A 129,494-nucleotide genomic window follows, 5' to 3' on the forward strand; every position below is an offset into this window, starting at 1 on the left:
CGAGTGTGAGAGGCGAACATATGTGCTGCGCCAGGCCATGAATCCCAGACCCGCAGTGTTTTAACAATGTTAAGACACTGCGGGGCTGGGATTCATGGTCATCGCGAACCGCACCGGCCGACATTAAATGATGTCAGAAGATGGGCAGCGCTAACAGCGCTAGGCCAGGGGATAACACGACAGCGCAGACTCCTGTACAGCAAATAACAACGCTCAGGAGGCTGCACCCAGCACCAAGGTGGGATTCTTGACATCTGTGCTGCGTCTCATTACGAAGGGAACTCGCGCCTCCAACACAGTTTGACTGTATAAAGGGCTAAATGTTATACGTGTTTCATTCAGCGTGTGCAAGGAGAAAAATTAAAAGAGCAACCTTTGACTTGTGCAGCACTACTGCTGCATAAGCTGTGGCTCTTCTACTTTGTAACACCTGAGGGGGGGTTAAAGGTTACCTTTGAAATTGGTTCAATTAGGCTTCGGCCTACACTCTGCTCCCCCTGCAGAGCCCGGGTTCCAACACCGCCAGTTGGGGCCCGGTACTGCTAGCTGCACAGAGAAAAACACCAGCCAATGTGTCAGTGGGGTTCAGCACCGCCAGCTGTTCCCCTGCTGTGCAGCCGGCAACGTGTCCTGCAACAGCCACGCAGGCACAACAGACCCAAAGCTGCCGCCAGTGCAGGCTTCGACCTATACTCTGCTCCATCTCCTCCTCCTGCTGACCCTGGGCTCTAACACCGCCAGTTGGGGCCCGGTACTGCTAGCTGCACAGAGAAAAACACCAGCCAATGTGTCAGTGGGGTTCAGCACCGCCAGCTGTTCCCCTACTGTGTAGCCGGCATCGTGTCCTGCAAAAGCCACGCAGACACAAGAACTGAAATTGAAGGGAACCTGTCCCTCCTCCCCCAGGCGTTTGTACGTTTTACAGCCACCTTGTACAGCGGTAATGCTGCATGTGTGCAAGGTGGCTCAAAAATGTATTCTCCTCGCACATGTGGAACTGAAAACACGTCTAAAATGTGTCCTCTGTGTGACCATTTAACCGTCCCGGTGGTGTGACTTTCCTTTGTAATGACACGCTGCAACCCCCTTGGTAGCGCTGCCCGTCTTCTGGCATCATTGTTTGGCTGCCTGCGCCTCTGCGGCCGCCCTGACCCACACAACGCCCCTCGGTGTCTTATTTATTGGGACTGCGAGGGTGTGATTGATGGGCATGAGCAGTGCATCAGTTCGCCTGTCCCTCATCTCCTTCCGCCTTCTTCAGACTGTGCGGCTTCATGGCCGTGGCATGCGATAAGGGATCAGCTGATGCCGCACAGTCTGAAGCGGGTGTAAGGACCCGAGTGTGAGAGGCGAACATATGTGCTGCGCCAGGCCATGAATCCCAGACCCGCAGTGTTTTAACAATGTTAAGACACTGTGGGGCTGGGATTCATGGTCATCGCGAACCGCACCGGCCGACATTAAATGATGTCAGAAGATGGGCAGCGCTAACAGCGCTAGGCCAGGGGATAACACGACAGCGCAGACTCCTGTACAGCAAATAACAACGCTCAGGAGGCTGCACCCAGCACCAAGGTGGGATTCTTGACATCTGTGCTGCGTCTCATTACGAAGGGAACTCGCGCCTCCAACACAGTTTGACTGTATAAAGGGCTAAATGTTATACGTGTTTCATTCAGCGTGTGCAAGGAGAAAAATTAAAAGAGCAACCTTTGACTTGTGCAGCACTACTGCTGCATAAGCTGTGGCTCTTCTACTTTGTAACACCTGAGGGGGGGTTAAAGGTTACCTTTGAAATTGGTTCAATTAGGCTTCGGCCTACACTCTGCTCCCCCTGCAGAGCCCAGGCTCCAACACCGCCAGTTGGGGCCCGGTACTGCTAGCTGCACAGAGAAAAACACCAGCCAATGTGTCAGTGGGGTTCAGCACCGCCAGCTGTTCCCCTGCTGTGCAGCCGGCAACGTGTCCTGCAACAGCCACGCAGGCACAACAGACCCAAAGCTGCGGCCAGTGCAGGCTTCGGCCTACACTCTGCTCCATCTCCTCCTCCTGCTGACCCTGGGCTCTAGCACCGCCAGTTGGGGCCCGGTACTGCTAGCTGCACAGAGAAATACCCCAGCCAATGTGTCAGTGGGGTTCAGCACCGCCAGCTGTTCCCCTGCTGTGTAGCCGGCATCGTGTCCTGCAAAAGCCACGCAGACACAAGAACTGAAATTGAAGGGAACCTGTCCCCCCTCCCCCAGGCGTTTGTACGTTTTACAGCCACCTTGTACAGCGGTAATGCTGCATGTGTGCAAGGTGGCTCATAAACGTATTCTCCTCGCACATGTGGAACTGAAAACACGTCTAAAATGTGTCCTCTGTGTGACCATTTAACCGTCCCGGTGGTGTGACTTTCCTTTGTAATGACACGCTGCAACCCCCTTGGTAGCGCTGCCCGTCTTCTGGCATCATTGTTTGGCTGCCTGCGCCTCTGCGGCCGCCCTGACCCACACAACGCCCCTCGGTGTCTTATTTATTGGGACTGCGAGGGTGTGATTGATGGGCATGAGCAGTGCATCAGTTCGCCTGTCCCTCATCTCCTTCCGCCTTCTTCAGACTGTGCGGCTTCATGGCCGTGGCATGCGATAAGGGATCAGCTGACGCCGCACAGTCTGAAGTGGGTGTAAGGACCCGAGTGTGAGAGGCGAACATATGTGCTGCGCCAGGCCATGAATCCCAGACCCGCAGTGTTTTAACAATGTTAAGACACTGCGGGGCTGGGATTCATGGTCATCGCGAACCGCACCGGCCGACATTAAATGATGTCAGAAGATGGGCAGCGCTAACAGCGCTAGGCCAGGGGATAACACGACAGCGCAGACTCCTGTACAGCAAATAACAACGCTCAGGAGGCTGCACCCAGCACCAAGGTGGGATTCTTGACATCTGTGCTGCGTCTCATTACGAAGGGAACTCGCGCCTCCAACACAGTTTGACTGTATAAAGGGCTAAATGTTATACGTGTTTCATTCAGCGTGTGCAAGGAGAAAAATTAAAAGAGCAACCTTTGACTTGTGCAGCACTACTGCTGCATAAGCTGTGGCTCTTCTACTTTGTAACACCTGAGGGGGGGTTAAAGGTTACCTTTGAAATTGGTTCAATTAGGCTTCGGCCTACACTCTGCTCCCCCTGCAGAGCCCAGGCTCCAACACCGCCAGTTGGGGCCCGGTACTGCTAGCTGCACAGAGAAAAACACCAGCCAATGTGTCAGTGGGGTTCAGCACCGCCAGCTGTTCCCCTGCTGTGCAGACGGCAACGTGTCCTGCAACAGCCACGCAGGCACAACAGACCCAAAGCTGCGGCCAGTGCAGGCTTCGGCCTACACTCTGCTCCATCTCCTCCTCCTGCTGACCCTGGGCTCTAGCACCGCCAGTTGGGGCCCGGTACTGCTAGCTGCACAGAGAAAAACACCAGCCAATGTGTCAGTGGGGTTCAGCACCGCCAGCTGTTCCCCTGCTGTGTAGCCGGCATCGTGTCCTGCAAAAGCCACGCAGACACAAGAACTGAAATTGAAGGGAACCTGTCCCCCCTCCCCCAGGCGTTTGTACGTTTTACAGCCACCTTGTACAGCGGTAATGCTGCATGTGTGCAAGGTGGCTCATAAACGTATTCTCCTCGCACATGTGGAACTGAAAACACGTCTAAAATGTGTCCTCTGTGTGACTATTTAACCGTCCCGGTGGTGTGACTTTCCTTTGTAATGACACGCTGCAACCCCCTTGGTAGCGCTGCCCGTCTTCTGGCATCATTGTTTGGCTGCCTGCGCCTCTGCGGCCGCCCTGACCCACACAACGCCCCTCGGTGTCTTATTTATTGGGACTGCGAGGGTGTGATTGATGGGCATGAGCAGTGCATCAGTTCGCCTGTCCCTCATCTCCTTCCGCCTTCTTCAGACTGTGCGGCTTCATGGCCGTGGCATGCGATAAGGGATCAGCTGACGCCGCACAGTCTGAAGCGGGTGTAAGGACCCGAGTGTGAGAGGCGAACATATGTGCTGTGCCAGGCCATGAATCCCAGACCCGCAGTGTTTTAACAATGTTAAGACACTGCGGGGCTGGGATTCATGGTCATCGCGAACCGCACCGGCCGACATTAAATGATGTCAGAAGATGGGCAGCGCTAACAGCGCTAGGCCAGGGGATAACACGACAGCGCAGACTCCTGTACAGCAAATAACAACGCTCAGGAGGCTGCACCCAGCACCAAGGTGGGATTCTTGACATCTGTGCTGCGTCTCATTACGAAGGGAACTCGCGCCTCCAACACAGTTTGACTGTATAAAGGGCTAAATGTTATACGTGTTTCATTCAGCGTGTGCAAGGAGAAAAATTAAAAGAGCAACCTTTGACTTGTGCAGCACTACTGCTGCATAAGCTGTGGCTCTTCTACTTTGTAACACCTGAGGGGGGGTTAAAGGTTACCTTTGAAATTGGTTCAATTAGGCTTCGGCCTACACTCTGCTCCCCCTGCAGAGCCCAGGCTCCAACACCGCCAGTTGGGGCCCGGTACTGCTAGCTGCACAGAGAAAAACACCAGCCAATGTGTCAGTGGGGTTCAGCACCGCCAGCTGTTCCCCTGCTGTGCAGCCGGCAACGTGTCCTGCAACAGCCACGCAGGCACAACAGACCCAAAGCTGCGGCCAGTGCAGGCTTCGGCCTACACTCTGCTCCATCTCCTCCTCCTGCTGACCCTGGGCTCTAGCACCGCCAGTTGGGGCCCGGTACTGCTAGCTGCACAGAGAAAAACACCAGCCAATGTGTCAGTGGGGTTCAGCACCGCCAGCTGTTCCCCTGCTGTGTAGCCGGCATCGTGTCCTGCAAAAGCCACGCAGACACAAGAACTGAAATTGAAGGGAACCTGTCCCCCCTCCCCCAGGCATTTGTACGTTTTACAGCCACCTTGTACAGCGGTAATGCTGCATGTGTGCAAGGTGGCTCATAAACGTATTCTCCTCGCACATGTGGAACTGAAAACACGTCTAAAATGTGTCCTCTGTGTGACCATTTAACCGTCCCGGTGGTGTGACTTTCCTTTGTAATGACACGCTGCAACCCCCTTGGTAGCGCTGCCCGTCTTCTGGCATCATTGTTTGGCTGCCTGCGCCTCTGCGGCTGCCCTGACCCACACAACGCCCCTCGGTGTCTTATTTATTGGGACTGCGAGGGTGTGATTGATGGGCATGAGCAGTGCATCAGTTTGCCTGTCCCTCATCTCCTTCTGCCTTCTTCAGACTGTGCGGCTTCATGGCCGTGGCATGCGATAAGGGATCAGCTGACGCCGCACAGTCTGAAGCGGGTGTAAGGATCCGAGTGTGAGAGGCGAACATATGTGCTGCGCCAGGCCATGAATCCCAGACCCGCAGTGTTTTAACAATGTTAAGACACTGCGGGGCTGGGATTCATGGTCATCGCGAACCGCACCGGCCGACATTAAATGATGTCAGAAGATGGGCAGCGCTAACAGCGCTAGGCCAGGGGATAACACGACAGCGCAGACTCCTGTACAGCAAATAACGCTCAGGAGGCTGCACCCAGCACCAAGGTGGGATTCTTGACATCTGTGCTGCGTCTCATTACGAAGGGAACTCGCGCCTCCAACACAGTTTGACTGTATAAAGGGCTAAATGTTATACGTGTTTCATTCAGCGTGTGCAAGGAGAAAAATTAAAAGAGCAACCTTTGACTTGTGCAGCACTACTGCTGCATAAGCTGTGGCTCTTCTACTTTGTAACACCTGAGGGGGGGTTAAAGGTTACCTTTGAAATTGGTTCAATTAGGCTTCGTCCTACACTCTGCTCCCCCTGCAGAGCCCGGGCTCTAACACCGCCAGTTGGGGCCCGGTACTGCTAGCTGCACAGAGAAAAACACCAGCCAATGTGTCAGTGGGGTTCAGCACCGCCAGCTGTTCCCATGCTGTGCAGCCGGCAACGTGTCCTGCAACAGCCACGCAGGCACAACAGACCCAAAGCTGCCGCCAGTGCAGGCTTCGGCCTACACTCTGCTCCATCTCCTCCTCCTGCTGACCCTGGGCTCCAACACCGCCAGTTGGGGCTCTAGGAAGACAAGCTTGAATAGGTCCCCATCCTGGTTCCAGCACCGTCAGCTGGTTCCGGGCAGAGCCTTTGGCTTAGGTGCCTCCCTCTGGGTATCCGAGTTCCACCAACGTCAGGTGGTCCTTGGTAGTGCTTTCAGGCACGGGTACCTCCTGCTTAGTAACCGGGTTCCAGTAACGTCAGCTGGTCCTCGGTAGTTCCATTGGCTCTTGGACCTTCGGCTACCCATCCGGGTTCCAGCACCGTCAGCTGGTTCTCGGCAGTGTCTTTTGCTCTTGTACCTTCTGCTCCCCATCCTGGTTCCAGTACCGTCAGCTGGTTCCGGGCAGAGCCTTTGGCTTAGGTGCCTCCCTCTGGGTATCCGAGTTCCACCAACGTCAGGTGGTCCTTGGTAGTGCTTTCAGGCACGGGTACCTCCTGCTTAGTAACCGGGTTCCAGTAACGTCAGCTGGTCCTCGGTAGTTCCATTGGCTCTTGGACCTTCGGGTAGCCATCCGAGTTCCAGTTCCATCAGCTGTTTCTCGGCATTTTCTCAGCCTTCTTGTACCTTCTGCTACATTTCCAAGTTCAAGAGACTAAACACGATGACCCGGAAGACCACCCCTAAGATGACGACGACACCAGAGACGACAACCACCGTGATGACGACGACCCTGGAGACGATGACCCTGAAGACCACCCCGATGACGACAACCCCGGAGACGACAACCACCGTGATGACGACGACCCTGGAGACGATGACCCTGAAGACCACCCCGATGACGACGACCCCGGAGACGACGACCCTGGAGACGACGACGACCTGGAAGACCGAGAAGCAGAAGAACAAGAGGCTGCAGAACAAAGAGCAGAAGAACATTAAGCATAAGTCTAAATATCAGAGCAAAAGATATTATCTAAATTATAAGCAGAAGAAGACTAAGCAGTGTATGGGGGTGAGTCCGTTCCTCCTCGTGGTGCCCCTGGATAAAGCCTGATGCTGCAGGCCAAACTGAACGCGGACAAATGTAACTGTTTTGTGACAGGCAGAACGGAAGGTGTAATCTTCAAACTTTTATAGATAACAACTACGGGAATGCCTGTCACAAATAAGAATATGATGAAGAAGTTGAATATGAAGAAGATAATAGTAAAATAAAAAGAATATGAACAATGTAACAAAAAAAATAATAGGTAGAAGGTGAAGAAGAAGATGAATAAGGTGAAGAAGTTGATGTCAAAGAAGCTGATGATGAGGATAATGAAGAAGAAAGTGTGGGAGAAGTAAAAAAGAAGGTGAAGGGCGTGGAAGTAGTGAAACATCAATATCTGACAAAATAAAATAAAAAAAAATAACAGTCAAAATCTTTCTAACGCCGAACGTCATAAAAAAAAATAAAAATCCTGCTATTCTATTTGATTGGGCTAAACCTCTGTGCCTTTAATGTCTCCGCCACCTCCCCCAATACATCCTACATTATTCTTAGTTGTTTTCCTTCTTGTAGAATGAACCTACAAGTTTATAAAGGGTTTATTTTAATTCCGATATTTTCGTCCCATTGACTTGCATTGGGATCGGGTATCGGTATCGAATTAGATCCGATACTTTGACGGTATCGGCCGATACTTTCCGATACCGATACTTTCCGATATCGGAAGGTATCGCTCAACACTAATAACAAACTATTGAGATGAACTTTTGTTAATGACCAAATACTTATTTTCCACCATAATTTGCAAAATAAATCTTGCCAAATCAGGCCAGGTGATTTTCTGGATTTGTTTTCTCATTTTGACTCTTAGGCTAGGTTCACAGCTGCTGTGCTGTGCTGTAACACAAGTACCAACGTTTAGCAGTGACGGACCCGGAAACGCTGCAGCCTGCGTCTCAGGGTCCGTCACTCAATGACGTCCACAGTAGATGCACTAGCGATGCCATCAACATTGCTTTCAATGGCGGCGTTAACGGACTACGTTACACCGCGTTATGCCGCGGTGTAACGTAGTCCATTTAACGGAGTCACTGAACGCAATGTGAACCCAGCCTTAGGCTGTGTGCGCACGTTCTGGATTTTTCATGGTTTTTTTTGCGTTTTTTCGCTATAAAACGTGATAAAACCACGAAAAAAAAGCATCCATTAAGCAGAATGCAAGCCGCAATTTTTGTGCACATTGCAGTAAAAAATGCAGCATGTTCATTAATTTTGCGGATTTTTCAAGTTTTTGACGCTATATATTGCATTGGGGAAGCTCTGGAAAAAAACGCCAAGCATCCGCAAAAAATACTCGCAAAAAACGCATGCTGATTTCCTGCGGAAAAAGTCCGGTTTGGGTCTGCAAATTTCTGCAAATATTCCTGACGTGTGCTCATAGTCTAATAGTTGTGGTCTACCTATGATGTCAATTACAGGCCTCTCTCATCTTTTTAAGGCTATGTGCACACGTCCGGAATTGCTGCGGAAATTTCAGCGGCAATTCCGCAACTGTGCCGCGGGTAAAATGCATGCCAATTCCGCTAAATATTTCCCACTAAACACTAGCGTTTTACAGACGTAATTAGTTTGCAGAATGCTAGCATCGCTTGGAAAACTGATTAACAGGTTGGTCGCACTTGTCAAACATAGTGTTTAACAAGTGTGACCAACTTTTTACTATTGATGCTGCCTATGCAGCATCAATAGTAAAAAGATCTAATGTTAAAAATAATAAAAAAATAAAAAAAATCGTGATATTATCACCTTCCCGTGGTACAAAAAATGTTATAGTTTGAGTGATCCATCAATCAATTGTATTAAATATCATATACAGTTGGTACGGAAAGTATTCAGACCCCTTTAAATTTTTCATTCTTTGCTTCATTGCAGTCCTTTGGCAAATTAAAAAAAGTTTATTTTTTTCTCATTAATGTACACTCTGCACCCCATCCTGACTGAAAAAAACAGATGTTAGGGCTGGCGGAATGCACCAAATAATATGAGCGATATGAGGTGCGTTCGTAGACCGGCGTCCACCATGAAGAGATGGAACCTGCTGCTAAGTAATGACGGACTATATAGCAGTATAATGTGAACATACACAGGTTAACTTCACCCGATATGTAGAAGGCGAACCTCTGTTGCATCACGGAGCGGCAATACCGCAGAGTCAACATTAATGTTCTGGTCACAGGACCCTGCCCCATAAACACGGGGTTAGAGTCCCTCTAGACCAGTGTTTTCCACCTCCAGTGCACACGGACCCCACGGGTCATGTTTTCAGGATTTCCTTAGTATTGCGCGAGTAGTGGAAGTATCATCAAGGCATCAGTATTTGCCTCACCTGTGCAACACTATGGAAATCCTGAAAACATGACCCATGTGGTCCGTGAGGACTGGAGTTTGGGAAATACTGCTCTAGACTCACTAGTGTTCGGCGCCGCAACTGCGGTGCCAGGGAAAACTCTTATTACAGATTTATCACACTATGTGCGTACAGCGCCGCTCTGGCTGACGCCTCTAACCACCCTAACTAAGGCCAGGAAAGCTCACTAGTTGCACACGGCGACACCTAACAACAGAAATGTAGAAATGTCAAATTTAGTAAAAAAGAAAAACTAAAATATCACATTGTCATAAGTATTTAGACCCTTTGCTCAGTATTGTGTAGAAGCACCCTTTTGAGCTAGTACAGCCATGAGTCTTCTTGGGAATGATGCAAGTTTTTCACATCTGGATTTGGGAATCCTCTGCCATTTTTCCTTGAAGATCCTCTCCTGTTCCATCAGGTTGGATGGTGAACATTGGTGGACAGCCATTTTCAGGTCTCTCCAGAGATGCTCAATTGGATTTAGGTTAGGGCTCTGGCTGGGCCAGTCAAGAATGGTCACATAGTTGTTCTCAAGCCACACCTTTAATTTATCTGTGTGCTTAAGGTCATTGTCTTGTTGGAAGGTAAACCATTGGCCAAGTCTAAGTTCCAGAGCACTCTGGAAGAGGTTTTCATCCAGAATATCTCTGTACTTAGCCTCCTTCATGTTTATTTCAATGGCAACCAGTCATCCTGTCCCTGCAGCTGAAAAACACCCCCTAGCATGATGCTGCCACCACCATGTTTCACTATTTGGATTGTATTGGGCAGATTATGAGCAGTGCCTGGCTTTCTACAGACAAACCGCTTAGAATTACCACCGAAAAAGGTCTATCTTTGTCTCGTCAGACCAGATAATCTTATTTCTCATAGTCTGGGAGTCCTTCATGTGTTTTTTAGCAAACTCTATGCAGGCTTTTATATGTCTTACACTGAGGAGAGGCTTCCGTCGGGCCACTCTGCTATAAAGGCCCGACTGGAGGAGGGCTGCAGTGATAGTTGACTTTGTGGGACTTTCTACCATCTCCCTACTGCATCTCTGAAGCAAAACCACAGTGATCTTGGAGTTCTTCTTTACCTCTCTCACCAAGGCTCTTCTCCCACAATTGCTCATTTTTGATGGATGGCCAGGTCTAAGAAGACTTCTGGTGGTCCCAAACTTCTTCCATTTAAGGATTATGGAGGCCACTGTTGCTCTTAGGAACCTTGAGTACTGCAGAAATTCTTTTGTAACCTTTGCCAGATGTGTGCCTTGCCATAATTCTGTCTCTGGGCTCCTTGGCCAGTTCCTTTGACCTCATGATTCTCATTTGGTCTGACATGCACTGTGAGCTTTGACATCTTATATAGACAGGTGTGTGCCTTTCCAAATCAAGTCCTATTGGTTTAATTAAACACAGCTGGACTCCAATGAAGGAGTAGAACCATGTCAAGGAAGATCACAAGGAAATGGGCAGCATGTGACTTAAATATGAGTGTGAGAAAAGAGTCTGAATACTTATGACCATCTGATATTTAAGTTTTTCTTTTTTAATAAATATGCAAAGATTTCTACATTTATGTTTTTTTCAGTCAAGATGGGATGCAGAGTATACATTAATGAGAGAAAAAATGAACTTTTTTGAATTTACCAAATGGCTGCAATGAAACAGAGTGAAAAATTTAAAGGGGTCTGAATACTTTCCTTACCACTGTATGTGATTTGGTCATGATGTGATGGTATTTCTCTCTTGTATGTGGTATTATTCGATCACTATGTGGTCTGGTCACGGTGCGACTGTATTTGTTCCTTGTATGTGGTATTATTTGGTCACTGTGTGATGGTAATATGTGGTCTGGCCATGGTGTGGTGGTATTTGTCCCTTGTATGTGGTATTATTCGGTCGTTATGTGGTGGTAATAAGTGGTCTAGTCATAGTGTGGCTGTATTTGTCCCTTGTATATGGTATTGTTCGGTCACTATGTGATGGTAATACGTGATCTAATCATAGTGTGGTTGTATTTATTCCTTGTTTGTGGTATTATTGGTCATTATATAACTTTTGATCTGGGTCATTTGGATGTTTTTGGTTGTCTTTATGATTTAAAAAGAGAAAACACAGTAGTTTGACAGGACACCGCTTCATTCAACCACTAACCATGAGTGGAGAAAAAGTTTTGGTGTTATCATTCATGGTCTCTGAAAAATTCTGCAGGGGTATGTATAATTTGGAGCACAACTGCATATTTCATATGATTGTTCCATTCATGGTTTTGTCTTAAAAATATTGATGTCAAATACTGAACCTGTGAATGTAGGAAAAGGAAAAGTGATAAGTGATAGATTGGGGGCGGTCCGACTGCTGGGACATGCACCAATCTTCAGAATGTGCAACTCTTATCTCCCTTGGTATGGAGCGTCATGAATGACCTGACCACTAATCTATTCATTCCCTAAGGGGCTGCACTTGGCTTTTTCTGGAAGCCCCCAAAGAGAATGAATGGAGGTGCAGTCAGACATCCCACCTGCCACTCCATTTTAAAATGGGGATAAAAATGCCCTGTCAGGGATAAAAGTTTCCCATTCTTCTGATTATTGCAGTTTCCAATAGTTGGATTCCACCTACCTAACCTGTGAATCGGTGATAATTTGTTTTCATCAAAGAACCCTTTATTGCAAACTACCATAATAGTACATCCCAGTTATGGTGGTCCACAGTAGATGTACAAGAGCTACATGTGTTTTATAGTCGATGCTCTACTATATCAGGGATAACAAGTATTTGCATATAGCTGTAGGGTGGGCCCCTAGGGTGAATTCCCCTGTGGGACCCAGATACCCCAGTCCAACCCATGCCTGACAGCACAGTACAGTCAGTGCATACCTCAGGTATCTGAGTCTCATCAGAACCACCTCCACCGGCGAAGGTTAATGTCTAGTGATGAGGGTCTGGATTCTGCTTGGACCCTACTTCATCTGGCCCCGGATCCAACTGAAAAAAATTTTGGGCATCGGTGCAGATGCTTTTCTCCTCTTGATTCTGTGAATCTTTGAAGCAGATCTCTGATGCCCATGGGATAGAATGTGTAAACAGCTCTGCAAACTCGCACATCTATTCCCCACATTCAGTTGTGTGGTTGGTGACTTGTGATGCAGGGGTAAACAGGATAATTGGGGTACCATCTCTGAGGATTGTACTGTGTGTGATGTTAAGGTAGAGGAAGAGGGAGGAGAGGCCACTTGATGCAGCTTATCACTGTGCAGCTGCCAAAGAAAGGGAGTAGAGTAGCCTGTCCAGTAACAGATGTTGTCAGTTGTCTTTGAATAGGACAAGACGGTGTTCATTCAGTACAGCTTTCAGTCACATCACCACCTAGCCCATGTACACATTGAACTTCAAGCCTATTCCCCCCTTCCACAATGGTCTCGCTTTTTCACACTCATGTTCCTCTCTTTTAACCAGCTGTTTCACAACTATAGGCCCAGACCTATCATTCATCTATTACTAAATTAACAATGAGCAATTTTTGCTGAGATAATGTGCGTACACAACAATATTAGCCCAAACGATTTTGATTGGTAAATGTGGCCTGGTGCCTACACAACAATATTAGCCCAAATGATTTTCAATAGGAAATGTGGCCTCCTGTTTGCACCCAATATTAGCCCAAATGATTTTGATTAGGAAATGTGGCCTCGTGCTTGCACAATATTTGCCCAGACTATTTTGACTAGGAAATGTGGCTTCCTGCCTGCACCCCAAAATTAGCCTCAAACTATTTTGATTAGGAAATGTGGTGAGGTGCCTGCGCCCCAAAATTAGCCTCAAACTATTTTGATTATGAAATGTGGTGAGGTGACTGCGCAACAAAAATAGCCCAAACGATTTTGATTAGGAAATGTAGCCTCGTACCTGCGCCCCAATATTAGCCCAAACGTTTTTCATTACAAAATGTGGCCTGGTGCCTGCAAAACAATATTAGCCCAAATGATTTTGAGTAGAAAATGTGGCCTTGTGGCTGCACAACAATATTAGCTCACACGATTTTGATTAGGAAATGTGGTATCCTGCCTGCAACCCGATATTAGTCCAAATGATTTTAATTAGGAAATGTGGCTTACAAATACTGTACTTGTGGAGCGTGTAATGGTGTAACATTAGATGTTTTAAACAAGTGTGCAAAAAATATAAAACAAATTCAAAATGCACACATTTTAAAGCAGTCAGATGTATTTTAATTTATGGACTGTTGAGATTTTTTTTTTTTAAAGGCAACGTTTTGACAGATTATGCTTGTTTTCAGCATTTTTTAGTAGGAAATTTAGTTCTTAAGTGACTTAAATTGCCCTCCTTATTTTCTGTGCATTAAGAATGAAAAAAATTGTGTTATTAATGAGCTGTACTGCAATATATCAGAAATCAATCAATTCATAATCACACTGACTGTGCAGATCTTGCACCTTCCTATCACTTGAATCTATGTATTATTATGTGGAAACTGAGACTACCACTACCATTTTCTATTTTCTTCAGCACTGCAAGAGGACACTACACTCTGATTTAAGCATTTATCTCCCTATATTTAATAATAAGCTGTGTGCTCTGACCTCCTATCCCTGGGCTTTAAAACCGTAAAATTGGCAGTGCTTTTGTAAGGAGAAGCAGATATATCCCTTAAGAGTCCTTGCAGAAGGTCACATTATTGGAGAAATACTGCCATCTGCTGACCAGGCAAAATGAGACCAAACGAATTTGCTCCAGGAGATTTGCAGGGGAAGCAACTTTGGGTGCTGGACCTAATTAGGTGACCGGTAACCCAGAGTTCCTAAAAGGCTTGCACACCAATGGCAGGGGTATTTGACGACTAGAGAGGCACACATGCGGTTGCAGAGGAAGAATGTGTGAGAGTAGGGCTGTCATTTTCAGCTCTCAAAAACTGTACTGGGATGGGTCAAGATTAGGGCAACAGGTTGGGAGGGGGCTGGTTGGTGCGAGAGAGGCTCAACATGCTCCAATAGACTACGTCAGAAAAATTTGCGGCCTAGCGGGAAAACCTGGTGACCTAAGGTACGGCCTAATCTACAAGAAGGACTTATGCGGTAAACAATGTGAATCCCTATAAACGGACATTAGTATTATATAGAGAACTTGCATTGCTATTTCCATCTCATTGTTATTGCGTTCATTTTGTATGTGCTTTGTTATTTTCACTAATTGCTTAGAATGATTGTAAATTACTTATTGCATTTAAACAGAATTATACCATTCGCTGACTGTTCCTGCCTCGTGTCCTTTGTGAGTTCCATCCTAAAACTTGAATTACACTTTCCCTGCATCATCTTTTCATAGTGCCTGTGACAGTCCCCCCTAATTGGCTGTTCTAAACCATGTGATGTAATAGATGGAAAGTATTTTGGAGTAGCCAGCATGGCCTCACCTGATATCATCCACTCACTCGCGATCTTCAGTAATGTTTGAAATCGCACCAGGCATTATTTCTTTGCGATCCACGCAAATCAAATCACAAATTGTTAGAATTGCCGGGGCTTGCAGATATCATGAAATTTGACAATAAGTCATTTTGCATCAGATCTATTTGATGTCTCTCATAGACACTTTAAAAATAACTGGTATTTTCGTCCTTTTGTTAATTAAATATTGGTTGTGGTATAACAATACTTTTTGTTTTTTCTACATTGGACTATATTTAGAGGCTTTCCTCTAAACATACTGCAGTGTTACACATAAAGCGCTACATAAAATTTTATGCATAAAACATTGCCATTTTATGATGACTAAAGTGGTATACCCATCTCCAAGAACCTATCCCAATATGTAGTGGGTGTAATAATAATAATAATATTAGCAAATACTTCCAATTAGAAATGTAGTATAGTTTTTCTGATTCGCTTTGTATCTTTTCTCGTGCAGGCATTGCAGGACCTTAGGTATCCATGGTTACGACCACTAGCAACCAGATATCTTTCATTATATCAATGGTCGTAACCATGGATACCTAAAGTCCTGCAATGCGTGAACATGAGGAAAGAAACATAGCGAATCAGAAAAATTACACTACATTTATAACTGGAGGTATTTGCTAATATTTTTATTACACATACTACATATTGGGATAGGATCTTGGAGATGGGAATACCCCTTTAAGCAGAAAACGTACTCAATCACACTGATTTTAAGACACCATCTTAGTCCTAGTATTATCAAATAAAAGCCACTTTTGATATTTAAGTGTTCTTTTTATTTGAGAGAATTGTAACTGGTAGAATGTAGCATATACAAAACACCATGTGATGCTTTTCCATTTACTGCAGTTTTGTGTTCACATGACAAGAAATGTAAATATGATGCATGGTTTAACAACTCTATTTTGGACATTCTCCTTCAAAAATCATCTTCAGATCAGCATTCCTGTAAAAGTAAAATAAATGGAAAGTTTCAGCATCATATTTTTGAATACACTTTGGCATTTCTATTGATGATATTTTTCAACAGAATATATGACATGTAGCTAAGGAGTTACACAAACTTGGCAGTAACTCCTATATATCAAGTAGTACAAGGCATTCATATCCTTTAAATATATTTAACCCCTTACAGATGATGGATGAACTGGACATCAAATTTCAGATCCCTGCAGTACCTGAGCCTGCCCCATTCCCAGTAGATGGCTGTGTTTTTCAGCCAGCATCTGCCTCTATCAGTTGTGGGTAGAACTCATCTCCACTTAAATGCCGCTGTCAATCTTTAACAGAGGTATATAAAGCATGAGACCTGACATTCCAAGTACCCATCGCCACCCCCCTCCACGCAATAAGGTTGCAAGGTGCCCTTCATTTGTCATGACAGATGGGGTTCAGCCAGACATGATGATACCCCTACAAAAAATCTTGAGGCTATTTTTCATAGAGGAGACTTTGATTCTTACTATTTACAGTTTTTCTTTATATACTGCAATCAATAGGACAATCGCAGGTTCAAGTCCCATAAAGGGCCTACAAAAACTAGTAAAAATAAACTGTTTTTAAAAATATGAAAAAATATGTATATAAAAGTTAAAATTCCACCTCTTTTCTCCAAATAAAAATAAATAAATTAAAAAAACACACATATTTGGTATCTTCCGTAAAAGTCTGTTCTATAAAGATTTGAAAAAATTAACCTGATAGATAAATGTTGTAAAGAGGGAAAAAATAGAAACACTAAAATTGTAGTGTTGTAGTATCCACTAGATTGCAAAAAAATGCAATAAAAAGTGATCAAAAAGTATCTACTTAAAAATGGTATCAATAAAAACATCAGCTCACTACACAAAAAATAAGCCACTGTTCTGCTCCATCGACTGAAAAAAAAATGAAAATTTCACGAGTCTTGGAAGAAGGGGATGTAAAAACCAAAGCACAAAAATGGAAAATCACCATGTTGGGAATGCGTTAACTGAACTAAAATGAAGTAAATTAGGCACTCTCTTAAGGGGGATTTCTTGTGACCGACAGCTAAGAAACATATGCAGAATATGTTATAAATGTCTACCAGGTATCATCTCTGGTACCCGCATCTGTCAGAGAGAACATGCGAGGGAATCATGCACATCTCCAAGCAGGTACCAATACATCAGTGATCAACACTCAGCTGCCTCCAATCGTCACGACATGCGCAATTGACCGACGAGTGATGGACGAGGTTGTGGCTGTTTTCCCCACTAGGCCAGTAATTGGAGTACTAATAGTGAGTGTATAGTACATATACCTCCGATTCCAATGCATGGAATATATATCTATACTCCATTACGGTCATGATCAAACTCAACAAGAACAAAAGAAACTGGCTGCCACCACCAATTGTTTATACAGGTTGATTGAACACCCGTTAGCATATGGCTTCAGGAGTGCAGTTTATAGAGCAAGAGGAATTAAGCTATTAAAGTTTATATATTTAATCCAAAAAGTAGGCAGTTTTTATAAAAAAATATACAGAAGATATTGCAAAATGGACAAAATGCAGTATAAACAATCACATAAAATAAAAATGATAAACAGAGGAAATGTACTAAGCCTGTGTCTCAGAGACGGCTCTGGCTTTTATGAAGGGGAGCTCTTCATTTGTGAGAGGCAACAGACAGAACTACAGTAAACTGTATCTCCAAGGACTGACAAAGATTATAATTTGGCATTTGCTTTTATTAACACAAGTTACACCCACATACCCTCCCTCCGGTGACTTATAACAGGGCTAGTCATCAGAAAATTATGAGATGTAGCTTAGTCTTTAGAAAATTATGGGATTCCGAAATTCCATGATACCTTTGCCCCTGGGGGACACAGGCGGGAGATATTACTGTCATGCTTCCTATCATGATTTTACCTTTCTATAGAGAGAAAACATGGCATGGATAGCATAATCTATCTTCAGTTATTAACTTGAAAGGAGCTGTCTCAAGTACCAAGTGACATAAGGCAATGCATTACAGAACACTTTGTCTGGCCTTTATAACTGCCATGTCTACGGTGTTGATAGAAAAAAATATTCATAATTTGTATTGGGAACAAACCAGTTGAATGTAGTTTTCCTGCCAGTTCTGCGACCCATGCAGTCAAGGGCCATAAATCTGTAACCTTCAGCCTTCTTAGGCAAGTTGGGGATGGGACTCACATCTGCTTTAATTACCTATTTGTTATGGTTCTCAATGGCAAGAGAACATAGCCCAGCATACATAGGAACTAGCTCTTGGAAGGATGGAAACTTAAACTGACCATGAACTAAACCTGCCGCACAACTAACAGTAGCCGGGTAGCGTAGCCTGCGTTTTATCCCTAGACGCCCAGCGCCGGCCGGAGGACTAACTAATCCTGGCAGAGGAAAATATAGTCCTGGCTCACCTCTAGAGAAATTTCCCCGAAAGGCAGACAGAGGCCCCCACATGTCATGATTCTCAATGGCGAGAGAACATAGCCCAGCATATATGAGAACTAGCTCTTGGAAGATGGAAACTATACTGACCATGAACTAAACCTGCCGCACAACTAGAAGTGGCCGGGTAGCATGCCTACGTTTTTTTATCCCTAGATGCCCAGCGCCAGCCGGAGAACTACCTAATCCTAGCAGAGGAAAAGACAGTCCTGGCTCACCTCTAGAGAAATTTTCCCAAAAGGCAGACAGAGGCCCCCACATATATTGGCGGTGATTTAAGATGAAATGACAAACGTAGTATGAAAATAGGTTTTAGCAAAATCGAGGTCCGCTTACTAGATAGCATGAAGACAGAAAGGGCACTTTCATGGTCAGCAGAAAACCCTATCAAAACACCATCCAGAAATTACTTTAAGACTCTAGCATTAACTCATAACACCAGAGTGGCAATTTCCGCTCACAAGAGCTTTCCAGACACAGTAACGAAACAGCAGCTGTGAACAGGAACAAAATGCAAAAACACACAAGGACAAAAGTCCAACTTAGCTGGGAGTTGTCTAGTAGCAGGAACATGCACAGAAAGGCTACTGATTACATTGTTGACCGGCATGAAACTGACAGAGGAGCAAGGTTATATAGCGACTCCCACATCCTGATAGGAGCAGGTGAACAGAGGGGATGATGCACACAAGTTAAATTCCACAAGTGGCCACAGGGGGAGCCCAGAATCCAATTTCACAACAGTACCCCCCCCTCAAGGAGGGGGCACCGAACCCTCACCAGAACCACCAGGGCGATCAGGATGAGCCCCATGAAAGGCACGGACAAGATCGGAGGCATGAACATCAGAGGCAGTGACCCAAGAATTATCCTCCTGACCGTATCCCTTCCATTTGACCAGATACTGGAGTTTCCGTCTGGAAACACGAGAGTCCAAGATCTTTTCCACAACGTACTCCAACTCACCCTCAACCAACACCGGAGCAGGAGGCTCAACGGAAGGCACAGCTGGTACCTCATACCTGCGCAACAATGACCGATGAAAAACATTATGAATCGAAAAGGATGCAGGGAGGTCCAAACGGAAGGACACAGGGTTAAGAATCTCCAATATCTTGTACGGGCCGATGAACCGAGGCTTAAACTTAGGAGAAGAAACCCTCATAGGGACAAAACGAGAAGACAACCACACCAAGTCCCCAACACAAAGCCGAGGACCAACACGACGACGGCGGTTGGCAAAAAGCTGAGTCTTCTCCTGGGACAACTTCAAATTGTCCACCACCTGCCCCCAAATCTGATGCAACCTCTCCACCACAGCATCCACTCCAGGACAATCCGAAGATTCCACTTGACCGGAGGAAAATCGAGGATGAAACCCCGAATTACAGAAAAACGGGGACACCAAGGTGGCAGAGCTGGCCCGATTATTGAGGGCGAACTCCGCCAAAGGCAAAAAAGCAACCCAATCATCCTGATCTGCAGACACAAAACACCTCAAATATGTCTCCAAGGTCTGATTAGTCCGCTCGGTCTGGCCATTAGTCTGAGGATGGAAAGCAGACGAAAAAGACAAATCTATGCCCATCCTAGCACAGAATGCCCGCCAAAATCTAGACACGAATTGGGTCCCTCTGTCAGAAACGATATTCTCCGGAATACCATGCAAACGAACAACATTTTGAAAAAACAGAGGAACCAACTCGGAAGAAGAAGGCAACTTAGGCAAGGGAACCAGATGGACCATCTTAGAGAAACGGTCACACACCACCCAGATGACAGACATCTTCTGAGAAACAGGCAGATCCGAAATAAAATCCATCGAGATGTGCGTCCAAGGCCTCTTCGGGATAGGCAAGGGTAACAACAATCCACTAGCCCGAGAACAACAAGGCTTGGCCCGAGCACAAACGTCACAAGACTGCACAAAGCCTCGCACATCTCGTGACAGGGAAGGCCACCAGAAGGACCTTGCCACCAAATCCCTGGTACCAAAGATTCCAGGATGACCTGCCAACGCAGAAGAATGAACCTCAGAGATGACTCTACTGGTCCAATCATCAGGAACAAACAGTCTACCAGGTGGGCAACGATCAGGTCTATCCGCCTGAAACTCCTGCAAGGCCCGCCGCAGGTCTGGAGAAACGGCAGACAATATCACTCCATCTTTAAGGATACCTGTGGGCTCAGAATTACCAGGGGAGTCAGGCTCAAAACTCCTAGAAAGGGCATCCGCCTTAACATTCTTAGAACCCGGTAGGTAAGACACCACAAAATTAAACCGAGAGAAAAACAACGACCAGCGCGCTTGTCTAGGATTCAGGCGCCTGGCAGACTCAAGGTAAATTAAATTTTTGTGGTCAGTCAATACCACCACCTGATGTCTGGCCCCCTCAAGCCAGTGACGCCACTCCTCAAAAGCCCACTTCATGGCCAAAAGCTCCCGATTCCCAATATCATAATTCCGCTCGGCGGGCGAAAATTTACGGGAAAAAAAAGCACAAGGTCTCATCACGGAGCAGTCGGAACTTCTCTGCGACAACACCGCCCCAGCTCCGATTTCAGAAGCGTCGACCTCAACCTGAAAAGGAAGAGCAACATCAGGCTGACGCAACACTGGGGCGGAAGAAAAGCGGCGCTTGAGCTCCCGAAAGGCCTCCACAGCATCAGGGGACCAATCAGCAACATCAGCACCCTTCTTAGTCAAATCAGTCAATGGTTTTACAACATCAGAAAAACCAGCAATAAATCGACGATAAAAGTTAGCAAAGCCCAAAAATTTCTGAAGACTCTTAAGAGAAGAGGGTTGCGTCCAATCACCAATAGCCTGAACCTTGACAGGATCCATCTCGATGGAAGAGGGGGAAAAAATGTATCTCAAGAAGGAAATCTTCTGAACCCCAAAAACACACTTAGAACCCTTCACACACAAGGAATTAGACCGCAAAACCTGAAAAACCCTCCTGACCTGCTGGACATGAGAGTCCCAGTCATCCGAAAAAATCAGAATATCATCCAGATACACAATCATAAATTTATCCAAATAATCGCGGAAAATGTCATGCATAAAGGACTGGAAGACTGAAGGGGCATTTGAAAGACCAAAAGGCATCACCAAATACTCAAAATGGCCCTCGGGCGTATTAAATGCGGTTTTCCACTCATCCCCCTGCTTGATTCGCACCAAATTATACGCCCCACGGAGATCAATCTTAGAGAACCACTTGGCCCCCTTTATACGAGCAAACAAATCAGTAAGCAGTGGTAACGGATATTGATATTTAACAGTGATTTTATTCAAAAGTCGATAATCAATACACGGCCTCAAAGAGCCGTCTTTCTTAGACACAAAGAAAAAACCGGCTCCTAAGGGAGATGACGAAGGACGAATATGTCCCTTTTCCAAGGACTCCTTTATATATTCTCGCATAGCAGCGTGTTCAGGTACAGACAGATTAAATAAACGACCCTTAGGGTATTTACTACCCGGGATCAAGTCTATGGCACAATCGCACTCCCGGTGCGGAGGTAGTGAACCAACCTTGGGTTCTTCAAAAATGTCACGAAAGTCAGACAAGAATTCAGGAATCTCAGAGGGAATAGATGATGAAATGGAAACCAAAGGTACGTCCCCATGAGTTCCTTTACATCCCCAGCTTAACACAGACATAGCTCTCCAGTCGAGGACTGGGTTATGAGATTGCAGCCATGGCAATCCCAGCACCAAAACATCATGTAGATTATACAGCACCAGAAAGCGAATAACCTCCTGGTGATCCGGATTAACACGCATAGTCACTTGTGTCCAGTATTGTGGTTTATTACTAGCCAATGGGGTGGAGTCAATCCCTTTCAGAGGTATCGGAGCCTCCAATGGCTCCAAATCATACCCACAGCGTTTGGCAAAGGACCAATCCATAAGACTCAAAGCAGCGCCAGAGTCGACATAGGCGTCCGCGGTAATAGATGACAAAGAACAAATCAGGGTCACAGATAGAATAAACTTAGACTGTAAAGTGCTAATTGAAACAGACTTGTCAGGCTTCTTAGTACGCTTAAAGCATGCTGATATAACATGAGTTGAATCACCACAATAGAAGCACAACCCATTTTTTCGTCTAAAATTCTGCCGCTCGCTTCTGGACAGAATTCTATCACATTGCATATTTTCTGGCGTTTTCTCAGTAGACACCGCCAAATGGTGCACAGGTTTGCGCTCCCGCAAACGCCTATCGATCTGAATAGCCATCGTCATGGACTCATTCAGACTCGCAGGCACAGGGAACCCCACCATAACATCCTTAATGGCATCAGAGAGACCTTCTCTGAAAATCGCCGCCAGGGCGCACTCATTCCACTGAGTAAGCACAGACCATTTGCGGAATTTTTGGCAGTATATTTCAGCTTCATCTTGCCCCTGAGACAAGGACATCAAGGCCTTTTCCGCCTGAAGCTCTAAATGAGGTTCCTCATACAGCAACCCCAAGGCCAGAAAAAACGCATCCACATTGAGCAACGCAGGATCCCCTGGTGCCAATGCAAAAGCCCAGTCCTGAGGGTCGCCCCGGAGCAAGGAAATTACAATCCTGACCTGCTGTGCAGGGTCTCCGGCAGAGCGAGACTTCAGGGACAAAAACAATTTGCAATTATTTTTAAAATTTTGAAAGTGAGATCTATTCCCCGAGAAGAATTCAGGCAAAGGAATTCTAGGCTCAGACATAGGTGCATGAACAACAAAATCTTGCAAATTTTGTACCTTTGTGGCGAGATTATTCAAACCTGTAGCTACACTCTGAAGATCCATTTGAAACAGGTGAACACAGAGCCATTCAAGGATTAGAAGGAGAGGAAGAGAGGAAGGCTGCAGTATAGGCAGACTAGCAAGTGATTCAATTAAGAGCACACTCAGAACTAGAGGGAAGAAAAAAAAAAAAAAAAAAATTGTAGCAGACTTCTTTTTTCTCTCCTTTCTCAGCCAGTAATTTAACCCTTTTTTGGGCCGGTCAAACTGTCATGATTCTCAATGGCGAGAGAACATAGCCCAGCATATATGAGAACTAGCTCTTGGAAGATGGAAACTATACTGACCATGAACTAAACCTGCCGCACAACTAGAAGTGGCCGGGTAGCATGCCTACGTTTTTTTATCCCTAGATGCCCAGCGCCAGCCGGAGAACTACCTAATCCTAGCAGAGGAAAAGACAGTCCTGGCTCACCTCTAGAGAAATTTTCCCAAAAGGCAGACAGAGGCCCCCACATATATTGGCGGTGATTTAAGATGAAATGACAAACGTAGTATGAAAATAGGTTTTAGCAAAATCGAGGTCCGCTTACTAGATAGCATGAAGACAGAAAGGGCACTTTCATGGTCAGCAGAAAACCCTATCAAAACACCATCCAGAAATTACTTTAAGACTCTAGCATTAACTCATAACACCAGAGTGGCAATTTCCGCTCACAAGAGCTTTCCAGACACAGTAACGAAACAGCAGCTGTGAACAGGAACAAAATGCAAAAACACACAAGGACAAAAGTCCAACTTAGCTGGGAGTTGTCTAGTAGCAGGAACATGCACAGAAAGGCTACTGATTACATTGTTGACCGGCATGAAACTGACAGAGGAGCAAGGTTATATAGCGACTCCCATATCCTGATAGGAGCAGGTGAACAGAGGGGATGATGCACACAAGTTAAATTCCACAAGTGGCCACAGGGGGAGCCCAGAATCCAATTTCACAACACCCACATATATTGGCGGTGATTTAAGATGAAAATGACAAACGTAGTATGAAAATAGGTTTAGCAAAATCGAGGTCCGCTTACTAGATAGCAGGAAGACAGAAAGGGTACTTTCATGGTCAGCTGAAAACCCTATCAATACACCATCCTGAAATTACTTTAAGACTCTAATATTAACTCATAACATCAGAGTGGCAATTTCAGATCACAAGAGCTTTCCAGACACAGAAACGAAACTGCAGCTGTGAACTGGAACAAAATGCAAAAAACAAACAAGGACAAAAGTCCGACTTAGCTGGAAGTTGTCTGGTAGCAGGAACATGCACAGAAAGGCTTCTGATTACAATGTTGACCGGCATGGAAGTGACAGAGGAGCAAGGTTAAATAGCGACTCCCATATCCTGATGGGAACAGGTGAACAGAGGGGATGATGCACACAAGTTCAATTCCACCAGTGGCCACCGGGGGAGCCCAAAATCCAATTTCACAACAGTACCCCCCCCTCAAGGAGGGGGCACCGAACCCTCACCAGAACCACCAGGGCGATCAGGATGAGCCCTATGAAAGGCACGGACCAGATCGGAGGCATGAACATCAGAGGCAGTCACCCAAGAATTATCCTCCTGACCGTATCCCTTCCATTTGACCAGATACTGGAGTTTCCGTCTGGAAACACGGGAGTCCAAGATTTTTTCCACAACGTACTCCAACTCGCCCTCAACCAACACCGGAGCAGGAGGCTCAACGGAAGGCACAACCGGTACCTCATACCTGCGCAACAATGACCGATGAAAAACATTATGAATAGAAAAAGATGCAGGGAGGTCCAAACGGAAGGACACAGGGTTAAGAATCTCCAATATCTTGTACGGGCCGATGAACCGAGGCTTAAACTTAGGAGAAGAAACCCTCATAGGGACAAAACGAGAAGACAACCACACCAAGTCCCCGACACAAAGCCGAGGACCAACCCGACGCCGGCGGTTGGCAAAAAGCTGAGTCTTCTCCTGGGACAACTTCAAATTGTCCACCACCTGCCCCCAAATCTGATGCAACCTCTCCACCACAGCATCCACTCCAGGACAATCCGAAGATTCCACCTGACCGGAGGAAAATCGAGGATGAAACCCCGAATTACAGAAAAAAGGAGACACCAAGGTGGCAGAGCTGGCCCGATTATTGAGGGCAAACTCCGCTAAAGGCAAAAAAGCAACCCAATCATCCTGATCTGCAGACACAAAACACCTCAAATATGTCTCCAAAGTCTGATTCGTCCGCTCGGTCTGGCCATTAGTCTGAGGATGGAAAGCAGACGAGAAAGACAAATCTATGCCCATCCTAGCACAGAATGCCCACCAAAATCTAGACACGAATTGGGTTCCTCTGTCAGAAACGATATTCTCCGGAATACCATGCAAACGAACCACATTTTGAAAAAACAGAGGAACCAACTCGGAAGAAGAAGGCAACTTAGGCAGGGGAACCAAATGGACCATCTTAGAGAAACGGTCACACACCACCCAGATGACAGACATCTTCTGAGAAACAGGAAGATCCGAAATAAAATCCATCGAGATGTGCGTCCAAGGCCTCTTCGGGATAGGCAAGGGCAACAACAATCCACTAGCCCGAGAACAACAAGGCTTGGCCCGAGCACAAACGTCACAAGACTGCACAAAGCCTCGTACATCTCGTGACAGGGAAGGCCACCAGAAGGACCTTGCCACCAAATCCCTGGTACCAAAGATTCCAGGATGACCTGCCAACGCAGAAGAATGAACCTCAGAAATGACTTTACTGGTCCAATCATCAGGAACAAACAGTCTACCAGGTGGGCAACGATCAGGTCTATCCGCCTGAAAATCCTGCAAGGCCCGCCGCAGGTCTGGAGAAACGGCAGACAATATCACTCCATCCTTAAGGATACCTGTAGGTTCAGAATTACCAGGGGAGTCAGGCTCAAAACTCCTAGAAAGGGCATCCGCCTTAACATTCTTAGAACCCGGTAGGTATGACACCACAAAATTAAACCGAGAGAAAAACAACGACCAGCGCGCCTGTCTAGGATTCAGGCGTCTGGCGGACTCAAGATAAATTAAATTTTTGTGGTCGGTCAATACCACCACCTGATGTCTAGCCCCCTCAAGCCAATGACGCCACTCCTCAAAAGCCCACTTCATGGCCAAAAGCTCCCGATTCCCAATATCATAATTCCGCTCGGCGGGCGAAAATTTACGAGAAAAAAAAGCACAAGGTTTCATCACGGAGCAGTCGGAACTTCTTTGCGACAAAACCGCCCCAGCTCCGATTTCAGAAGCGTCGACCTCAACCTGAAAAGGAAGAGCAACATCAGGCTGACGCAACACAGGGGCGGAAGAAAAGCGGCGCTTAAGCTCCCGAAAGGCCTCCACAGCAGCAGGGGACCAATCAGCAACATCAGCACCCTTCTTAGTCAAATCAGTCAATGGTTTAACAACATCAGAAAAACCAGCAATAAATCGACGATAAAAGTTAGCAAAGCCCAAAAATTTCTGAAGACTCTTAAGAGAAGAGGGTTGCGTCCAATCACAAATAGCCCGAACCTTGACAGGATCCATCTCGATGGAAGAGGGGGAAAAAATGTATCCCAAGAAGGAAATCTTTTGAACCCCAAAAACGCACTTAGAACCCTTCACACACAAGGAATTAGACCGCAAAACCTGAAAAACCCTCCTGACCTGCTGGACATGAGAGTCCCAGTCATCGGAAAAAATCAGAATATCATCCAGATACACGATCATAAATTTATCCAAATAATCACGGAAAATGTCATGCATAAAGGACTGAAAGACTGAAGGGGCATTTGAAAGGCCAAAAGGCATCACCAAATACTCAAAGTGGCCCTCGGGCGTATTAAATGCGGTTTTCCACTCATCCCCCTGCTTAATTCGCACCAAATTATACGCCCCACGGAGATCTATCTTAGAGAACCACTTGGCCCCCTTTATGCGAGCAAACAAATCAGTCAGCAGTGGCAACGGATATTGATATTTAACCGTGATTTTATTCAAAAGCCGATAATCAATACACGGCCTCAAAGAGCCATCTTTCTTAGACACAAAGAAAAAACCGGCTCCTAAGGGAGATGACGAAGGACGAATATGTCCCTTTTCCAAGGACTCCTTTATATATTCTCGCATAGCAGCATGTTCAGGCACAGACAGATTAAATAAACGACCCTTAGGGTATTTACTACCCGGAATCAAATCTATGGCACAATCGCACTCCCGGTGCGGAGGTAATGAACCAAGTTTAGGTTCTTCAAAAACGTCACGATAGTCAGACAAGAATTCAGGAACCTCAGAGGGAATAGATGACGAAATGGAAACCAAAGGTACGTCCCCATGCATCCCCTTACATCCCCAGCTTAACACAGACATAGCGTTCCAGTCGAGGACTGGGTTATGAGATTGCAGCCATGGCAATCCAAGCACCAACACATCATGTAGATTATACAGCACAAGAAAGCGAACAATCTCCTGATGATCCGGATTAATTCGCATAGTTACTTGTGTCCAGTATTGTGGTTTATTACTAGCCAATGGGGTGGAGTCAATCCCCTTCAGAGGTATAGGAGTTTCAAGAGGCTCTAAATCATACCCACAGCGTTTGGCAAAGGACCAATCCATAAGACTCAAAGCGGCGCCGGAGTCGACATAGGCATCCGCGGTAATAGATGATAAAGAACAAATCAGGGTCACAGATAGAATAAACTTAGACTGAAAAGTGCCAATTGAAACTGACTTATCAAGCTTCTTAGTACGCTTAGAGCATGCTGATATAACATGAGTTGAATCACCACAATAAAAGCACAACCCATTTTTTCGTCTAAAATTCTGCCGTTCGCTTCTGGACAGAATTCTATCACATTGCATATTCTCTGGCGTCTTCTCAGTAGACACCGCCAAATGGTGCACAGGTTTGCGCTCCCGCAGACGTCTATCGATCTGGATAGCCATTGTCATGGACTCATTCAGACCCGCAGGCACAGGGAACCCCACCATAACATCCTTAACGGCATCAGAGAGACCCTCTCTGAAATTCGCCGCCAGGGCGCACTCATTCCACTGAGTAAGCACAGACCATTTACGGAATTTTTGGCAGTATATTTCAACTTCATCTTGCCCCTGAGATAGGGACATCAAGGCTTTTTCCGCCTGAAGCTCTAAATGAGGTTCCTTATAAAGCAACCCCAAGGCCAGAAAAAACGCATCCACATTGAGCAACGCAGGATCCCCTGGAGCCAATGCAAAAGCCCAATCTTGAGGGTCGCCCCGGAGCAAGGAAATCACAATCCTGACCTGCTGAGCAGGATCTCCAGCAGAGCGAGATTTCAGGGACAAAAACAACTTGCAATTATTTTTGAAATTTTGAAAGCAAGATCTATTCCCCGAGAAAAATTCAGGCAAAGGAATTCTAGGTTCAGATATAGGAACATGAACAACAAAATCTTGTAAATTTTGAACTTTCGTGGTGAGATTATTCAAACCTGCAGCTAAACTCTGAATATCCATTTTAAACAGGTGAACACAGAGCCATTCCAGGATTAGAAGGAGAGAGAGAGAGGAAGGCTGCAATATAGGCAGACTTGCAAGTGATTCAACTGAAAGCACACTCAGAACTGAAGGAAAAAAAAAAAAAAAAAAATTTTCAGCAGACTTCTTTTTTCTCTCCTTTCTCTGCCAATTAATTTAACCCTTTGTGGGCCGGTCAAACTGTTATGGTTCTCAATGGCAAGAGAACATAGCCCAGCATACATAGGAACTAGCTCTTGGAAGGATGGAAACTTAAACTGACCATGAACTAAACCTGCCGCACAACTAACAGTAGCCGGGTAGCGTAGCCTGCGTTTTATCCCTAGACGCCCAGCGCCGGCCGGAGGACTAACTAATCCTGGCAGAGGAAAATATAGTCCTGGCTCACCTCTAGAGAAATTTCCCCGAAAGGCAGACAGAGGCCCCCACATATATTGGCGGTGATTTAAGATGAAAATGACAAACGTAGTATGAAAATAGGTTTAGCAAAATCGAGGTCCGCTTACTAGATAGCAGGAAGACAGAAAGGGTACTTTCATGGTCAGCTGAAAACCCTATCAATACACCATCCTGAAATTACTTTAAGACTCTAATATTAACTCATAACATCAGAGTGGCAATTTCAGATCACAAGAGCTTTCCAGACACAGAAACGAAACTGCAGCTGTGAACTGGAACAAAATGCAAAAAACAAACAAGGACAAAAGTCCGACTTAGCTGGAAGTTGTCTGGTAGCAGGAACATGCACAGAAAGGCTTCTGATTACAATGTTGACCGGCATGGAAGTGACAGAGGAGCAAGGTTAAATAGCGACTCCCATATCCTGATGGGAACAGGTGAACAGAGGGGATGATGCACACAAGTTCAATTCCACCAGTGGCCACCGGGGGAGCCCAAAATCCAATTTCACAACACCTATTCACATGTTCACATTAAGGGGAATCTCCTTGCACCAGGGTCATCTAGAGGTCATGTTGAAGACCTCGGAAGAAGCTGCACGCAAAGCACGCATCAGGGGTGGCTCCCATAAAGGTTATTATGCATGGTCAGATATATGTTTAAGAGTGTGTGCACAGTGCTCAGTCTATTTGATTTATTCAGTCCAGTTGGGAAATTCACTTGATGTTATTATCTACATATGATGGCATTCATTACAAATTTCCCCACTTCTATTTATGATAGGACACTGAAACTGCACACGTGTAATGAAATAAATCTCTAAAGGTTACGCGCCAATTTGCAACTCAGAACTGAAAAGGGTCTTGATTTTACAGGTGCTGAAGAGGTGTGAGGTTTGATAATGGACCCAGTGGAATACAGAGCAGTCATCACGTTCCTTTACTTGAAAGACCACACACCAAAAGGAGACATTCAATGAGATGAAAGATTTATGGTGATGATTCCCCATCATATGATGTAGTCAAGAACTGGCATCGTTAATTCAAATGTGGTCGGACTTCAGTGCAAACAGCTCCATTTCCACGGTGACCCCACTCTGCTTTAGATGAACACACCATCCAGCAAGTGGAGGTCGCCAGTTTGGAAAATCGCCGAGTAACCATTCACCACCTCGCCCAAAATGTCAAGATTAGTGCGGGTTCCATGAAAAAAAAATCATCCAAGACCATCTTCACATGCAAATGATATCCGCTCGCTGGCTTCCCCAGCTACTCACACCTTTCCAGAAGCAGGAACGAACTGAATGCTCTCAGGCTCTATTAACGATGTGCCATGGAAACCAGGAGGATTTTTTCAACAGGCTGATCACACAGGATGAAACCTGGGTCCATCACTATGATTCTGAGACTAAAGTCCAGTTGATGCAATGGAGGAATCATGGCTCACCACCTCCAAAGAAGGCAGGTGCCCAACCCTCGGCAGGCAAGGTCTTGTTCACAGTATTTTGTGACTAGCACGGAATAGTATTGATGGATTTCCTAGCAAAGGGTACAATGGTCACTAGGGCATACTATGCTTCACTGCTGCGAAAATTGTGGGAGGCCATCAAAACCAAGAGACGTGGCATGCTCACCAAAGATGTCTGCCATCTGCAAGGCAATGCACCAGTTCACAACTCACATGTTGCCCAAATGGAAGCACGCTCCTGTAGCTTTGAAATTCTACCGCATCCCCCTTATTCGCCCAAACTCGCATCAGACTTCCACCTCTTTCCAACAATGAAGTTATTTTTAAAGGGTAAGCATTTTTCAGAAGATGAGACTCTAATTTCTGAAGTCACAACATGGCTTTTGGAGCAACCTGTCGACTTCTACAAGAGAGGTGTTTACAGTTGATTAAAGAGATGGGAGAAGTGTGTGTCCCTAGGTGGCACCTATGTAGAGAATGACTAATAACTGTGCCATGCTTCATTGCACTCAGTCCACAGGAAGTGGTTCAGGGGAAATCTTTAATGAACACCCCTCATACATGCATTCTTTGAAGGAGTTTTGTTTTCCTCATTAACATTGATAGGTACTATTGTCATGATACATTGTCATTTATACTTATATACTACACTGGATAAATCTTCTATAAATCTGCATTTTTATGTGAGAGTGTGCACCGGAGTATATCATACTATATATCATCATTGAAATAAGGTAAAATATGATGGGAATATGCTCCATTACTATTTATATTTGATAGATTACTCACTTATGTTTCCAGACTACCTTACAGCCCCTTGCTCAGGTGCTCTCTCAAACGTAAGTGTTTTTATGTATATGTAGACTTTGCAAGATTTTGCTTTATGTTTGGGATCATTGTCTTGTTGGAAGACAAATCTCCGTTCCCAGTCTCAAGTCTTTTGCAGACTCCAACAGGTTTTCTTCAAGAATGGTCCTGCATTTGGCTCAATCTTGCCATCAATTTTAACCATCTTCCCTGTCCCTGCTGAAGAAAAGCAGGCCCAAACCATGTTTGACAGTGGGGATGGTGTGTTAAGGGTGATGAGCTGTGTTGCCTTTACGCCAAACATATCGTTTGGCATTGTTGCCAAAAAGTTCGATTTTGGTTCCATCTGACCAGAGCACCTTCTTCCACATGTTTGGTGTGTCTCCCAGGTGGCTTGTTGCAAACTTTAAATGACACTTTTTATGGATATCTTTGAGAAATGGCTTTCCTCTTGCCACTTTTCCATAAAGGCCAGATTTGTGCAGTGTACGACTGATTGTTGTTCAAATCCTTCCGCTGATGTGCCCATCTATACAGCAAGGCAGACCAGAAAGTCCCAGAAAATGGGATATATAGTTTATTGTGACTTCACTAATGTCAATTTTGGGTACGTAAGCATTTTATGATATTTATAGTCACATAAAAAAATAGCCTTCAAATTCTAAAAAAATAAACATTTATGATAAAATCGTGGTTTACATGATGTTTTTCAAATGATATATCCTATTCAAACATTTTTATCATTGCTTTACATCTGAGCAATACTTACTTTTTCTTAGAACCGCATAAATTGCATTTGCTGTCATAGGTAACACCATCAGATCCACAGACTGGTTGATAAATTAAAGCACAAACATTTCCGAATCCCTCACATTCATCCTGCAGTGACGAAAAATACCGAATTTCTTTTTTATAGCCATCATGTATGCATATAAAATTATTTAACTTAAAACTCCTCATAGACAATAAGTTATTTATTTAAATTTATGTAATTTTTCTTGTAACTTAACTTAAGCAACTGCTTAAAGAGGTTGTTTGGTCTAAAATGAAAAGTCTACAGTCACTGTGTGACTGCAGACTTTTGAATCCCCCCAGTGCACACAGTGTGCGCTGCGAGGATGTGTTGGTTTCTGAGCGGGGTGTGGTGGTGATGTATGCGACATGCATACTCCCGGGCAGGAGCAGTCCAGTGAGAGCAGCCTCGCTCAATACAAGTGGGAAAGGCCATTCAGTGGGCACTGCCATCTAAAGGGCATGACCATCTAGTGGGCGCGGCCTCACCCAATATACTTCTATTGAGTGAGATTGTGGCCACTAGACTGCTTCTGCCCAGGAATATGCATATCAAATACATCACCGCCATTCCCAGCTCAGAAACCGGCAAATCCTCGCAGAGCGCAGTGCGTGCATTTGGGGAACTCAAAAGTCTGCAGTTACACATAATGACTGCAGACTTTTCTCTTTAGAGCGGACAACCTCTTTTACCACTGCAAATATAGTGGAAAATTTGACTGAATTGACACTAACCTATTCTTGTGTGTTACAGTAATGTCTTTAGTAACATATCAGAGTATCACAAAAATATTTTTGTGGAGTTTTTTTATGTTATTGGGTCAACTGTATTTTTTCAACATGTAGTATGTCTTGGTTTACCACCATTCTACAAAAAAAAAACTTGGGAAATATGCTTTTATATATACTAAAATTGTATATGTAGAAGAGATACGTTGTCTTTCCCTGCACAGTGGAACTGGCAGGTGATGAGGAGAGAACTTCAGCGCACAACATTCCCTCGAACAGTGAAGAGGAAGCAGCAATACACCAATGCTGCAGCCTCTACACTATCAAGATAGGTAAAGTGTCCTGAATTAAGGTACCCTGGAATTGGCATATCATATCATTTTTCTATCATTTTATTAAAGGAATGGGAATACATATTTAATATCTTTGATAATATCTCATAGCAATCTGTTCACTAATTGTAGGGAGCGAGCTCAGGAGCTGAGCCTGCCCACTACAGTGCAGGTATTAGCTATGTTATACTACTGACATCTCAGAGATACTATGCAACAAATGCAACAGTTTAACCTGTTAGATGTCATTGTCTATAATGACAAGAATACCTATATAGAAATGTACAATGCTCAAAATCAATAAAAATTATATTCTTTATTGTATAACAAAATAATTAAAAGAATAAAAATAGACATACAAAAGTCAGAAATATAAAATACTAAATATTCATGAATATTAATTTCTCTTAAGTAGCGGCACATGTGACCGCCGGTAGCAGCAGGAAGCTGGCGGCTGACACTATGCGCTACTGAAGAGCAATGAATTATCACTGCCCTGTGTGCACAGTCCCGGCGAGTATTCCGGCAGCTGTGCTCTGCTTGTGAGCAGCGCATTACGTCCTGGCCAAGCGCTGCTTACAAGCATAAAGCAGGTGCTAGCACTGGAGCAGGATGCTGCGAGGGAGCAGAGGATGGTAAGTGTAATGGTTTGTTTTTTAAATGTTTTCTGATGGGGCCATGTATACCAGGATGGAGATGGGGTGGGGGCCAATTATAAGGATGGGGCAATGCATGCCAGGACCGGTTTTGGGGGAAATCATACCAGAATAGGGATGGGGCCCTGCATACCAGGATAAGGATGGGACCATGTATACTACGATGAGATGGGGGCCCTGCATACCAGGATAGGGATGGGGCCATGCATACTAGTATAGGGATGAGGGCGATCATTCCTGCCAGGATAGGGTTAAGGGATCCATGCATACCTGGGTAGGGATGAGGGTGCCATGTGCCAGGAAAGGGAATATTAAGTACAGAATTGACCACATTTTTTGCTTCCATTTTTTTCCCTAATTTACTCCTCTAAAACCTAGGTGCGTCTTGTGGTCCGTTGTGCGTCTTATAGTCCGCAAAATATGGTAAGTGCTATCCGTGAAAACCACAGATAGCATTTGTCCAATATAATCGGACGTGTGTGCGAGCCCTAAGATACATTAATCGCATTAAATTGAATTGCATAACTGCAGGAATAACAGGAAACATGTGACAGCATTATAGCAGATCATTTTGGATTATCTACGTCACAAGCTCTATAATTTAGTGCCTGTAAAGTGAATGAAATGTCCAAATATGCACAAGGAACGGCATGATATACTATATGATCAGACAGTGATAGCTATAAATTGTAGCAAAACCTGAATGGTTATTCCCAAAATCCCAAGTTATGTTTAATCTATTCCAAAATCAAAGTTCTGGAACCGTGAGAGCCCAGATCTGCAGCCATGTCTTGAATTGAACAAAGGTGCGCAAGCTCCACTACATTCATTGTTTATGGGACTCCAGGAGAAAGCCAAGTTTGGCACCCCAGGAGTTTGGTAGCCACTGTGGCATTGCCTCCCTCACAGGGGGTGATGTCATGCCTGGAAGCAAGGAGGTGTTCCCTTACTAGGTAATACCAGCATCCAACACCTTTCCTTACTCCAGACCAGAAGGGGGAGCTCTAACACCCGGTTTCAGAGGAGCTTCCCTATAAGTTCTGGCCTGGATGTGGGGATAGTTAGTGAGTAGTCTGAGAGTGAGAAGAGAGGAGGGAAGTTGAGGAGAACCTGGAGACTGGAACTGTAACCAAGCTCACCCCACAACGGAGCGCTGACGAAATAGGATGCCAGAGTCCATGGCTATGTGGGTGCTGTACGCCCTGACAGCCGAATCTGGAGGGCAGGGAACTGCAAGCTCCCTTGCCAAACCGAATACCCGGAGGCACCACAGCAGACCAAGAGCCCGGGGCTGTGAGTGAAAAGGCAGTGCTCATGATAGGCTCACGCTGTCTGCCTTACAGGTTAGAAGCAACATGCAGGAGAGGAACTTGAGCAGAGCTTAAAGCAGCAAGGACCTAAGAGAGCAGCGCAGTAGGTAGGCCTCCAAACCCACCTGGCGGACCTTGGTGGATCCCAAGTTGCTTCCAGGCTGCCCGGATTCCCAGTATCATCTGTTCCCCGTGCCCCGGACTACACCTTCAGCCTCGAGTAAAGGTAAAGAAAACCTACAAACCTACAGCCCTTGTGTCCTCCAGTCATTTATCGCACCCTCAGTTCTGCACCCCAGTGTCCATGAACCCTTATAACAGTACTGGTAGCCCTGGGGCCCCTCTCCACCTGTGGGGAGCAGAACCATCCCAGCTTCATCACCATCGGCCCCAGCGGTTTCCTTAAGCAGAGTCGGCCATCCATTGCCGAACACCACAGGTGGTGTCACAAACTAATCCCCTATAAATTTTATTCCCCTTTCATTTTAATTTTATTAGACGCCCAGTGCCATGTTCAAGGTCAATGCTGCCGTTATAACCCCCCTGAAGACCTGTCCGAGTACCCCACGGCCCTGGCGGGCGCTCCACAAGCACTGTACTTGCATATTTACAGCAAGTCCATTTACAATGAATGGCTCAGACGCTAAGGAGATATTCCTCTGATCCATTTGAGCCCGAGCTGCAGAGCACTGAGACTGCTAGGGGTCCCAGTAATCTGACCTATACCATGGAAAGAGGAAAACTTTTTATTTTCAAAAAAAAATTTTAACGCATCCTGTATACGATAAAAAATAATAATAAAAAATATAATAATATATAAACCTTTGGTTGGCATTCTCCTTCGGATGCAAGACGTAGGCCAGTTTTACTGCAAATAAAAGCAGGAAAATGGTGTTAAAAATGGCGTTAATATTTCATTTAGTGTAAAATGCTGCCCTGGTTAATCTGAGTGGTATACAAATTATTTGGACACTGTATACGTTACTAATATGAACATGGCTTGCAACTATTTTGAAGACTTTGCAGTCAGTGATTGGACGATTTATTGTTTACCTCTAGTAACAGAACATACTGATCATAAGCTGCTCATACATGGTCAAAGTCTGTTAAATAGGTATTCTCAAGTTGTCACTTGAGCAGCTCACAGTTCACGTCAGGAGCTCCATCCTGCTATAACAAAAGAATGGTCTACAAGGGTTTATTCTGAGCCTACACTCAGACAGACATAGAGAAAACTGGATCTTTGAACAATCACATGACTCAAGAAAGTGAAAATTGTAATTAACCTCTTCATGACCGGAGGTATTTTCATCTTTGTGGTTTCGTTTTTTTATTTTTCCATCAATATGGCCATGTGAGGGCTTATTTTTTGCAGGAAGAGTGGTAATTTTAAACGACACCATTGGTTTTAACATATAGTGTACTAAAAAAAACGGGAAAAAAAATTCAAAGTGTGGTGAAGTTGCAAAAAAAAGTGCAATTCCACAACTGTTTTTTGTTTTGCTTTTTTACTATGTTCATTAAAAGCTTAAAATGACATGCCATTATGATTCTCCAAGTGATTACGAGTTCATAGACACCAAACATGTCTAGGTTCTTTTTTATCTAAGTGGTGAAAAAAAATTCAAAATTTGTTTAAAAAAAAAAAAAAAAAAAAAAAAGGCGCCATTTTCCGATACCCGTAGCGTCTCCGCTTTTCATGATCTCAGGTTGGGTGAGGGTTGATTTTCTGCGCACCGAGCTGACGTTTTTAAAGATTCCATTTTGGTGCAGAATGGATCTTTTGATCACCCGTTATTGCGTTTTAATGCAATGTTGCGGCTACCAAAAAAACGTAATTCTGGAGATTTGACTTTCTTTATCATTACGCCGTTTAACGATCGGGTTAATTCTTTTTTATATTGATAGATCGGGTGATTCTGAACGTAGCGATACCAAATGTGTTTGTTTGATTTTTTTTTATTGCTTTATTTTCAATGGGGCAAAAGAGGGGTGATTTGAACTTTTATGTTGTTTTTATATTTTTAAAAACTTTTTTTTACTTTTAGCATGCTTCAATAGTGTCTATGGGAGACTAGAAGCTGCCATAACTATAGATCACCTGTATGTAGCAGAATTGCTGACTTGATAGGAGCGCCGACCACCGGGCGGCGCTCATATCAATCCGGCAGTGACAAACATAGAGGTCTGCTAGAAACCTCAGGTTATCAGGCCAACCCATCCTGCGGTCATGTGACATGAGTGCCGATGGGGGAGATTTCCGGCGCACTTACCGGAAGAGCGCGTTAAATGCCGCTGTCAGAGTTTGACAGCGGCATTTAATGGGTTAACAGCTGCTGGGAGGATCGCGAAAAGATGCGGGCTCAATGCCAGAGCCCACATCAAAGGGAGGGTGTCTGACATCGGCATATTATTACGCCCGATAACAAAAAGGGGTTAAAAAACCTGGTCTGAAATCTGTAAGAGTTCTGGCCCATGGGACCGTGATTATTCAGTACTGATTATGGCAACTCAGTCAGGATCTGAGAGGGAAGGGGAGAGAGGTGAGTATATGACGATTCTTCAAAAATCAACAGGCTGGTAAAAACTGACTGGTACCTTAGAAGTTACCTCAGAGCTGATGACTGATTTCCTTGGAAAACAGCTGTACACTATGTAAGATAAAAGCTATCACTAATCAAAAAATTGCTTATTTCTCTGCTATCTAACTCACTAAAGCAAAATAATATAAGAATACCTCTTTAAATGAATCAGAGCCATCTTCTCTAATGAGCGTAAGGACTAGGGATGAATGAACCCAAACCTGTGGATAACAACTTTCCATAGGTTGCAGGAGAGAATCACTGGCATCATGGAAACCACAATAGATTACGTCAGAGCAGCTAGGAATATTTTTTCCATAATAAATGAGTAAACCAGGGAATGTGTAGGGGAGTCTTTATTCCGTAAAAAATTTTTTCTTGTGTGTGCCCTTTTTTTAAAAAAAATACAGGGCTAGTAATGTGGGTGTCTGATAGACGCTTCTCAATTACTAATCTCTGGGCTTGATGCCAGCTGACATTACACAGCTGACATCAACCCCAAAAGCTATTAACCCGATTTCCACCGCACCAAGTCAATTGTGAAGAGCTCAGGATGTGCCATTTCTGGGGAAACTGAGAGAAGGTCTTATTAGGTTGGGTAGGGGCCAATATCCATGGACCTTCCCAGCCTATTAAAATCAGCCCCCAATGGTCTGCTTTGTCTTACCTGGCTATTCAAAAAGGGGGGCCCTATGTCAAGGGTCTTCCCATTTTTACCTGAAAAGGCAAAGAAGTCAGCTTGTGGCTGATATTAATAGGCAGGGAAGATCTATGAATATTGGTACCTTCCCAAAATAATAAGTCCAGTTCACAGCTTGGAATGATTGATTGTTTGTACAGGTGTCTTTTATACAGGTAACAAGTTCAAACAGGTGCAATTAATACAGGTAATGAGTGCAGAGTAGGAGGGCTTGTTATGAAAAAAACAAGAGGTCTGTGAGAGCCCGCATTCTTGCTGGTTGGTAGGTGATCAAATACGTAGTTCATGCAATAGAGTGCAATTTAATTATTTAAAATTCAGACAATGTGATTTTCTGGTTTTTATTTTTAGATTTTGTCTTTCACAGTTGGAGTGTACCTACAATAAAAATGACAGACCTCTCCATTCTTCGTAGGTGTGAAAACACGCAAAATTAGCAGTGGCATTGGCAAATACCTATTTTACTCACTGTACATACACTGCTCAAAAAAATAAAGGGAACACTTAAACAACAGAATATATCTCCAAGTAAATCAAACTTCCGTGAAATCAAACTGTCCACTTAGGAAGCAACACTGATTGACAATCAATTTCACATGCTGTTGAGCAAATGGAATAGACAACAGATGGAAATTATTGGCAATTATCAAGACACCCTCAATAAAGGAGTGGTTCTGCAGGTGGAGACCACAGACCACGTCTCAGTACCAATGCTTTATGGCTGATGTTTTGGTCACTTTTAAATGTTGGTTGTGCTTTCACACTCGGGGTAGCATGAGACGGACTCTACAACCCATACAAGTGGCTCAGGTAGTGCAGCTCATCCAGTATGGAACATCAATGTGAGCTGTGGCAAGAAGGATTGCTGTGTCTGTCAGCTTAGTGTCCAGAGGCTGGATGCACTACCAGGAGACAGGCTAGTACACCAGGAGACATGGAGGGGGCCATAGGAGGGCAACAACCCCGCAGAAGGACCACTACCTCCGCCTTTGTGCAAGGAAGAACAGGAGGAGCACTACTAGAGCCCTGCAAAATGACCTCCAGCAGGCCACAAATGTGCATGTGTCTGCACAAACCGTTAGAAACCGACTCCATGAGGATGGTCTGAGGGCCCGATGTACACAGATGGGGGTTGTGCTCACAGCCCAACACTGTGCAGGAGGCTTGGCAGTTGCAACAGAACATCAGGATTGGCAAATTTGCCACTGGCGCCCTGTACTCATCACAGATGAAAGCAGGTTCACACTGAGCACATGTGACAGAGTCTGGAGATGCCGTGGAGAGTGATCTGCTGCCTGCAACATCCTTCAGCATGACCAGTTTGGCAGTGGGTCAGTAATGGTGTGGGGTGGCATTTCTTTGGAGGGCCGCAGAGCCCTCCATGTTCTCGCCAGAGGTAGTCTGACTGCCATTAGGTACCGAGATGAGATCCTCAGAACCCTTGTGAGACCATATGCTGGTGCGGTTGGCCCTGGGTTCCCTGTTATGACCCCAATGGCAGAGGGTCTCAGAATTTATAACCAAGTCTGCAAACACAAAAAACCAGCTCATAGGGCAGTGGTAACTAGGCTTTTTTTAGCAAAGAGAGGCCCACTGACTAATAGCAGAATATAGGAAGATGACTTATACGGTCAGCAAAAATCCTATCAAAATTTCCACGCTGAATATTCAAGAACCCCCGAACCGTCTAACGGCACGGGGGGAGAATATCAGCCCCCTAGAGCTTCCAGCTATATCAGGAATCACATTTGGTGCAAGCTGGACAGAAATAAGAGCAAATGCAATTAACCAAAAAATAAGGAAGCAGGACTTAGCTTATTTTGCAAGAACCAGGACCAGCAGACAGGAGCAAACAGAAAGGAACTGATTACAACGATGCCAGGCACCAGACTGAAAATCCAGGAAGCTTAAATAGCAACACCCCTGGACTAACGAGCCAGGTGGGTACCAAGCTAGAGAAAGAAGCTCAAAGTGTCATGTCGCTAGTGACCACAAGACGGAGCCAAAAAGTCCAATTCACAACAGTACCCCCCCTTAAGGAGGGGTCACCGAACCCTCACCAAGACCACCAGGACGATCAGGATGAGCAGCGTGAAAGGCACGAACTAAATCGGCCGCATGAACATCAGAGGCGACCACCCAGGAATTATCCTCCTGACCATAGCCCTTCCACTTGACCAGATACTGAAGCCTCCGTCTGGAGAGACGAGAATCCAAGATCTTCTCCACCACGTACTCCAACTCGCCCTCAACCAACACCGGAGCAGGAGGCTCAACAGAAGGAACCACAGGCACAACGTAGCGCAGCAACAAAGACCTATGGAACACGTTGTGAATGGCAAACGACACCGGAAGATCCAAGCGAAAGGACACTGGATTAAGGATTTCCAAAATCCTATAAGGACCGATGAAGCGATGGCTTAAATTTAGGAGAGGAGACCTTCATAGGAACAAACCGAGAAGACAGCCACACCAAATCCCCAACACGAAGTCGGGGACCCACACCGCGGCGGCGGTTGGCAAAACGCTGAGCCTTCTCCTGTGACAACTTTAGGTTGTCCACCACATGATTCCAGATCCGCTGCAACCTATCCACCACAGAATCTACCCCAGGACAGTCAGAGGGCTCAACATGTCCCGAGGAAAAACGAGGATGAAAACCAGAGTTGCAGAAAAATGGCGAAACCAAAGTAGCGGAACTAGCCCGATTATTAAGGGCAAACTCAGCCAATGGCAAGAAGCTCACCCAATCATCCTGATCTGCAGAAACAAAACACCTCAAATAAGCCTCCAGAGTCTGATTTGTTCGCTCCGTTTGGCCATTAGTCTGAGGATGAAAGGCAGACGAAAATGACAAATTAATGCCCATCCTAGCACAAAAGGATCGCCAGAACCTGGAAACAAACTGGGATCCTCTGTCAGACATGATATTCTCAGGAATGCCGTGCAAGCGAACCACATTCTGAAAGAATAAAGGAACCAGATCGGAAGAGGAAGGCAGCTTAGGCAAGGACACCAAATGGACCATCTTGGAAAAGCGATCACATACCACCCAGATGACAGACATGCCCTGAGACACCGGAAGATCTGAAATGAAATCCATGGAAATGTGTGTCCAAGGCCTCTTCGGGACAGGTAAAGGCAAGAGCAACCCGCTGGCACGAGAACAGCAAGGCTTAGCTCGAGCACAAGTCCCACAGGACTGCACAAATGACCGTACATCCCGTGACAAGGAAGGCCACCAAAAGGACCTAGCCACCAAATCTCTGGTGCCAAAAATTCCCGGATGCCCTGCCAACACCGAGGAATGAACCTCGGAAATGACTCTGCTGGTCCATTTATCAGGAACAAACAGTCTGTCAGGTGGACAAGAGTCAGGTCTACCAGCCTGAAATCTCTGCAACACACGTCGCAAATCAGGAGAAATGGCTGACAAGATTACTCCCTCTTTAAGAATACCAGCTGGCTCTGAAACTCCAGGAGAGTCAGGCAAAAAGCTCCTTGAAAGAGCATCAACCTTTACATTCTTTGAACCTGGTAGGTACGAGACCACAAAGTCAAAACGGGAGAAAAACAATGACCAACGGGCCTGTCTAGGATTCAGGCGTTTAGCAGACTCGAGATACATCAGATTCTTGTGATCAGTCAAGACCACCAAACGATGCTTAGCACCCTCGAGCCAATGACGCCACTCCTCAAATGCCCACTTCATGGCCAACAACTCCCGATTGCCAACATCATAGTTCCGCTCAGCAGGCGAAAACTTCCTAGAAAAAAAAGCACATGGTCTCATTACAGAGCAACCAGGGCCTCTCTGCGACAAAACGGCCCCTGCCCCGATCTCAGAAGCATCCACTTCAACCTGAAAGGGAAGTGAGACATCAGGCTGGCACAAAACAGGCGCCGAAGTAAACCGGCGCTTCAGCTCTTGGAAAGCTTCCACGGCTGCAGGAGCCCAGTTAGCAACATCAGAACCTTTCTTGGTCATATCCGTCAAAGGTTTAACAACGCTAGAAAAGTTAGCGATAAAACGACGGTAGAAGTTAGCAAAACCCAAGAACTTCTGCAGACTCTTAACTGACGTGGGTTGAGTCCAATCATGAATAGCTCGGACCTTGACTAGGTCCATCTCCACCGCAGAAGGGGAAAAAATAAAACCCAAAAAGGGAACCTTCTGTACTCCAAAGAGACACTTTGAACCCTTAACGAACAAAGCATTCTCACGCAAAACCTGAAACACCGTCCTGACCTGCTTAACATGAGAGTCCCAATCATCAGAAAAAAACAGAATATCATCCAGATAAACAATCAGAAATTTATCCAGATACTTCCGGAAGATATCATGCATAAAGGACTGAAAAACTGAAGGAGCATTAGAGAGCCCAAAAGGCATCACCAAGTACTCAAAATGACCTTCGGGCGTATTAAATGCAGTTTTCCATTCATCTCCTTGCTTAATGCGCACAAGGTTGTACGCACCACGAAGATCTATCTTGGTGAACCACTTGGCACCCTTAATCCGGGCAAACAAGTCTGACAACAGAGGCAAAGGATACTGAAATTTAACAGTGATTTTATTCAGACGCCGATAGTCTATACAAGGTCTCAAAGATCCGTCCTTCTTGGCCACAAAAAAGAATCCCGCACCAAGAGGGGAAGAGGATGGACGGATATGCCCCTTCTCCAGAGTCTCCTTGATATACGAACGCATTGCGGTATGCTCAGGTACAGACAGATTAAATAATCTTCCCTTAGGAAATTTACTACCTGGAATCAAAGCTATAGCGCAGTCACAATCCCTATGAGGAGGAAGAGCACTGGACCTGGACTCGCTGAAAACATCCTGATAATCAGACAAATACTCAGGAACTTCCGAAGGAGTAGAGGAAGCAATAGACACCGGCGGGGAATCACCATGAATTCCCTGACAGCCCCAACTTGACACTGACATTGCCTTCCAATCCAAAACTGGATTATGGGACTGTAACCATGGCAGACCCAAAACGACCAAATCATGCATTTTATGCAGAACAAGAAAACGAATCACCTCCCGATGTTCAGGAGTCATGCACATGGTTACCTGTGTCCAAAACTGCGGCTTATTTTCCGCCAATGGCGTAGCATCAATACCTCTAAGAGGGATAGGATTTACCAACGGCTCAAGTACAAAACCACAGCGCTTGGCAAATGACAGATCCATAAGACTCAGGGCAGCACCTGAATCCACAAACGCCATAGCAGGGTAGGAAGACAATGAGCAAATTAAAGTCACAGACAAAATAAATTTAGGTTGCAGATTACCAATGGCGACAGGACTAACAACCCTTGTTAGGCGTTTAGAGCATGCTGATATAACATGTGTAGAATCACCACAGTAAAAACACAACCCATTCAGACGTCTATGATTTTTCCGTTCATTTCTAGTCTGAATTCTACCACATTGCATTAAATCAGGTGTCTGTTCAGACAACACCACCAGAGGATTAGCGGCTTTGCGCTCCCGCAAACGCCGGTCAATCTGAATAGCCAGCGCCATGGAATCATTTAGACTTGTAGGAATGGAGAAACCCACCATCACATTCTTAATGGCTTCAGAAAGGCCATTTCTGAAATTTGCGGCCAGAGCACACTCATTCCACTGAGTAAGCACGGACCATTTCCGAAATTTTTGGCAATACACTTCAGCTTCATCCTGACCCTGAGAGATAGCCAGCAAGGCTTTTTCTGCCTGAATTTCAAGATTGGGTTCCTCGTAAAGCAACCCGAGCGCCAGAAAAAACGCATCAATATTTGCCAATGCCGGATCTCCTGGCGCTAACGAGAAAGCCCAATCCTGAGGGTCGCCCCGCAAGAAAGAGATAACAATTTTAACTTGCTGAGCTGAGTCTCCAGACGAACGGGGTCTCAGAGATAGAAACAATTTACAATTATTCCTGAAATTCCTAAACTTAAATCGGTCTCCAGAAAACAGTTCAGGAATAGGTATTTTAGGTTCTGACATAGGACTACTGGTAACAAAATCTTGAATACCCTGCACACGAGCAGCAAGCTGATCCACACTAGTAATCAAGGTCTGGACATTCATGTCTGCAGCAAGCTCAAGCCACTCTGAGGTAAAGGGGAGGAAGAAAAAAAAAAAAAAAAAAACTCAGAATTTCCTTTCTTATTATCCCACTTCTGCAATGCATTAAACATTCACCTTTGGCCTGGCATACTGTTATGACCCCAATGGCAGAGGGTCTCAGAATTTATAACCAAGTCTGCAAACACAAAAAACCAGCTCATAGGGCAGTGGTAACTAGGCTTTTTTTAGCAAAGAGAGGCCCACTGACTAATAGCAGAATATAGGAAGATGACTTATACGGTCAGCAAAAATCCTATCAAAATTTCCACGCTGAATATTCAAGAACCCCCGAACCGTCTAACGGCACGGGGGGAGAATATCAGCCCCCTAGATCTTCCAGCTATATCAGGAATCACATTTGGTACAAGCTGGACAGAAATAAGAGCAAATGCAATTAACCAAAAAATAAGGAAGCAGGACTTAGCTTATTTTGCAAGAACCAGGACCAGCAGACAGGAGCAAACAGAAAGGAACTGATTACAACGATGCCAGGCACCAGACTGAAAATCCAGGAAGCTTAAATAGCAACACCCCTGGACTAACGAGCCAGGTGGGTACCAAGCTAGAGAAAGAAGCTCAAAGTGTCATGTCGCTAGTGACCACAAGAGGGAGCCAAAAAGTCCAATTCACAACAGTTCCCCCTAATGCAGGACAATGCCAGATCTCATGTGGCTGGAGTGTGTCAGCAGTTCCTGCAAGATGAAGGCATTGAAGCTACAGACTGGCCCGCCCATTCCTCAGACCTGAATCCGATTGAGCACATCTGGGACATCATGTCTCGCTCCATCCACCAATGTCACGTTGCACCACAGACTGTCCAGGAGTTGGCGGATGCTTTAGTCCAGGTCTGGGAGGAGATCCTTCAGGAGAACATCGCCTGCCTCATCAGGAGCATGCCCAGACGTTGTACAGTAGTGAGGTCGTACAGGCACATGGAGGCCACACATAAGGGCTCATTTCCACATGCGAGTCACACGTCCGTATCTCGCATGTGGAAATCAAGCTCTGGCGCCGGCACTCAGGAGCGGAGCGTGCAGCTCCATGTGTTCCTATGCGGCCGCACGCTCCGCTCCTGAGTGCCGGCTCCACAGCTTGGTTTCCACATGCGAGATACGGACGTGTGCCTCGCATGTGGAAATGAGCCCTTATACTGAGCATCATTTCCTTGTAATGAGGCATTCCCACTGAAGTTGTATCAGCCTGTAAGTTGGTAAGTTGATTTTCCACTTTGATTTTGAGTATCATTCCAAATCTAGACCTCCATGGGATATTCATTTTGATTTACATTGATAATTGTTATGTTTGATTGTTCTGAACACATTCCACTATGCAATGAATAAAAATTTGCAACTGGAATATTTCATTCAGAGATATCTAGGATGTGGTATTTTAGTGTTCCCTTTATTTTTTTGAGCAGTGAATATATATTTTGCTACAACATTAAGAAAAAGTTGCAGTTCCCACCATGCTTACATAACGTCAGTCCCTATGTTAAAGCTGCAGTGCATAGACTGAATACAGGCCGAACATATATGTGTTATATATAATCTATTCTGCACTATGTCTATTTATTAGTTTAGAAACAACATCTTAGGCCTCTTTCACACTTCTGTTTTTTTAAATCAGTCACAATCCGTCAAAATGTTGAAAAGACGGATCCTGTACAGATTGTAAAAAACGGATGCACTGGATCCGTTTTTTGATGGATCCGTCAAGGCAGTTGTTGCCAGAATTTAAGGGTATGTGCACACGTTGTGTATGCATAATTATCGCGTTTTTTCACTGCGAAAACGCATACACAACACAACCCATGTTAAAAATAATAAACAAAATAAAAAATCGTGATATTCTTCCCTTCCGGCGTCCCCCGCAGCCTTCCTGCGACCCCTGCATCCTTCCCGATGCTCGCGATGCTCCCGGCAGCTCCCGTTCCCAGTGATACCTTGCGAGACAATGACCTGTGATGACCACTACATCATCGGGTCATTTTGCAAGGCATCACTGGGAACGGGAGCTGCCGGGAGCATCGCGAGCATCGGGAAAGCTGCGGGGGACACTGGAAGGTAAGATTATCACGAATTTTTTTTTAAATTATTTTTAACATTATATCTTTTTACTATTGATCCTGCATAGGCAGCATCAACAGTAAAAGAGAGAGCGAGAGAGAATTTTCCTGACTGGAAATTCTTCCGCGCATGCTCAGTTTCAATTGGCGGCATCCGTCGCTGGATTCCTGCTTTTGACGGTCAGCAACGTCCATAGGCTTCCGTTATAGCCAATCACGGACAGCGCAGGATCCGTCGCTGGGCTATTTTCTGATGTACGCAAGAAACGTTTCTATGTGCGTTGTCTCCGCCCGACAGACAGCAATTTTATCACGGATCCAGTACACGACGGATGACACGGAAGGCCATCCATCACAATCCGTCACTAATACAAGTCTATGAGAAAAAAAACGGATCCAGCAAAAACATTTGCTGGATCCATTTTTTTTTTTTCACAAAACAATGGATTTTGACGGAAACAAAAAGACGGAAGTGTGAAAGAGGCCTTAAAGAGGTCTACTTTTTAGACGATCCGTTCTTAAATACTTTATTCCCCAATATAAAAAAAAAGTATCAGAAACTCATATTTTGTATCAGCAATGTTGACGCCAGGTCTTCCAGGGTTCATGTGACATTTGCTGCAGTGTTCACAAGGCATAACAATCAGCGGTTGCTAATGGTCGGCAGATATGACTCTTCCTTTGGACATCCGAGGTACGACGGTATACATTAGCGACGGCTGACTGGCTGCAGTGTCTATGAGAATAACAATGTCACCCGAGCCTCAGCCGGACCAGCAAGGACATCGCTGGAATGGCACTGGTAAGGGAGGGGAGTATATACCGTTTTTATTTTAGAGTGAGAAATACAATACTTAAGAAGGGATTGTCTGAGCAGTAGACAACACCATGAAGTTTTGATAGACTATCATACTTTATAGCATTGGCAGTGACTGATATGATACTCACCTTTTCTTAGCATTGCAGAACGTGCATTTGTTGGGATAGGTGACAGCATCAGATCCACAGACTGGTGTATAGTCAAAAGTACAAAACTCTCTCATTCCTTCACATTCATCCTGAACTGCCTGATATACAAGAGAAAATAAGTGAGATGTAATGAGATGTAAAATACTGAAAACACAGAAGGTCTCAAAATGTAAAAACTTGGAAAGGAAAAGATATAGGCATATAGGGAACCGGTCACCAACAATAGTCTTGAGCAAGCAGATGTAGTTTAGGCTAGGGAAGTCTAAAGCATTTTGAAAGGTCCTTATCAATTGGTCTACGGTCCAATAATGAATATTTGGTAAGTCTTTGATGCTATAGATTTTCTGAAGCATTTCTGCAACTATTAGGTCAATTAGGTTACCCGCATGGTTTTCATAGTTTTTGACACTAAGGATTTTGTCTCTTCTTGATATGTTATGTTTTAAATAAAGCTGTGTTGTTTGTGATACATCCTGTTGTTTGGCCTCAACTAAACTTTGTAGGTACAGTCTTTTGTGGATTACATGTGCACTAAAACTCATATGGTTTTTTAAGTGCAGATTTTCTGCATCTAATGCAAGTCTACGGGGAAATACGCACATAAACTCAGCAAACACTCAGGAGAAATTGACATTTTGTAGGCTTCAAACATCCACTACGGGTCAGTATATGCAGCGTAGAGAAGGACAGTGGGCATGAGATGTGGATAAATCCCATCCACTCGGCTGGAACTGTAAGACTCTGTTTTTGGTGCAAAAATATGCAGTGTCAAATGAATAACCAAAAGGGTATCTGCTGTTCTTCGCTTCTCTCCGCCAGTGCTGTCCCCCACTTCTCTGATCCTCATTTGCACATGAATAAAAGTCACAATTTGGGAAAATATAACAGTGGATGGCATTGTAATAGGTATCTTTTATAATGTGCCTTAAAGGGGTTGTCTAAAATGGAAAGTGAGTAGTCATTCTATATGACTGCAGACTTGTGAATCCTCCCAGCACATGCACTGTGTGTTATTGTTCATTGCACACCACAATGGGAAATCAGAGAGTTGGTAGGGGGAGAATGGTTTTTTTTTTTGGGGGGGAGGGGGAAGAATTTGTTCTGAAACATGTATAAATATGACTGTATTTTCTTGCTACTCATTTAATTGGGTTGTATGACACTCTTATCTTCGCAAATTAGTATGCTGTAAAATATGACATTGGTATCAATGCAAGTTTCTTGAATAAAAAAATTGTAAACATTAAAAAATACCTACCGTAAGTAAAACGACCAATATAAAAGTTTAAATTCTCTCACATTTCGCACAATGCAAATTGCAAAATCTGAACAGTAAAAAAAATATTGAATTTGTCATTTTCTAAATAAATAAAATATAAAAATATTTATCCCATTCAAGTGGATCAGAAATAGAAAAAAGAATCAAAATTGCAGAATAACTGTTTATTTCTGTCAGGTCATCTAATAAATAATGGATTAAAAACAGATCAAAAGTTAAATGAACCCTAAAATGTTATCAATAAAACTAACATTTGAGAGAAAAGGGCCTTTTCTGTTCACTGAAAAAGTCTTAGATCTTTGAGTTTAGCTCATGAAAAATTGAAGGAAAACAAAAGTGTAGAGTTTATATTTTTGTTCAGTGTGTATATATATTTATAATCTAAACACATTTAGTATCACCACAACCTTTCTGACTCCTAGAACAAAGTTACCAGGTCACTAAGTGATCATAGAAACAAAACCATAAACGAGGTGGAATTGCTGCTCTTTTTTCCCTTCCACCTTTTTGAAATGTTTTCTCACTTTCAGTTTATCATATAGTAATAAGAATGGTGTTAATCAAAAAAAGACAGAAGGATTTGTGTAAGCTATCTTCCATGATGCTTGGAACAATCTTCCAGCTGTTTTCCTTAAAAAACTGTGAGTGTACCTAGAAGAATTGACGCTTTGATGCAACTTTAAAGGTAAAGGGAGGTCACATCATGCCAAATCTTAATTTGATTTAATATTTCTATTTTGTTCATTCACTTTTTTCATTGCTAATTGACAAAAAATGAACACTTCTATTCTTTAACCCTTTTACCCCCAAGGGTGGTTTGCAGGTTAATGACCAGGCCAATTTTTACAATTCTGACCACTGTCCCTTTATGAGGTTATAACTCTGGAACGCTTCAACAGATCCCGGTGATTCTGACATTGTTTTTCTCGTGACATATTGTACTTCATGATAGTGGTAGCATTTATTTGATATAACTTGTGTTTATTTGTGAAAAAAGCGGAAATTTTGAGAAAATTTCAAAAATGTCACATTTTTCCAACTTTGAATTTTCATGTCCTTACATCACAGAGATATGTCACACAAAATACTTAATAAGTAACATTTCCCACTAGTGATGAGTGAGCACTAAAATGCTCAGGTGCTCGTTGCTCGGGTCGAGCAGATTGGAATACAGAAGAGAACAACGAGCCCAATGTAAGTCTATGGGAGACCCGAGTATTTTTACCGCGATCCCCCAAGGGTCCTTTTAACCCCTTCATGACCTTGCCGTTTTTTGCAATTCTGACCAGTGTCCCTTTATGAGGTAATAACTCAGGAACGCTTCAACGGATCCTAGCGAGAATGTTTTTTCGTGACATATTGGGCTTCATGTTAGTGGTAAATTTAGGTCGATAATTTCTGAGTTTATTTGTGAAAAAAACGGAAACTTGGCAAAAATTTTGAAAATTTCGCAATTTTCACATTTTTTATTTTTATTCTGTTAAACCAGAGAGTTATGTGACACAAAATAGTTAATAAATACATTTCCCACATGTCTACTTTACATCAGCACAATTTTGGAAACAAATTTTTTTTTTGCTAGGAAGTTATAAGGGTTAAAATTTGACCAGTGATTTCTCATTTTTACAACAAAATTTACAAAACCATTTTTTTTAGGGACCACCTCACATTTGAAGTCAGTTTGAGGGTTCTATATGGCTGAAAATACCCAAAAGTGACACCATTCTAAAAACTGCACCCCTCAAGGTGCTCAAAACCACTTTCAAGAAGTTTATTAACCCTTCAGGTGTTTCACAGCAGCAGAAGCAACATGGAAGGAAAAAATGAACATTTAACTTTTTAGTCACAAAAATGAATGAATGATTTTCCCAAGGGTAAAAGGAGAAACTGGACCACGGACGTTGTTGTCCAATTTGTCCTGAGTACGTTGATACCTCATATGTGGGGGTAAACCACTGTTTGGGCGCACGGCAGGGCTCGGAAGGGAAGGAGCGCCATTTGACTTTTTGAATGAAAAATTGGCTCCAATCTTTAGCGGACACCATGTCGCGTTTGGAGAGCCCCCGTGTGCCTAAACATTGGAGCTCCCCCACAAGTGACCACATTTTGGAAACTAGACCCCCCAAGGAACTTATCTAGAAGCATAGTGAGCACTTTAAACCCCCAGGTGCTTCACAAATTGATCCGTAAAAATGAAAAAGTACTTTTTTTTTTCACAAAAAAATTATTTTAGCCTCAATTTTTTCATTTTCACATGGGCAACAGGATAAAATGGATCCTAAATTTTGTTGGACAATTTCTCCTGAGTACACCAATACCTCACATGTGGGGGTAAACCACTGTTTGGGCACATGGTAAGGCTCGGAAGGGAAGGAGCGCCATTTGACTTTTTGAATGAAAAATTATCTCCATCGTTAGCGGACACGTCGCGTTTGGAAAGCCCCTGTGTGCCTAAACATTGGAGCTCCTCCACAAGTGACCCCATTTTGGAAACTAGACCCCCCAAGGAACTCATCTAGAGGCATAGTGAGCACTTTAAACCCCCAGGTGCTTCACAAATTGATCCGCAAAAATGAAAAAGTACATTTTTTTCACACAAAATTTCTTTTAGCCTCAATTCTTTCATTTTCACATGGGCAACAGGATAAAATGGATCCTAAAATTTGTTGGGCAATTTCTCCTGAGTATGCCGATACCTCATATGTGGGGGTAAACCACTGTTTGGGTGCACGGCAAGGCTCGGAAAGGGGAGGCGTGCCATTTGACTTTTTGAATGGAAAATTAGCTCCAATCGTTAGCGGACACCATGTCGCGTTTGGAGAGCCCCTGTGTGCCTAAACATTGGAGCTCCCCTACAAGTGACCCCATTTTGGAAACTAGACCCCCCAAGGAACTTATCTAGATGCATAGTGAGCACTTATAACCCCCAGGTGCTTCACAGAAGTTTATAACGCAGAGCCGTGAAAATAAAAAAATAATTTTTCTTTCCTCAAAAATGATTTTTAGCCCAGAATTTTTTATTTTCCCAAGGGTAATAGGAGAAATTGGACCCCAAATGTTGTTGTCCAGTTTGTCCTGAGTACGATGATACCCCATATGTGGGGGTAAACCACTGTTTGGGCGCAAGGCAGGGCTCGGAAGGGAAGGCACGCCATTTGGCTTTTTGATTGGAAAATTAGCTCCAATCATTAGCGGACACCATGTCGCGTTTGGAGAGCCCCTGTGTCCCTAAACATTGGAGCTCTCGCACAAGTGACCCCATTTTGGAAACTAGACCTCCCAAGGAACTAATCTAGATGTGTGGTGAGCACTTTGAACCCCCAAGTGCTTCACAGAAGTTTATAACGCAGAGCCATGAAAATAAAAAATAATTTTTTTTTTCTCAAAAATGATTTTTTAGCCCACAATTTTTTATTTTCCCAAGGGTAACAGGAGAAATTGGACCCCAAAAGTTGTTGTCCAGTTTCTCCTGAGTACGCTGATACCCCATATGTTGGGGTAAACCACTGTTTTGGCACACGTCGGGGTTCGGAAGGGAAGTAGTGACGTTTTGAAATGCAGACTTTGATGGAATGCTCTGCGGGCGTCAGGTTGCGTTTGCAGAGCCCCTGATGTGCCTAAACAGTAGGAACTCCCCACAATTGACTCCATTTTGGAAACTAGACCCCCAAGGGAACTTATCTAGATGTGTAGTGAGCACTTTGAACCCCCAAGTGCTTCACAGAAGTTTATAACGCAGAGCCGTGAAAATAAAAAATGTGTTTCCTTTCCTCAAAAATATTTTTTTAGCCCAGAATTTTTTTATTTTTGCAAGAGTAACAGGAGAAATTGGACCCCAAAAGTTGTTGTCCAGTTTCTCCTGAGTACGCTGATACCCCATATGTGGGGGTAAACCACTGTTCTGGCACACGTCGGGGTTCGGAAGGGAAGTAGTGACGTTTTGAAATGCAGACTTTGATGGAATGCTCTGCGGGCGTCAGGTTGCGTTTGCAGAGCCCCTGATGTGCCTAAACAGTAGGAACTCCCCACAATTGACTCCATTTTGGAAACTAGACCCCCAAGGGAACTTATCTAGATGTGTAGTGAGCACTTTGAACCCCCAAGTGCTTCACAGAAGTTTATAACACAGAGCCGTGAAAATAAAAAATGTGTTTCCTTTCTTCAAAAATATTTTTTTAGCCCAGAATTTTTTTATTTTTGCAAGAGTAACAGGAGAAATTGGACCCCAAAAGTTGTTGTCCAGTTTCTCCTGAGTACGCTGATACCCCATATGTGGGGGTAAACCACTGTTTTGGCACACGTCGGGGTTCGGAAGGGAAGTAGTGACGTTTTGAAATGCAGACTTTGATGGAATGCTCTACGGGCATCATGTTACGTTTGCAGAGCCCCTGATATGCCTAAACAGTAGAAACCCCCCACAAGTGACCCCATTTTGGAAACTAGACCCCCCAAGGAACTTATCTAGATGTGTGGTGAGCACGTTCAACCCCCAAGTGCTTCACAGAAGTTTACAACGCAGAGCCGTGAAAATAAAAAATCATTTTTCTTTCCTCAAAAAAGATGTTTTAGCAAGCAATTTTTTATTTTCACAAGGGTAACAGGAGAATTTGGACCCCAATATTTGTTGCCCAGTTGGTTGTGAGTATGCTGATACCCCATATGTGGGGGTAAACCACTGTTTGGGCACACGTCAGGGCTCGGAAGGGAAGTAGTGACATTTGAAATGCAGACTTTGATGGAATGGTCTGCGGGCGTCACATTGCATTTGCAGAGCCCCTGATGTGCCTAAACAGTAGAAACACCCCACAAGTGACCCCATTTTGGAAACTAGACCCCCGAAGGAACTTATCTAGATGTGTGGTGAGCACTTTCAACCCCCAAGTGCTTCACAGAAGTTTATAACGCAGAGCCGTGAAAATAAAAAATAATTGTTCTTTCCTCAAAAATTATGTTTTAGCAAGTAATTTTTCATTTTTGCAAGGGTAACAGGAGAAATTGGACCCCAACAGTTGTTGCCCAGTTTGTCCTGAGTACGCTGGTACCCCAAATGTGGGGGTAAACCACTGTTTGGGCGCACGTCGGGGCTTGGAAGGGCGGGAGCACCATTTGACTTTTTGAACGCAAGATTGGCTGGAATCAATGGTGGCGCCATGTTGCGTTTGGAGACCCCTGATGTGCCTAAACAGTGGAAACCCCTCAATTCTAACTTCAACACTAACCCCAACACACCCCTAATCCTAATCCCAACTGTAGCCATAACCCTAATCACAACCCTAACCCCAACACACCCCTAACCACAACCCTAACCGCAACACACCCGTAACCCTAATTCCAACCCTAATCCTAACCCTAATCCCAACCGTAACCCTAATCCCAACCCTAACCACAACTGTAACCCCAACACACCCCTAACCCTATCCGTAACCCTAACCACAAGCCTAATCTTAACCCTATTTCAAACCCTAACCCCTAATTCCAACCCTAACCCTAAGGCTATGAGCCCACGTTGCGGATTCGTGTGAGATTTTTCCGCACGATTTTTGAAAAATCTGCAGGTAAAAGGCACTGCGTTTTACCTGCGGATTTACAGCAGATTTCCAGTGTTTTTTTGTGCGGATTTCACCTGCGGATTCCTATTGAGGAACAGGTGTAAAACGCTGCGGAATCCGCACAAAGAATTGACATGCTGCGGAAAATACAATGCAGCGTTTCTGCACGGAATTTTCCGCACCATGGGCACAGCGGATTTGGTTTTCCTTAGGTGTACATGGTACTGTAAACCTGATGGAAAACTGCTTCGAATTCGCAGCGGCCAATCCGCGGCCAATCCGCTGCGGATCCGCGGCCAATCCGTTGCCAATCCGCTGCGGATCCGCGGCCAATCCGTTGCCAATCCGCTGCGGATCCGCGGCCAATCCGCTGCCGATCCGCTGCGGATCCGCGGCCAATCCGTTGCCAATCCGCTGCGGATCCGCGGCCAATCCGCTGCCGATCCGCTGCGGATCCGCGGCCAATCCGCTGCGGATCCGCTGCCAATTCGCTGCGGATCCGCTGCCAATCCGCGGCCGATCCGCTGCCGATCCGCTGCGGATCCGCTGCCGATCCGCTGCGGATCCGCGGCCGATCCGCTGCGGATCCGCTGCGGATCCGCGGCCGATCCGCTCTGTGTGCACATGCCATAACCCTACCCCTAACCCTAACCCTACCCGTAACCCTAACCCTACCCCTAACCCTACCCCTAGTTCTAACCCTAGTTCTAACCCTAACCCTAGTGGAAAAAGAAAAAAAAATATTTTCTTTATTTTATTATTGTCCCTACCTATGGGGGTGATAAAGGGGGGGGGTTTATTTATTATTTTTTTATTTTGATCGCTGTGATAGAACCTACCACAGCGATCAAAATTTACTTGTAATGAATCTGCCGGCCGGCAGATTCGGCGGGCGCACTGAGCATGCGCCCGCCATTTTGGAAGATGGCGGCGCCCATGATGGAGACGGACGGGGACCGGGAGCCTCGGTAAGTATAAAGGGGGGGAGATCGGGGCACGGGGGGGCGTCGGAGCACGGGGGGGTGACATAGGAGCAGGGGGGGAGCGGGCAGGAGGACGGGGGAGCGGAGGACAGGACGGAGGGGACCGGACCCCATAACGGAGCACTGGGGAGGCGATCGGTGGGGTGGGGGGGGTCACTTCAGGTTTTCCAGCCATGGCCGATGGTATTGCAGCATCGGCCTTGGCTGGATTGTAATATTTCACCAGTTTTTTAGGTGAAATATTACAAATCGCTCTGATTGGCAGTTTCACTTTCAACAGCCAATCAGAGCGATCGTAGCCACGGGGGGGTGAAGCCACCCCCCCTGGGCTGAAGTACCACTCCCCCTCTCCCTGCAGATCGGGTAAAATAGGAGTTAACCCCTTCACCCAATCTGCAGGGACGCGATCATTCCATGACGCCACATAGGCGTCATGGGTCGGGAAGGGGTTAAGGTCTAAAAATGTCTGAAAATGATGGAAAGACTGCTCAAATGACACAGGAACATCATGGGGATCGCCCCTGGAAGCATTCCTGACTCCTAGTTCACAGCTGTAATCATTTTTTCTGAGATTTATGCTATTTTCCCGGTGCCACAAAAAACACATTAAAACGAAACAAAAGGGATTTTGCTGGGAAATATGGCAAGGTACATCCTTTGCAGGTTAATGACTTGCCTGTAAGGCCAAATAATTAACCCCCGACCGAAAATTTCCTCCCCCACTTAGGCTTAGTTCAGATGCACCGTTTTTGAAGCGCTTTCAACTTTAACATTGCTTTCAACCACTACAAATGCATTCACTGGGGAATGTCATTGTAATATGTAACAACCCTAGCTGGCCATGTGGTGTGTGACACATAAGCAGACCCATCTTGTTTCATTTACGAGGAAGGGACTCTTACAGTCACAGAGCCTATTTTTACTGGTGCATCAGGCGGCATTAATCTTCTTAAAGGGCCATTATTACATTGTGGGTCTCCTAAGCTGTTGTAGCCTAGGCTGTGAGTACATGGGCTGCCAAGAATTACAACGCACCACAATAACCCTTTCATAAGATGTCCAGGGGGGACTCCTGAAAAAGTGTTGCATTGAATTCAAGGCCTGCCCTGCTACCAATTCATATGCACCCCATTACTGGAGGGGCCCAGGAAAATTCACTTCACAATATGCATTTTGCACTCCCGTACTCCTTTGCTTTACACATTGGCAGCAATTGGCATAAAAATTTCAACCCCACACACAATACATCAAAATAGTTATAAAGGTAGGTGCCTATGACTGATTTATCGCCATCTGAAAAAAACTGTCCGATTATTCTGATCAGACTGTGATGAGAGTTTAATCAGAGTGGCATTCACTTTTTCTCGGAGCTGTAGAGGAAAAAAAAAAAGTTTCTCCACCCTCCCCATTCTTGACAGTCAGTGAAACTTGGACTGTAAGTCTGATGTCATCCGAGTGCAATGCGGTTTTTTTTCCACAGACCCATAGACTGGCATTGTCGATTTTGATCTGACACTCAGATCAAAGTCAGACGTGCACAACCCCATAAAATATCATGGGTAAAACCACAGATAGCAATTGTCCAATATAATAGTGTGCACAAGCCCTAAGATATATTAATTGCACTAAATTGCATAACCTCATGAATAACACTAAAGAGGTGACAGCATTATAGCAGATTATTTTGGATTATCTACATCACAAGCTATATAATTTACAGTCTGTAAAGCGAATGATATGTATGACATGATTAGTCAGTGGTAACTATACAATGTAACGGTCTTAAATGGTTATTCTCAAAATCCCAAGTTATCCTCTATCAAATCCAATACCACAGTTCTGGAACCCCGAGAACCAAGATCTGCAACCCTATCTTGAATGGAGCAAAGGTGCTGAAGCCCCACTACATTCATTGTTTATGGGACTGCAGGAGAAAGCCAAGCACTGTACTTGTTATTTACAGCAGGTCCATTTACAATGAATGGAGCAGAGACTAAGCATCTGATCCATTCAAGACAGAGCTGCAGAGTGCTAAGATTGCTGGGGGATCCCAGAAACCAGACCTCCAGCCAACAGCAAGTTTCCTCCTATACTATGGATAGGGGAGAATTTGTGATTTTCAGAATAAACTTTTAACACATATTGTGTACAATAGAAAATACTAATAGAAAATACAGTATATATAAAAATATAAACCTTTGGTTGGCATTCTCCTTCGGATGCAAGCAGTAGGCCAGATTTACTGCAAATAAAAACAGGAAAATTGTGTAAGTATTTACATTAGTGTAAAATGCTGCAATGGTTTATCTGTGTGGTAAATGCATTAGTTTGTTGAAACTGCAGTCACTATTTATTTGGACACTGTATATGTCATTAATAGGAACATGGTTTGCAACTATTTTGAAGACTGTGCAGTCAGAGAATGTACGATTCATTGTTTTCATCTAATCACAGAAGCATACTGACCATGTGCTCCTCATACATGGTCATAGTCCATTATATGGGTATTCTGAAGTTGTCCCTTGAGCAACTCATAACTCTGAAGTCTCCTTACTTCACAGTTGCTGGGGGGGGAGATGTGTGGTCCTCCTTGAATGGCAGTTCAGGTCAGGAGCTCCGTCCTGCTATAACAAATGAATGGTCTGCAAGGGTTTGTTCTGAGACTACATTCAGATACATATTGGGAAACAGGGCCATTGAACAAGCACGAGTTAGAAACGTGAAAGCTGTGATTAGAAAATGTGCTCTGGAATCCACAATAGGTCGAGCCCTGGAGGACTGTGATTATCCAGGGCTGATAATAGCAACTCAGACAGGATCTGAGAGCGAGGGGGGAGGAGGTGCTCATGTGACTGCTCTTTAAAAATTAACAGGCTTTTAAAGCTGAGTGGGATCTTAGAAGTTAACTCAGCTCCAGTGGCTAATCTCCTTGGAAACAAGCTGAACTCTATGTAAGATAACATCTATCACAGCAGGAGAGTAATAGCCCATAAAAAAGCAAGTCAGTCAAAAATGTGCTTATTTTCCAGCTATCGAACTAAATAAAGCAATATAATATTATGAGAATACCTCTTTAAACGAATCCAAGCTATCTTCTATAATGAGAATTAGGACCTATTCATACATGCATATGAAAATAAATATCAAATAAGAATGCTCAATAAAAATAAAGGGAATACTTGAACAACACAATGTAACTCCACATCAGTCACACCTCTGTGAAATTAATCTGTCCAGTTATGAAGCAATGCCAACTGTAAATCAATTTCTCCTGCTGTTGCGCAAATGGAACTGAAATGATAGGCAATTAGCAAGACAACCCCTATAATGGAGTGGTTCTGCAGGGGTGACCACAGACCATTTATCTGTTCTGATCCTTTTTGGCTGTTGTTTTGGTCACTTTTGCATTTTATCATTGCTCTCACCCCTAGAGGGACAGTAGCATGAGAAGGTATCTACAACCCACAGAAGTTGCTCAGGCAGTGCAGCTCATCAAGGATGGCACATCAATTGCGAGATGTGGCAAGAAGGGTAGCTGTGTCTGTCAGCACAGTGTCCAGAGCATGCAGCAGATACCAGAAGACAGGCCAGTACACCAAGAGATATGGAGGGTGCTGTAGGAGGGCAACAACCCAGCAGCATGATCGCTACATCTTTCTTTGTGCAAGGAGGAACAGGAGGAGCAGTGCCAGACCCATACAAAATGACCTCAGGCAGACCTCTAACATCCATGTGTCTGCTCAAACTGTCAGAAACAGACCCCATGAGTGCCTGATGTCCAAAAGTGGGTGTTGTGCTTACAGCCCAACACTGTGCAGGGCAATTGGCATTTGCTAGAGAACACTAAGATTGGTAGATTTGACATTGGCTCCCTGTGCTCTTCATGGATGAGAGCAGGTTAACACTGAACATAGATGACAAATGTGACAGAGTCTGGATACGCCATAGAGAACGTTCTGCTGCCTGCTGCATCCTACAGTATGACCGGTATGGCAGTGGTTCATGGAGGCATTTCTTTGGAGAGTCGCACAGCCCTCTATATGCTTGGCAGAGGTAGCCTGACTACGATTAGACACCGGGATGAGATCTTCAGACCCATTGTGAGACTATATGCAGGTGTAGTGAGCCCTGGGTTCCTTCTAATGCATGACTTGTCTGATGCATGACAAGTGGCTGAAGTGAGTCAGCAGTTCCTGCAGGAAAAAGGCATTGATGCTATGGACTGGCCTGCCCCCTCCCCAGACCTGAATCCAATCGAGCATATTTGGTTCATCATTTTTCATTCTATCCACCAATGTCACGTTACATCACAGACTGTCCAGGAGTTAACTGATGCTTTATTCCAGGTCTAGGAAGAGATTCCTCAGGAGAACACCTAATGCCTCATCAGGAGCATGCCCAGGTGTTGTAGGAAGGTCATACAGGCACGTGGAGGCCACACACACTACTGAGCATCATTTTCTTGTCTTTAGGCATTTCCACTGAAGTTGGATCAGCTTGTAATTTGATTGTCAACTTTGATTTTGAGTATTATTCCAAATCCAGACCTCCATGTGATATTAATTTTGATTTACATTTACATTGATCATTTTTATTTTTTATTGTTCTCATCAGATTCCACTATGTAATGAATACAGATTTGCAGCTAGAATATTTCACACAGTGATATCTAGGATGTGGTATTTTATGCACGTACAGTTGCAGTTCCCGCTATGCTTACATAACATCAGTCCCTAATGTTACAGCTCCAGTGCATAGACTGAATTGTTATGACCCCAATGGCAGAGGGTCTCAAAAGTACATACCAAGTCTGCAAACACAAAAAAACAGCTCATAGGGCAGTGGTAACTGGGCTGACCATATATCTAATCCTAGCACCACAAATAGGAGCAGCCGGGGAACGTGCCTACGTTGGTTCTAGACGTCTCGCGCCAGCCAGAGAACTAACTAACCCTAAAAGGGAAAAGATAGACCTTTCTTGCCTCCAGAGAAAAGACCCCAAAAGTTGGATACAAGCCCCCAACAAATAATAACGGTGAGGTAAGAAGAAAAGACAAACGTAAGAATGAACTAGATATTTAGCAAAGAGAGGCCCACTGACTAATAGCAGAATATATTAAGATGACTTATACGGTCAGCAAAAACCCTATCAAAATTTCCACGCTGGATATTCAAGAACCCCCGAACCGTCTAATGGCCTGGGGGGAGAACACCAGCCCCCTAGAGCTTCCAGCAAAATCAGGAATCACATTTAGTATAAGCTGGACAAAAAATAAGAGCAATGCAAATAACCAAAAAACAAGGAAGCAGGACTTAGCTTAATTTAGCAAGATCCAGGACCAGCAGACAGGAGCAAACAGAAAGGAACTGATTACAACGATGCCAGGCACTGGACTGAGAATCCAGGAAGTTTATATAGCAACACCCCTGGACTAACGACCCAGGTGGGTGCCAAACTGAGGAAAGATAATCCCAGAGTCATATCACTAGTGACCACAAGAGGGAGCCAAAAAAGTCTAATTCACAACAGTACCCCCCCTTTAAGGAGGGGTCACCGAACCCTCACCAAGACCACCAGGGCGATCAGGATGAGCAGCGTGAAAGGCACGAACTAAATCGGCCGCATGCACATCAGAGGCAACCACCCAGGAATTATCCTCCTGACCATAGCCCTTCCACTTGACCAGAGACTGAAGCCTCCGCCTGGAGAGACGAGAATCCAAGATCTTCTCCACCACGTACTCCAACTCGCCCTCAACCAACACCGGAGCAGGAGGCTCAACAGAAGGAACCACAGGTACGACGTACCGCCGCAACAAAGACCTATGGAACACGTTGTGAATGGCAAACGACACCGGAAAATCCAAGCGAAAGGACACAGGATTAAGGATTTCCAATATCTTGTAAGGACCGATGAAGCGAGGCTTAAATTTAGGAGAGGAGACCTTCATAGGAACAAATCGAGAAGACAGCCATACCAAATCCCCAACACGAAGTCGGGGACCCACACCGCGGCGGCGGTTGGCAAAACGCTGAGCCTTCTCCTGTGACAACTTCAAGTTGTCCACCACATGATTCCAGATCTGCTGCAACCTATCCACCACGGAATCTACCCCAGGACAGTCAGAAGGCTCCACATGTCCCGAGGAAAAACGAGGATGGAAACCAGAGTTGCAAAAAAATGGCGAAACCAAGGTAGCGGAACTAGCCCGATTATTAAGGGCAAACTCAGCCAACGGCAAGAAGGTCACCCAATCATCCTGATCCGCAGAAACAAAACACCTCAAATAAGCCTCCAGAGTCTGATTAGTTCGCTCCGTTTGTCCATTAGTTTGAGGATGAAAGGCAGACGAAAACGACAAATCAATGCCCATCTTAGCACAAAAGGATCGCCAGAACCTGGAAACAAACTGGGATCCTCTGTCAGACACGATATTCTCAGGAATGCCGTGTAAACGAACCACATTCTGAAAGAACAAGGGAACCAGATCGGAAGAGGAGGGCAGTTTAGGCAAAGATACCAAATGGACCATCTTGGAAAAGCGATCACATACCACCCAGATGACAGACATTCCTTGAGACACCGGAAGATCTGAAATGAAATCCATGGAAATGTGTGTCCAAGGCCTCTTCGGGACAGGCAAGGGCAAGAGCAAGCTGCTGGCACGAGAACAGCAAGGCTTAGCCCGAGCACAAGTCCCACAGGACTGCACAAATGACCGCACATCCCGTGACAAGGAAGGCCACCAAAAGGACCTAGCCACCAGATCCCTGGTGCCAAAAATTCCCGGATGCCCTGCCAACACCGAGGAATGAACCTCGGAAATGACTCTGCTGGTCCACTTATCAGGAACAAACAGTCTGTGAGGTGGACAAGAGTCAGGTCTACCAGCCTGAAATCTCTGCAACACACGTCGCAAATCCGGAGAAATGGCTGACAAGATTACTCCCTCTTTAAGAATACCAACTGGTTCTGCGACTCCAGGAGAGTCAGGCACAAAGCTCCTTGAAAGAGCATCAGCCTTCACATTCTTTGAACCTGGTAAATACGAGACCACAAAGTCAAAACGGGAGAAAAACAATGACCAACGGGCCTGTCTAGGATTCAGGCCTTTTAGCAGACTCGAGATACATCAGATTCTTGTGATCAGTCAAGACCACCACACGATGCTTAGCACCCTCGAGCCAATGACGCCACTCCTCAAATGCCCACTTCATGGCCAGCAACTCCCGATTGCCAACATCATAATTCCGCTCAGCAGGCGAAAACTTCCTAGAGAAGAAAGCACATGGTCTCATTACAGAGCAACCAGGGCCTCTCTGCGACAAAACGGCCCCTGCCCCAATCTCAGAAGCATCCACTTCAACCTGAAAGGGAAGTGAGACATCAGGCTGGCACAAAACAGGCGCCGAAGTAAACCGGCGCTTTAACTCTTGAAAAGCTTCCACGGCTGCAGGAGCCCAGTTAGCAACATCAGAACCTTTCTTGGTCATATCCGTCAAAGGTTTAACAACGCTAGAAAAATTAGCGATAAAACGACGGTAGAAGTTAGCAAAACCCAAGAACTTCTGAAGACTCTTAACTGACGTGGGTTGAGTCCAATCATGAATAGCTCGGACCTTGACTGGGTCCATCTCCACCGCAGAAGGGGAAAAAATAAAACCCAAAAAGGGAACCTTCTGTACTCCAAAGAGACACTTTGAGCCCTTAACAAACAAAGCATTCTCACGCAAAACCTGAAACACCATCCTGACCTGCTCTAGATGCGAGTCCCAATCATCAGAAAAAACCAGAATATCATCCAGGTAAACAATCATAAATTTATCCAGATACTTCCGGAAAATATCATGCATAAAGGACTGAAACACTGAAGGAGCATTAGAGAGCCCGAAAGGCATCACCAAGTACTCAAAATGACCTTCGGGCGTATTAAATGCAGTTTTCCATTCATCTCCTTGCTTAATGCGCACAAGGTTGTACGCACCACGAAGATCTATCATGGTGAACCACTTGGCACCTTTAATCCGGGCAAACAAGTCCGACAACAGAGGCAAAGGATACTGAAATTTAACAGTGATTTTATTCAGAAGCCGATAGTCAATACAAGGTCTCAAAGATCCGTCCTTCTTGGCCACAAAAAAGAATCCCGCACCAAGAGGGGAAGAGGATGGACGGATATGCCCCTTCTCCAGAGATTCCTTGATATACGAACGCATTGCGGTATGCTCAGGTACAGACAGATTAAATAATCTTCCCTTAGGAAATTTACTACCTGGAATCAAATCTATAGCGCAGTCACAGTCCCTATGAGGAGGAAGAGCACTGGAGCTGGACTCGCTGAATACATCCTGGTAATCAGACAAATACTCAGGAACTTCCGAAGGAGTAGAGGAAGCAATAGACACCGGTGGGGAATCACCATGAATTCCCTGACAGCCCCAACTTGACACAGACATTGCCTTCCAATCCAAGACTGGATTATGGGTCTGTAACCATGGCAGACCCAAAACGACCAAATCATGCATTTTATGCAGAACAAGAAAACGAATCACCTCCCGATGTTCAGGAGTCATGCACATGGTTACCTGTGTCCAAAACTGCGGTTTATTTTCCGCCAATGGCGTAGCATCAATACCTCTAAGAGGGATAGGATTTACCAACGGCTCAAGAACAAAACCACAGCGCTTGGCAAACGACAGATCCATAAGACTCAGGGCAGCACCTGAATCCACAAACGCCATAACAGGGTAGGAGGACAATGAGCAAATTAAAGTCACAGACAAAATAAATTTAGGTTGCAAATTACCAATGGCGACAGGACTAACAACCCTAGTTAGGCGTTTAGAGCATGCTGATATAACATGTGTAGAATCACCACAGTAAAAACACAACCCATTCTGACGTCTATGATTTTTCCGTTCATTTCTAGTCTGAATTCTACCACATTGCATTAAATCAGGTGTTTGTTCAGACAACACCACCAGAGGATTCGCGGCTTTGCGCTCCCGCAAATGCCGGTCAATTTGAATAGCCAGCGCCATGGAATCATTCAGACCTGTAGGAATGGAGAAACCCACCATCACATTCTTAATGGCTTCAGAAAGGCCATTTCTGAAATTTGCGGCCAGAGCACACTCATTCCACTGAGTAAGCACGGACCATTTCCGAAATTTTTGGCAATATACTTCAGCTTCATCCTGGCCCTGAGAAATAGCCAGCAAGGCTTTTTCTGCCTGAATTTCAAGATTGGGTTCCTCATAAGGCAATCCGAGCGCCAGAAAAAACGCATCAATATTTGCCAATGACGGATCTCCTGGCGCTAGCGAGAAGGCCCAATCCTGAGGGTCGCCCCGTAAGAAAGAGATAACAATTTTTACTTGCTGAGCTGAATCTCCAGATGAACGGGGTCTCAGAGATAGAAACAATTTACAATTATTCCTGAAATTCCTAAACTTAAATCGGTCTCCAGAGAACAGCTCAGGAATAGGTATTTTAGGTTCAGACATTGGACTACTGGTAACAAAATCTTGTATACCCTGCACACGAGCAGCAAGCTGATCCACACTTGTAATCAAAGTCTGGACATTCATGTCTGCAGCAAGCACAAGCCACTCAGAGGTAAAGGGGAGGAAAAAAGAGAGGAAAGGAAAAAAAAAAAAAACTCAGACTTTCCTTTCTTGTAATCCCACTTCTGCAATGCATTAAACATTTAACCTTGGCCTGGCATACTGTTATGACCCCAATGGCAGAGGGTCTCAAAAGTACATACCAAGTCTGCAAACACAAAAAACCAGCTCATAGGGCAGTGGTAACTGGGCTGACCATATATCTAATCCTAGCACCACAAATAGCAGCAGCCGGGGAACGTGCCTACGTTGGTTCTAGACGTCTCGCGCCAGCCGGAGAACTAACTAACCCTAAAAGGAAAAAGATAGACCTTTCTTGCCTCCAGAGACAAGACCCCAAAAGTTGGATACAAGCCCCCAACAAATAATAACGGTGAGGTAAGGAGAAAAGACAAACGTAAGAATGAACTAGATATTTAGCAAAGAGAGGCCCACTGACTAATAGCAGAATATAGTAAGATGACTTATACGGTCAGCAAAAACCCTATCAAAATTTCCACGCTGGATATTCAAGAACCCCCGAACCGTCTAACGGCCCGGGGGGAGAACACCAGCCCCCTAGAGCTTCCAGCAAAATCAGGAATCACATTTAGTACAAGCTGGACAAAAAATAAGAGCAATGCAAATAACCAAAAAACAAGGAAGCAGGACTTAGCTTAATTTAGCAAGATCCAGGACCAGCAGACAGGAGCAAACAGAAAGGAACTGATTACAACGATGCCAGGCACTGGACTGAGAATCCAGGAAGTTTATATAGCAACACCCCTGGACTAACGACCCAGGTGGGTGCCAAACTGAGGAAAGATAATCCCAGAGTCATATCACTAGTGACCACAAGAGGGAGCCAAAAAAGTCTAATTCACAACACTGAATACACGCCAGTATGAATACAGGGTTGGCCACTTATATGGATACACCTAAATACAATGGGAATGGTTGGTGATATCAACTTCCTGTTTGTGGCACATTAGTATATGGGAGGGGGAAAATTTATCAAGATGGGTGGTGACCGTAGTGGCCATTTTGAAGTCGGAAATTTTGGATCCAACTTTATTTTTTTCCAATGGGAAGAGGGTCATGTGACACATCAAACTTATTGAGAATTTCACAAGAAAAACAATGGTGTGCTTGGGTTTAATGTAACTTTATTCTTTCATGAGTTATTTACAAGTTTATGACCCCTTATAAAATGTGTTCAAAGAGCTGCCCATTGTGTCGGATTGTCAATGCAACCCTCTTCACCCACTCTTGACACACTGATAGCAACGCAGCAGAAGAAATGTTAGCACAGGCTTCCAGTATCCATTGTTTCAGATGCTGGTGTCATCTGAAGGCAATTGTCTATGCTGTGAAGATACGAGATGTGCAGCATCTGAAACAACGGATACTGGAAACCTGTGCTAGCATTTCTTCTGCGGTGTTGCTATCAGTGTGTCAAGAGTGGGAGAAGAGGGTTGAATTAACAATTCAACACAATGGGCAGCATTTTTAATACATTTTATAAGTGGTCATATACTTGTAAATAACTCATGAAAGAATAAAGATAACTAAGCACACCATTGTTTTTCTTGTGAAATTCTCAATAAGTTTGATGTGTCACATGACCCTTTTCCCATTGGAAAAAATAAAGTTGGATCTAAAATGGCTGACTTCAAAATGGCCGCAATGGTCACCACCCATCTTGAAAAGTTTTCCCCCTCCGATATACTAATGTGTCACGAACAGGAAGTTGATATCAACAACCATTCCCATTTTACTTAGGTGTATCCATATAAATGGCCCACCCTGTACTTCACACAAAGCACCATTCTTACGCTATAAATATATATGTGTTGTATGTAATCTATTCTGCATTATGTCTATTTATCAGTACTAAAGTATCAGATATTCACAACTGGTACCAGCGATGTTGGCGAGAGGTCTCCCAGGGTTCGCGTGACATTTCCTGCAGTGTTCACATGGCATAACAATCAGCGGTCTCTAGTGGGCTGCAGTTCCGACACTTCCTTTGGACATCCGAGATATGAAGGTGTCCATTAGCGACCGCTGATTATTATGCCTTGTGAACACTGCAGCCAATGTCACGCGAGCCTCAGCAGACATGGCGCCAACATCGCTGGAATGGCACTGGTAAGGGAGGGGAGTATATACTATTTTTATTTTACAGTGAGAATTACAGTATTTAAGAAGGGATTGTCTGAGCAGAAGACAACACCATGTAGTTTTGATAGACTATCATACTTTATAGCATTGACAATGGTTGTTATGATACTTCTAAGACTCACCTTTTCTTAGCATTGCAGAATGTGCATTTGTTGGGATAAGTGACAGCATCAGATCCACAGACTGGTGTATAGTCAAAAGTACAAAACTCTCCAATTCCTTCACATTCATCCTGAACTGGCTGATATACAAGAGAAAATAAGTGAGATGTAATGAGATGTAAAACTCCGATGGCCTCAAAATGTAAAAACTTGGAAAGGAAAAGATATAGGGAACCTGTACCAACAATAGTCTTGAGCAAGCAGATGTAGTTTAGGCTAGGGAAGTCTAAAGCATTTTGAAAGGTCCTTATCAATTGGGCTACGGTCCAACAATGAATATTTGGTGAGTTTTTGATCCTATAGATTTTCTGAAGCATTTCTGCACCTATTAGGTAAATTTGGTGACCCACATGGTTTTCATTGTGTTGTTATTTAGTTTTTGACTCTGCGGATTTTGTCTCTTCTTGGTATGTCATGTTTTAAATAAAGCTGCGTTGTTTGTGATACAGCCTGTTTGGCCTCAACTAAACTTTGTTGGTACAGTCTTTTGTGGATTACATGTGCACTAAAACTCATATGATTTTTTTAACTGCAGATTATCCGCATCTAATGCAAGTCTACAGGGAAAATACGCACATAAACTCAGCAAACACTCAGGAAAAATTGACATTTTGGTGGCTTCAAACATCCACTACGGGTCAGTATATGCAGCGTAGAGAAGCATAGTGGGCATGAGATGTGGATAAATCCCATCCACTCGGCTGGAACTGTAAGACTCTGTTTTTGGTGCAAAAATATGCAGTGTCAAATGAATAACCAAATGGGTATCTGCTGTTCTTCGCTTCTCTCCGCCAGTGCTGTCCCCCACTTCCTGACTGACGGTGGAGAGCAGATGTGACTTTATGCAACAGAGCCTTTGTAAATAAAGTAGCGGGAGCAGCATCAGCAAGAGTTAAAGAGTAGTCAAAGACAGCAAGCACACTGCTATGTCTTGTGTGATCCTCATTTGCACGTGATTAAAAGTCACATTTTGGGAAAATATTATAGTGGATGACATTGTAATAGGTATCTTTTATAACGTGCCTTAAAGGGGTTGTCCGGTCTAAAATGGAAATTGCACACCACAATGGGAAATGAGGGAGTTGGTAGGGGGGGGGGAGAATGTTTTTTGTTTTTTTTGGGTGGGGGGAGAATAGATTCTGAAACATGTATAAATATGACTGTATTTTCTTGCCACTCATTTAGTTGGGTTGTATGAGACTCTTAGCTTCGCAAATTAGTATGCTGTAAATTATGACATTGGTATCAATACAAGTTTCTTGATTAAAAAAAATGGTAAACATTAAAAAGTACCTAAGTAAAACGACCAATATAAAAGTTTAAATTCTCTCACATTTCTCACAATGCAAAATGCAAAATCTGCACAATAACAAACATATCGAATTTGTAATTTTCTAAATAAATAAAATATAAAAATATTTATCCCATTCAAGTGGATCCGAAATAGAAAAAAAGAATCAAAATGGCAGAATAACTGTTAATTTCTGTCAGGTCATCTAATAAAAAAATGGATTAAAAACAGATCAAAAGTTATATGAACCCTAAAATTATATCAATAAAACTAACATTTGAGAGAAAAGGGCCCTTTCTGTACAATGAAAAAGTCTTAGATCTTTGAGTTTAACTCATGAAAAATTGGAGCAAAAACAAAAGTGTAAAGTGCATATTTTTGCTCAGTGTATACAGTACAGACCAAAAGTTTGGACACACCTTCTCATTTAAAGATTTTTCTGTATTTTCATGACTATGAAAATTGTACATTCACACTGAAGGCATCAAAACTATGAATTAACACTACCTCTTCAAGCTCATCAAGAGAATGCCAAGAGTGTGCAAAGCAGTCATCAAAGCAAAAGGTGGCTACTTTTTCACACTATTTTGTTAAGTATATAATTCCACATGTGTTAATTCATAGTTTTCATGCCTTCAGTGTGAATGTACAATTTTCATAGTCATGAACATACAGAAAAATCTTTAAATGAGAAGGTGTGTCCAAACTTTTGGTCTGTACTATATATATATATATATATATATATATATATATATATATATATATATATATATACATATATATATATATATATATATATATATATATATATATATATAATACATATACATATAGTGGGTACGGAAAGTATTCAGACCCCCCTTAAATTTTTCACTCTTTGCTTCGTTGCAGCCATTTGGTAATTTCAAAAAAGTTCATTTTTTTTTTCACATCAATGTACACTCTACACCCCATTTTGACTGGAAAAAAGCAGAAATGTAGAAATTTTTGCAAATTTATAAAAAAAATAAAACTGAAATATCACATGGTCATAAGTATTCAGACCCTTTGCTCAGACACTCATATTTAAGTCACATGCTGTCCATTTCCTTCTGATAATCCTTGAGATGGTTCTACTCCTTCATTAGAGTCCAGCTGTGTTTAATTAAACTGATAGGACTTGATTTGGAAAGGCACACACCTGTCTATATCAGACCTCACAGCTCACAGTGCATGTCAGACCAAGTGAGAATCATGAGGTCAAAGGTACTGACCAAGGAGCTCAGAGACAGAATTGTGGCAAGGCACAGATCTGGCCAAGGTTACAAAAAAATTTCTGCAGTACTCAAGGGTCCTAAGAGCACAGTTGCCTCCAAAATTGTTAAATGGAAGAAATTTGGGACCACCAGAAGTCTTCCTAGTCCTGGCCGTCCAGCCAAACTGAGCAATCGTGAGAGAAGAGCCTTGGTGAGAGAGGTAAAGAAGAACCCCAAGATCACTGTGGCTGAGCTCCAGAGATGCAGGAGGAAGATGGGAGAAAGTTCCACAAAGTCAATTATCACTGCAGTCGGACACCAGTCAGGCCTTTATGGCAGAGTGGCCAGATGGAAGCCTCTCCTCAGTGCAAGACAAAAGAAAGTCTGCATAGAGTTTGCTTAAAAAACACACGAAGGACTCCCACATTATGAAAAATAAGATTCTCTGGTCTGATGAGATGAAGATAGACCTTTTTGGTGATAATTCTAAGTGGTATGTGTGGAGAAAACCAGCCACTGCTCATCACCTGCCCAATACAATCTCAACAGTGAAACATGGTGGTGGCAAGGGTTGAGCGACTTTCATTTTTTAAAGATCGAGTCGGGTTTTGTGAAACCCGACTTTGTCCAGAGTCGATTCGAGTGCAGTCGGCCGATTATCGCTAAGAGTCGGGGATCGACCGAAACACGAAACCCAATGCAAGTCAATGGGGAAGCATAGTCGGCAGTGAGTGGAGGCCAGGAAAACACCTACAGTGCCCATTTTAATGCCAAAAACATCCATTCTTGTTTCTGAAGCTTGTCAATCTTAATTAACTTTATAATAATAGTTGTTCAATGGAACTTGGGGGTCATTTGGCAAAAGTTGTGGGGGGTAGGGCTGGTTCAAGGTTTTAGTGGGCTCAGGAATCGTGGACTACGTCACGGCGGTGGAGCAGGGAGAGGTAAGTATTTCAACGTTGCAAGTGCTGTGATCCTGAGCAAGCAGGGGGGCACACTCATTCGCATTGGCACTGGCACAGGGCCCCTCAAAGTACAGCGGTGTGTTTGCACGGCGGGGGCGCCTCCCACCAGCAGCGACACTTTTGCGTACTCTGAGGGGCCCTGTGCCAGTGACGTCGCCAACGAGTATGCCCCCCCACCTGATGAAGGAACCTGCACTTTCATCTGCACCTTCCTCTTTGTCCCTGTGTAAGGTGGTATAACATGCGGGAAGGGGAACCTGACTTTCAGCAGGGTCAGATTCTGGCTGTGTAGAGTGCAAGGGGAATGTAGTGGTCTAGGTCAATGTACCAGCAGACTCATCTAGCAGTGGCTGGGCAATGGGCAGGATGAGGAGGAAACAGATATAGGGCCAAAGAATAAAGTAGGCTAAATGCAGTTCAAAATTGGTAACAGGACTAAACAGGCGGCATTGCTTTGTTCAGTGGAGTAGCAAACCCAGGAGCAGCAGACACTGTTTTAAGGGCCCAAACACACTAATAGGCCAAATGCAGTTTAATATCTGATACTTTAGGCCAAAAGCCTAAAGACTGAAGCTCAGCTTTATTCAGTTGAGGGCAAACACCAGGGAGGGGCAGACACCGTTAGTAGGCCCTAACCACCAATTTTTAAATCACAGCACTTAATGAGAGCCAGAAGTTTGAAGCTCAGCTTTATTCAGTTGAGGAAAAACACCAGGCAGGGGCAGACACCGTTAGTAGGCCGTAACCAAAGTTGAAGGCCAAATGCAGTTTAATTTCTGATACTATAGGCCGAAAGCCAGAAGGTGAAAGCTCCGATTTAGACAGTGGAGGACAATTTGAATTAGGGACTGCAGACAGACTTAGTAGGCTGTCCCCTGTGGACCATGCATCCACCACATTAACCCATTGCGCCGTAATGGACACGTAATCTTCCGTGGCCATGCCTACAGGTCCATGCGTCTGTTGTCAGGTGCACCTTTGTACTCACAGATTGCCAGAGTGCATGGACAATGCGGTCTTTTACATGCTGGTGGAGGGTTGGGATGGCTTTTCTCGCAAAAGAAGTGTCGACTGGTTAGCTTGTAGCGTGGTACAGCGTAGTCCATCATGGCCTTATTAATAGTAAATAAAATATATAACTAGGCTCTATGAACTTTTAAATAGGTTCCAGGGGTACACGGGCAGCATTGGTGTGGTCAGTGGAGGAGTATTGCAAGTAGGGGCCGCAGATAGGCTAACAAAGGCCTAAAATAACAAACAATAGGCAGGCATGGCAGTTTTAAATCGGTTACATGGATACACAGGCAGGCAGCATTGTGGTCAGTGGAGGAGTATTGCAAGTAGGGGCCGCAGACAGGCTAACAAAGGCCTAAAATAACAAACAATAGTCAGGCATGGCAGTTTTAAATCGGTTACATGGATACACAGGCAGGCAGCATTGTGGTCAGTGGAGGAGTATTGCAAGTAGGGGCCGCAGACAGGCTAACAAAGGCCTAAAATAACAAACAATAGTCAGGCATGGCAGTTTTAAATCGGTTACATGGATACACAGGCAGGCAGCATTGTGGTCAGTGGAGGAGTATTGCAAGTAGGGGCCGCAGACAGGCTATCAAAGGCCTAAAATAACAAACAATAGGCAGGCATGGCAGTTTTAAATCGGTTACATGGATACACAGGCAGGCAGCATTGTGGTCAGTGGAGGAGTATTGCAAGAAGTGTCTGACACAGTTAGTACTCCCAAAAAATAAATAGATGTTAATGTCTCGCAAAACAACTATAAATAAAAAAAAGGGTGGCATGCTTAGGTACAGGGGTGGGCTCATCTGCAGAGTTTATGACAAAGTAATTTGGCAGTAAATTAGTATTTACTGGTGTCAATATAGGACACTGACCCAGACTACTTTAACTAGCATCATAGATGTCAACAAATTGGTATTGTTTGTCAGTGCCAGGCATTGAATGATGTCAGCGCATAGACTAAACATTGGTGGAGCTGTGCGAGATAATTTTCCACGTGGTAGAGCACAGTTTGAGCTGGGGGGGGAACTCTCTTGTGGCCGGCGGTACCGCCACAGGGCCCCTCATGTTACAACGGTGTGTCTGACGTTGGGTGCGCACCACCACCACCAGAGACACTACATTGTACTATGAGGGACCCAGTGGCAGTGCCGTCGACCAAAAGCGGGCACACCCACCTCTTCTGACAAACAGCACTGTAACTAACGGGTGCTTGCGCCAAGTGTTGAGAGTGAGACAACGGCCCCGTGGGGGGAGTTTTCCCATTGGGGGATGTGTAAACATGTCGTATGCTGGTCAAACAGCTGCTGCAAATTAAGAGATTTGAACACTCAGTAAGACCAGTCCACAAGCAAGACCTTTTTATAGGAAAGCTAGGTGTCAACCGGGAAAGGTGGGGCAAAATAATTTGAAATCCAGGAGTGGTTCATTTTAATGAAGGTGAGATCATCCACATTTTGGGTAGCCAGACGAGTCCTTTTTTCGGTTAATATTGAACCAGCAGCACTGAATACTCTTTCTGATAGCACACTAGCTGCTGGGCAAGCAAGCTCCTGCAATGCATATTCTCCCAATTCAGGCCAGGTGTCTAATTTGGATGCCCAGTAATCAAATGGGAATGACGGTTGAGGGAGAACATCAATAAGGGCTGAAAAATAGTTAGTAACCATACTGGACAAATGTTGTCTCCTGTCACTTTGAATAGATGCTGCAGTACCTGTCCTGTCTGCGGTCATTGCGAAATCACTCCACAACCTGGTCAGAAAACCCCTCTGTCCAACGCCACTTCTGATCTGTGCACCTCTAACACCTCTGCCCTGTAGCCCCCTGCAGCTCGTGTGAGAACCATCACCGGCGCTGTGTGCTGGGAATGCCTGAATCAAACGGTCTACAAGAGTAGCTTGTTTGGTTGCTAATATTTGTTCGAGGTTCTCATGTGGCATAATATTTTGCAATTTGCCTTTATAGCGAGGGTCAAGGATGCAGGCCAACCAGTAATCGTCATCGCTCATCATTTTAATAATGCGTGGGTCCTTTTTGAGGATACGTAAGGCATAATCCGCCATGTGGGCCAAAGTTCCAGTTGGCAAATCTGCGGTTGTGCTGGTTTGAGGGGCAGTTACAGGCAAATCTACGTCACTTGTCTCCCTTACAAAAACTGAACCCGGCCTTGCAACGCCACTAATTTCTGTTGGCCCAGGAGAAGCTTCCTCATTCAAAAAGTACTCATCCCCATCATCCTCCTCGTCCTCCTCCTCCTCTTCGCCCGCTACCGCGTCCTCTACACGGCCCTGACCAGACAATGGCTGACTGTCATAAAGGCTTTCCTCTTCCTCGGCTGCAGACGCCTGCTCCTTTATGTGCGTCAAACTTTGCATCAGCAGACGCATTAGGGGGATGCTCATGCTTATTATTGCGTTGTCTGCACTAACCAGCCGTGTGCATTCCTCAAAACACTGAAGGACTTGACACAGGTCTTGTAGCTTCGACCACTGCACACCTGACAACTCCATGTCTGCCATCCAACTGCCTGCCCGTGTATCCTCCCACAAATACATAACAGCACGCCTCTGTTCGCACACTCTCTGAAGCATGTGCAGTGTGGAGTTCCACCTTGTTGCAACGTCGATGATTAGGCGATGCTGAGGAAGGTTCAAAGAACGCTGATAGTTCTGCATACGGCTGGAGTGTACAGGCGAACGGCGGATATGCGAGCAAAGTCTGCGCACTTTGAGGAGCAGGTCGGGTAACCCCGGATAACTTTTCAGGAAGCACTGCACCACCAGGTTTAAGGTGTGAGCCAGGCAAGGAATGTGTTTCAGTTGGGAAAGGGCTATGGCAGCCATGAAATTCCTTCCGTTATCACTCACTACCTTGCCTGCCTCAAGATGTACAGTGCCCAGTCATGACTGAGTTTCTTTCTGCAAGAACTCGGACAGAACTTCCGCGGTGTGTCTGTTGTCGCCCAAACACTTCATTGCCAATACAGCCTGCTGACGCTTGCCACTAGCTGTCCCATAATGGCACACCTGGTGTGCAACAGTGGCAGCTGCGGATGGAGTGGATGTGCGACTGCGGTCTGTGGACGAGCTCTCGCTTCTGCAGGAGAAGGAGGAGGAAGAGGAGGAGGGGGGGGCGAACGCCTACAGCCAACTCTTTCCTTGACCGTGGGCTAGGCAGAACTGTCCCAATATTGCTGTCCCCTGTGGACCCTGCATCTACCACATTCACCCAGTGTGCTGTAATGGACACGTAACGTCCCTGGCCATGCCTACTGGTCCATGCATCTGTTGTCAGGTGCACCTTTGTAGTCACAGACTGCCTGAGTGCATGGACGATGCGGTCTTTAACATGCTGTTGGAGGGCTGGGATGGCTTGTCTAAAAAAGAAGTGCCGACTGGGTAGCTCGTAGCGTGGTACAGCGTAGTCCATCAGCGCTTTGAAAGCTTCGCTTTCAACTAACCGGTAGGGCATCATCTCTAATGAGATTAGTCTAGCAATGTGGGCGTTCAAACCCTGTGTACGCGGATGCGAGGATGAGTACTTCCTTTTCCTAACAAGAGTCTCATGTAGGGTGAGCTGGACTGGAGAGCTGGAGATCGTGGAACTAGCGGTGGTGCCGGTGGACATGGGTGAGTGAGAGAGGGTTGGAGATGGTATTCTTGCCGGTGCCCTACATGCAGTGTTTCCTACTACTAACCTGGTGATTCCCTGACTGCTTTGGCCTGGCGATGAAAGCTGCACAGATACTGCAGGTGGCGCGGGAAATGGTGGGCTTACAGGGAGGGAAGGGATGTAGCGTTGCTGACTAGCTTCATTGGCCGAGGGTGCTGCAACCTTTAGGGACGTTTGGTAGTTAGTCCAGGCTTTCAAATGCATGGTGGATAAATGTCTATGCATGCAACTTGTATTTAGACTTTTAAGATTCTGACCTCTGCTTAAGGTAGTTGAACATTTTTGACAGATGACTTTGCGCTGATCATTTGGATGTTGTTTAAAAAAATGCCAGACTGCACACTTTCTACTATCGGATACCTTTTCAGGCATTGCAGACTGAGCTTCTTTAACCGGATGGCCACGCTGTCCTCCAACTGGTTTTGTTTTAGCCACACGTTTTTGGCCAGATACGGGCCCGGTAGATGGAACCTGTTGTGATGTTGATGCCTGCTGCGGCTCCTCCTCCTCCGCTTCAGAACTACTGCCGCCTGCACCCTGTTCCCCCAATGGCTGCCAATCGGGGTCCACAACTGGGTCATCTATGACCTCCTCTACTAGGTTGTGTGCAATTTCGTCTGTGTCACCGTGTAAGCCGGTGGTATAGCGTTTGTGACGGGGCACCATAGTCTCCGCTGGGTTTGATTCTGCCTCAGTACACTGCGAGGGCAATGTTCTGGTCTGAGTCAAAGGAACAGCATAGTAATCTGGCTGTCGCTGTGCATCTGTGCACTCCATGTCCGATTCAACTTCTAATGGGCATGGCCTGTTAACTGTTTCACTGTCTAACCCAGGAACGGTATGTGTAAAGAGCTCCATGGAGTAACCTGTTGTGTCGACTGACGCATCCTTAACTGTTGTTTTTAGTGAAGGACACAAGGAAGCGACTTGTTCCTGACCGGGAGCATCCACTGATGATGCACTGCTCTGACATTTGGCACTTTCTGAGGAGGAGGCGAAAGAGTTAGAGGCAGAGTCAGCAATGAAAGCCAATACTTGTTCCTCCTGCTCCGGCTTCAAAAGTGGTTTTCCTACTCCCAGAAAAGAGAGCGTTCGAGGCCTTGTGTAGCCAGACAACGAACCTGGCTCAACAACTCGAGACTTAGGTGCTGTACTGCTTTTACCACGACCACCTGATGCTCCACCACCACTACCATCATTACCAGCTGACAATGACCGCCCACGGCCACGACCTCTTCCACTAGACTTCCTCATTGTTTGCAAAACGTAACCAAAGTAACGCTATTTGTTACTGTAAAACAACTTATCAGGTGAACTCAAACTTCTGTAGGATTTATATATACCTTTATAGGTGCCTGACACTGAAAGGAAAATCAGGCCCAATGTTACACACTAGGTTTTCTGTGCCCCAATAATTTGAGACAGATGGCACACACAGGACCAGCACTCAAGCAGAAATGCCAATCTTAATCTCCCACTATTTTTTTTTTTTTCTGGGAGAATTTACCCTAAAAAAAAAAAAAGGCCCAGTATTACACAGTGGTTTTCGGTGGCACACAATGAGAGACAGATGCCACACACAGCAATGGCACAGAGGCAGACTTGCCAATATTTATCTCCTACTAATTTTTTTTGGGGAAAAGGGAGAATGTACCAAAAAAAAAAAAAAATGGCCAAGTATTACACAGTGTTTTCGGTGCCACACAATGAGAGACAGATGCCACACGCAGCAATGGCACGGAGGCAGACTTGCCAATATTTATCTCCCACTAATTTTTTTTTGGGAAAAGGGAGAATGTACCCCCCCCAAAAAAAAATGGCCAAGTATTACACAGTGTTTTTGGTGCCACACAATGAGAGACAGATGCCACACACAGCAATGGCACGGAGGCAGACTTGCCAATATTTATCTCCCACTAATTTTTTTTTTGGAAAAGGGAGAATGTGCCCAAAAAAAAAAAAATGGCCAAGTATTACACAGTGTTTTCGGTGGCACACAATGAGAGACAGATACCACACACAGCAATGGCACGGAGGCAGACTTGCCAATATTTATCTCCCACTAATTTTTTTTTTGGAAAAGGGAGAATGTACCCCCCCCAAAAAAAAAATGGCCAAGTTTTACACAGTGTTTTCGGTGCCACACAATGAGAGACAGATGCCACACACAGCAATGGCACGGAGGCAGACGTGCCATTATTTATCTCCCACTAATTTTTTTTTTGGAAAAGGGAGAATTTAGCAAAAAAAAAAAAATGGCCAAGTATTACACAGTATTTTCGGTGGCACACAATGAGAGACAGATACCACACACAGCAATGGCACGGAGGCAGACTTGCCAATATTTATCTCCCACTAATTTTTTTTTGGAAAAGGGAGAATGTACCCCCCCAAAAAAAAATGGCCAAGTATTACACAGTGTTTTCGGTGCCACACAATGAGAGACAGATGCCACACACAGCAATGGCACAGAGGCAGACTTGCCAATATTTATCTCCCACTAATTTTTTTTTTGGAAAAGGGAGAATTTAGCAAGAAAAAAAAAATGGCCAAGTATTACACAGTGTTTTCGGTGCCACACAATGAGAGACAGATACCACACACAGCAATGGCACGGAGGCAGACTTGCCAATATTTATCTCCCACTAATTTTTTTTTTGGAAAAGGGAGAATGTACCCCCCAAAAAAAAAAAAATGGCCAAGTATTACACAGTGTTTTCGGTGCCACACAATGAGAGACAGATGCCACACACAGCAATGGCACGGAGGCAGACTTGCCAATATTTATCTCCCACTAATTTTTTTTTGGAAAAGGGAGAATGTACCCCCCCCCAAAAAAATGGCCAAGTATTACACAGTGTTTTCGGTGCCACACAATGAGAGACAGATGCCACACACAGCAATGGCACAGAGGCAGACTTGCCAATATTTATCTCCCACTAATTTTTTTTTTGGAAAAGGGAGAATGTACCCCCCCAAAAAAAAATGGCCAAGTATTACACAGTGTTTTCGGTGCCACACAATGAGAGACAGATACCACACACAGCAATGGCACGGAGGCAGACTTGCCAATATTTATCTCCCACTAATTTTTTTTTTGGAAAAGGGAGAATGTACCCCCCAAAAAAAAAAAATGGCCAAGTATTACACAGTGTTTTCGGTGCCACACAATGAGAGACAGATGCCACACACAGCAATGGCACGGAGGCAGACTTGCCAATATTTATCTCCCACTAATTTTTTTTTTGGAAAAGGGAGAATGTACCCAAAAAAAAAAAAAAATGGCCAAGTATTACACAGTGTTTTCGGTGCCACACAATGAGAGACAGATGCCACACACAGCAATGGCACGGAGGCAGACTTGCCAATATTTATCTCCCTGCAGTTATCTCAGAAAAGTATGGCAGGCAGCTATAAAAAGGACTGCTGCACACAAAAGTGTGGACAAACACACAAGATATCTGTGCAGAAAGGAAGGAAAAACAGGATTTGTGCTTTGAAAAAAGCAGTTGGTTTGCACAGCGGCGTACACACACAGCAACGCAGCTATCAGGGTCAGGGAGCCTTCTAGTGCAGCCCAATGAGCTATAGCGCTGAGGAAAAAAAAATGTAGCTTCCACTGTCCCTGCAATCAAAAGGTGGTGTTGGACAGTGGAAATCGCTACAGCACAAGCGGTTTGTAGCTTTATGTACCCTGCCTATCACTATCCCTGCTTCCGAAGAAGCTGCAGCAACCTCTCCCTACGCTCAGATCAGCAGCAGTAAGATGGCGGTCGGCGGGAACACCCCTTTATAGCCCCTGTGACGCCGCAGAAAGCAAGCCAATCACTGCAATGCCCTTCTCTAAGATGGTGGGGACTGAGATCTATGTCATCACGCTGCCCACACTCTGCGTCCACCTTCATTGGCTGAGAAATGGCGCTTTTAGCGACATTGAAACGCGACTTTGGCGCGAAAGTCGCGTACCGCATGGCAGACCCCACACAGGGATCGGCTCGGTTTCATGAGACGCCGACTTTGCCAAAAGTCAGCAACTTATGAAAATGAACGATCAGTTTTGCTCAACCCTAGTGGTGGCAGCATCATGCTATTGGGGTGTTTTTCACCCCCAGGGACAGGATGACTGGTTGTCATTGAAGGAAACCTGAATGCAGCAAAGTACGGAGATATCCTGGATGAAAACCTCTTCCAGAGTGCTCTGGATCACAGACTTGGCCGAAGGTTCACCTTCCAGCAAGACAATGACTCTAAGCACACAGCTAAAATAAACAAAGGAGTGGCTTCAGAACAACTCTGTGACCATTCTTGACTGGCCCAGCCAGAGCCGTGACCTAAACCCAATTGAGCATCTCTGGAGAGACCTGAAAATGGCTGTCCACCAACATTTACCATCCAACCTGATGGAACTGGAAAGGATCTGTAAAGAAGAATGGTAGAGGATCCCCAAATCCAGGTGTGAAAAACTTGTGGCATCATTCCCAAGAAGACTCATGGCTGTACTAGCTCAAAAGGGTGCTTCTACTCAATACTGAGCAAAGGGTCTTAATATTTATTACGGATATTTCAGTTTTTCCTTTTTAATATTTGCAAATATGTCTACATTTCTGTTTTTTTTTTTCAGTCAAGATGGGGTGCAGAGTGTACGTTAATGAGAAGAAATATATATATATATATATATATATATATATATATATATATATATATATATATATATTTTTTTTTTTTTTTTTTTTTCTAAACAAATTTAGTATCACCACAACCTTTCTGACTCCTAGAACAAAGTTACCAGGTCACTAAGTGACCATAAAAACAAACCTATAAATGAGGTGGAATTGCTGCTCCTTTTTTCCCCTTCCACCTTTTTGAAATGCTTTCTCACTTTCAGTTTATCATTTAGTAATAAGAATGGTGTTAATCATAACTGCAACTCATCCCTCATAAAACTAGCACTCGACAGCTACATTCAGCGACAATACTTAATAAAGCTCTGTTTACAATAAAGCTCTGTTTGGCTCTGATCTCATCATTATTTTCCATCTGTTTTCCTTCAAAAATTGTGTAAGTGTACCTAGAAGAATTGACGCTTTGATGCGACATTGAAGGCAAAGGGAGGTCACATCATGCCAAATATTATTTTGATTTAATATTTCTATTTTGTTCATTCACTTTGCTCATTGTTAATTGACAAAAAACTTGACATTTCTATTTTTTTAAAGCATTTTTGACCCACACATGCCTTAAACTCCAGTATATGTCTGCAGAAGAATAAAAATGTATGGCACTAGGACAAGGGGGAGGAAAAAACAAAAGCTAAACAGAAATTCGCATTCCTTAAGAGGTAAAACACTAAAACCCAATTTCCACAGTATTAGGGGAATAAAACATTCTAATATTTAAATTAGACAGTCTTAAAATTCACACTGGATCATAAATGTTGGCATCTTTATACTGTCTACTCCAACTTTACAATATGTATTAGTAGGCTTAATTTAAGACAATTTAAGACTGAAATTTGCACAAAAATTTCAACCCCACATACAATACATCAAAATAGTTCTAAAGGTAGGTGCCTATGACTGTTTTCTCTCCATCTGAAAAAAACTGTCTGATTATTCTGATCAGACTGTGATGAGAGTTTAATCAGAGGGGCACCAGTTTTTCTCGGAGCTGTAAAGGGAAAAAAAAGTTTATCTACCCCATTCTGACAGTCAGTGAAACTTGGACTGTAACTCTGATGTCATCCGAGTGCAATCTGACTTTTTTTTCACAGACCCACAGACTTGCATTGTCGATTTTGATCTGACAATATGTGCACAATCCCATAGAATATCATGGGTAAAACGACAGATATCACTTGTCCGATATAATCGATAGTGTGCACAAGCCCTAAGATGTATTAATTGCACTAAATTGCATAACCTCATGAATAACACTAAAGAGGTGACAGCATTATAGCAGATTATTTTGGATTATCTACATCACAAGCTATATAATTTACAGTCTGTAAAGCGAATGATATGTATGACATGATTAGTCAGTGGTAACTATACAATGTAACGGTCTTAAATGGTTATTCTCAAAATCCCAACTTATCCCCTATCAAATCCAAAACCAGAGTTCTTGTACCCTGAGAACCCAGATCTGCAGCCCTATCTTGAATGGAGCAAAGGTGCTGAAGCCCCACTACATTCATTGTTTATGGGACTGCAGGAGAAAGCCAAGCACTGTACTTGTTATTTACAGCAGGTCCATTTACAATGAATGGAGCAGAGACTAAGCATCCGATCCATTCAAGACAGAGCTGCAGAGTGCTAAGATTGCTGGGGGATCCCAGAAACCAGACCTCCAGCCAACAGCAAGTTTCCTCCTATACTATGGATAGGGGAGAATTTGTGATTTTCAGAATAAACTTTTAACACATATTGTGTACAATAGAAAATACTAATAGAAAATACAGTATATATAAAAATATAAACCTTTGGTTGGCATTCTCCTTCGGATGCAAGCAGTAGGCCAGATTTACTGCAAATAAAAACAGGAAAATTGTGTAAGTATTTACATTAGTGTAAAATGCTGCAATGGTTTATCTGTGTGGTAAATGCATTAGTTTGTTGAAACTGCAGTCACTATTTATTTGGACACTGTATATGTCATTAATAGGAACATGGTTTGCAACTATTTTGAAGACTGTGCAGTCAGAGAATGTACGATTCATTGTTTTCATCTAATCACAGAAGCATACTGACCATGTGCTCCTCATACATGGTCATAGTCCATTATATGGGTATTCTGAAGTTGTCCCTTGAGCAACTCATAACTCTGAAGTCTCCTTACTTCACAGTTGCTGGGGGGGGAGATGTGTGGTCCTCCTTGAATGGCAGTTCAGGTCAGGAGCTCCGTCCTGCTATAACAAATGAATGGTCTGCAAGGGTTTGTTCTGAGACTTCATTCAGATACATATTGGGAAACAGGGCCATTGAACAAGCACATGAGTTAGAAAAGTGAAAGCTGTGATTAGAAATTGTGCTCTGGAATCCACAATAGGTCGAGCCCTGGAGGATGGTGATTATCCAGGGCTGATAATAGCAACTCAGACAGGATCTGAGAGCGAGGGGGGAGGAGGTGCTCATGTGACTGCTCTTTAAAAATTTCCAGGCTTTTAAAGCTGAGTGGGATCTTAGAAGTTAACTCAGCTCCAGTGGCTAATCTCCTTGGAAACAAGCTGAACTCTATGTAAGATAACATCTATCACAACAGGGGAAAAATAGCTCATAAAAAAGCAAGTCAGTCAAAAATGTGCTTATTTTCCAGCTGTCTAACTAAATAAAGCAATATAATATTATGAGAATACCTCTTTAAACGAATCCAAGCTATCTTCTATAATGAGCATTAGGACCTATTCATACATGCATATGAAAATAAATATCAAATAAGAATGCTCAATAAAAATAAAGGGAATACTTGAACAACACAATGTAACTCCACATCAGTCACACCTCTGTGAAATTAATCTGTCCAGTTATGAAGCAATGCCAACTGTGAATCAATTTCTCCTGCTGTTGTGCAAATGGAACTGAAATGATAGACAATTAGCAAGACAACCCCTATAATGGAGTGGTTCTGCAGGGGTGACCACAGACGATTTCTCTGTTCTGATCCGTTTTGGCTGTTGTTTTGGTTACTTTTGCATTTTATCATTGCTCTCACCCCTAGAGGGACAGTAGCATGAGAAGGTATCTACAACCCACAGAAGTTGCTCAGGCAGTGCAGCTCATCAAGGATGGCACATCAATTGCGAGATGTGGCAAGAAGGGTAGCTGTGTCTGTCAGTACAGTGTCCAGAGCATGCAGCAGATACCAGAAGACAGGCCAGTACACCAAGAGATATGGAGGGTGCTGTAGGAGGGCAACAACCCAGCAGCATGATCACTACATCTTCCTTTGTGCAAGGAGGAACAGGAGGAGCAGTGCCAGACCCATACAAAATGACCTCAGGCAGACCTCTAACATCCATGTGTCTGCTCAAACTGTCAGAAACAGACTCCATGAGTGCCTGATGTCCAAAAGTGGGTGTTGTGCTTACAGCCCAACACTGTGCAGGGCAATTGGCATTTGCTAGAGAACACTAAGATTGGTAGATTTGACATTGGCTCCCTGTGCTCTTCATGGATGAGAGCAGGTTCACACTGAACACAGATGACAAATGTGACAGAGTCTGGATACGCCATGGAGAACGTTTTGCTGCCTGCTACATCCTACAGTATGACCGGTATGGCAGTGGCTCATGGAGGCATTTCTTTGGAGAGTCGCACAGCCCTCTATATGCTTGGCAGAGGTAGCCTGACTACCATTAGACACCGGGATGAGATGTTCAGACCCATTGTGAGACTATATGCAGGTGTAGTGAGCCCTGGGTTCCTTCTGATGCATGACTTGTCTGATGCATGACAAGTGGCTGAAGTGAGTCAGCAGTTCCTGCAGGAAAAAGGCATTGATGCTATGGACTGGCCAGCCCCCTCCCCAGACCTGAATCCAATCGAGCATATTTGGTTCATCATTTTTCATTCTATCCACCAATGTCACGTTACACCACAGACTGTCCAGGAGTTAACTGATGCTTTATTCCAGGTCTAGGAAGAGATTCCTCAGGAGAACACCTACTGCCTCATCAGGAGCATGCCCAGGTGTTGTAGGACGGTCATACAGGCACGTGGAGGCCACACACACTACTGAGCATCATTTTCTTGTCTTTAGGCATTTCCACTGAAGTTGGATCAGCTTGTAATTTGATAGTCAACTTTGATTTTTAGTATTATTCCAAATCCAGACCTCCATGTGATATTAATTTTGATTTACATTTACACTGATCATTTTTATTTTTTATTGTTCTCATCAGATTCCACCATGTAATGAATACAGATTTGCAGCTAGAATATTTCACACAGTGATATCTAGGATGTGGTATTTTATGCACGTACAGTTGTAGTTCCCGCTATGCTTACATAACATCAGTCCCCAATGTTACAGCTCCCGGTCATAGACTGAATACACGCCAGTATGAATACAGGGTTGGCCACTTATATGGATACACCTAAATACAATGGGAATGGTTGGTGATATCAACTTCCTGTTTGTGGCACATTAGTATATGGGAGGGGGTAAATTTTTCAAGATGGGTTGTGACCGTGGTGGCCATTTTGAAGTCGGACATTTTGGATCCAACTTTATTTTTTCCAATGGGAAGAGGGTCATGTGACACATCAAACTTACTGAGAATTTCACAAGAAAAACAATGGTGTGCTTGGGTTTAATGTAACTTTATTCTTTCATGAGTTATTTACAAGTTTATGACCCCTTATAAAATGTGTTCAAAGTGCTGCCCATTGTGTCGGATTGTCAATGCAACCCTCTTTACCCACTCTTGACACACTGATAGCAACACCGCAGAAGAAATGTTAGCACAGGCTTCCAGTATCCATTGTTTCAGATGCTGGTGTCATCTGAAGGCAATTGTCTATGCTGTGAAGATACGAGATGTGCAGCATCTGAAACAACGGATACTGGAAGCCTGTGCTAGCATTTCTTCTGCGGTGTTGCTATCAGTGTGTCAAAAGTGGGAGAAGAGGGTTGAATTAACAATCCAACACAATGGGCAGCATTTTGAAAACATTTTATAAGTGGTCATATACAGTACTTGTAAATAACTCATGAAAGAATAAAGTTAACTAAGCACACCATTGTTTTTCTTGTGAAATTCTCAATAAGTTTGATGTGTCACATGACCATTTTCCCATTGGAAAAAATAAAGTTGGATCCAAAATGGCTGACTTCAAAATGGCCGCAATGGTCACCACCCATCTTGAAAAGTTTTCCCCCTCCGATATACTAATGTGTCACGAACAGGAAGTTGATAACAACCATTCCCATTTTATTTAGGTGTATCCATATAAATAGCCCACCCTGTACTTCACACAAAGCACCATTCTTACGCTATATATATATATATATATATGTGTTGTATGTAATCTATTCTGCATTATGTCTATTTATCAGTACTAAAGTGTCAGATATTCACACCTGGTACCAGCGATGTTGGCGAGAGGTCTCCCAGGGTTCGCATGACATTTCCTGCAGTGTTCACATGGCATAACAATCAGCGGTCACTAGTGGGCTGCAGTTCCGACACTTCCTTTGGACATCCGAGATATGAAGGTGTCCATTAGCGACCGCTGATTATTATGCCTTGTGAACACTGCAGCCAATGTCACGCGAGCCTCAGCAGACATGGCGCCAACATCGCTGGAATGGCACTGGTAAGGGAGGGGAGTATATACTATTTTTATTTTACAGTGAGAAATACAGTATTTAAGAAGGGATTGTCTGAGCAGAAGACAACACTATGTAGTTTTGATAGACTATCATACTTTATAGCATTGACAATGGTTGTTATGATACTTCTAAGACTCACCTTTTCTTAGCATTGCAGAATGTGCATTTGTTGGGATAGGTGACAGCATCAGATCCACAGACTGGTGTATAGTCAAAAGTACAAAACTCTCCAATTCCTTCACATTCATCCTGAACTGGCTGATATACAAGAGAAAATAAGTGAGATGTAATGAGATGTAAAACTCCGATGGCCTCAAAATGTAAAAACTTGGAAAGGAAAAGATATAGGGAACCTGTACCAACAATAGTCTTGAGCAAGCAGATGTAGTTTAGGCTAGGGAAGTCTAAAGCATTTTGAAAGGTCCTTATTGGGCTACGGTCCAATAATGAATATTTAGTAAGTTTTTGATGCTATAGATTTTCAGAAGCATTTCTGCGCCTATTAGGTAAATTAGGTTACCCGCATGGTTTTCATTGTGTTCTTATTTAGTTTTTGACGCTGCGGATTTTGTCTCTTCTTGGTATGTTATGTTTTAAATAAAGCTGCGTTGTTTGTGATACAGCCTGTTGTTTGGCCTCAACTAAACTTTGTAGGTACAGTCTTTTGTGGATTACATGTGCACTAAAACTCATATGATTTTTTTAACTGCAGATTATCCGCATCTAATGCAAGTCTACGGGGAAAATACGCACATAAACTCAGCAAACACTCAGGAAAAATTGACATTTTGGTGGCTTCAAACATCCACTACGGGTCAGTATATGCAGCGTAGAGAAGGAGAGTGGGCATGAGATGTGGATAAATCCCATCCACTCGGCTGGAACTGTAAGAATATGTTTTTGGTGCAAAAATATGCAGTGTCAAATGAATAACCAAATGGGTATCTGCTGTTCTTCGCTTCTCTCCGCCAGTGCTGTCCCCCACTTCCTGACTGACGGTGGAGAGCAGATGTGACTTTATGCAACAGAGCCTCTGTTTCCACTGTAAATAAAGTAGCGGGAGAGGCATCAGCAAGAGTTAAAGAGTAGTCAAAGACAGCAAGCACACTGCTATGTCTTGTGTGATCCTCATTTGCACGTGATTAAAAGTCACATTTTGGGAAAATATTATAGTGGATGACATTGTAATAGGTATCTTTTATAATGTGCCTTAAAGGGGTTGTCCGGTCTAAAATGGAAATTGCACACCACAATGGCAAATGAGGGAGTTGGTGGGGGGGGGGGGGAATGTTTTTTTTTTTTTTTGGGTGGGGGGAGAATATGTTCTGAAACATTTATAAATATGACTGTATTTTCTTGCCACTCATTTAGTTGGGTTGTATGAGACACTTAGCTTCGCAAATTAGTATGCTGTAAATTATGACATTGGTATCAATACAAGTTTCTTGATTTAAAAAAATGGTAAACATTAAGGGCTTGTTCACACTATCCTTTTTTTGCTGCGGATTTTTCAGCTGCGGATTTGTAAAAACCGCAGTGCAAAACCGCGGTGGTTTTCACTGCGGTTTTTTGTGCGGTTTCTACTGCGGATTCCACTGCGGTTTTCCAACTGCACTTTCCTATTGGTGCAGGTGGAAAACCGCTGCGGAATCCGCAGAAAGAATTGACATGCTACTTCTTTTTTTCCGCAGAAAACCCACGCTGATTTTCAAGCGGAAAAACGCAAAGTGGGCACAGCGGTTTTTGTTTTCCATAGGGTAACATTGTACTGTACCCTGCATGGAAAACGGCTGCGGATCCGCAGCTGCAAATCCGCTGCGGATCCGCAGCAAAAACCGCAAAGTGTGAACATAGCCTAAAAAGTACCTAAGTAAAACGACCAATATAAAAGTTTAAATTCTCTCACATTTCGCACAATGCAAATTGCAAAATCTGAACAATAACAAAAATATCGAATTTGTAATTTTCGAAATAAATAAAATATAAAAATATTTATCCCATTCAAGTGGATCCGAAATAGAAAAAAAGAATCAAAATGGCAGAATAACTGTTAATTTATGTCAGGTCATCTGATAAAAAATGGATTAAAAACAGATCAAAAGTTATATGAACCCTAAAATTATATCAATAAAACTAACATTTGAGAGAAAAGGGCCCTTTCTGTACACTGAAAAAGTCTTAGATCTTTGAGTGTAACTCATGAAAAATTGGAGCAAAAACAAAAGTGTAGAGTGCATATTTTTGCTCAGTGTATACAGTACAGACCAAAAGTTTGGACACACCTTCTCATTTAAAGATTTTTCTGTATTTTCGTGACTATGAAAATTGTACGTTCACACTGAAGGCATCAAAACTATGAATTAACACTACCGCTTGAAGCTCATCAAGAGAATGCCAAGAGTGTGCAAAGCAGTCATCAAAGCAAAAGGTGGCTACTTTTTCACACTATTTTGTTAACTATATAATTCCATGTGTTAATTCATAGTTTTGATGCCCTCAGTGTGAAAGTACAATTTTCATAGTCATGAAAATACAGAAAATAAATGAGAGGGTGTGTCCAAACTTTTGGTCTGTACTATATATATATATATATATATATATATATATATATATATATATATATATATATATATATATATAAAAATATATATACATACATACAGTATATATATATGTGTATATATATATATATATATATATATATATATATATATATATATATATATATATATATATATATACACACATATATAGTGGGTACGGAAAGTATTCAGACCCCCCTTAAATTTTTCACTCTTTGCTTCGTTGCAGCCATTTGGTAATTTCAAAAATTCATTTTTTTTTCACATTAATGTACACTCTACGCCCCATTTTGACTGGAAAAAAACAGAAATGTAGAAATTTTTGCAAATTTATATAAAAATAAAACTGAAATATCACATGGTCATAAGTATTCAGACCCTTTGCTCAGACACTCATATTTAAGTCACTTGCTGTCCATTTCCTTGTGATCTCCTTGAGATGGTTCTACTCCTTCATTGGAGTCCAGCTGTGTTTAATTAAACTGATAGGACTTGATTTGTAAAGGCACGCACCTGTCTATATAAGACCTCACAGCTCACAGTGCATGTGAGACCAAATGAGAACCTTGAGGTCAAAGGAAGTGGCCAAGTAGCTCAGAGACAGAATTGTGGCAAGGCACAGATCTGGCCAAGGTTACAAAAGAATTTCTGCTGTACTCAAGGCTCCTAAGAGCACAGTGGCCTCCAAAATTGTTAAATGGAAGAAATTTGGGACCACCAGAAGTCTTCCTAGACCTGGCCGTCCAGCCAAACTGAGCAATCGTGAGAGAAGAGCCTTGGTGAGAGAGGTAAAGAAGAACCCCAAGATCACTGTGGCTGAGCTCCAGAGATGCAGTAGGGAGATGGGAGAAAGTTCCACAAAGTCAATTATCACTGCAGTCGGCCACCAGTCAGGCCTTTATGGCAGAGTGGCCAGAAGGAAGCCTCTCCTCAGTGCAAGACAAACGAAAGTCTGCATAGATTTTGCTTAAAAAACACATGAAGGACTCCCACACTATGAAAAATAAGATTCTCTGGTCTGATGAGATGAAGATAGACCTTTTTGGTGATAATTCTAAGTGGTATGTGTGGAGAAAACCAGGCACTGCTCATCAACTGCCCAATACAATCTCAACTGTGAAACATGGTGGTGGTAGCATCATGCTATGGGGGTGTTTTTCACCCCCAGGGACAGGATGACTGGTTGTCATTGAAGGAAACATGAATGCAGCCAAGTACGGAGATATCCTGGATGAAAACCTCTTTCAGAGTGCACTGGACCTCAGACTTGGCCGAAGGTTTGCCTTCCAGCAAGACAATGACTTTAAGCACACAGCTAAAATAAACAAAGGAGTGGCTTCAGAACAATTCTGTGACCATTCTTGACTGGCCCAGCCAGAGCCCTGACCTAAACCCAATTGAGCATCTCTGGAGAGACCTGAAAATGGCTGTCCACCAACATTCACCATCCAACCTGATGGAACTGGAAAGGATCTGAAAAGAAGAATGGCAGAGGATCCCCAAATCCAGGTGTGAAAAACTTGTTGCATCATTCCCAAGAAGACTCATGGCTAGTGTTGAGCGATACCTTCCGATATTTGAAAGTATCGGTATCGGATAGTATCGGCCGATACCCGAAAAATATTGGATATCGCCGATACCAATACCCGATACCAATACAAGTCAATGGGACTCAAGTATCGGAAGGTATCCTGGATGGTTCCCAGGGTCTGAAGGAGAGGAAACTCTCCTTCAGGCCCTGGGATCCATATTCATGTAAAAAATAAAGAATTCAAATAAAAAATATGGATATACTCACCCCTCCAGCGGCCCCTGGACCTTACCGATTGTAACCGGCAGCCTCCGTTCCTAAGAATGAGCAGTTTAGGACCTTCGATGACGTCGCGGCTTGTGATTGGTCGCGTGCCGCTCATGTGACCGCTCACGCGACCAATCACAAGCCGCGACGTCATCGAGGGTCCTAAACTCCTCATTCTTAGGAACGGAGGCTGCCGGTTAGAATCGGTAAGGTCCAGGGGCCACCGGACGGGTGAGTATATCCATATTTTTTATTTTAATTCTTTATTTTTTACATGAATATGGATCCCAGGGCCTGAAGGAGAGTCTCCTCTCCTCCAGACCCTGGGAACCATACACTGGGAACTTCCGATTCCGATACCACAAAAGTATCGGAACTCGGTATCGGAATGCTCAACACTACTCATGGCTGTACTAGCTCAAAAGGGTGCTTCTACTCAATACTGAGCAAAGGGTCTTAATATTTATCACTGTGATATTTCAGTTTTTCCTTTTTAATATTTGCAAAAATGACTACATTTCTGTTTTTTTTTCAGTCAAGATGGGGTGCAGAGTGTACGTTAATGAGAAGAAATTAACTTTTTTGAATTGACCAAATGGCTGCAATGTAACAAAGAGTGGAAAATTTAAAGGGGTCTGAATACTTTCCACACCCACTAAGTATATATTATATTCTAAAGAAACTTAGTATCACCACAACCTTTCTGACTCCTAGAACAAAGTTACCAGGTCACTAAGAGATCATAAAAACAAACCTATAAATGAGGTGGAATTGCTGCTCCTTTTTTCCCCTTCCACCTTTTTGAAATGTTTTCTCACTTTCAGTTTATCATTTAGTAATAAGAATGGTGTTAATCATAACTGCAACTCATCCCTCATAAAACTAGCACTCGACAGCTACATTCAGCGACAATACTTAATAAAGCTCTGTTTACAATAAAGCTCTGTTTGGCTCTGATCTCATCATTATTTTCCATCTGTTTTCCTTCAAAAATTGTGTAAGTGTACCTAGAAGAATTGACACTTTGATGCGACATTGAAGGCAAAGGGAGGTCACATCATGCCAAATATTATTTTGATTTAATATTTCTATTTTGTTCATTCACTTTGCTCATTGTTAATTGACAAAAAACTTGACATTTCTATTTTTTTAAAGCATTTTTGACCCACACATGCCTTAAACTCCAGTATATGTCTGCGGAAGAATAAAAATGTATGGCACTAGGACAAGGGGGAGGAAAAAACAAAAGCTAAACAGAAATTCGCATTCCTTAAGAGGTAAAACACTAAAACCCAATTTCCACAGCATTAGGGGAATAAAACATTCTAATATTTAAATTAGACAGTCTTAAAATTCACACTGGATCATAAATGTTGGCATCTTTATACTGTTTACTCCAACTTTACAATATGTATTAGTAGGCTTAATTTAAGACTGAAATTTGCACAAAAATGTCAACCCCACATACAATACATCAAAATAGTTCTAAAGGTAGGTGCCTATGACTGTTTTCTCTCCATCTGAAAAAAACTGTCCGATTATTCTGATCAGACTGTGATGAGAGTTTAATCAGAGGGGCACCAGTTTTTCTCGGAGCTGTAGAGGGAAAAAAAAGTTTCTCTACCCCATTCTCACAGTCAGTGAAACTTGGACTGTAACTCTGATGTCATCCGAGTGCAATCCGTTTTTTTTTTCACAGACCCATAGACTTGCATTGTCGATTTTGATCTGACAATATGTGCACAATCCCACAGAATATCATGGGTAAAACGACAGATATCACTTGTCCGATATAATCGATAGTGTGCACAAGCCCTAAGATCTATTAATTGCACTAAATTGCATAACCTCATGAATAACACTAAAGAGGTGACAGCATTATAGCAAGTCATTTTGGATTATCTACGTCACAAGCTCTGTAATTTACAGTCTGTAAAGTGAATGACATGTATGACATGATTAGTCAGTGGTAACTATAAAATGCAACGGTCTTAAATGGTTATTCTCAAAATCCCAAGTTATCCCCTATCAAATCCAATACCAGAGTTCTGGAACCCCGAGAACCAAGATCTGCAGCCCTATCTTGAATGGAGCAAAGGTGCTGAAGCCCCACTACATTCATTGTTTGTGGGACTGCAGGAGAAAGCCAAGCACTGTACTTGCTATTTACAGCAGGTCCATTTACAATGAATGGAGCAGAGACTAAGGGTACTGTCACACAGTACCATTTTGATCGCTACGACGGCACGATCCGTGACGTCGCAGCGATCGTATGAATATCGCTCCAGCGTCGTAGACTGCGGTCACACGTTGCAATCACGGCGCTGGAGCGATGCCGAAGTCCCCGGTAACCAGGGTAAACATCGGGTAACTAAGCGCAGGGCCGCGCTTAGTAACCCGATGTTTACCGTGGTTACCAGCGTAAACGTAAAAAAAAAAAACAGTACATACTTACATTCCGGTGTCTGTCCCCGGCGTTCTGCTTCTCTCCACTGTGTAAGCGCCATAGCCGGAAAGCACAGCGGTGACGTCAGACGTCACCGCTGTGCTCGCTTTCCGGCTGGCCGGCGCTCACACAGTGGAGAGAAGCTGAGACGCTGGAGGACAGACACCGGAATGTAAGTATGTACTGTTTGTTTTTTTACGTTTACGCTGGTAACCACGGTAAACATCGGGTTACTAAGCGCGGCCCTGCGCTTAGTTACCCGATGTTTACCCTGGTTACAAGCGAACACATCGCTGGATCGCTGTCACACACAACGATCCAGCGATGTCAGCGGGTGATCAAGCGACGAAAGAAAGTTCCACACGATCTGCTACGACGTACGATTCTCAGCAGGATCCCTGATCGCTGCTGCGTGTCAGACACTGCGATATCGTAACGATATCGCTAGAACGTCACGAATCGTACCGTCGTAGCGATCAAAATGGTACTGTGTGACAGTACCCTAAGCATCCGATCCATTCAAGACAGAGCTGCAGAGTGCTAAGATTGCTGGGGGATCCCAGAAACCAGACCTCCAGCCAACAGCAAGTTTCCTCCTATACTATGGATAGGGGAGAATTTGTGATTTTCAGAATAAACTTTTAACACATATTGTGTACAATAGAAAATACTAATAGAAAATACAGTATATATAAAAATATAAACCTTTGGTAGGCATTCTCCTTCGGATGCAAGCAGTAGGCCAGATTTACTGCAAATAAAAACAGGAAAATTGTGTAAGTATTTACATTAGTGTAAAATGCTGCAATGGTTTATCTGTGTGGTAAATGCATTACTTTGTTGAAACTGCAGTCACTATTTATTTGGACACTCTATATGTTATTCATAGGAACATAGCTTGCAACTATTTTGAAGACTTTGCAGTCTGTGAATGTACAATGTGTCACAGTCCGTTATATTCTGAAGTTGTCACTTGAGCAACTCACAACTCTGAAGTCTCCTTACTTCACAGTTGCTGGGGGGGAGATGTGTGGTCCTCCTTGAATGGCAGCTCAGGTCAGGAGCTCCGTCCTGCTATAACAAATGAATGGTCTGCAAGGGTTTGTTTGTTCTGAGACTACATTCAGATACATATTGGGAAACAGGGCCATTGAACAAGCAGTCAGAGAAGTGAAAGCAGTGATTAGAAATTGTGCTCTGGAATCTGCCATAGCTCGAGCCCTGGAGGACTGTGATTATCCAGGGCTGATAATAGCAACTCAGACAGGATCTGAGAGAGAAAGGCGAGAAGGTGCTCATATGACTGCTCTATAAAAATTAACGGACTTTGAAAGCTGGCTGGGATCTTAGAAGTTAACTCAGCTGTAGGGGCTAATCTCCTTGGAAACAAGCTGAACTCTATGTAAGAAAAAAATATCACGCAGGAGAATAATAGCATTAGTGATGAGCGAGTGTACTCATTGCTCGGGTGACCTCCGAGTATTTGTTAGTGTTCGGAGATTTTGGGTATGTGCACACGCTGTGGACTGGTCTGCGGATTTTTCCGCACTGATTTTGATAAATCCGCTGGGCAAAAACACTGCGTTTTTCCTGCGGATTTACCGCGGTTTTTGTGCTGATTCTACTACGGTTTTACACCTGCGGTTTTTTAATATGGAGCAGGTGTCAAACCGCTGCGGATTCCGCACAAAGAATTGACATGCTGCGGAAAAAAAAACCGCAGCGTTTCCGCGCGTTTTTTTCCGCAGCATGTGCACAGCGGTTTTTGTTTTCTATAGGTTAACATTGTACTGTACACCGCATGGAAAACTGCTGCGGTTCCGCAGCGTCAAAAACACTGTGGATCCGCAGCAAAAACTGCAACGTGTGCACATGGCCTTAGTTTTCATTAAGTTTTCATTGCCTCAGCTGAATGATTTACAGCTATTAGCCAGGCTGAGTACATGTGGGGGTTGCCTGGTTGCTAATCCCCACATGTAATCAAGCTGGCTAATAGCTGTAAATCATGCAGCTGAGGCAATGAAAACTTAATATCCGAGCAGTCATAAATACTCGGAGACCACCCGAGCATTCTCGGGAAAACCCGAGCAACGAGTACACTCGCTCATCACTAAACAGCACATAAAAAAGCAAGTCAGTCAAAAATCTGCTGATTTTCCAGCTGTCTAACTAAATAAAGCAATATAATATTATAAGAATAGCTCTTTAAATGAATCCGAGCTATCTTCTATAATGAGCATTAGGACCTATTCATACATGCATATGAAAATAAATATCAATTAAGAATGCTCAATAAAAATAACGGGAACACTTGAACAACACAATGTAACTCCAAGTCAGTCACACTTCTGTGAAAGTAACCTGTCCAGTTATGAAGCAATTCCAACTGTGAATCAATTTCTCCTGCTGTTGTGCAAATGGAACAGAAATGATAGGCAATTAGCAAGACAACCCCTATAAAGGAGTGGTTCTGCAGGTGTGAACACAGACCATTTCTCTGTTCTGAACTTTTTTGGCTGTTGTTTTGGTTACTTTTGCATTTTGTAATTGCTCTCACCCCTAGAGGGACAGTAGCATGAGGAGGTGTCTACAACCTACAGAACTTGCTCAGGTAGTGCAGCTCATCAATGATGGCACGTCAATGCGAGCTGTAGCAAGAAGGGTAGCTGTGTCTGTTAGCACAGTGTCCAGAGCATGCAGCAGATACCAGAAGACAGTCTAGTACACCAAGAGATATGGAGGGTGCTGTAGGAGGGCAACAACCCAGCAGCAGGATCACTACCTCTTCCTTTGTGCAAGGAGGAACAGGAGGAGCAGTGCCAGACCCATAGAAAATGACCTCCAGCAGGCCACTAACATCCATGTGTCTGCTCAAACTGTCAGAAACAGACTCCATGATAGTGGCATGAGTGCCGATGTCCTAAGGTAGGTGTTGTGCTTACAGCCCAACACTGTGCAGAGCAATTGGCATTTGCTAGAGAACACTAAGATTTGTAGATTTGACATTGGCTCCCTGTGCTGTTCATGGATGAGAGCAGGTTCACACATTCTGCTGCCTGCTGCATCCTACAGTATGACCGGTATGGCAGTGGGTCATGGAGACATTTCTTTGGAGAGTCGCACAGCCCTCCATATGCTTGGCAGAGGTACCCTGACTGCCATTAGATACCGGGATGAGATCTTCAGACCCATTGTGAGACTATGTGGAGGTGTAGTGAGACCTGGGTTCCTTTTGATGCATGACAATGCTAGGCCTCATGTGGCTGAAGTGAGTCAGCAGTTCCTGCAGGAAAAAGGCTATGGACTGGCCTACCCATTTCCCAAACCTGAATCCAATCGAGCACATTTGGTTCATCATTTTTCGTTCTAGCCACAAACAACAAGTTACAACACAGACTGTTCAGGAGTTGACTGACGCTTTAATTCAGGTTTAGGAAGAGATCCCTCAGGAGAACATCTACTGCCACATTAGGAGCATGCCCAGGTGTTGTAGGAAGGTCATACAGGCACATGGATTCCACACACAATACTGAGCATCATTTCCTTGCCTTTAGGCATTTCCACTGAAGTTGGATTAGCTTGCAATTTGATTGTCCACTTTGATTTTGAGTATTATTCCAAATTCAGACCTATATGTGATCCGTTGTTTCAGATGCTGGGGTCATCTAATGGCAATCTATGTTGTGAAAATACGAGATGTGCAGCATCTGAAACAGATACTGGAAGCCTGTGCTAGCATTTCTTCTGCGGTGTTGCTATCAGTGTGCTAAGAGTGGGAGAAGAGGGTTGCATTAACTATCCAATACAATGGGCAGCACTTTGAACACATTTTGTAAGTGGTCATATACTTGTAAATAACTCATGAAAGAATAAAGTTAACTAAGCACACCATTGTTCTTCTTGTGAAATTCTCAATAAGTTTGATGTGTCACATGACCCTTTTCCCATTGGAAAAATAAAGTTGGATTCAAAATGGCTGACTTCAAAATGGCCGCCAAGGTCACCACCCATCTTGAAAAGTTTTCCCCCTCCCATATACTAATGTGCCACAAACAGGAAGTTGATATCACCAACCATTTCCATTTTACTTAGGTGTATCCATATAAATGGCCCACCCTGTACTTCAAACAAAGCACGATTTTTATGCTATAGATATATATGTGTTGTATGTAATCTATTCTGCACTAGGTCTATTTATAAGTACTAAGGTATCAGATATTCACACCTGGTACGAGCTATGTTGGTGGCAGGTTTCCCAGGGTTCGCATGACATTTTCTTCAGTGTTCACATGGCATAACAATCAGCGGTCTCTAGTGGGCTGCAGTTCCGACACTTCCTTTGGACATCCGAGATACGAAGGTGTCCATTAGCGACCGCTGATTATTATGCCTTGTGAACACTGCAGCCAATATCACGCGAGCCTCAGCAGACACGGCGCCAACATCGCTGGAATGGCACTGGTAAGGGAGGGGAGTATATACTATTTTTATTTTACAGTGAGAAATACAGTATTTAAGAAGGGATTGTCTGAGCAGAAGACAACACTATGTAGTTTTGATAGACTATCATACTTTATAGCATTGGCAATGATTGATATGATACTTCTAAAACTCACCTTTTCTTAGCATTGCAGAATGTGCATTTATTGGGATAGGTGACAGCATCAGATCCACAGACTGGTGTATAGTCAAAAGTACAAATCTCTCCAATTCCTTCACATTCATCCTGAACTGGCTGATATACAAGAGAAAATAAGTGAGATGTAATGATGAGATGTAAAACACCGATGGCCTCAAAATGTAAAAACTTGGAAAGGAAAAGATATAGGGAACCTGTACCAACAATAGTCTTGAGCAAGCAGATGTAGTTTAGGCTAGGGAAGTCTAAAGCATTTTGAAAGGTCCTTATTGGGCTATGGTCCCATAATGAATATTTGGTAAGTTTTTGATGCTATAGATTTTCTGAAGCATTTCTGCAACTATTAGTTCAATTAGGTTACCCACATGGTTTTCATTACGTTTTTATCGCATTTTTGAAACTGCAGGTTTTGTTTCTTCATGGTATGTCATGTTTTACATAAAGCTGCTTTGTTTGGTACGCTTCCTGGTCAGTAGCATAGCTACCAGGGGGGAAGAGGGGGCGGTGGCCCCAGGCCCGGTGCTCAGAGGGGGCCCACCCGGAGCTACGCTACTGTAACTGTATCTCCCTGCTCTTACGCTATTGGGCCCCTGACCAGGTGGGGGGCCCGGCACCAGCAGTGGGCCCTCCGCCCGTCATTGTAAGATCAGCTGTTTTGGCATGGAGATGAGCGGTAGCTCGGAGCACCGCAGGAACAAGGAGGAAGAGAGGTGAGCATTTATTTACTTTTTTTTATGGGGGATGCTTTATACTACAGGGTCTTCCTACGGGTGTGCTGCCTTATAGTACAGAATCTGCCTATGGGGGTGCTGCCTTATACTACAGGGTTTGCCTATGGGGTGCTGTTTTATACTACAGGGTCTGCCTATAGGGGTTGCGCCTTATACTACAGGGTCTGCCTATGGGGGTGCTGCCTTATACTACAGGGTTTGCCTATGGGAGGCTGCTTTATACTACAGAGTCTGCCTATGGGGTGCTGTTTTATACTACAGGGTCTGCCTATAGGGGTTGCGCCTTATACTACAGGGTCTGCCTATGGGGGTGCTGCCTTATACTACAGTATCTGCCTATGGGGTGCTGCCTTATACTACAGAGTCTGCCTATTGGGTGCTGCTTTATACTACAGGGTCTGCCTTTGGGATGCTGCCTTATACTACAGGGTCTGCCTATGGGATGCTGCCTTATACTACAGGGTCTGCCTATGGGTGATGCCTTATACCACAGAGTCTGCCTATGGGTGATGCCTTGTGCTATAGAATCTGCCTATGGGGTGCTGCCTTATACCATAGGGTCTGCCTATGGGGTGCTGCCTTATACTACAGGGTCTGCCTATGAGTGCTGCCTTGTGCTATGGAGTCTGCCTATGGGGGCTGCCTTGTGCTATAGAGTCTGCATATCAATGATCCCTTGTGCTAAAGAGTCTGCCTATGGGGGTGCATTATACAATATAGAGTCTGCCTATGGGGAGTGCATTATACTATATTTAGGATGATCTGGTGCATTATACTATATGGAGGCTATCTAGGGGGCCATCGTACAGTGTGGGGATTACAGTGAAGGGGCCATCATACAGTGTGGAGATTACAGTGAGGGGGCCATCATACAGTGTTGGAGCCATCAAACAGTTTGGGGGCTACTAAGGGGTCAGTATACTGTGTGGGTGGTAGCATACAGTAAGGGGGCATCATACTGTGTATAAGAGAGCATCATACAGTGCATAGGGGGCTGTACAGGAGGGAGACTCAGGACATTATTAAATGTGAAGTGGGCACTTATTGTTATAGGGGAACTCAGGTTACTGTGACTGTCAAAGGGGCACACAGGGCATTATTACTTTCTAAGGGGCAAACTGTGAGCACTGTTTTCTAGGGCATTACTAGATTATAGAGGGGTGCTTTAGAATTTAGAAGGCACAGAGAACCACACAGTAGGTGCAGTAATAGGGTCACATATGGCAGCAGCGGCTCAGTATTTGGGATATCAGCAGGATGAGGAATTTGTGCAGGTTGGAGATAGATGGTGATGGGGCAGGAATATAAGAAGTGAAATGTGTCTTTGTTGTATTCTCTGCAGCTGAGTCGTGGCTGGAAGAAGTTGTCATGTCGGTCTGAGCCAGATGGAAAAGACAGGAAAAGTGAACGATTCCATCAGAAAGAACGTCAGCGGTAAGTCATTATCTGTAACGGTGCTGTGATCTCATATGTTCTGTAGGACTGGTATCTACCACTGACCATATGGCGGTAATACCTATGTTGGTCTTATATAGAGATTATCTTCAGTAATAGCGCAGTCATCTGCTGAGGTTCTCCTCCACTATTAGGGTGCGTCACCCAGTTGTAATCAAGGTTACCTGGTTAGGGGCCCACTCAGAAGTTTGCCCCACCCCTGAACCAAAACCCTAGCTATGCCTCTATAATCATGGTATTTGGCTTTGACTAAACTTTATTGGTACAGTCTTTTGTGGATTACATGTGTTTTTAATGTGTTTGTACAGTGGGAACTCACTAAAACTAATATGCTTTTATTAACTGCAGATTTTCCCCATTTAATGCAAGTCTACGGGTAAAATCCGCACATAAACTCAACATACACTCAAGAGAAATTGACATGTTGCAGACTTCAAACACGCACCACAGGTCAGTTTATGCATCGGATATAAATTAGGTGAAACAGACGATTTCCACAGTGACGGATGATCATCGTTTGTCTTGGTGAAACCAACAATCATTTGTTTCAACCAATGGCTGGCTGTCAAAGGTTAATTATCATTCAAAAGACTGATCATAATCGGGCATCTTAGATTGTTTTTTCTTTGGTTGATCATAAACACTAACTGCATCATGAACTGAAAAAAAATCTTGGCCAATGCAGTCTGAGATGTTTTTTGTTTTCATTCCCCCGAAAGAATGACTGTTCATTATCCCATATCTGCCTTAAGTGTATGGAGGTCTTGAGATTGTCCCTTGGCAAAAAAAAATTATCAAAAAGTGTCCTCCTGCTTTGACCTCCCAGCCATCAACTATAATCAGTGGAAAAGCCTGAAACCTGACAGTATTTGATAAATTATCCTGCAACACAGCCACAGGGAAAATTAAGCATTACACAGTGCCCATTCAATTATTTGTGTAAAAATTCACCTCTACAATGCAGCTTGCTCTGTACTTCATCTTGATTGCCTTTTTTGACTTCCTGTCAACACATAAAAGATTAAGTTCAATGTCAAGGAAATGAGAGTGGTATTAACTGCTTAACGACTTCTGACGTACATTTTCATAACAGGTCACTGTGGGATGTATGGAGCATTTCAAACTATGGGTAGTGTTTATTACCCACTTGCTGTATGATCTCAGCCATGTACGATTGTCTCTGAAACACTGCATGGAGAACAGAAAGAGGAGAAGAGAACTGTCTGAGGCCTTGAGAATGAAAATTGTTAAAAAATATTAACAATCTCAAGTCCATCTCCAGAGTTCCCTTGTCCATAATGTGCAACATAATCAAGATGTTTACAACCCATGGCACTGTAGCTAATCTCCCTAGCAGAGAAAAATAGATGAAAGGTTGCAATGTAGGATAGTCTGGATGGTGGACAAACAACCCCAATCAAATTCCAAAGAAATTCAAGCTGTCCTGCAGACTCAGTGTGCATCAGTGTCAGTGCAAACTATCGGTCAACATTTCAATGAAATAAAACGCTATGGCAGGCGACCCAGAAGGACACCACTGCTGACAGAGACATAAAAAGTTAGACTGCATTTTCACAAAATGTAGGTGAATAAAGCCAAAATCCTTCTGGGAAAGCGTCTTGTGGACAGATGACAACCAAGATAGAGATTTTTGATCTTTGAAGCACAATTTTCTGCTTCCCGAAACAGGAATGAGGCCAACAAAGAAAAGAACACAATACCTACAGTCAATTATGGTGGAGGTTCAAAGATATTTTAGGGTTGTTATGCTGCCTGTGGCATTGGGTGCCTTGACTGTATGCAAGGCATCATGAACTCTGAAGATTACCAAAAGATTTTGGATCATCATGTAGTGCCCAGTCAGAAAGACTTGGAGCAGTTTTCAAAAGAAAAGTGGTTCAAAATTCCAGCTGAGAGATGTAAGAAGTTAGTTATAGTTATAGGAAGCGATTCAATGCAGTCATTTATTCCAAAGGGTGTGGAACCAAATATTAAGTTGAGGATGCTGACTGACAGCAGGCTCAGAATTAGGTCCAGCTGTCAGTCAAGAATCCTGCGAGTCACGCCCCCTCGGTAAAGACAATAAAAATATGATATGGGAGATATAAGAGTACTCATTAGAGTAGAAGTAATAAAATAGGAATAAAAGCTGGCCCTTTTTGACCTGGTGATAGGTCCTCTTTAAAGTTATGTTTGATCAGTGCATATCTCTGTGCTACCGGATCTTTTCTTTTTCATGGCAAGTGAGAAAGTTGACTTGGCTATTAAGTGGTTGGTAAAATAAAAAAACACATCATGTAAGATAAAATAATGATACATCCTAATGCATGAATGTTTTGAAATGTCCACTTACAGTATGAATGAACATAGGTCACATTCACTTGAATAAGTACGACCATTTGTACCGCACACTGGCTTATAAATTCTAGTGCAGATTAATCCCATATCTGGTACTGGAGTGTATACATCACAATTAGGCTGTGGAAAAATAGAAACTAAGGGTAACAAAGTCCAAATTCAACATTTGACTATTGTAGTACATATATAATTATTAGTGATGAGCGAGTGTACCCGTTGCTCGGGTTTTCCCGAGCACGCTCGGGTGGTCTCCGAGTATTTGTTAGTGCTCGGAGATTTAGTTTTCATCGCGGCAGCTGAATGATTTACAGCTACTAGCCAGCCTGAGTACATGTGGGGGTTGCCTGGTTGATAGGGAATCCGCACATGTAATCAAGCTGGCTAGTAACTGTAAATCATTCAGCTGCAGCGATGAAAACTTAATCTATGAACACTAACAAATACTTGGAGACCACCCGAGCGTGCTCAGGAAAACCCGAGCAACGAGTACACTCGCTCATCACTAATAATTGTCATAATGAAACTGTCCATGTTGCCAGAGGCAACCAATCACAGTGCAGCTTTTTTAGAGCAGTTGAAGGCATAAAATCACAGGTTTGACTAGTTGCAATGAGGAACAAGATTTGCTTTGCAAATACAAGTTTTATGCATAATTAACCCTATATCTACAGTTTAATAGCATTTTTTTCACATGACAAGTTCTCTTTAAAGTATAATAATACCCCAATGTATCACAGATACAGATCAAAGATGTGAGACAAAAAAACAGGACATTGTTACTTCAAACTACAATTGCATGTTATTATTAAGTTTTCACTAGAAGAGGGATAAGATAAGACAGGTACAGTATGATAACCAAAACATGTTTATAACCTCTTTCTCAATAACCCTATGGCTGTGCATATAGTTAGAGTGCTATAACAGGTGTGGAAGATTAAACATCTATGCATGGTGTATGAAGAATTAAAGTGGTTGTCCTGCTTCAGAGAATATTCCTCCATAGGTGGAGAGGATGGAGAGAAGGTGCCGGATCAAGAACGGCGACGCTCATAGTACTAGACTGCCCAGTAGAGGAGTATAATAAAGCTATTTTTTTAATGGAGATCGTATTGGGGACATATGGATTCTAGAACACTGTCACATAGCACTTACAGGTGCTGTCCCTACTTTATATGGGAAAAACCTGGTGACAGGTTCCCTTTGAAGAAAATTATACACCCATGTAACAATGTTTTATTATATACATCCCACAAAGGCACTTGAGAAATGAGTTGCCCCCTAAAAATAGGATTATGAAATTCTCTTGAAAATTGTAAAAATTGGCTTTAAACTTTGAAGTAGTTTAATGTCTCAAAAAAATAAATAAATAGGAGTATAAAAAATTATTCTAACAACATAGACATGTAGTAAATATTCAGTATTCACTATTTTGTGTGTAACTGTTGTAAAAGCAGACACATTAAAAGGTTGAAAAGTGAAAATTTAAAAACAAATTACATTTCTTGTTTAATAAATTCAGAACATATCGAAATAAATTTACTATTAACGTAGAGTACAATGTGTCATGTTAAAACAATTTCAGAACAAAGGGTTGTCGTAAAGGCAGGCCAACGTTATTGCTACATAAAGTGACACATGTCAAATTTGAATTTTTTTTGCGTAAAACCAAATTTAGAGTCTTTTCAGCTCTGATATTATAAAGCTATATAAAATGTAAAGATATGCTTAGTTATGCACATATTTTTAAAAAGGAAGATTGATGTGTTTAATTTTCTAAGTCCATAACACTTGAAGCTTCTAATATAAATTTGCACACATATTTGATAAAAGCAAAAAAATCTACTTTGATTCAAAAGGATAAGGTTACGGGTAGGTGGATTCATAACTGGCTCATAGATCATACTCAAAGAGTGGTAATAAATAAACCATACTTTATTGTCATTAAAAAAAAGTACATACCTCAATCTCTGTTTCAACAGGATTGCAGATAATACCTAAAATATAAAATGCAGACCACATCAAAATAAAATACACAATAAAAATATCACCTTAACACAGAGTATTAATAAATGCAGCAAAAAACCCCAAAAAGTAAATGCAGAAAAAAAAACACATTATGACTAGTAATAATGATAAAGCAATAAAACAGTTATTAAGAATATAAACCTGTGAAACTGGTAAATGCCACAATAGCAAAGGCAATGCCTCCTATGGACTTCATGATGACAAGTTATTATTTTGAACTTGCTCAGTAGATTCTGCAAATAATTTTTCTACATGGGTGCTCTATATTTTTATATCCGGAAGAAGTTTACCTAGGGAGGGCTAAAAGGAATACACCCTCAATACTGGGCTAAACAAATATAACTAACATCAGCAGCTAGGACATAGCTTTTATTTCTCAATTGTAATGTAGTAACATTTACAAATATTTGCTTTTACTCGAATAACAAGAATAAAGAGGTGTGGAAGCTCTAGCGTTAGTTATTTTTAATGTAATATTAATTCCTTAACCAAGATTAACAAACAATAAAAAAAAACTTGAATATTATGAAGACTGCACTGCACGTAGTTAAAAAAAAAAAGTACTTTCATAATTTATTTTTATTACCATTTGGCTTAAAGGGAATCTGTCACCCCCAAAATCAACGGTGAGCTAAGCCCACCGGCATCAGGGGCTTATCTAAAGCATTCTGTAATGCTGTAGATAAGCCCCCGATGTATTCTAAAAGATAAGAAAAAAAGGTTAGATTAAACTCACCTGGGCGGGCCGTCCGAACTGATGGGCGTCGCGGTCCGGGGCCTCCCACCTTCTTACGAAGATGTCGTCTTCTGGTATTCACGATGCGGCTCCGGCGCAGGCGTACTTTGTCTGCCCTGTTGAGGGCAGAGCAAAGTACTGCAGTGTGCCTGCGTCGGAGCCACAGCGTGAAGACCAGAAGAGGATGTCATCTGATGAAGACAGGAGGAGCCGGACTGAACCAGCAGTGGGACCGCCCCTGGGTGAGTATAATACAACCTCTTTTTCTCATCTTTTAGGATACATCGGGGGATTATCTACAGCATTACAGAATGCTGTAGATAAGCCCCTGATGCTGGTGGGCTTAACTAACCCTCGATTTTGGGGGTGACAGGTGTTATGATCCGGTGACCTTGGAGCCGCATGGACTTTCTCAGGAGTAGGTGGAACCTGTACTGACCGCAAACCCTAAACTGACACCGCAACTAGAAGTAGCCGTGGGGTGTACCTAACACATCCTAGACACCTCGACACAGCCGGAGGACTAAATACCCCTATAGATGGAAATGGGAATTCTATCTTGCCTCAGAGCAGAACCCCAAAGGATAGGCAGCCCCCCACAAATATTGACTGTGAGTATTAGAGGAAAGACACACGCAGGCAGAAATCAGGATTTAGCAAAAGAGGCCACACTAGCTAAATAGGAAAGGATAGGACAGCGGTCAGTATTAAAACCCTAAAAATATCCACAGCAGATAATACAAAAATTCCACCATCTAACTAAAGACATGGAATGTATATCTGCATCTCCTGAGAATCCAACTAGACTGAAATATCCAAACAGTCTAAGCTGGACAAGAAAAAACATTGAATAGTACTGAATTGTAAAGCACACAACATGTGTGCTGTAGAAACAAAACCAGACACTTATCTTTGCTGATTTGGCAGCAGGGCAGGAGGAACCAGACAGAGATGCAAAACCTCCAAGAACAAAGGACAACTGGCAAGGGCTAATGAATCCTGCACACCTAAATATCCCAGTCAGAGCTGCAATCAGCAGGGACACCTGCCCAGGATTGCAACCCAGGGACAACTGCATTACTACCAACAACCACCGGAGGGAACCCAAGAGCAGAATTCACAACAGTACCCCCCCCTTGAAGAGGGGTCACCGAACCCTCACCAGAGCCCCCAGGCCGATCGGGACGAGCCAGATGAAAGGCACGGACCAAATCAGCAGCATGGACATCAGAGGCAAAAACCCAAGAATTATCCTCCTGGCCATAACCCTTCCATTTAACAAGGTACTGAAGCCTCCGCCTCAAAAAGCGAGAATCCAAAATCTTCTCAACCACATACTCCAACTCCCCATCAACCAACACAGGGGCCGGAGGATCAACAGAGGGAACAACGGGCACCACATATTTCCGCAATAAAGATCTATGGAAGACATTATGGATAGCAAAAGAAGCCGGAAGGGCCAATCGAAAAGACACCGGATTAATAATCTCAGAAATCCTATAAGGACCAATAAAGCGAGGCTTAAACTTAGGGGAAGAAACCTTCATAGGAACATGACGGGAAGACAACCAGACCAGATCCCCAACCCGAAGCCGGGAACCAACACACCGACGACGGTTAGCAAAACGTTGAGCCTCCTCCTGAGACAATACCAAATTGTCCACCACATGAGCCCAAATCTGCTGCAACCTGTCAACCACAGAATCCACACCAGGACAGTCAGAAGGCTCAACCTGCCCCGAAGAAAAACGAGGATGAAAACCAAAATTACAAAAGGGCGAAACCAAGGTAGCCGAACTAGCCCGATTATTAAGGGCAAACTCGGCCAATGGAAAGAAAGCCACCCAATCATCCTGATCAGCAGACGCAAAGCATCTCAGATAAGTTTCTAAAGTCTGATTAGTTTGCTCGGTCTGGCCATTTGTCTGAGGATGAAATGCGGAAGAAAAAGACAAATCAATGCCCAGCTTAGCACAAAAGGCCCGCCAAAACCGAGAAACAAACTGGGACCCTCTGTCGGACACAATATTCTCCGGAATACCATGCAAACGAACCACATGCTGAAAAAACAACGGAACCAAATCAGAAGAGGAAGGCAATTTAGGCAAAGGCACCAAATGGACCATCTTAGAGAACCGGTCACAAACAACCCAGATGACAGACATCTTCTGGGAAACCGGAAGATCAGAAATAAAATCCATAGAAATATGCGTCCAAGGCCTCTCAGGGACCGGCAAAAGCAAAAGCAACCCACTAGCACGGGAACAACAAGGCTTGGCCCGCGCACAAGTCCCACAGGACTGCACAAAAGAACGCACATCACGCGACAAAGAAGGCCACCAAAAGGACCTACCAACCAAATCTCTGGTACCAAAAATACCAGGATGGCCAGCCAACACAGAACAATAAACCTCAGAAATCACTCTACTAGTCCATCTATCAGGAACAAACAGTTTCCCCACTGGACAGCGGTCAGGTTTGTCAGCCTGAAATTCCTGAAGAACACGTCGTAAATCAGGGGAAATGGCAGAAAGGACCACCGCTTCTTTCAGAATGCCGACCGGTTCAAGGACCTCAGGAGAATCAGGCAAAAAACTCCTAGAGAGGGCATCAGCCTTAATATTCTTAGAACCCGGAAGATACGAGACCACGAAATCAAAACGGGAAAAAAACAAGGACCATCGAGCCTGTCTAGGATTCAGCCGCCTGGCAGACTCTAGGTAAATCAGATTTTTATGATCGGTCAAGACCACAATACGGTGCTTAGCTCCCTCGAGCCAATGACGCCACTCCTCAAACGCCCACTTCATAGCCAACAACTCCCGATTGCCGACATCATAATTGCGTTCAGCGGGCGAAAACTTACGGGAAAAGAAGGCACACGGTTTCATCAAGGAACCAACAGGATCCCTCTGAGACAAAACGGCCCCTGCCCCAATCTCAGAAGCGTCAACCTCAACCTGAAACGGAAGAGAAACATCTGGTTGACGTAACACCGGGGCAGAAGTAAATCGGCGTTTAAGCTCCTGAAAGGCAGAGACAGCCGCAGAGGACCAATTCGTCACATCAGCGCCTTTCTTCGTCAAATCGGTCAAGGGTTTAACCACACTGGAGAAGTTAGCAATGAAACGGCGATAAAAATTAGCAAAGCCCAAAAATTTCTGAACGCTCTTCACAGATGTGGGTTGAATCCAATCATGAATGGCCTGAACCTTAACCGGATCCATCTCTATAGATGAGGGAGAAAAAATAAAGCCCAAAAAAGAAACCTTCTGCACTCCAAAGAGACACTTAGACCACTTCACAAACAAAGCATTATCACGAAGGATCTGAAATACCATCCTGACCTGTTTCACATGAGACTCCCAATCATCGGAAAAAATTAAAATGTCGTCCAAATATACAATCATGAATTTATCAAGATAAGTCCGGAAGATGTCGTGCATGAAGGACTGAAAAACAGATGGAGCATTAGAGAGCCCGAATGGCATCACAAGGTATTCAAAATGGCCTTCAGGCGTATTAAACGCAGTTTTCCATTCATCACCCTGCTTAATACGAACAAGATTATATGCCCCCCGAAGGTCAATCTTAGTAAACCAACTAGCCCCCTTAATCCTAGCAAACAAATCGGAAAGCAGAGGTAAAGGGTATTGAAACTTGACCGTGATCTTATTCAAGAGGCGATAATCAATACAGGGTCTCAAGGAGCCATCCTTCTTAGCAACAAAAAAAAACCTGCTCCCAACGGTGAAGAAGATGGCCGAATATGCCCTTTCTCCAAAGACTCCTTAACATAACTCCGCATGGCACAGACAGGTTAAAAAGTCGGCCCTTAGGAAACTTACAGCCTGGAATCAAGTCAATCGCACAATCACAGTCCCTATGCGGTGGAAGGGAACTGGACTTGGGCTCATTGAATACATCCTGAAAATCAGACAAAAACTCTGGAATTTCAGAAGTGGAAGAAGAGGAGATTGACATCAAAGGAACATCATTATGAACCCCCTGACATCCCCAACTAGTCACAGACATAGACTTCCAATCCAACACAGGATTATGTGCCTGCAACCACGGAAAACCCAGCACGATAGCATCATGTAAATTATGCAACACCAGAAATCGACAATCTTCCTGATGGGCTGGCGCCATGCACATGGTCACCTGTGTCCAGAACTGGGGATTACTTTTAGCCAAAGGTGTAGCATCAATGCCCCTTAAAGGAATAGGGTTCTGCAAAGACTGCAAGGGAAAACCACAACGCCTGGCAAACTCAAAGTCCATTAAGTTCAAGACGGCGCCTGAATCCACAAACGCCATGACAGAAAATGATGATAATGAGCAGATCAAGGACACAGATAATAAAAATTTAGGTTGTACAGTACTGATGGTAATTGAACTAGCGATCCTCTTTGTACACCTAGGACAGACTGAAATGACATGAGAAGCATCGCCACAATAAAAACACAACCTATTCTGACGTCTGAATCCCTGTTGTTCCGTTCTAGACAGAATCCTATTACACTGCATTGACTCAGGCATCTGCTCTGAGGACAACGCCACAGCGTGCACAGTTCTGCGCTCCCGCAAACGCCGATCAATCTGAATGGCCAGAGACATAGAATCACTCAGACCGAAAGGCATGGGAAACCCCACCATAACATCTTTAACGGATTCAGAAAGACCCTTTCTGAAAATTGCCGCCAAAGCATCATCATTCCATTTAGTCAACACAGACCATTTTCTAAATTTCTGACAATACAATTCTGCCGCTTCTTGACCCTGAGACAGGACCAACAAGGTCTTCTCCGCTTGATCCACAGAATTTGGTTCATTATATAATAATCCTAAAGCCTGAAAAAAGGCATCTACATTAAGCAAGGCCGGATTCCCAGATTCCAGGGAAAATGCCCAATCCTGAGGATCACCACGCAGCAGGGAGATGACAATTTTAACCTGCTGAATGGAATCACCAGAGGATCGAGGTCTCAGAGCAAAAAACAATTTACAGTTGTTTTTAAAACTCAAAAATTTGGACCTGTCCCCAAAAAACAAATCAGGGGTAGGAATCTTAGGCTCTAAAACTGGAGTCTGAACAATATAATCAGAAATACCCTGTACCCTAGCAGCAAGCTGGTCTATACGAGAAGCTAATCCCTGAACATCCATGCTAGCACAAGACTCCTCAGCCACCCAGAGAAAAAGAGGGAAGAAAAGACAAAGCAGGCTACAGAAAAAAAAATGGCTCTTTCTTCCCTTCTTCTGAGATGCATTTAACTCATTGTTGGCCAGTTTTACTGTTATGATCCGGTGACCTTGGAGCCGCATGGACTTTCTCAGGAGTAGGTGGAACCTGTACTGACCGCAAACCCTAAACTGACACCGCAACTAGAAGTAGCCGTGGGATGTACCTAACACATCCTAGACACCTCGACACAGCCGGAGGACTAAATACCCCTATAGATGGAAATGGGAATTCTATCTTGCCTCAGAGCAGAACCCCAAAGGATAGGCAGCCCCCCACAAATATTGACTGTGAGTATTAGAGGAAAGACACACGCAGGCAGAAATCAGGATTTAGCAAAAGAGGCCACAATAGCTAAATAGGAAAGGATAGGACAGAATACTAAGCGGTCAGTATTAAAACCCTAAAAATATCCACAGCAGATAATACAAAAATTCCACCATCTAACTAAAGACATGGAATGTATATCTGCATCTCCTGAGAATCCAACTAGACTGAAATATCCAAACACAGTCTAAGCTGGATAAGAAAAAACATTGAATAGTACTGAATTGTAAAGCACACAACATGTGTGCTGTAGAAACAAAACCAGACACTTATCTTTGCTGATTTGGCAGCAGGGCAGGAGGAACCAGACAGAGATGCAAAACCTCCAAGAACAAAGGACAACTGGAAAGGGCTAATGAATCCTGCACACCTAAATATCCCAGTCAGAGCTGCAATCAGCAGGGACACCTGCCCAGGATTGCAACCCAGGGACAACTGTATTACTACCAACAACCACCGGAGGGAACCCAAGAGCAGAATTCACAACAGACAGGTTCCCTTTAAAGAGCTTGCATGTAAAACACTACAGTGCAGGCTGCTCAGTCTTGCTTTGTTCTTATTTGTCCGACTAGATCTCTAATGGCTTTCTGACCTCTTTTGGAACTAACCTAACCTCAAATTCTGTTTGATTTACATTTATTTAGCTTTTTTTGTTTTAATATATGAGCTTTGATTAAATTTAGAAGCTCAGGAGAGATCAGAGTGTGGCTGCAGTGAGAGCCATCAAAGAGCTCACTTGACAGGATGAAGTGAAATAGCTCATAGCATGAAAACTGTTGCCCATTTGTTAGCCTACTCTATCATAAGGCCAAGGCTGAAGACTTAAGCCCCTGTCTGTATTCAAAGAAGGGGCCTCTCATTCCATCTCATGGCAAGAGCGAGGCACTAAAACATGACGATCGACTTATCTGCACCTCTCTTGTCCGATTTGTGGCCAAGATCCTCTGATCATGTCGATCTGGATTCCCCAGTTGGACCAGCAGACCTAGCACATAATAAAATATCCATGGAAATGCCTGTCCGTTGTCACTCAAAGATCAGTCACTTGTTTACCTACAAACTGCTGTAAGCCTCACTCCTAAACCGTGGAGACCTCTCTATCCGAATCAGGGAGATTTTGCACTTCTGCAATCAGGGGCTATCTGATTGCTGGTGGTCACCACGACTTCAGATACTGACACATCTAGAACACTGTAAAGGAAGGTACTATGAGAAATCTAAGATTCATCAAATATTCTGATTTGTTTAGCATGTTTCATTACTCCTAGTCTCCACATGTGTTCCTTAATGGTTTTGCTGCCATCAGATTGAATCTACAATGTGGGTAACATATCTTGACTAGCACGGTATATTGTAAAAGTTTCTAGCAGCTGATTTATATATCAACTAAAGTGCTTATATACCTATGGCACCATCAGTAACTGAAATAATAAGCATACTAATCTCTACAGCAGCCTATTACAATAATCACACTCTCAGTAACATAAAACCTCAGTTCCCACAGCCTATGCAGTTAGAAACACATTACCAAGATTTTATTGATAATCTTAGACGCTACAGTGGGATCATATGTAAACTGCAGGTATTGTGATTTTTACTGGACGAACTGTGGGAACTTGGGGTTTATATTACTGGTATAATAGCAGGTATATATACACTTAACATTTAAGCAAGACCAGTATTTCAATCACCAATCCACAGCAATATAGTATATATGGTGCAGGAAATCATTATCACAGAGAAAACAGACTCATTGGTATAATTAAACAAGTTTTATCTATATACAAGTTTAACAAGTCAGGGTGTAATATCAAGAAAATGTCAGTTCATAAATTAACAACAATGCAAACACTAAGGCCCAATTCCTGCAATCTCTCTTGGCCTAGCAGTTACCATCTGTCCCTGTTGCCCTGACCACTTACCTATAAAATAATAAATCTGGCGCTACCGTACTAAGAAGTGTGTCACTGTCCCCGCCTTCAGACATGCAAGCAATCACGAGGAAGTAAGAGCTGTGGCTGGCGGCTCACTTCCTCTTTACTACTTATAGTTCAGCATGAATATACAGGGCTTAACCACTTAACGACCAATGAGGGATATATCCGACATTGGACGCCTCCCCGTTTGGTGTGGGCTCCGGCAATGAGCCCGCACCTCTTTCGGCAAATGACAGCTGATCTGATTAGCTGTCATGTGCCTCTAACAGCCGCAGGTGGAATCACGATCTACATGTGGATGTTAATATGTTAAATGCCGCTGTCAAACTCTGACAGAGGCATTTAAAATGCACGCGCAGGAAGCGCGTCATTACCTCCTCCCATCGGTGCCCGTGTCACATGACCGCAGATGGGTTGGCATGACAACCCGGGGTCTGCAGGAGACCCCTGTGGTTGTAATAGCCAGATCGCTTTGAGAGCTGCCCAGCGGTTGGCGCTTATAACAAGTGAGCATTTCTGCTACATACTGTAGAGCAGGGTTGCGGCCCCACTATGTGTAGCACAGGCAATTGGATGATCGCAGCTTCTAGTCTCCCATGGAGACTATTGAAGCAAGTAAAACGTAAAAAAAAAGTTTTTTTAAAATATTAAAAAAAATATAACAGTTCAAATCACCCCCCATTCGCCCCATTCAAAATAAAACAATAAAAAAATTCAAATATTCACATATTTGGCATCGAGAATCGCCCGATCTATCAATATATAAAAATAATTTATCCAATCAGTAAACGTTGTAGTGAGAAAAAAAAATCAAAACTTTTTTTTGATCGCTGCAACATTGCAATAAAATGAAATAACGGGCGATTAAAACATCGTATGCACACTAAAATGGTATCAATAAAAACGTCAGATCGGCACACAAAAAAATAAGCCCTCACCCAGCCTTAGGACCCAAAAAATGGAGACACTACAGGTCTTGGAAAATAGCACCTTTTTTTTAACCAAAGTTTGGAATTTTTTTTCACCACTTAAATAAAAAAGAACCTAGACATGTTTGGTGTCTGTGAAGTCTTAATGACCTGGAGAATCATAAATGTAGGTCAGTTTTATCATTTAGTGAACATGGTAAAAAAAATCCAAAAAACAATTGTGGAATTGCACTTTTTATGCAATTTCAACGCATTTGGAATTTTTTTTTGCTGTTTTCAGTACATGATATGGTAAAATCAATCGTGACATTCAAAAGTACAACTTGTCCTGCAAAAAACAAGCCATCATGTGGCTATATTGACGGAAAAAGAAAAAAAAAAGTTATGGCCGGGGGAAGAAAGGGAGCAAAAAACTAAAAAGCAAAAACAGAAATACCCCTGGTCATTAAGGGTTTAATCAATTCAGTGCCCTTTTTTCATCAACCCTGATTCTATCTGGATTTTTATGTGAGCTTTATTGATTTGTGTTGTTTGGTGTGTCTTTGACCTTTTAATGCATATCCAATAAATTCATGTTTCTAAAGGTTTTTTTTTTCCAATCTTAGCCTTGTACCCTGACCAGGGCCGGCTGCAGGTTTTCGTGGGCCCCAGTGCCCAAAAGTGTCAGTGGGCCACTTTAACACATACCACGATTCATAATGCACAGATATGGCAAGGAATATAGGTATGCAACACAGGGCCCAGCCTGCCCCTTCATCTATGCAGACGTGCATACACAATATGTAGTGTAACGGACTAAGTGGTGGAACCAATGTGCCGTGATCTGAGGAGAGCCTGTAGGGGTGTGACTAGGTGCCTCACTAAGTCCAATCTCGGATGCACATGGGCTGATACTGCAATCCGAGGAGGGACGAGGGAGGAAATACCAGGTGCGACTCAAGGACTGACCTCGGCTGGATGGCAGCTGACCATCAAGGGACAGGAGGCAGGAATGTCAAAGAATGGTAGACTTGGCAAGTACTGGCTGGCATGGCTCGTGTAGTTGAAAGGGTAGTTGGCCTCCCATCACAAACACGCTGCCCATCATTCAGCATGCCTGCAGCACCTTTCACAGCTCCATCAGGGTCCTGATGATCTATACTAATAGATCATAAACTGAACATGAGTCAACAGTGTGATGCAGCAGCAAAAAAGGCAAATGCAATTCTGGTATGTATTAACAGAAGCAAACAGTCTAGACAACGCAAAGTCATTATTGCCCTCTACTCCTCTTTGGTCAGACCTCATCTGGAATACTGTGTCCAGTTTTGGGCACCACTTTTTAAAAAGACATAACAAACTGTAGCAAGTTCAGAGAAGAGCGACCAGAATGGTGACCGGTCTACAAACTATGTTCTATGAGGAACGGTTACAGGATTTGTGAATGTTTAGTTTACAAAAAAGAAGACTGAGAGGAAACTTAACAGCTGTCTACAAATATCTCAAGGGCTGTCACGCTGTAGAAGGATGATCTTTATTCTCATTTGCACAAGGAAAGACAAGAAGCAATGGGATGAAACTGAATGGGAGGAGACACAGATTAGATATTAGAAAAAATATATTGACAGGGTGATCAATGAGTGGAACAGGCTGCCACAAGAGGTGGTGAGCTCTCCTTCCATGGAAGTTTTTAAACATATGCTGGACAGACATCTGTCTGGGATGATTTTGGCGAATCCTGCTTTGGACCAGATGACCCAGGAGGTCCCTTCCAACTCTACCATTCTATGGTTTTATGATTCTATGACTCTGTACGTTTCTGGAGGACTTCAGGATCCACTTTAGAAATAAAGGAGCCACAGTCCAGTTCAACTTAAGGCTACGTTCACACGATCCGTTTTTTGCTGCGGATCCGTAGCGGAATTGCAGCTACGGATCCGCAGCCGTTTTCCATGCAGGGTACAGTACAATGTTACCCTATGGAAAACAAAACCCGCTGTGCCGACGATCCTTTTTTTCGCTGGAAAATCCGCGCGGATTTGCCAACGGAAAAAAGAAGTACCATGTCAATTCTTTCAGCGGATTCCGCTGCGGGTTTCCAACAGCACCAATAGGAAACTGCAGTTGGAAACCCGCAGTGGAATCCGCAGAAGAAAAAGGACACAAATCCGCCGAGAGAAGCACCGCCGTTTTCCACTGCGGATTTCCCCGAAAAAGGACCGGAAAAATCCGCAGTGAAAAATGGATCGTGTGAACGTAGCCTTAAACAGATCAACTTTACTGAGACTTGTACACAGCATATTTATATTTTTTCCAGCATCACCATCATCAGGGTTCACAACATACAATTTCTCTTCTGTCCCTTTCCTTCTGTCTCTGTCACTAAGCCCACTTCCGGGACTGTACCTTTTGTGTCCTCAGCGTCTACCCTGTGCAGGCTTAATCTGTTAGAGAGCCCCCACGACCGCTTCGCCCCAGTCCTGAGGGCAACCGCCCACGCAATAAGCTGCCACATCCATGGTTACCTGCCCGTACTACTTAGTCTTCTGGTGGCAGCTGCAGACCCACTGATTCTGCACTGCCCACCCTGATGCATTGCTGTAGATCCCTCTGTAACAATACTGGTCAGTGGTCACTGATATTTTATGCTGGGCCTTCGGCTTGAGCTGAATGTTATGATGACACGGTGTTGCTCAGGGATAGCCTGCCCTCCTGAGCTAATGGGTGCCCTCGCCCTGACTATTCCAGGAAGTCCTTTCTGCCTTATCCACCGTGTCCCTCCTATGATTAACTATATACATACTGGTTTCCTCATTCCTACTATAATATGCTTATTGTGCCCCCATCTAGTGGCCAGACAGGATCACTACACTTTCCCTATATTAATACAGTATTTACATTTCAGTAGCAGAACATAAATATACAATGTCAATATAAAACATCAGGACAAACTAAGAAAGGGGTTGAAGGCAGATATCACATTGCAACCCCTTACATAGTGACTAGCACGACAGACACACAGGCAGGCACTGGCGGGCATGACTGGTATAGTCAGGTAGGCACGGCTGATATACAGGCAAGCAGGTGAGCATGGCTGATATACAAGCAAGCAGGTGGGCATGGCTGATAGGCAGGCAAGCACGGCTGATGTACAGGACAGCTTGAGAAAGATTCAACAAAAACTAAAACGTCACTGTGATGGGCTATTAAATTAAGCACTTCTAACCTGGACCCTGAATGGTGTGTTGCCTCCATTTTTTTAAATTCTACATAAGGTTTGGGTACATGCCTGGGGGCCTGCACCCGCATTGTGAATTTTTGTGCTGCTCTTATTTTTTCTGTTTTTTTTTTTTCTGTACAGAACAGCTATACTGGGATATGAGCACTGGGACCTGAGAACTAGCAAGCGTGTTTAAGAAACAGACTAACAATGTTGCATAGACACCTCCATGCAGGTAGGAACACTCTAAAAAGATGCAGTCCCTTTAAGAAGAAGGGAGCCGGTGCACTCATTCCCTTAGCTGAGTGCACAAGGATGTGCACAGTAGCAGAGCAAGAAGAAGAAAGAGCGGGACATGAGCCGCGACAGTGAACTAGTCAGTGTCCCTGCCGGGGGAGAGGGGCAGCATGCAGGGACGCCAGCACTAAATGCAGACATGCACGCGCACACACATACACACACACAATACGCAGACATGCACACACAATATGCAGACAAGCACACACATGCAGTACGCAGAAATGCACAGTTGCACACATATACAGTAGGCAGACATGCACACACAGTACACACACATGCAGACACATACACAGACATGCACATGGTACGCAAATATGCACATATACAATACACAGACATGCACATAAACAAATACACAGATACGTACACATACAGTACATATACATATTTGAAGACAAATCCACAAAAAATACATATAAACAGAGATAACTACTGTATATACATAGTCATACAATCTGACATACATAGATATACACATGATACATGCACACACACACACATTACAAACACTTTCAATATGGGGAAGCCGACAACAAGCCTCGCTCACCTCCTACCGGAATGTCTCCCGTCAAGCTGCTCTGGGATGTGGCTGTGGAGGCCACTCTGCTTAATGGTCGTAAAGCTGCTGAAGGAGCAGCCAGGGCCCCCTTGATCAGCTCAACTCTGGACCTGAAAATGGATGTCAGCGCGGTGTCCCCAACGGTCAGTGGGCCCCTACCTTTATCCAGGGCCCCAGCACTCCGGCCTTGACCTCTGAGCCGTTGGCGATTTTTTGTAAAATCTTACTTATGGTGTCCTGAAAGTCTGCTCCCTTCTCATTTTTTGGCTGATCCATGCATTTTTTTGTATTTTCCTTAGGCTTGAATAGGAAAGAATTTACATTCCAATAGATCATTACTTTCATATTTATCAAAGAGGAATGGTGATCCGGTGTCACAATTAAGGGCAAACAAAGACAAAGCTTACCTGACCATATGTCTGTAGACAAATTTACCTATCCCCTTTTATTTGCAGACTAAAGTTAATGTTTCCCTTTCCCAGTGAATAAGTTCAGATAACAAACGTAATAGAATAGACCACAGGAAAAAAAAAAAACTAATCCACTGGACTAATATAATTCCAGGTTCTTAAGTTACAATCCTTTAATAAGCATAATACAGTCTTACTTTATTTTTTTAGACTTCATAATGTGCAAACAGGTCACTAAACACAAGGTAACGGGGAGAAGGATTTAAACTTTTTCTAATAGTCTCAGCAGGAGAAATTAACATGCCGCGGTCTGGAATAACGCGCCACATGTCCGTCTCTGCGGTTGATCTGTGGACACATAGCCGACATTACTGTAATATTAGGCCGCTGTGGGTTTGACGCTGCATAAGTACGTGGCGTCAAACCTGCAGCAACTCCGGATCGAGGGCACATACCCTACAACACTAAGACTTGCAAAATTTTGTGCAACTACAAGCTTTGCAAAAATGCTAAAATATTTTAAACAGTTTTACAGAATTAATTTTACAGAATTTGGGTGCAAACTGTTTGATGAATTGGGGCCAATGCGCACATTTTCTTTATGGAAATCCCACAGTTAGAAACATGATCAAATAAAATCTATGCATTTCTGCTGCTGAAAGCATCCAGAGCTTAACTTTTTGTATAAAAAAAACATATCTTGGTGTTAAATTTAGAAATAATAACCAGATACATCATAAAAGGACAAGTACTGTATGTGTATATTTTGAAAGTGAAAATTTTTTTTTTGAGGGGGAATTTTTTCTTAAATTTTACAAAAGATTAGTGCCTAAGTATAGGCAAAGACACAGATGTATAAACCTACACAAATGTGTCACACTATTTAATATAATAAAATATAACATTTTTATTAGAGCATTCTAAAAAACATCTAAATACATATAACAATATAAAATCTGGGAAATACGTCATAAAACTATGGTAGATATCCATGGGTTGGCGTATAAAAGAACAGAAGGTATGATCAAAGTATCAATAAATGTAGAAAATTGATTGGTACAAAAAAGAAAATATCTAAATATTGTGACAAAGTCACTGGCAAAAAACTGGAGAGGAGATATGTTTCACTGAGGCTGTCAGGTTCAGTGATGTGAAACCCAGAAGTTTGCTCCAGCATACGAAGTGCTGAGAGGGGTTAAGCAGCCATTTTAAAAAGGGATGGGTTTCTGTGAGCAACCAAAGAGTGGGTGGGAGGATGCTCACCAGTAGTGATGAGCGAATTTGTTCAGAAAACGATTGCCAAATATAAATTCGGCACATTCGGATTCATGATTGGAAACAAGAGCAAAATTTTATAAAATCGGTAAAAATCGGTAACATTTGGTAAAAAGTGCGGGGAAATATTTGCGTTGCCACAAAAGTATTTTCAGCACTTTAGCAACGATAATGGTGGTGTATCATGAGCGTTTGGCACGTGTTTGATGAGGGGAGGGGGTTTCCAGAGCTCAGAGGCGCAGCGTTCTTGTAAACAGTCATTTTTTTTTCTAAATTTATGTGCACATTGCAGCTAGCCAATTAGTTCGCAGGAAACACCCACAATGTCCTGACACAACGGCTTGTGTCATTGGCTGCGAAAATCACATGTTCCTCTCCATATAAATAGCACACATCTAGTTTTAGCGCCATTTTGACACTGTAACAGCGCAGAGAGGTTTCTCCTGATGTTGGCACTGTTAACAGCAAGATTTTAGCTAGCTAGCTTGGCAGTTGTACATCAGTCAGATAGTGTAGCCAGCTCGTGTGTCATGTGGCTGTAAAATTTACCTTACAGCACTTTTTTTTTGCCATTACTGAGGTCCACAGACAAAGCCAGTAGGGCACATCATACAAGTGTGTTGTGCACTGCTTCTATTGTGCTCCATGCACGAGTATCGCATTCTAAATAATATTTTTTCACTAGCTTAAAGGGAACCTGTCACCCCGTTTTTTCCGTATGAGATAAAAATACTGTTAAATAGGGCCTGAGCTGTGCATTACAATAGTGTATTTTGTGGACCCCGATTCCCCACCTATGCTGCCGAAATACGTTACCAAAGTAGCCATTTTCGCCTGTCAATCAGGCTGGTCTGGTCAGATGGGCGTGGTGTCTTCCCCCAGATCTTGCTTATTTTTCCCGTTGGTGGCGTAGTGGTTTGCGCATGCCCAAGTCCAGAATCCACTGCACAGGGGAGGGAAAAGAGCGCGATCTGCGATATTCCCCTGGTGATCGGTGGGGGCGGCCATCTTCCTGTGGCCGCGCGTGCGCAGATGGAGCGCTCTGCTGCCCGGGGCTTCAGGAAAATGGCCGCGAGATGCCGCGCGTGCGCAGATGGAGATCGCGGCAGCCATTTTCCTGAAGCCGAGATGCGAACTCTGCTTCAGGAAAATGGCCGCCGCGATCTCCATCTGCGCACGCGCGGCATCCCGCGGCCATTTTCCTGAAGCCCCGGGCAGCAGAGCGCTCCATCTGCACACGCGCGGCCACAGGAAGATGGCCGCCCCCACCGATCACCAGGGGAATAGCGCAGATCGCACTCTTTTCCCTCCCCTGTGCAGTGGATTCTGGACTTGGGCATGCGCAAACCACTACGCCACCAACGGAAAAATAAGCAAGATCTGGGGGAAGACATCACGCCCATCTGACCAGACCAGCCTGATTGACAGGTGAAAACGGCTACTTTGGTAACGTATTTCGGCAGCATAGGTGGGGAATCGGGGTCCACAAAATACACTATTGTAATGCACAGCTCAGGCCCTATTTAACAGTATTTTTATCTCATACGGAAAAAACAGGGTGACAAGTTCCCTTTAATGTAAAACAGCCTGCTATATCCCACCTTGCCATTTAGTGCCGTGGTGATATGAAACTTTCTGCAGACATAAGGCACATAAAAACGAATATAATTATTTTCTGTTGTTAAATGTGAAACAGCCTGCCGTATCCCACGTTGTCATTTTGTGGCGGTGATATGAACCTGTCTGCAGACCTCAAGCACATTAAAATATTTATTTTTTTCTGTAGACAAAAGTGATACAGCCCACTATATTCAACCTTTTCATTTAGTGGCGTTGAAATTGTTCTGTGTGCGGAGCTGTTGCACATTAACCGCTTCACCCCCAAGGGTGGTTTGCACGTTAATGACCAGGCCAGTTTTTACAATTCTGACCACTGTCCCTTTATGAGGTTATAACTCTGGAACGCTTCAACAGATCTTGGCGATTCTGACATTGTTTTCTCGTGACATATTGTACTTCATGATAGTGGTAAAATTTCTTCGATATAACTTGCGTTTATTTGTGAAAAAAACATATTTGGTGAAAATTTTGAAAATTTCGCAATTTTCCAACTTTGAATTTTTATGCCCTTAAATCACAGACATTTGTCACGCAAAATACTTAATAAGTAACATTTCCCACATGTCTACTTTACATCAGCACACTTTTGGAACCAAATTTTTTTTTTTTGTTAGGGAGTTATAAGGGTTAAAAGTTGACCAGAAATTTCTCATTTTTACAACACCATTTTTTTTTTTAGGGACCACATCTCATTTGAAGTCATTTTGAGGGGTCTATATGACAGAAAATACCCAAGTGTGACACCATTCTAAAAACTGCACCCCTCAAGGTGCTCAAAACCACATTCAAGAAATTTATTAACCCTTGAAGTGTTTCACAGGAATTTTTGGAATGTTTAAATAAAAATGAACATTTAACTTTTTTTCACACAAAATTTATTTCAGCTCCAATTTGTTTTATTTTACCAAGGGTAACAGGAGAAAATGGACGGCAAAAGTTGTTGTACAATTTGTCCTGAGTACGCTGATACCCCATATGTGGGGGTAAACCACTGTTTGGGTGCATGGCAGAGCTCGGAAGGAAAGGAGCGCCATTTGACTTTTCAATGCAAAATTGACTGGAATTGACATGGGACGCCATGTTGCGTTTGGAGAGCCCCTGATGTGCCTAAACATTGAAACCCCCCACAATTGACACCATTTTGGAAAGTAGACCCCCTAAGGAACTTATCTAGATGTGTGGTGAGCACTTTGACCCAACAAGTGCTTCACAGAAGTTTATAATGCAGAGCCGTAAAAATAAAAAATCATATTTTTTCACAAAAATGATCTTTTCGCCCCCATTTTTTTATTTTCCCAAGGGTAAGAGAAGAAATTAGACCACAAAAGTTGTTGTGCAATTTGTCCTGAGTACGACGATACCCCATATGTGGGTGTAAACCATTGTTTGGGCGTAGGGCAGAGCTCGGAAGGGAAGGAGCGCCATTTGACTTTTCAATGCAAAATTGACTGGAATTGAGATGGGACGCTATGTTGCGTTTGGAGAGCCCCTGATGTGCCTAAACATTGAAACCCCCCACACGTGACACCATTTTGGAAAGTAGACCCCCTAAGGAACTTATCTAGATGTGTGGTGAGCACTGTAAGACTATTCTTACTGAGTGTGTTGGGGGACACTCGCTTGGCTGTGATATTCAAGCACACGGGCACGGGTTTTTAAAACAAAGCAGTCCATACGGTTTATTAAGCCTCATAAACCGGGTTATGCTCAGTTCATCATGTATGTCTCACGAAACACAATAGGCACCAACTGGTGACATTAACTTGCATCTTCAAACACTTTAACTACGGGTTGGACTCACGGACACTAAACATGCTGGTCCTCACTGACCAGTTGCCGTGGGTTACCACACAGTCCAGGTTACAAGCACCAACAGCTTGTGGAGGTACCTTATGGGAGCTCCTGTTCCGTCTGCTGACTCCTTGTCAGTCCTCTCTCCTGGGGAAACTGCCTTACGGGGTTCACCAACTTGCCTGGCCGGCACACATCAGTCAGTCCAGAGCCACCGAAGGACTGTAGCTTCCCCAAGTTCCACTGTGTGTTGCTCAGGGGTCCTGGTACACCTCCCAGGACCTCTCACGCCAGCATGTGCTCTCCAGGAAGCCTCCTACCAGGTCTTCCAGCACAGGAGCGTACACAGCCCACACACAGCGCTCAGGAACCCCCTGTAACCTCACCACTCAGGTCCACTCACTGGAACCACACAGGAACCCAGGGACCATGTGACCCACACCCTGGTCACGTTATGTACCTGTAACCACACCCACAGTAATGGATCACATGGCTGGTCACGTGATCCTGACATCACTGCAGGTCTATTCTCACGGCCTCAATACAACTCCGTGCACATACCGGGGAGACCATGCAGCGCCCCCTACCTGTTACAGGGGTCACTGCATCACAGCACTTTGACCCAACAAGTGCTTCACAGAAGTTTATAATGCAGAGCCGTAAAAATAAAAAATGATATTTTTTCACAAAAATGATCTTTCGCCCCCATTTTTTTATTTTCCCAAGGGTAAGAAAAGAAATTAGACCACAAAAGTTGTTGTGCAATTTGTCCTGAGTACGACGATACCCCATATGTGGGGGTAAACCACTGTTTGGGCGCATAGCAGAGCTCGGAAGGGAAGGAGCGCTATTTTACTTTTCAATGCAAAATTGACTGGAATTAAGATGGGACGCCATGTTGCGTTTGGAGAGCCCCTGATGTGCCTAAACATTAAAACCCCCCACAAGTGACACCATTTTTGAAAGTAGACCCCCTAAGGAACTTTTCTAGATGTGTTGTGAGAACTTTGAACCCCCAAGTGTTTCACTACAGTTTATAACGCAGAGCCGTGAAAATAAAAATTCCTCTTTTTTTCACAGAAATGATTTTTTAGCCCCCAGCTTTGTATTTTTACAAGGGTAACATAATAAATTGGACCCCAAAAGTTGTTGTCCAATTTGTCCTGAGTACGCTGATACCCCATATGTGGGGGGGAACCACTGTTTGGGCGCATGACAGAGCTTGGAAGGGAAGGAGTGCCATTTGGAATGCAGACTTAAATGGATTGGTCTGCAGGCGTCACGTTGCATTTGCAGAGCCCCTGATGTACCCAAACAGTAGAAACCCCCCACACGTGACCCCAAATTGGAAACTAGACCTCCCAAGGAACTTATCTAGATATGTTGTGAGAACTTTGAACCCCCAAGTGTTTCACTACAGTTTATAATGCAGAGCCGTGAAAATGAAAATTATTTTTTTTTTCACAAAAATGATTTTTAAGCCCCCAGTTTTTGTATTTTCACAAGGGTAACAGGATAAATTGGACGCCAAAAGATGTTGTCCAATTTGTCCTGAGTACGCCGATACCCCATATGTTGGGGTAAACCCCTGTTTGGGTACACGGGAGAGCTCTGAAGGGAAGGAGCACTGTTTTACTTTTTCAACGCAGAATTGTCTGGAATTGAGATCGGATGCCATGTCCCGTTTGGAGAGCCCGTGATGTGCCTAAACAGTGCAAACCCCCCAATTATCACTGAAACCCTAATCTAAACACACCCCTTACCTTAATCCCAATGGTAACCCTAACCACACCCCTAACCCTGACACACCCCTAACCCTAATCCCAACCCTATTCCCAACCGTAAATGTAATCCAAACCCCAACCCTAACTTTAGCCCCAACCCTAACTGTAGCCTTAACCCTAGCCCTAACCCTAGCAATAACCCTAACCCTAGCCCTAACCCTAGCAATAACCCAAGCCCTAACCCTTACCCTAGCAATAACCCTAGCAGTAACCCTAGCCCTAACCATAACCCTAGCGGGAAAATGGAAATAAATACATTTTTTTTAAAAAAAATTTATTTCTCCCTAACTAAGGGGGTGATGAAGGGGGGTTTGATTTACTTTTATAGCGGGTTATTTAGCGGATTTTTATGATTGGCAGCCGTCACACACTGAAAGACGCTTTTTATTGCAAAAAATATTTTTTGCGTTACCACATTTTGAGAGCTATAATTTTTCCATATTTGAGTCCACAGAGTCATGTGAGGTCTTGTTTTTTGCGGGACGAGTTGACGTTTTTATTGGTAACATTTTCGGGCACATGACATTTCTTGATCGCTTTTTATTCCGATTTTTGTGAGGCAGAATGACCAAAAACCAGCTATTCATGAATTTCTTTTGGGGGAGGCGTTTATACCGTTCTGCGTTTGGTAAAATTGATAAAGCAGTTTTATTCTTCGGGTCAGTACGATTACAGCGATACCTCATTTATATCATTTTTTTTATGTTTTGGCGCTTTTATACGATAAAAGCTATTTTATAGAAAAAATAATTATTTTGGTATTGCTTTATTCTCAGGACTATAACTTTTTTATTTTTTTGCTGATGATGCTGTATGGCGGCTCGTTTTTTGCGGGACAAGATGACGTTTTCAGCGGTACCATGGTTATTTATATCTGTCTTTTAGATCGCGTGTTATTCCACTTTTTGTTCGGCGGTATGATAATAAAGCGTCGTTTTTTGCCTCTTTTTTTTTTTTTTTTCTCACGGTGTTTACTTAAGGGGTTAACTAGTGGGACAGTTTTATAGGCTGGGTCGTTACGGACGCGGCGATACTAAATATGTGTACTTTTATTGTTTGTTTTTTTTTATTTAGATAAAGAAATGTATTTATGGGAATAATATATATATTTTTTTCTTTATTTAGGAATTTATTTTTTATTTATTTTTTTACACATGTGGAAAATTTTTTTTTTTACTTTGTCCCAGGGGGGGACATTACAGATCGGTGATCTGACAGTGTGCACAGCACTCTGTCAGATCGGCGATCTGCTGTGCAGGGCTGCAGGCTTACCAAGCGCCTGCTCTGAGCAGGCACTCGGTAAGCCACCTCCCTCCCTGCAGGACCCGGATGCCGCGGCCATCTTGGATCCGGGACCTGCGGCGAGGAGGGAGGTAGGAGACCCTCGGAGCAACGCGATCACATCGCGTTGCTCCGGGGGTCTCAGGGAAGCCCGCAGGGAGCCCCCTCCCTGCACGATGCTTCCCTGTACCGCCAGCACACCGTGATCATGTTTGATCGCGGTGTGCCGGGGGTTAATGTGCCGGGGGCGGTCCGTGACCGCTCCTGGCACATAGTGCCGGATGTCAGCTGCGATATGCAGCTGACACCCGGCCGCGATCGGCCGCACTCCCCCCGTGAGCGCGGCCGATCGCGTATGACGTACTATCCCGTCGGTGGTCATACGGGCCCACCCCACCTCGACGGGATAGTACGTCAGATGTCAGAAAGGGGTTACATTTTTTTTTTTTTTTTTTTTACAAACGTGACACAGCAGGCAAGATCTGAGTTTGAAATTGTTTTGAGCCTTTCTAAAAGCTTATGTGCATCTACAATACTGCAATACTACAATGCTGATCAGTAATAAAAAAACACAATACTAATATCACCATAAGTGCTATTATACACAGGAGATTTGTACTTAGTATGCAGTGTCCGTGTACAGGTAATACAGTGATCACCAGTGACATTATACACAGGAGCTCTGTATATAGTGTATAATGTAAAGGTAATACAGTGGTCCATGAGTCTCCATCCTGCCGGTGAAACATAGTGCGGCTTGCCACTTTCAATTAAAAAAAAACCTTTTGTCTTACCTACCGCCCTCCTGCGGCAATGATCTCTCCCGGCGTTTCAAGCGCTCACTTGCTGGCGAATGACAATGACTGGTGGCTTTAACTATTGCCGTGCGGGCCCGCAAGGCAATAGAGTAACTGAACCTGCATCTCAGATGCAGGTTGTTACTGCACCGGCAGAATCCTGCCGCTGGGGCCCGATCAGCAGAAGAGATGGGACCTGATGCGGGCCCCCCTCTGATCGGGCCCCATATGCCAATCAGGGCAGTAATGCCCTGATGGCGGCCCTGGTATCAGGTGCAGTAATTTGATAAGGAGATAAATAACATGCAACGCACGTTTCGCGCTGGATTGCGCTTCTACTGGTCCATGTTACCAGTAGAAGCACAATCTCTTATGTTTGTGTCCCCGCAGCTGCATGATTTGCGGCTGTTAGACAACCTGAACACATGCAGAGATTGCCTGTTTGTTAGGGGATCCCCACATGTATTCAGGCTGTCTAGCAGCTGCAATTCATGCGGCTGCTGGGACACAAACATAATCTACGAGCACGCCCAAAATACTCAGAGAACACCCGAGCATGTTCGGAAAACTCGAGTAACGAGCACATTCGCTCATCACTACTTGTGTTTAATTGTGAAAAAACTGAAATTTGCAAAAATTTTGCAATTTTCAAACTTTGAATTCTTATGTCCTTAAATCAGAGAGATGTCTCACACATGTCTTTTTTGTTAGGAAGTTATAAGGGTTAAAAGTTCACCAGCAAATTCTCTTTTTTCCAGCAAAATTTACAAAACCATTTTTTAGGGACCACATCACGTTTAAGGTGACTTTGAGGGGTCTATATGACAGAAAATACCCAAAACTGACACCATTCTAAAAACTGCACCCCTCAAGGTGCTCAAAACCACATTCAAGAAGTTCATTAACCATTCAGGTGCTTCACAGGAAGTTTTGGATTCTGGAAAAAAAAAGAACATTTAACTTTTTTCACAAAAATTTAACTTTAGACCCCAATTTTTTATTTTCTCAAAGGTAACAGGAAAAAATGAATGCCAAAATGTGTTGAGCAATTTCTCCTGAGCATGCAGATAAACTATTTGTGGGGGAAAACTTTAGTTTGTGTGCATGGCAGAGCTCGGGTAGGAAAGAGCGACACTTGACTTTTTGAATGCAAACTTTGCGGGAACAATTAGTGAACAGCATGTCATATTTGCAGAGCCCCTGATGTGCCTAAACAGTGAAAATCCCCCACAAGTGACACCATTTTGGAAACTAGACCCCCTCAGGGAACTTATCTTGATGTATAGTGAGCACATTGAACCCCCAGAAGCTTCACAGATGTCTATGATGTTGAGCTGTGAAAATAAAATAAAATTTCCCCACAAAAACGTTTTTTAGCCCCAAATTAAGTATTTTCATAAAGGTAACAGGAGGACTTGCACCTTACAGGTTATTGTGTGATTTCTGTTGAGTACGCCAATACTCCATATAAGGGAGAAAACTAATGTTTGGGTGCACGGCAGGGCTTGGAAGGAGCATCATTTGACTTTTTGAATGTAAGATTTGCTGGAATCATTAGTCGAATCCATATCCCATTTGGAGAGCCCCTGATGTGCCTAAACAGTGGAAACCCCCACAAGTGACCCCATTTTGGAAACTAGACCCCTCAAGGAATGTATTTAGATGTGTGAAGAGCACCTTGAATCCCCAAGTGCTTCACAGAAGTTTATAACGTTGAGCAGTGAAAATAAAAACATCTCATTTTTCCCATAAAAATTTTATTTTAGCCCCATTTTTTTTTATTTTCACAAGGGTAACAGGAGAAATTGCACCACATAATTTGTTTTGAGTACACCGATACCCCATATTTGGGGGGAAACTATGTTTGATGCACAGTGCAAAGCTCAGAAGGGAAGATGTGCCATATTAGAGTTCAGATTTTGCAGGAATGGTTTGAGGGTTCCATGTCCCTGATGTGCGAGAACGGCAGACCCCCCATATGTGACCCCATTTTACAAACTACACTCCCCCATGAATTCATCTAGGGGTGCAGTGATCATACTGACACCTCAGGTTTGTCACAGAATTGTACATTGTTGGGAAGTGACGAAGAAATAACTACATACTTAACATTTTGTTTCAGTATACACAGCAGAGAACAGTCAACCCATGAACATTAGGAACAGCTATAGCACAAATGGATTCTTTAAGACTTAACCTTTACTAGGTATATTAACCCCTTAGCTTTTTTCGGTTTTGTGTTTTCGTTTTTTGCACCCCTTCGTCCCAGAGCCATAACTTTTATTTTTCCATCAATTTGGCCATGTGAGGGCTTATTTTTTGCGGAACGAGTTGTACTTTTGAACATCATTGGTTTTACCATGTCGTGTATTCGAAAACGGGAAAAAAAATTCCAAGTGCGGTGAAATTGCAAAAAAAAGTGCAATCCCACAAAAGACAGACTTTCGTGATAAACCTAGACAACCCCTTTAACAGCGAGACTGAAAATGACTGAATAGATGGCTTGTCTTGTGTCACAAGTGCTGCACCCAGTAAACCAAGTTTGACATTGCTGGAATCAGGGTCTTTGCCCCTACATTATGCTGCTCTCGGATAAAGTAGTAGCCCCACTGCCAGGTATAGGTAGGATAACACGCTGTGTAAACGGGGCCTCCTGCACCATGAGGTTATCAGCGCTGTAGACATTTCTGTGGAGACTATATAACCTCCCATATACCCAGAAGTATCATTTCCTTCGTAGCGTGCCCCACAAGCCTGAGATTCCCATGGGTGTATACAGGCAACAGCCCCCCTGCCACTAGTGACCGGCCACAGGAGGCGCCGTACAGCCAACAGCCCCCCTGCCACTAGTGACCGGCCACAAGAGGAGCCATACAGCCAACAGCCCCCCTGCCACTAGTGACCGGCCACAAGAGGAGCCATACAGCCAACAGCCACCCTGCCACTAGTGACCGGCCACGGGAGGAGCCATACAGCCCCCCTGCCACTAGTGACCGGCCACGGGAGGAGCCATACAGCCCCCCTGCCACAAGTGACCGGCCACGGGAGGAGCCATACAGCCAACAGCCCCCCTGCCACTAGTGACCGGCCACGGGAGGAGCCATACAGCCAACAGCCCCCCTGCCACTAGTGACCGGCCACGGGAGGAGCCATACAGCCAACAGCCCCCCTGCCACTAGTGACCAGCCACGGGAGGAGCCATACAGCCAACAGACCCCCTGCCACTAGTGACCGGCCGCGGGAGGAGCCATACAGCACAACAACCCCCCTGCCACTAGTGATCGGCCACGGGAGGAGCCATACAGCACAACAACCCCCCTGCCACTAGTGACCGGCCACGGGAGGAGCCATACAGCCAACAGCCCCCCTGCCACTAGTGACCGGCCACGGGAGGAGCCATACACCCAACAGCCCCCCTGCCACT

General features: G+C 43.8%; 1 protein-coding gene across 3 annotated transcripts; it reads right to left on the reverse strand.

Moving 5' to 3' along the window:
- Nucleotides 1-15,635: 15,635 nt before the first annotated feature.
- Nucleotides 15,636-104,140, reverse strand: LOC143776387 (ovomucoid-like). Of its 3 annotated transcripts, XM_077265730.1 has the most exons (15): nt 104,022-104,139; nt 103,815-103,849; nt 101,851-101,975; nt 100,449-100,500; nt 97,289-97,407; nt 93,378-93,423; nt 85,986-86,104; nt 81,994-82,039; nt 67,296-67,414; nt 57,580-57,625; nt 47,552-47,670; nt 35,955-36,000; nt 32,083-32,192; nt 15,748-15,828; nt 15,636-15,690 (listed from the first exon to the last, which is right to left on the reverse strand). In XM_077265730.1, exons 1-14 carry the CDS (start codon nt 104,074-104,076, stop codon nt 15,783-15,785), a joined length of 1,083 nt encoding a protein of 360 aa, XP_077121845.1. In that variant the 5' UTR covers nt 104,077-104,139; the 3' UTR covers nt 15,636-15,690; nt 15,748-15,782. The 3 variants fall into 3 exon arrangements, with proteins under 3 accessions (XP_077121845.1, XP_077121844.1, XP_077121846.1); XM_077265729.1 differs by having other exon boundaries at nt 15,636-15,828; nt 104,022-104,138; XM_077265731.1 differs by lacking the exons at nt 47,552-47,670; nt 57,580-57,625 and having other exon boundaries at nt 15,636-15,828; nt 104,022-104,140.
- Between the last annotated feature and the right edge of the window lie 25,354 nt (nt 104,141-129,494).

The sequence above is a fragment of the Ranitomeya variabilis genome, chromosome 5 (genome assembly GCF_051348905.1).
Source record: "Ranitomeya variabilis isolate aRanVar5 chromosome 5, aRanVar5.hap1, whole genome shotgun sequence".
Lineage (NCBI taxonomy): Eukaryota > Metazoa > Chordata > Amphibia > Anura > Dendrobatidae > Ranitomeya > Ranitomeya variabilis.

Bases quoted from the DNA above. Each gene is read 5' to 3' on its own strand.
- LOC143776387 (XM_077265730.1), bottom strand. From the start codon at position 104,076: ATGAAGTCCATAGGAGGCATTGCCTTTGCTATTGTGGCATTTACCAGT. The intron at 93,424-97,288 runs GTGAGTTTTAGA...TTTTATTTGCAG, and splicing joins TTCTGCAATGCTAAGAAAAG to TAAATCTGGCCTACTGCTTG. The intron at 57,626-67,295 runs GTGAGTCTTAGA...TTTTATTTGCAG, and splicing joins TTCTGCAATGCTAAGAAAAG to TAAATCTGGCCTACTGCTTG.